Source organism: Eriocheir sinensis, chromosome 2 (genome assembly GCF_024679095.1).
Source record: "Eriocheir sinensis breed Jianghai 21 chromosome 2, ASM2467909v1, whole genome shotgun sequence".
Taxonomy (NCBI): Eukaryota; Metazoa; Arthropoda; class Malacostraca; order Decapoda; family Varunidae; genus Eriocheir; species Eriocheir sinensis.
This window is the reverse complement of record NC_066510.1, coordinates 21,659,743-21,803,921: the sequence shown is the minus strand read 5'-3', so window position 1 is coordinate 21,803,921 and position 144,179 is coordinate 21,659,743. Positions and strand designations below refer to the sequence as shown.

The 144,179-nt window shown below is 45.1% G+C and overlaps 1 protein-coding gene and 2 long non-coding RNA genes across 3 annotated transcripts; 2 read left to right on the top strand and 1 right to left on the bottom strand.

Moving 5' to 3' along the window:
* The first annotated feature begins 6,380 nt into the window (after window positions 1-6,380).
* On the top strand, window positions 6,381-19,405 carry LOC127001345 (uncharacterized). The gene is made up of 3 exons (XR_007755112.1): window positions 6,381-6,547; window positions 9,723-9,873; window positions 19,173-19,405. It is a non-coding gene; the product is annotated as an uncharacterized LOC127001345 (long non-coding RNA).
* Window positions 19,406-28,548: 9,143 nt separating this feature from the next.
* Window positions 28,549-70,685, bottom strand: LOC126998288 (netrin receptor UNC5C-like). The gene is made up of 17 exons (XM_050859788.1): window positions 70,601-70,685; window positions 68,883-69,042; window positions 67,055-67,179; window positions 54,659-54,826; window positions 53,758-53,790; window positions 49,786-49,950; window positions 46,239-46,292; window positions 42,975-43,016; window positions 41,626-41,775; window positions 40,063-40,524; window positions 39,562-39,803; window positions 39,039-39,320; window positions 38,675-38,846; window positions 38,287-38,432; window positions 36,474-36,693; window positions 32,414-32,576; window positions 28,549-32,146 (listed from the first exon to the last, which is right to left on the bottom strand). The coding sequence occupies exons 1-17, from the start codon at window positions 70,683-70,685 to the stop codon at window positions 31,975-31,977; spliced, it is 2,841 nt and encodes a 946-aa protein (XP_050715745.1). The 3' UTR covers window positions 28,549-31,974.
* Window positions 70,686-86,457: 15,772 nt separating this feature from the next.
* On the top strand, window positions 86,458-87,484 carry LOC126997999 (uncharacterized). Its single transcript, XR_007752559.1, has 3 exons — window positions 86,458-86,664; window positions 86,775-86,982; window positions 87,070-87,484. It is a non-coding gene; the product is annotated as an uncharacterized LOC126997999 (long non-coding RNA).
* Window positions 87,485-144,179: the final 56,695 nt, after the last annotated feature.

The following is a 144,179-nucleotide window of genomic DNA, read 5'->3' as shown; positions in this document are numbered from 1 at the left end:
GTTACTTTATATATGTTACACACACACACACACACACACACACACACACACACACACACACACACACACACACACACACACACACCTGTCCTTTCCCGTCCCATCAATGAAAACACCGTCTCTCCCTTGTGCTGGTTGGTCTCTGGTCTCTTGATAAGAACGTCACTGACTCTCCTCAAAGACGAACTAATTACTGGGCGCTGCAGCTGGATTAGTCAACCCCTCACCTCCCTCCACCCAGCCTTTCTCGCCCCCCTCTCTGCCTCTCCTGCCATCCCCTTGTCACCCCTTCCCCGCCCTCCATTTACTCTTTCGTCCTTTTTATCCCTTTTACTGATCTGGAAAATAACCGACTGGTCTTGGAGAATGAAAGAGGGGGGATGGAATTGAAGCACGAGAAAAAGAAAGTAAATGAAGAAAAAAAATATTAGTACGGAAAGAAAGGAAAGTCGGAGAAAGACCAGCAGACAATTTGGAGAGAGAAAAAAAAAACGAATGACGGACATAGTTTTAAAAGGAAAGTAAAGAAATTAAATGATTACCCTGAAAAAAATATCTTACAAGCCTGAGTTTCAAGACGTGGCATGGTATTGTTGGAACAGCTATTTACGCAGTTCACGATCAGAGGCATTCATTCTTCCCTGTAAACTAGTGGGCTGTTGTGTGTACCAAAGGCCAGGTCGCTTCCTCTGTGCACCCCGAGCTCCAAGCATGACCGGCGGCACAAAGGTACTCCAGCGCCGTTACAGCACACTGAACCTTTGGGTGATGAGCGTGGCTGACCCTGTGTTGCCTGAGACCTGCTGGGGAACCTGTTTGTGCTCGTTATTAGCTTTGATGTATTGTTGATGTAGGAATGTACTCAGTACCTTTTTATTATAGTGAATATATATGCTACGAGCCATAATATATCTAAGACGGAATAATGCTTCGAACTCCAATATCCACATAAAATGAAATACAAAGAGTTGTAACACCGTCTCCCTGTAGTATTTCTGCCTCACATCGACCTCCATTCCTCCATTTCTTCCTTTATCTTTCTCTCCTTTCTTCTTCCCCCCCCCCCCTCCCCCTTCCTCGCCCTCCTTCCATCTCTCTCCTCATCCCGAGAGTCCCATGCGGCCAGTGAAGGGCGGGAGGAAGTTAGGAGGGAGAGGGGGGGCCATGGGGGGTAAGGGTGTATCCACTGAATATATAGAATAGAGTTAGCGAAAGGAAGGGGAGAGTTTGGCTCTTCTTTAGGGCTATCAGAGGATCCCGAGGCCCGACGGGAGCAAAAAAGTTTTCCCCGCTGAGATTCCTTGTTCGGCTTGTGATGTAGCTGTGATTCCTTTTTTTTGTGGCCCTGATTTGTGTTCCGAATACGACCACGGGTGAGAGGATAAGAGGGAAGGAAGGACGCCACGTTGCGGTGAAGCGTAAGGAAAGTTCGAGTGAGATACAAAAATGAGCAGGGGGATTTAGATGGCGGAAGAGTAAGAAAAGCAAATGTTGACAGAGCCTGAAGAGTGATAGATGAATTCGCCTCCAGATGGCGCATAAAGGAGGGAAGGAAGGGAGGATTGTGTGTGGCGGTGAAGCATAAGGAAAGTTGAGGGAGATACTGTCGAAAATAAGGGGGATTTAGATGGCGGAAGAGTAAGAAAAGCAAATGTTATCAAAGCCTGAAGAGTGATAGATGAACTTGCCTCCAGACGGCGCATAAAGGAGGGAAGGAAGGGAGGATTGTGTGTGGTGGTGAAGCGTAAGGAAAGTTGAGGGAGATACAGTCGAAAATAAGGGGGATTTAGATGGCAGAAGAGTAAGAAAAGCAAATGTTATCAAAGCCTGAAGAGTGATAGATGAATACGCCTCCAGATGGCGCATAAAGGAGGGAAGGAAGGGAGGATTGTGTGTGGCGGTGAAGCATAAAGAAAGTTTGAGGAACAATCGAAAATTAGATGGAGTTACGCGTTTGAAGGCAGAAGAGGAAAAAAATGTTGACAAAGCCTGAAGAGTAGTAGATGAATACGGCCCCAGATGGTGTATAATGGAGGGAAGGGAGTATTGTGTGTGGTAATGAAGCGAAAAAAAGTTATAGGAAAATGTAGGATAGAGGAAGAGGATTTAGATAAATAAATAATGCGTATATCATGTGGATGCAAAACAGAAAGAGTAAAAGAGAAAAAAAATTGAGAAAAATAAAGTGAAATTCCGTTACCGCCTGGCGAGGTAAATACAGAAAAGAAACGAAAAGAAAGAAAGAGAATAATGGAAACGAAGAAGCATTAGCGGAAAAAAAAAAACCAATTTATAATTCCATAAAACAGAGCGAGGGGAAAGAGTATTGAAAAAATAATACCGGAAATAATATTACTTGTACTGGAAAAAAGTTCATCAGGGGATAAAAAAAAATATATAATTCCAGAGTTTAAATTAACCAGAAATCAGACTTGAGCAATTACATGAATAAAAAAATATAATAACCAACACACAAATAAAGGAGCAATTTTTCCGCGGTGCCAGCGCGGCGGCGAGAAACAAAAGGGAAAAACCGAACCCCTTACGGGAAGTGAAAATTATGTACCATTCGTGGCAAGGCGAAGAGAGAGAGAGAGAGAGAGAGAGAGAGAGAGAGAGAGAGAGAGAGAGAGAGAGAGAGAGAGAGAGAGAGAGAGAGAGAGAGAGCATTTATGTGTGTGTGTGTGTGTGTGTGCATGCGGAGTGTTTCCCAAAAGTTCACACAAGTATACGAGTGCCGAGGAGCGCCAGCGAGACAGAGCGGGAGAGAGGCGAGGAGCAGTGCTTGGTATTCTCCCTTAAACTCCACCAAGAGCAGGTCAGTTGCCGGCAAAATACGAAAATTGTTTATACGGCTCAGTAAAACCCTCGAACGAAGCGTCTGGCTCCCGAGAACCTCCTCAACAGCCGCTATATTTTTGTTGCCTGTTAATGGACGAGTGATGGCGGTGCTGCGACTTTTCCCCGTGTGCGTGCGTGTGTCCGTGAGTGTGTGTGTGTGTGTGTGTGTGTGTGTGTGTGTGTGTGTTTGAAGAGGAGTTTGGCATTGTTTGTCGACCCAATCGATGCTGGCCGCTGCCCGCCCGACACCAAATCAGGGACGCAGGTGTGGCTGGAATTCTGTTGTTTTGGAAAAATATTGGTGTGCTGCCGCCCGTGCCCGGTGAGGTGGTGATGGTTGTGGCGGTGGTGACGGTGATGGTGGTGGTGGTGATGGTTGTGGCGGTGGTGACGGTGATGGTGGTGGTGGTGATGACGGTAGGTCGGTGTGAATCGTGTTTCCTTCCCCACTCTTTTGATGCTTTCGTCCTTTCCCTCCCCTGTTGTTAAGTTCCTCAGTGTCTGCTTTTTCCTGTGCTTCCCTCCTCATCAGCTCAGGTAATCCAGGTAAGTACTAAAGCACAGAGCCAAGCAATGGTTCTATTATTCCCGCGCACTAGATAATGCTTCCCTTTACCGGACGTTTCATCTGGCGAGTTTCTGTGCGTGCATGCATAACATTTTACTATTTTAAAACTTCTAATGGATTATTTTGTTATGTGTGAGTGTGTGACTGCCGCCTGCTCGAGCTGATGTCGTACAAAAATTAATTGCAATACTGTAACAGTATCGATATATTCTGCCATGTCACTTTGTTTTGCATTTTTTTAATTATAAAATGTGAAAACGAGAGCAAGAGGGAAAATTTTGCAGCATAAACAAATTTTCAGCAATGCAGAAGCGATTACAGTCAAACGGAAACGAGAGACTGAGTATTAAGTTACAGAATAACATATTTCACAATACCCCTTCTTTTTTTTCTTTGCCCCCCCCCCCCCACACACACACACCGTGGACAGTTTATAAATAAGTATATCATAAAGAACAGAGGTGACTTTTTTCTCTCTCTTCCCACACAGCATTTTCAACAAGTCTAGCCGACCGTCATTCACCGTCCCCTTTAGTCAAACACCACGCCCCTGTCACGGTACACAGTCAAACACAATAGGTGCCCTCCAATAGCCCGTCCTTTTACTCTTGAGTTCAACAGTACACAGTCGAAAGTCCACACTCCTCCGTTCCTCTCCACCGACAAAAACTTATGCAAAAAACACTTATCTCCCCACTCTTTAGCGCCCTTTCCCTTCACCACTTCTCCACACACACACACACACACACACACACACACACACACACACACACACACACACACACACACTTACACTGCAGCTGCACCACCATTCATTCCACATCGCATGACACATATGCCACATCCCACATTTCTCTCCTTCCTGCCCTTTCTTCCCTTCCAGCCTCCCCTCTCTCTCTCCCTCCCTCTCCCCTCACCCACTATCACCATTCCCACCACAGCCACTATCTCGTGCCATACATTAACCAGCACAACAGGCCATACCATTTCCCTTCACACACACACACACACACACACACACACACACACACACACACACACACACACAATACCTAGCCACCAGAACCCATCACACAGGCTCGCTTACTCCCCCTTCCTTCCCTCCCTTTCTGCTCCTATAAATCAACCTCTTCAAGCTATAGCCAACTCGGATGCGACAGCACTAGGGGGAGCTAATCGTCTTTGGCCCACATAACACTACAATCCCCTGTGTTCCCTTCTAGTTTGGCACAACACACACACGAGGGGCGTGGGTGATTGCCTAAACTGAGGTGGGAAGACGGTGGGAAGAAGCAGGCAAGGAAGGCGCGAGGGAAGGAAGGAAAACGGGGGCAGGAAGTGGGCTATATACGAGGGGCGAGATGGAACTGGGTGAAAGGTTGAGGAGAAAGGGTCGGATTGAGGTTTTGTATTGGTGTGTTGTGCGGCGTGTCCCGTGTAGATGGATGTGACGGAAAGCAGATGGAAGGAAAGCTAGATAAACATTTTGAAAGATAAATAGATAAAATGATGGATAAAAAGGTCAGCATTTATAGAAATTCATAGATAGATGACAATACAGTTAAATAAACGGATATAGGTAAACAAACAAAGATAGATAGGTAGATAAACAAAGATAGCTACACACAAAAATATCAACAAACATACAGAGAGAAAGAAAGAACGGGGAAAAAATTGAAGAAAAAACATCTAGAAAGAAAACGCTCTCTACTACGATGGTGAAGCAAAAAAAAAAACGTCTTATCGAATTTCGAAGTGGCAGACTATTCGCGGCCGGACTGTTGCGTTCTGCCGCTGCCGCCGCGCTAACAATGCCGAGGGTCGCGCGCGGTGCCCCGGAACACTACTCCGTCACGGCGAAACAGCCCTCCGTCCACCCCCTCGACTCCACCTTCAACATTAATCATCACTGTTATTGGTTCTCATTTATCTCGCAGGAGGGAACACACACACACACACACACACACACACACACACATACACACACACATGCTCAGCTATTAAACAGTTTTCTATATTGTATTTCCAACAGCCACCCTTGCATGAACGAAAAACTAAGAAAAGACTGCCAGCTAAGAAGAAAAGTTTTAGTTCACCGTTAGAGTGGAAGCTGATACTAGGTGGTGGAGAGGAAGGGGGTCGGTAGGTGGAGAAATGTTCCGGGTGGTGTGCTGTAACTGAAAAGTGGGTTGGAGAAGGGGAAGTGGAAGCGTAGGTGGAGAAATATTGTAGGTAGTGTGGTGAAACAGGAAACTGGGCCGGGTAGGGAAAGGTGGAGCGAAGTGGCAGGCGGGGCAGGCTGAACACGGTGTGGCAGCAAACTTGCAATGTGGATTCCCGCCGCCCGTTCCGCCACACAGATATAAAAAGAAGTGCGGCGAGGGAAAGGAAAATCCACCTTGCTCTTTAGACTTTGAGGCAAACTCCACCCGGAAAGTTCCCCGCACAGTGAATGAAGTGGGATGAAAGCCGCGGGAAGGAGGAGAGAGAATGCTAAAGGGAAGATTTTGCCGGCGCTGCTACGATTTTTCTTTCTCGATATGCCAGCATTTCTTTATTTTTCCTCACAGTAGCCATTCTCTTGCTCCCTACTGAAATATATCTGACGGAAAGAAATGGCAACAGTTCATCTTTCTTTTTTTCATTCTTGCATGGGCGTTTTCATCAATGCTGTGTAAAATAACCGTGACTCAAATGAATTACAATAGTTTATCTTCTGTATTTTTCTCTTCTCCGTAATGAACGACTGAAGCACTCCACTCATTTGGCGAAGCTCCAGTGTTTGAGCCTCAGTGTTTCGCCTCGCGAAGGTCATCACGCCGTGTAACACTCATTTGAAGGTTCGAATGTATTGATTTTTTGGCCGCTGCCTCGAAACCGTGAATCAGGGTTAACAGCGGAGGGGCATTGCCAAGGCCGAGAGATTATTCCTTAATTTATTGGTCTTGGGCAGTGCGAAGCGTTTCTTAGTCGACATCTGGAGTGCATCTGCTGCGCCCTCTCCTGGTGCTGCTTTAAGAGGTGAGAATCATCGGCAGGGTCACGCAAACTGTTCGTAGCAGGATGTGTCTCCTCGAATATTTCCTACTCGTCGGATCCTCGCCTCTTATCCATTCCTCCTTCACCACACCTCTCCTAGTAAGTCCGCTTCTTTCCATATCTTATTTCACCTTGTAAACTCCCTTCATCTCACCTCTGTAGCCTCCCCCTCACTCTTTGCCCCCCTCCTTCTCGTTCCCCCTTCCAGAGTTTGAAATACTGGGTCAGCCGTTCCTATAATTAATGTAACTGTCGATGTCTTAGGCGGAACCAAAAACAATGAGGAAGCATGCCGTCCCTCACACACTGAAGTTAGCAAGGCAGGCAAGTCGAGGATAACTTGCCAGCACGTACGTGAAGTTTGAGAAGGGGGAAGTGAAGGAGGAACGGCCTGAGGGAACGGAGAGAGAGAGAGAGAGAGAGAGAGAGAGAGAGAGAGAGAGAGTGGTGGGCTGTGTTGATGTGTCCTTTGTGGTCTTGTTTCTGGCATCTGACTTTGTTTCGCCATTCTTTTCCTCCGGCATTTCAGTTGCGTACATTGTGCTTTGTGTTGCTATTTTCTTGTTGTTGCTGCTGCTGTTCCTGCTGATGCTACAATTTTTTTCAGCGTGTATTTTCATCATTCTAATTTTGTGTGTCAAGCATTTTCCTGTCCACGGCTATTTTTTTTTTTCTGGTGCAGTCGGTTCATGTTTGTGTGTGTGTGTGTGTGTGTGTGTGTGTGTGTGTGTGTGTGTGTGTGTGTGTGTGTGTGTGTGTGTGTCCTGTCTTCTTTAGTGTTTGCAGCGCTGTTTTTTTCATAGTCCTTTTACACAAACACTGGTAATATATATACACATGAATTCTATCGATAACCCCTCGACCCTCCGGTTGTTTATATTGTTGTAGTGTATCACTCGTGTTTGTATGAAAGAATCCTATAAGGCACTAATAAATAAAGGCCTTTCCTAATTCTTCATAATTGAATAAGTTTAGAAGATTATACTGATGCACTTTTTGTCCTGAAATAATATCAGTATCAAAACGACCATTCCGTCATTCCTCGCTTTACCAACCGAAACAGCGACACCTGACGTCTCTCTCTCTCTCTCTCTCTCTCTCTCTCTCTCTCTCTCTCTCTCTCTCTCTCTCTAGAGTGACTCTCTCTCTCTCTCTCTCTCTCTCTCTCTCTCTCTCTCTCTCTCTCTCTCTCTCTCTCTCTCTCTCTCTCTCTCTCTCTCTCTCTCTCTCTCTCTCTCTCTCTCTCTCTCTCTCTATCTCTCTCTCTCTCTCTCTCTCTCTCTCTCTCTCTCTCTCTCTCTCTCTCTCTCTCTCTCTCTCTCTCTCTCTCTCTCTCTCTCTCTCTCTCTCTCTCTCTCTCTCTCTCTCTGTCCTTCCTTCCCTTCTGCCTGCAAGAGCCTAAAAGGAACGATAAACCTGCACTCCTACGCCCCGGTATTTATCAAGGTTGCTCCCTAAAAACATTCCTAACGCCCCAATCTGTCGCCTGCCAAGACCCCGCTCGCTCAGGCCCTGGCACGTAAAAATCCCTGATTACCTGGGCATGGCGACAGGTGTGGGAGACGGATGTTCCTCCCTCCCCATTGATATGCATCATCAAAGTGGAGGAAGAAAAGGCCGAGGAAGAGGAGGAGCAGGAGCAGAAGCAGAAAGAGGAGAAGGAAGAGGACTAGGACGAGAAAGGAGTTAGCGGTGGATGAGGAGTAGATTGGGTTGAGGAGGGCGTGTGGAAAAGTGGAATGAGTATATTATAGCTTGAAGGAAGAGGAAGAGAAAGTCGACTAGGGAGAGATTAAGCGCTCATACACACACGCACGGGTAGAGAGAGAGAGGGAGGGAGAGGGAGAGTCGAAAAAAAGAAAAGGTAGAGAATGCAAGGGAAGAAAAAAAAGGCGAAACAGATGGGATATAATTTTTCGCTTTTTTCCCTCTTCCTTCATAAACTTTTAGCTTCCCACCGCCGCCAGCCCAAAATATTTTCCTGTCCCTGCCTTTTACCCTCCCTCTGGCCTCTTCACGCAACACCTTTCTTGCCTCTCCTGAAAATTGCTCCTTACCCACACCCTCATTCACTTACTCGACAGTTCCCTTTTTACAGTTTTGTTTGTCATATTTCCTTCTCTCGCCGTCTAGGTTTCTTTACATTCACGTACAGGCAGAAAAATACGCACCTTTGCCTTAATGAGGACGCTAATTAAGCTGGTCTTCCGCCTTTTGGTGCGCTAATGGCTACGCTTGAGGTGAATTGGCGTGCTCAAACTTTTTTTCTTCCTCTTTCCATTGTCTCTCGTTTCTATCTTGCCAAGTGCCATGTTTTCATCTACCGTTGTCAGTCCTATCAATTTTATTTATCATTTTCCAGTACCAGTTAATATTGTGCGTGTAATGCCACAAACACGTTATTAGTGATAACTACAAAATATAATTGGCATTGGCATGTAATAGAATAGACTTACCTGGATATACAGGTATTTGATGACATTTAGTTTCAGCTCATTTGGTCTCGACACGATAATCTGGCAATGATTTATTGACCGCCGGGCTGCTGCAGGCTGGCGGAGGGACGAACAGATAACAGAGGGAAAGACAATCGGACACATAAATGCAAGCAAGAAGACAGGCAGATAAACAGACACGGACAGACAGGCAGACTCGCCTCCCACCCGCACGCACGCACCCACACAAACCCTCAATATTTGACATACATAACAGATTCATAAGATAATGAAACACGTAATGGGTGAATGAGGTAGAGTAATATCGCTGAAGGGAAACTGAATTTCAAAGCAGTTTCAATATGCTATCAGTACTCAGGATACACTTTTATTTATGCTGGAATATTCATTTATACATTTATACATTCATGTAGCTCATCTATACATCACGCATGCTCCTGGTCATCCATTCAGTGGTGTGTTCATTTATTAGTTTATATATTTATTAACGCCGTTTAATTAGGCCATTTATTGTGCGTCTATATTCAATCTGAAAATTATCATTAGCGTTATTGTGTGCGCCGTGCGGCCTAATGAGCCTCCTGATCTGTCATTAAGCGAGTCATTAGGACGCCAATGACTCCTCTAATTAGTCCGGTGATTGAGTCGCGATTGTGTTCCTCCGGTCATTGTATTATTCGAGAGAGAGAGAGAGAGAGAGAGAGAGAGAGAGAGAGAGAGAGAGAGAGAAGAGGTGTATTTTTTTTTCTCTCTCAACATCTACCTCTCTACCAACCACTCCTCCTTTCCCATCACCCTAAGAGACTCAATTTCCACAGGTTTAGGGAAAAAGAGAGCCAGCTGCGTGCCGCACCTTACCCTAATGGTGCGGAAATCCGAGCAGGAGACGCAGCGTGCCTCGGGGGACTCCTGCGTAAGGTTCCCAGCCTCGGGGCGTGCCACAGTGGAAGGGAAAAAGGGTGCTAGACGGTGAGTAGAGGAGGAGGAAGAATGTTTACGTAATAGGGAAAGGTAGCTGTTTTTTCTCATTTTATACTGTTTTTTAACCCTTTTCTTTTTTTCTTTTTTGGCACGTGGTGGTAGTGGTAGTGGCGGTTGTGGTGATGGTGATGGAGGTTTAAAGACCGGGTAATAGGGAAGGATTATGGATTCTTTTTCTATTTTTACTGTGTCATTTTTTTCGCTTGCTGGCTCTGTGGTTCAGGGAAGATAATGGAGGGCAAATGGTGGTGATGGTTCGTGGTTATGGTGGTGATTTACAAGTAGAATAGGTCTCTCCTTGGATTATAAAGGGATGGTGTCATTTTGTGCTATATTTTCTACTGTATATGCCTTTTAACTTTTCTTTCGTTCGCTGACTTCGCTCGGGTTGGTGGTGGTGATGATAAGTAGTTTTGACGGTGACTTATAAGACACTGTGCTTATATTAGAAAGGATGACATTATTTAGTGACATTTTTTTCATTTTCTATTTTCCATTTTTTTTTTTAACCATTCACAGTATAGTAGTACTGACGATAGAAGTTGCAGTATTAGGATTATTATATTTTTTATTAGTAGTTGAATAAATGTTGATGGAGGTAACGACAGCACCAACTCTTTAGTAGTTTAGGTTATAATGGTTGAGAAGATAAGTGGGAAGAGTAAGAGGGATGAGGAGGAGAAACTAGGGATAGTAGCAATTTGTCGAGGAGTAAGATCGATGAAGACGAGGCGATCATAAAGACATAATGACCTTGGTAGGAGTCTTCGCAGCGGAAGGAGAAAAAAATCCGGATGAGGAATGGAGTTGAAAAGGCTTTAGTTCACTGGTTCGGAAACGAGCTTCGATTATCTCCGAAATGCGTGTCGAGAGGTTTTGAAGACGAGGAGACTGACGGGGAGAGAGAGAGAGAGAGAGAGAGAGAGAGAGAGAGATACGGGCATACTTAAGTTACCTATTATTCTAAAGGACCTTGTAGGATCTTGTCATCTTTATTTTTGTGTAGTATACGTAGCGCCGACAGACTCTCCAGAAGGGCCAAAGATCCCGTCCCACCCGATAATGACGCGGTCGAGTTATATTTTAAGTAGCAGCCGAGATAGGACACTTGTTTGGTCCATGCTCTTCCACCAGTTACTGAAGTTAGGGTTGACTTATGATCTTGACAGCATCTGGGTAATCCTCCGTCACTCGGCAATGGTTTAAATAGGACTGAAGTTTCCGACAGGACTCGAACCTGGGTTGTAGGGATCATCACGTCTGCGCACTGACTCTTCCACCACCTCCCAAACTGTTTTCTCTTACCTGAGTACCATAAAGAAGAGGTGTGGAGAGAGAGAGAGAGAGAGAGAGAGAGAGAGAGAGAGAGAGAGAGAGAGAGAGAGAGAGAGAGAGAGAGAGAGAGAGAGAGAGAGAAATTCAGTTTAGAAAAGAAAAAGCGGTAGGAGTGATGGATGGCGGAGGATGATGGATGGTTAGGAGAACGAGGCAGCACAAAAAAAAGTCTGATAGTTTAGCATTATCTTATTCCATCTTCCGCTTCCTCCAGCACCAGGAAGTAACAATGCAGGGCGTGTTCAGTTTGTGTTAGGCGGCTCTGTAGCCCATCACCCACGGCCTGAAGGTCTAATCCTTTGTCTTGGGTAAGTGTTTGTGTTTGTTGGTACAATATTTCTTTCTCTTCCTTTTATTATTGCTGTTATTAGTATTATTTTATAGTATACATCATCCTGCTATTTAAATATTTTGCTGTATCTATCTAATATTATCATTATAGTAGTAGTGGTAGTAGTAGTAGTAGTAGGAGTAGTAGTAGTAGCAGTAGTAGTAGTAGTGCAGAAATTTTAATATTGTACTTGTTATTGATTAAAATTATTATGATAGTTATTAACGTCATTTTTTTTGTGCATAGAGGTGGTGGTGATGATGGTGGTATTCGTGATTTAGTGACAAAATATCTGACACTTATAATTTGTAAGTATCAATTCCCTTAATCTTTTTCCGTATTCTTATTCTTGTTTAACTTCGCCTCTCCCTCGTCCGTTTTTCATGGCTCTCTTTCATCCTCATCCGCGACAAGTCCTTCTTCCGGGAAACTTTGCTCAAGTTGACAAGTTTTGGAAGCCTTTGTGCATATTATTTTAAAGTTTACATTCTAAACTTGATAAACACATCTAATGACTTTAATCAACTTTCAATAAAGCATACGAAAAGAAACCTAATCATATTTTTCACAGTGAAGGACATACCTCTTTGTAAGGTCGCCCGAGTTTTGCTGCTCTGTGGGTGTAATATTCAAATACTTTTTTTCTCTCCAAAATCAGTGTTAGCTTAAATGCCTGTTCTCTGAGGTGGCTCGTATTCATTTGAGTCCCTAATTTCCTTTTTCTGGCCGCCTTGTGCTGTCGGAAAGAGTCCTGGGTACGGCCACTCGTTGCTCCCTATCAGGCATATATACGAGAGTACTCCTTGTTTCCAAGTCATCTTTTTTCCGTTACTTTTCTGTCCCTTATGGCGCAACTTTTGGGATAAAATTATTCCGCAACTTTGAGCATTCATTAGTCCTTTTTTTTTCACTCAAGAATTTGCAAAGAAAATTCGGCCAACTCCATTAGCCTCAGAATAATTCCTTGAACAACAGAAAGGAATAAAAAGACCGCGTGATTAGTTTTTCCTACCCTCGTTCTCTTCCACGTGTCGCCGGCCACCAGAGTGCAGCCATCCTGATTAGCCGACTCGTGTGTGATTTTGCTGCTTCTTGAATAACTTGGCTTTGTTCTGCGTGTGTTTGTTTCCTGCGTTCAGCGTCGGTTCGTAACTTCTTGATTTTTACTTGCAAGAGTTGGTTAAGTTTCTGTTGGAGGTTGGGGAATGGGGCGAGGACCGAGTTAGCGGGAGGGGGTAAAGCAGCACTGCGAGAGGGGAATACACTGTAAATTATGGATACGCTTTGCCGTGTGCATATTCACCCACTGTCTGATTACGTGGTGGACTTGTGATCACTAGCCAATACCCTCCCGGAGAGAGCTGTATAGAACTTATAGGACCGACCTACGAGTCACCCTTCTCAAGAGAGGAGATTAGGCGTTCTTGTTAGCGAAAAAATATAACTTTATGGCCTGGAGCGGTGTGTGTATGTGTGTGTTGTATATCGCAGTGCAATGTTGTTTTAAGGGTTGTTTATGTTCTGTTAAATAAAAGGGAAAAAACCTAACACCCGGGCAGGCTAAACGTTAATTGACTCGTTAAACGTAATGAAGGACGAAACAAAATCGTGTAGTAAAGACAGCTTCGATTTTTCTTGCCTCGCCGCTAACGACGATGAACTCTTTTCCTTAAAATTTCTATGACGAGAAAATTCGGTCTAATGATGCAAAATACCGGTTATAGGACAGGTAAAAAAAGGTAAATACGAGTCAAAAGTGTATATAAATAATGTGTTTTTTCGTCCTCACCCTTCCCCTCCAGCTCACCCTCCTCCTCCTCTTCCTTATCCTCTTCTTTATAAATATGTCTTCTAACCATGTAATATCACCACCACCACCACCACCACAACCTCCCTCTCCCCTTCACTGCCACTCCCCATCCCCTCCAGTACCACCACCACAGCGAACCCTTCCCTTAAACCAAACCCTACGACCATCCCCATATACCACCCACTCCCTACCAGCATGTTCCACCTCCACGACCACCCCACTCCGTACTACTCACTACCATCACCACCACCACCGCCACCTCCAACATCATGATCATCACCACCACGGACTAATGCCTCTCCACCGACAGTCTGGTTCACCGCTTTCTAATCAACGTCGTTGAGGCCCCTTCTTCCTCGCAGCCGCGGCTCAGCGCTGGTCAATATCCTGTATCGTTGTAATAATGTCCAGCGTCGCCTCCCACCGTGGTCCTTAACCCCCATTAACATAATTACGGGAGCCGATAAAAATTGGCGTCATTAGGGGCCGACCTTGCATTAATGAGATCATGTTTACCCCGCGTGCTATATGGCGCTCGAACAAGGCGCCAAATAATCGCAGTTATTAAATGCTCTTTTTTTAGCTTTTAGGATTGTGTGTCGAATCGGCCCAGCATGATAAAACAGGGAAGTTGATGGGTGGTAAGGCACAGATGTGGACGCAAAGTGCCCGAGTATCAGGCACGGAAATAAATGCATGTACTGAAAGCTTTTCCTCAGAATGTCATCGACGTTCGCCGCGGGGTCCAGACACACCGCTTCATGGCATAGAAATGAGCGCCAAGTACCCAAGCGGCTTATAAATCAATGGACTTGTAATCCAAACGAGGGAGTAAATCATAAACAAAAGTTATGATCCAAGGTCGGCATTAAATATGCAAAAACCCTCCCCCGTTTTAATACCGTGAAACATTAATTTTATCTCGTGTGATGGATGGCATAAACACTTATTCATAGTAGGTGATAATCGCATGAGCTCCATAAATATAGCATCCCGGGCGCCCAACGCTCATGAAATGGCTTTGCATTAACTGTGATAGTCTATATATAGCGTGCAGGTCAGCCAGAGACGGAGGCGGACTGTAGCGGGGCCTCTAACTTAAACCTCAGCGGATTAGGCTCCAAGAACAGGTCCTCCCGGAAATTTATCGGCAAACTCGTGAGCCACAATGTTGTAGTCACGTATATTGCGCTAATCTTCTCTTATTCAGTAGCCTCTCGCCCTCTGCTGTCCTTGCATCACTCACGAGCCCATCTTCTGGGAACACAACCCCGCGATCCCCCTCATTAGGAACAACACCGCTGGCAGAGTCACCGTCAAGTGTGGCCCTAAACGCAGTAATTAATTGAGTCTGAAGTAAAATAAATTTAATTCCACCACCGTTTATCCCCTTGTTATGAGTTGCCTCGAGCAGCCCGCCCTAAGCCAGAGCATATTTAAAGTCTGCGGTATAATTTAGTAATAGTTATTCATATTAACTTGATGGGTGCGTGCGTGGCCGCCTGCCTGGTGGTGGTGGTGGTGGTGGTGGCGGCGGTGGTGGAGGACCTGAGCCGCGCGTGTGTCTGCTCGGAACTTCTCTCATTAAGGCGAATAAAGAGCTTACATACGACGCCATTGTTGCCAGAAGTAAGAATTCCCTCCGTATTATTTTCTGTATCCTGGGAAAAGTTTTGGTGGTGGTGCAAAAGGCCAAGTTAAACCACGTAAGATTGTACTTGAGGCGGGGGACTGGAGCGGAGGATTTTTTTTTTCTTCCTCCGGTTCTTGTTTTACCACTACGACTTTTGTTTTTGTGTTTCCTCGGCGGCGGCATCTGGAGGATGTGAAAAATTTAACATCTTCCGTGGGACATCCCCGGAGTTTGTTGGTTGAATTATGGATTACGTAACTTAACCGTAAGAGACGTGGTTTCCAAAATAGAGGAAAGTAAAAGAAAAATAGATAGACTTGGCAAATTATAGAGCTAACATAATGGAAGGCGGAGTGGATGCCCCTACCCGTGAAGACAAACAGGATAAAAAAGCTTAAAAGAAAGAAAATAATAAAAAGAAACGTGGAAATTGTCAAGGCGAGAGAAGGATAAGTAAAACGAGTGGAGGAGCCTCAGAGCCTAAACGAGAAAAACGAGGATATAATTGTAGTGCATGCGAGAGGCAAATATTATGAAGCCAACCCTGAGAAAAGTGTAACGAAAATTGTGAAGGGAACTCATCAAGGGGGGAGAGAGAGAGAGAGAGAGAGAGAGAGAGAGAGAGAGAGAGAGAGAGAGAGAGAGAAAAAAAAAAATTGAAGTACCGATGGGCGAGATGTGTCATGTCCCCTTTATAAGTCATGGTTTCTCGTGGCTGTATTGACTATCTCCCACTCGAGGACGGTTCTGTCTTTATTTTCTCACTCGCTCACATTCTCTCTCTGCCACGTCAATACCGTTTTTTTTTTTTTTGTAGGCACTTCCTATTTATATTATTATTATTATTATTATTATTATTATTATCATCATCATTATCATTATCATTATCATCATTATTATCATTATTATCATTATTATTATCATTATTATCATTATTATCATTATTATCATCATTATTATTATTGCTATTATCAGCATCATAATCAGTGGTAGTAGTAGTAGTAGTAGTAGCAGCAGCAGCAGCAGCTTGACCACTTTCACCACCCTTCTGCAATAAACATAACTATTTTCAACTATTAACTCTACATTAAATATGCAATTTTAACAATGATGACCAAGCTTCCCATAATCGGCTTTACGAATAAGCATTTTTTTCATTTATTTGTGTGCGCGTCCACGCGCGCTTGTGTGCGTTCACGTGTGCTTCCGCGCGTGTGGGGGGTGAGGAGTTGGACTATTTAACTGTTTAAGAATGTCATGAAAAGAAATGATAAAAGGTTAGTTTGCCAAATATAGAATAAATATAAGAACTGCAGCAACAAAATAATTTCACAATGTTGACGTGTGACACCAGTTCGGCGTTCATTAAATAAATAAATAATTTACGTAGAGGCCTGTCGCAGCGGCTGGGCACGTTCACTTTGCATTTTGTTCGCAGTCATTTATTTTACATGAAAAACGTCGGGAGTCGAAAACCGAGGGCGACAACTCTGAAAGAGGAATCGTTGTCGGTGTAGAGCCCTGGAATGGAAGCGCAGCATCGGAGGTAGCTTATGATGTTTCTATCCTTCTCTCTTCCTTTATCTCCAGCTTCCTTTCCGGCCGTTCTTTTTACGCTGTGGTAGACGGTCACTGCTTTTCCCCTAAACCTATCAACAGTGGTGTTCCACAGGGCTCTGTCCTATCACCCATGCACTCTCTTCCTGTTATTCATCAATGATCTTCTTTCCTTAACAAACTGTCCTATCCATTCATACGCTGACGACTCCACTCTGCATTATTCATCTTCTTTCAACAGAAGACCTTCTCAACAGACTAGAGGTTGCAGAACGCTTAACCTCAGACCTTGCTATAATTTCCGATTGGGGTAAAAAGAACCTCGTGTCATTCAATGCCTCAAAAACCCAATTTCTCCACCTATCTATTCGACACAATCTTCCAGACTCCTATCCCCTGTTCTTCGACAACACTCAGCTGTCACCTTCTTCAACACTAAACATCCTCGGTCCATCCTTAGCTCAAAATTTCAACTGGAAACTTCACATCTCTCTCACTAAATCATCTTCCTCGAGGTTGGGCGTTCTGTATCCTCCGCCAGTTCTTCTCCCCTCACAGATGCTTTCCATTTATAGGGGCCTTGTCCGCCCTCGTATGGAGAATGCATCTCACGTGTGGGGGGGCTCCACTCACACAGCTCTCCTGGACAGAGTGGAGTCTAAGGCTCTTCGTCTCATCAGCTCTCTTCCTCTTCCTGATAGTCTTCTACCTCTTAAATTCCGCCGCCATGTTCCCTCTCTTTCTATCTTCTATCGATATTTTCACACTGGCTGCTCTTCTGAACTTGCTAACTGCATGCCTCCCTCCTTTCCGCGCCCCCGCTGCACTCGACTGTCCACTCTTGCTCATCCCTATACTGTCCAAACCCCTTATGCAAGAGTTAACCAGCATCTTCACCCTTTCATCCCTTACACTGGTAAACTTTGGAGCAGCCTTCCTTCGTCTGTATTTCCTCCTGCCTATAACTTGACTTCTTTCAAGAAGAGTGTATCAACACACCTCTCCACCCGAAATTGATCTCTTCTGGCTACTCTATACTATCTTCTCTTGTGGGAGCGGCAAGCAGCGGGCTTTTTTTCTACACTCTTTTTGTTGCCCTTGTGCCGACTCTTTTATTGTAAAAAAAAAAGATGTAGGAAAGAAATATGCAGCAAGGCTGTAGTGGCACCTTGAGATGCAAATAAGGAGCAGAATCGTAGTAGCCTCTTGAGACAAAGATAGATACAAAGAGACATGAGGAGCAAGATCATAAAACTGCATTTGACATTGATTAAGAGGATCACATTTACCCCGTGAGATAAAGAGATAATGAACAACCCCGTAAAATAAAGATAAGAGGGAAGGTCACCGTAACTTTTTGCCCGCTACCGCCTCGCCCCGGCGGTGCAAGGCGGCGAGACATATTAGTCAGGCCACAGAAAAATCTCCCAAGGACAAGAAAACTTGCCCAAGTTATAATGGACGGAATTTTGAAGCTGTCAAGAGTGCTTGGTGTGGTTAAAAAGAAAAGTCTTGATTTTTACCAGGCATAATATGTACGTATGGAGACACTTACAACGTTAACTGATACTGATATTTAAAGAAATGGAACGTAAGGGGTTGTTATCTGATACTGATGTTTAAAGAAATGGAACGTAAGGGGTTGTTATCTGATACTGATGTTTAAAGAAATGGAACGTAAGGGGTTGTTATCTGATACTGATGTTTAAAGAAATGGAACGTAAGGCAAAAAACAAGTGATTCAATGTAAATTAGTTTTTTATGGTAAGAGGGAAAAAGGCTAAACAAAGGGCATAAACTCTCCCAATACACTACTCCACAAAGTAAAACTAGAAATGCCAAAATGATTATATGATTTTATTTCAGATGTCTTGACACTTCCCTTATTCTGCCCCGACATTATAAAATTCCTTAGCCTTTTCCTCTCCTCGCCGGTGTGGCTGCCCGATGACTGCCTCGTCTTCCTCCTGCTTACTTGCTGGTGTGGTTGCCTGGCTGCAGCATAATTGTGTTTGTATATGTGTCGCTTCCGAGTCTTTGTGGCGGTTCCTCTCCCGCGCTCCTATTTATTTGCTCCTTTCTGGGTGTGTCTCCTCTGGCCTCCTTTGCTGGGGTCTTAGGGCAGTATCCTTGTCTTCACCAGATCCTGCTTGTGTCTGGGCTTCCTTGTCTTCCCATTCTGTTCACTGACTTCTGTGTCTTTCCCGCTGGCTTCTGTCTAGCGCCTTTGGCCGTTTTAGTCCGTCTAGAATATACATGATGGCCTTCGTGTGACTTCCCTCTCACGACTTGTCTGGCTCTTAGCTCGAACCCCCTGTATCATGAGTATTGACACAAGCTGCTTCTCTTGCGTGATGAAGAGATATTTTTCATTCGGTTACTTGTCACATGCTACTTAACTTACGACGACGACATAGCTCACGTGTCGGATATTAGTTCATTCTCTCTCTCTCTCTCTCTCTCTCTCTCTCTCTCTCTCTCTCTCTCTCTCTCTCTCTCTCTCTCTCTCTCTCTCTCTCTCTCTCTCTCTCTCTCTCTCTCTCTCTCTCTCTCTCTCTCTCTCTCTCAGAAAACATCGCCATTGTATTATAAAGAATTTCCCTCCCCCTCCCTTTTTTTAGAGAGTACGAGGAATCAGAGATGTGTTCGAACTCTTATGGAAGTGTTGGCTCAGCAGATCCATCCAGCAGCGCCCTTCAAAGCCTTCGTGTCGCTCTCTGCATCACAATCCCCCATGTGCTCTAGTACAACACTGCAGCAGGGGCGATCGGGTTCAGTGGTTGTTTTTGTCAACTGCGAGGCTCCAGAGAAAATAGGAGATTCACAGTGAAATAAAAAGGAAAAAATGTTTGGATGGACTTGTTTCAATACACGTTAATCTTGCACGCGAGGGGGAGAAATGAAAATAAAAAAAGATGTGTACCCTAAAAAGTGGGTCGAGAGGAAGAGGGTCGTTTCTGTGCTAATAATCTCCGGTCCTCCTCGCATGCAAAATTCTCTCCGTCAGAGTCGTCTTGTGTAGGGCGCGTGGGGAGGGGGGAGAAGTAAGCGTAATTATACCGTCGTGCGTAAGTGTTTAGTCATTAGTGATGAGTGTCAAGGAGCGTTTTTAGGGGCATGGAGAGTTTTGTCATCGGAAGGGATTCCGCTTTTAATTCATAACCAATTCAATTCCTATCGTATACATAATTGACAACATACATATACATGCATACTTAGTTATATACACAAACTTGTATAGTTACCTACCTGCCTACATACACACATACATGCATGCATACATACATATATACATACATACATACATACATACATACATACATACATACATACATACATAGACTTCAATAAAAAAAAACTAAAGCCGCGCTGGAATTAAAGAGAGGCGACGAGACGACCCCGTACAGTCAACAGTCTGAACGAAATGTTGACCAGGCAGGTGTTGTATGTGTTTGACACACACACACACACGCCCACACGCCCACACGCACACACGCGCACACGCACACACACACTACAATAACGAGCAAACAAACAAGCACACCAACACGAACATACAGCCACGTTGGAAGGAAGTAAACAATTATTATGGGGATGGTTTCCGGCTGCCCTCGTGCTCTCTCTCCGTGGTTAAAGGGCTGGATGCTCTGGTTTTGGATTTAATGGATGGTCGAATTTGTTATAAGAGAATACGAAGCTACTACATTACTGCCACCATTATGACTAATTCTACGTCGTACTACTTCTACGTACTGCTGTTATTAATACAACCTCTACTACTGCTGCTGCCACTAGTTATGAAATGATGGCTATAATAGTAGTAGTAGTAATAATGATAATAACCCCTGTCACCTGCAGCTTCATATATATTTTAGGTCTGGTTTATTGAGGCTTGACCAGGTGTAGGAAATGGGTCAGGGGTGGCGGGGAGAGAAGGGGGCGGGAAGGGCAAGGTTTAGCTGCCTAGGTTTGTGCCGGGGTTACATACATATATTATTATTTTTATTTGTCAGCGTCGACTTTGGGAAAGCATGGTTTATTTTATTCATTCATCGTTTATATTTATTATTTTTAGCTTATTCGTTGATATTTGTGTATTCAGCTATATATTTTCTCTGTTTGGGCATTTCTCTTTTGTTTGTTTTTGTTTTTTGTTTTTGTTTTTCGTCCGCGGTGAAGTGAGGAAAGTGGTATTAGGCGAATGAAGATTTAAGACCGTTTTCGAGATGGTACGTTTAAGAATTTTCTCTCTCTCTCTCTCTCTCTCTCTCTCTCTCTCTCTCTCTCTCTCTCTCTCTCTCTCTCTCTCTCTCTCTCTCTCTCTCTCTCTCTCTCTCTCTCTCTCTCTCTCTCTCTCACACACAAAACTGCGGCAATCATCTCTAGTAATGCACCAGAAGATGTGAGGGTAAAGAGGAGCTATTCTCTCTCTCTCTCTCTCTCTCTCTCTCTCTCTGATTTATTTATATTTCTATTTATTATCGTTTACGCTTTTCTCCCCCGTTCCTAACCATTTTGAAGCGCCCTACCTCTCAGTCTATTGAATTTTTACCCGTTTTCTTCGTATAAATTTCTGGCTCATTTCTGCGCGTTTTCATCGGAAACTATGTTAATGTTTTCCGTAGATTTATATATTTTTAGGTCGGGGGTTCGTGTTTTGTGAAATATTTATTCTTGAACGGGAATTTGCAGTATTTTCTCGTTTTTTATTGTTGCTTTCGATATTGTTGTACTTGTTTGCTGGATTTTATTTGGCTAGCTCGTAACCTAAAATGATGTAAATATATCCATGAATTTTTCTTGTGTATTGAATATTGCTAATAAAACGGGAAAACATAAAAGTACACACACACACACACACACACACACACACACACACACACACACACACACACACACACACACACACACACACACACACACACACACACACACACACACACACACACACCTTGCTCATATTTTTCCTCTTCCGTCCCATTACGAAATTTCCTTATAAGAATTCCTTCCCTCTGCTGGAAATTAAATCGCCTCCACTACCTCTGCTTGTAATGGCGGGCAGGCTTGGCACCTAACGTTTACGAGCCTCAAAGAAATTCACAGCCCTCACCTTCTTGCATTCCTCGCCTCTTTAAATACACCTTCCGACGATTTTTTAAACTTTTTTTCTACTTTCCAACTCTCTCTTTCCTGCCTTTCCTCTCTTGGCTACGTATCCCCTTCCTACCTTAGACCCGGTTTCCCCCCCATTATGCCAGAACGGTTTATGTGGATGGGGGGTTTAAAGTTGTTCCCATTACGACCACGAACCTTATGATGACTTTAAGTAGACCTGGAGCCTCGGGAGGTGTATGAATTAGCCTGAGAGTGAGAGGAGACGATTGGGTGGGAAATAGGGAAGAAAAGAGGTGGGAGTGGGAATAAGGAGAACACTTGAGGGCGACTCCGATTACGTGAAATGGAAGAATGTAAAACGCCGAAGAAAGAAAAAGCTTCATATCCCGTGTAAAGCGAACGGTGTGTCTACATGGAAGGCTTGAAAGGATACGAGGGAAGGTGTCAAGGAAATGAAAGGTGCTCCGTGATTGATTGAAAAGAGGCACGATAGTTTGAAAAGGGAGTTAAAAAAAGGGGAAAACATAATATTCGCAATAAAAGGAACAAACATCTGCCTAAAACCCATAAACTTCGTAAAATGGATGCTTTTGCTGCTCCTGTAGATACCATCGCAACGCGCGGTGAGGTGCGAGGGACGAGCAAGATGGGTCTGAGATAGTTCCCTTCATAAATATTGGGGAGCAGTATGTTTTCTTTTATTTAATACCCAAAGGAGCCCTCGATCTATGAATCTGAGAGGGAAGAGGAGGAGAGGGAGGCAACGGAGGAGGAGGAGAGAGAGGCGGCGCAAGAGGAGGAGGAGGAGGAGGAGGAGGGGGGGGGGTTAAATATGTGGGTACTTCGCGTTATTGTGGATTATCTCACATTACTTAGACGCGAGGTGATAAAATGGCATTCCTCCTCCACCTCCACCTCCTCCTCCTCCTCCACCGAGGGTCATTTAGAGGCAATGCGTTTGTTCCTCACACACCCCGCTTAAGTAGGTGTGTGTGTGTGTGTGTGTGTGTGTGTGTGTGTGTGTGTGTGTGTGTGCGCGCGCAAGTAGGTCGTTAAGTGTTTACGGGAAGATTTTTTTTTACCTTGCTCAGTTTTCATTTGCCGACAAACACACAAAAAATGTTGTAGTCGTAGTACCGTAAGCTGCAGCTATATCATTAGTAGCAGTAGCAACACCCGTATATAATAATAGTAGTAGTAGTAGTAGTAGTAGTACCATTCGCAGAAGCAGCAGTTACATTAGTTGTATTATTGCAGCAGCAGCAGCAGCAGTATCAGTAGTAGTAGTAGTACCATTCGCAGAAGCAGCAGTTACATTAGTTGTATTATTGTAGCAGCAGCAGTATCAGTAGTAGTAACAGTCATAAGAGTATTATAAAAGCAGCAGTAGTAACAACAATAATAATAATGGCAGAGTTAGTACAAGAAGTAGTGGTAGTAGTAGCAGTAGCAGCAGTAATAGTAGCAATAGTAACTTTGAGCATAATTCCCGCAGCACGGCATGGGGGTCGCCTTGCCACCGCCACCTGTTCTCGCCACTATTTCACGAGGCAACAATAATTATGTGCATTACGTAACACCACGTGGAGCCGAGGCCGGGGATTAACGGCCGGCAAACATTCGGCCCACAGAACCGTAAAATGATGATGGGCTTTAGCATTTTATCTCTGCCGAAATACGATACAACTTGTTAAGTGAGAAAACGCTCTGAAAAAAGTGATATTTCTCAGCATGTTTTAACAGGCCTTTTTTTTAGTATTATCGTTAACATTGAAAATTCTAAATAGTTTGCTAATGTTTCCTTGTGTTGTTCGAGTATAACTTTTTTTAAGCAAGCACCGTTTTCCCGTTGTAGTTAGACACTGACCTTTAATCCTCAGTGCTGCATCTGGTTAACATTATTTACACATGTGCAGTCGTTAATTTTATGCAGGTGTGTAAATAAAATCACAGGTGAGAAAGTTTACATGGGCGGGAATGTGATGGATGCCGCCCTATATTAATCTCAGTATTATGAATTAGACATTATTGCTTGTGTGCTCGTATGTTTTGTTTAATTAAGCGACATTTAGCGCATATTTCGTGTCGTGTGTAATATTTCACGCGCTTACTAAATGTGGTTGAATTTAGGAGAGAGAGAGAGAGAATGGCATTACTAGTATAACAACACCCAAGGGAGATATTTGTAGGGCGTGCTTCCCCGTCTGTCACTCGTGTCGCATACGTAAACACAGTATTGGGAACCCCTAACAGTCTTATTGCCGCAACCCAGCTCCGGAGATATCGGTTATTACCAACTCAAAAAAAACCCGGCAATTTCCAAGCGGTTTTTCGCCCTTGGTAAATTCCTTAGGTTTCACTTCCAATAAAAAATAAAAAAATATATATATATATATATATATATATATATATATATATATATATATATATATATATATATATATATATATATATATGAATGTATGTAGATAAATAGGTAGATAGTACAAACTAAAAGGACATCAGAGAAGTGTTGTATGATTATGGAAGGTGAATTTCTCTTATACTCTTAGCATTGTCCATAAAGTAAGCGAAATGAAGTAGTAATTTGCGAATTCTGCAGGTGTGAAAGGAAATACTTGAAATGGTACTGTACCTACATTTTGTTCCCATCTGGTATGTTTTCAGGCTCGGAGCGGCAACACAGCTTTGAACCTCCCGCTCGTCCAGCTTAATCGATGGCCCGTCAGCTGGCCTGCGGCGGGCGGTGCTCCGGGCAGCCGGCCATGGAGGTGAGTACTGACGCCAGTGTTGTCATTGTTCCCGCCTTAACGCTATAAGCAGAATAATAGACGGTGTCGTTCTGCTGAATGTAAAGGAGGATATGTAGGCCTATTGTAGTTTATATTAAAAAAAAATTTAAAAACTATCCGTGACCACCCTCATCCAACCCTCCCCCCCTGAATATTACCGTATCACTTTGCTGCACAGTAGAGGCCTGGGCGGGCATGGTTCCCTCGGGCCCCTGTAGTGGGCGGGCGGGGGCGTACAGCGAAAAAGAGAAAAAATGCGTGCCGAGCAGGTGCAGGTTCGACTAGCTACGAGATTTTTGTGTGTTACATGTAGAACCGGTAGGCTGTCTTGACGGGCGTCTGCGACGGCCCCAGCCCGTTAGTGGGGCAGGCAAATTTTATTTATATTGGCTGTCATGATGTATAACTCTTGCTTGGCCCATGCTGCCTCACGATGCTCCTCCTGCCCGAAGTCGCTGAAGTTAGAGTTGATTGAAGGTCTGGGCACCATGTGGCTGATCTTCCGCCATTCGGCGATGATTTGAAAAATCGGCGTGTTTCAGTGGGACTCGAACCTAATCCACGCTGTCCTCGGGCTCACCGTGCCCTCACGCTAACCACTCGGCCAACACGCGGGCGCAGCTGTACTTGTAGTGGGTGTGACGTGAGCGCGGGTCAACATGTGTGTGAGATGTTAAAGAGGCGGGGCAGGCTAGTGCTTGGATGGCAGGCAAGTTTTTGTGGCCATCCAGGGTTTAGCCGCACCCAGGGCCAAGGGCGGAAAGTTTGGCCACTCGCTCCCTAGACAGACCACCATGGCTCCCTGTTGCTCATGAAGGCACTCGGGAGGCAGGGCGTAGACAAATCGTACATAATGTTGTTGGAAACCGCAGTGTCTAGAGACAACACTGCCGCCCTTAAGTTCCATAAAGAAAAGCGAGAAAATTACAGTCAAAAAAGGTGTCGGGCAGGGTGTGACAGTATCCCCAAAATTATTTATGACTTAGCTTTAAAAAAAGTAGTGGGAATAGTGAGACAACACATGAATCAAGACAGATTGCGAATACCTTATCAACCTTTGTTTTGTAGACAGTCTCACTAGGTGATTCCAAGAAGGAAAAAAGGGAAAAGTTACGAAAAAACTCCATGGAGTGAGGTTGAAATTGAGTTTAAAGATTATGATGAAAAAATCGAAGGTAATGTATAGTGATCATTTGACAGGGCAACAAATAATAATTAGGGTTTGGGAATGAAACACTGAGGAGATTATAGGTGCCAAGTAAAGTAGAGGAACTCTCAGGTCTAGGATTAACAATAGCAACATGCCACTCTATGAGAAGAGAAAAGTATAGATATAGAATGTTTATCCTGCCAATCCTAACATAAAAGAACAAACATTTCTCACCAGTTCATTCAGTTTAGAGTAGATTACCTCATAGGTATGGCTGCTTGGAGACTACAAATGATCTAGAGAGAAATCTAAGAAATACACAGAGGAAAGGAGAGAAGAGTGCTGAGTTTATAAACTATAGAGACAGGAAGTGAGCATTGTGGATTTGGGAACAGACAAAAGTTGAAGATATTTTATTGTCTATTAATAAGAATAAGAAAACAACTGGAGCAGCTAATATCATGCATTGCACAGATAACAGATGGACAACCAGAGCAGAGACATGCCTCAAAAATAGTAGGTCATGACAGACCGAGGATTGGATGGAGAAATTAAATTATTGTATTTCCTGGTGAAATGCCAGAATTTCCTCTTTTCTACACTCCCACACGACCACCGCGTGTAACGAGACACACGAGAAATTAATCCAGACGAGGAAAGGTGTGCCGGCACCGGGGATCGAACCCGCGACCAGCGTAACGGGAGAGCCACTCCTTTACCAGTCGGCCAAAGAGGTACCCCACTGGCTAAGTGGGTTATGGGAGGCTCGCCCATCAGGCAAGTCAGCACTACACTGGAGTAGGATGAAGTTCAGTAACATCAGACGGAGAGAGGTGGAGCATGTTGTTAAAGCTATTGTCTTGCAGTGGACTAGTAATGACTGAAGATGCTGATGATGGAGTATTGCAGACTCTTGTTGACTGATTTTTGTGTTTCCTTGGAGATGCTAAATCCTGTCACAGAGCCAAGGCAAGGGGATTAGTTTTGGATTTGGAATGTAAGAGGGAAATATTATTATAATTGATATACAAGAAAGTATCATTATCAAATGTTGACAGACATAGCTTGAGCATAAGTAGCAGAAGCTGACTTCAGTGTGTGTCATTATATCTTACCCGAAGGATCATCTCATGGTAGTTAGAATGGCACAGTTAGAATTTAAACTTCCCCATTGAGACGAGGAAAAAAATCATGAAGTACAGACCAGACTGCTGCAGGAGTTTCATCCATAGAGTGCAGGTCCGTTTTATATCTGGTTGCACACTACAGGGCTGCCTCACCCTAGGAGTGGCACCATGGTGTATTGCTCGAATTTCTCTTCCCTATTTCTCTACACGACCACTGTGTGTCACAAAACGCACAAGAAATTAATCCAAACCAGGAAAGGGTTTCACGGGCGCTGAGGATTGAACCCGTGACCAGCGAGATGGAAAAGTCACTCCTTAACCAGTCAGCCAAAGAGGTACCTCCCTCAGAGTGAGTTATTGGAGGCTTGCCCATTAGGGGGGATCTGGCGCTACATGAGCTCCCTTCCACATCTAGATTAATTTCTTTGTTTGTCACTGAAACTTCTCATTTTCTATAAACTTCGGAGAGCATGGTCCATCCCACTTCCTCATACCCACTCAGGGGAGACAACAGAACACAGGAGAGGATGCCCACCACATTGCCACTGCATGTATTGCCCAAATTTCACTTTACTATATACCCACACGACCACATTGCGTCATGAAACACACGAGAAATTAATCCAGATAAGGAATGGGTTTTACCGGCACTGGGGATCAAACCCACGGCCAGTGAGATGGAAAAGTCACTCCTTAACCAGTCAGCCAAAGAGGTACCCCACTCTTTGAGAGTTATGGGAAGCTCGCCCATCAGGCAGATCTGGCACTACAATGACTGAAGCTTGCCGTGGGTCCATGGCTTGGAGAGATTAGCATCACCCACTTGTAGCTGTGACCAGAGCAGGCCCCAATCATTAAACAACTTAAACATCTGCTTAAAGCCTCTGCAGTAACCAGAAGCATCCAAAAGCATAAATATATGAGATTTATAAGTAACATGAGTAACAAATTCAAAGTTGACAAGTTCAACAGGGGGCCCAGGGCCTGCAACCAAATCTTGCTTAGGGTTCCTACAGTCCAGAGCTGGCACTAGCTCTGGATTCAGCCAATGATCTTTCTTGTAACAGAATTTGTTGTTCCCTATTCTGTTTATTAGTGCTTGAGAGCAATAGAGATCTGATTAGTCTTCCTCCTTCTGCCATCAGCAAACTTACTGATGTCAGTCAAGATGATGTACTAAATGCTAAACAATAATGGCCCTAAGACTGACTTTTGATGGGCAGCACTAGTAGAGCAAGCTCGGTCTGATCTTCTGCTATTTGTCAACCCTTAGCATCTAGTCCATTAGCCAAATCTTGATCAATTACAAAATTTTCTCTCCACTCCATAGGTAAGGCACCTTGTTAAATGCATTATTAAAACTGAGACATAAAATGATTTTCATCCCTGCCTACCACTTCGAACATTTTTTTGTGAAACAAAACTAAAAGACTATTAAGTTTTGACTTAATCTTTGCATTGCATTCTGGCAGATGTAAATAAACATCATGGATTGATCCCCTTCTTCAATAATGGTACAACATCAGCATTTTTCCATATTGTCAGTGGTACTCCAATATCAAGATTTTTTCCAAATATGTTGGCCAGAGGTTTGGGAATTGTATTTCTAGAAACTAATCTTTGAATGCTTGGACTGGTGGTGTGGTGGAAGATCTTGCAGGCAGTGTTCTGATCCTAGGCAGTATTAGGGTGTGAACAATAGTATTTGAATGTTGTATGTATGTTTCATTAGGTAGCCTTTTCTCTTTTTATGATAAGCATTTCCTTTTTATGATGAAGATGATTCTCTAATCATAATAAAAACAAAGTACAGTATACATCAAAATTGCCTTTATTGTCTCTGTATATATGGCTTTATCCTCCACTGGAGTCTCACGGAAGAACGGCTCGTGTAACAGTGGAAGCACCAGCAAAACACACAACACTCTGACCATGCGGATGGTTTACAATGTGCTGACAATTTTGTCATGTGATGAAAAGAAAATAGTCACATGAAAATAAAATCTAAAAAGCAATCTCTGATTAGTAATATATTAACAAAAAATGTTGATTTAGCCATTGGTATGATAAAATTTCTATATGACAAAAACTTTAGCACTACCTCAGCTGTGGTGAAAAGTGTTTAACAATAAGCTTTGTAATGTAAAAAATAGGGATGCTAATGGAATAAATTGAAGGCAAATAAAAGAAGCATAATGAAAAAAACAAAGACCTGCAAGCAAAGCATGGTCAGAGCATGATGTGGCTACAAAGAGGATGTCATGATTGTGAAACAAAAAACAAGTCCTCTTGCTGTAACAAAACTTGACCAGATCATTTCAGGTTCACAGTTACAACTCTCTTAAGTTATTCTCTGAGACTCCAAGGAAGACTATTTACAAAAAGCTCTTCTCTATTTCTGTACATAGAAAATTCTTATAAACAACATGAAAATCTTCATGACTGTATCAAACATTTTGCCTCAAATGTTCAATTTTGGTGAAGGGGGGGGATGAAGAATTTTTTCAATCTGAATCAACTAGGAAGACCATCTTACTCTCTTCACTTACTAAGAGGCTTTCCTGCACATTCAGAAAATAAGGCAGCTAACTGGTCATTCAGGTGTGTCCTCTTTTCCTGGTCAGTGTGTGTGTGTGTGTGTGTGTGTGTGTGTGTGTGTGTAAAGCCCTATTCACTGGCTGCTGACTCGACCAAACATTACTTGACTCAATCATGGACCGGACATAAAATTGCCATGTCGTCATTGATAGCCAAAGCAAATTAGGTTCACAAATATTAACACACTCGACAGTGGTCATACAACAATAATAGGAACGGTGTCAGAACTAATATCTTACTCAAATGTTGGTGGTCCAGGTCAATGTCCGTGCTGTATGTTTGTGTTCCAGAGTGATAAAATTTTGCCTACATTTCAAATGCACTTGTTGCTCATTCTGTTCAATGAGAAACTTTCTGAGAAATCCCACATCTTCATTTAATGTACTAAACATGAAGCAATGTACAGCTGTCAATGCATAGAGGGCTGCTGCATAGCTGGACGGTGGTGGGCAGGTCCTTCTCCCCACACACACCGCCACACGGCCCCTCACTCCCCACCCTAGCTAGCCTCTTCTCACCTTGCTGGTAGAACATTGCATCAAACATTAGCTCTGAACCTTATTTTCATATATGACTTCAGTTTTCTTTCCACACTTCATTTCTAAATCCATTTTTTACTACAATTAAAATACTGTTAATGTTTTTCATGTAATGTACAAAACGAACATGAGTATTGTAGTTTCTTTTGAGGCAAACTTTACATAACGCTGGTGTCTATGGTGCTGTTACAGAGCACAACTGCATATGATTATTTTTCTAAGTTACTTCATTCATGCACATATGGATACGTATATTATAATACAGCAAAACATTATTTCCTCTGTGAGTCTGGAATTTATGTGCAGATGAATATGGAGCGGTGTTTGGTCCAGAGTGAAAGAGTGAGGATAATGTGAGAGTGTATGGGAACTAAAGTGCCTCCCTTGTTGAGGTTCCTTCTGTGGGAATATGTTTTCTCAAAACTTTCTATTGTGCTGAGGTTTCTCCAATAACTATTTTTATCAGTTCAGTTGTTTCCCCACAATTTAGTCTCACTTTCCTAACAATGAAACAGAATTGCCTCAGACACAAGAGAGTCAAAGTGAATCACTGTTGGTATTTACACTAATAGTACTAAAAGACACAGCGTATGATGGGTTGTGGTGTTGAAGACAGACCACCCAGTGAATAGTGAATGTGTGCTTACACAAGACTGGGAATTTTGGCTCAGGGGCCCAAGGCTGCCAGACACTTAACTGATGTCTGAATCTAACTCTTAAAAAATGGCTGGGGAAAAACTCTCATCCTATTCTAAAAATGGACAGTACTTGCCATAACTCGTAAAAGTTATAGCACGCAAGCCACTGCTAAGGCTAAAAATGACAGTTTCGGTCCACAGTACACTGCTACAGAAAGGGCGTAGTTTTTTGGACTTTTTGAAATAAAACAAGTGACTGGCAAGTTTCTTCTTCAGTTGTGTAGCCCATTTGCAACAGACAAAACCCTATATATTTTAGTGTTGCCATTAGCCTCACTGACTATAGTCATAAAGGCAGTACATGATTAATGCACTAATCAGTTGAGACAATGCTGGTATTCAATCTCCTTTAATTGTGACTCAAAATTCATTAATCACCAGTCACTCTCAACAGTCAAACACAGCTGTTCTGGATTACTTTCAGCAGCGGTTTGCATTTCTTTAGCCACTAGCTTTTCCAGTGCATTCATTTGATGTCACTTAACATAGTTTATGGCAATATCACACAATTGTAAATAAATAAACTATACAACTTCCATGACTCAATACCTTATTATTATTATCCAGATCTCTTAATCCATTTTTGAACAAAGTTTTTTCATGTATGTACAAAATCAAGAAAAAAAAAAGGATTGACCAAGATGATCATAACAATGACATGGCAGATCCATCTACCTCTTTCTCCTGCTTCACAGTTATAAATATCTTAAGGAGAGGTAACATCTACCAGGCTTGGTATCCTAAACGAACATGGACGAACTGACTTGAACACTTAATACAATCCGATTATAACAGCTACATGTTTACCATTGTTGTTACCTAAAGTCTCTACACAACACAAGATCAGAAAGCTCGTGGTATCATCAACTATCTGGCTTTTCTGAAGTCATTCATGCATTTCTTTAGGAAAGTGTCCACACAGTATGGCACATTTAGGATCCACTGCAGTGCTCAAGTTCATTGCAGTCTTTTTTCATGTATATTGCACTTTTATATTTCTGCACTTGTGATGCTCAGTATTTGTTGAGGATGTTTTCTGGGTAAAAGAGCTAATTTTCAGCATTGTCAGAATGAGCTATGATGGGACAGTTTTCTGTGATTTACTTAAAACTTCATCCTTCTCAGTTCACAATTGTTGAGGGCAAGTGCAGGCACATATATAACACAAAATCACTCCCAAAGACTATATTTTTCTTCCACATATAAAATAGTACATTACTAGAGCTATCACCTCAGTTACAGGAGCATGTACATGTCTCACGTTGATGCAGTTTTGTGTGAAAAGCCATTTGCGTTACTTTAAAGGAACTAGATCTTAGTGCTTTTTATGTTTTGCAGTCCAACAGTGTCCTGTGGCACAGACACTTGAACTGAGCCATTCTGCTTCCACTGAGGAGTCCAGACTTATATCCAAGCACCAGCATGACTTTCTAGGATGTGGGCAGCATCTGGCCGACCCATCACTCGCAGCACATTGAGGAGGTCCGTGAGTGCGTTGGGTTCCCTGTGACGAGCTTCCCATAGGTCCAGAATATGCTCTGTTGGACTTGCCTTACATGCAAAGTAATTCAAGTACCTGCAAGATATTTTATTGTTTAATTTTAGCCATCTTTTGTATGTTTTAGTAATCCTTGGCTCTCTTAGGTATTCTAGAGATTATCTTTGGTAATTATTTTTATGTACATTAGATATATTAAAAGGTCACCAATCCAGAGTCTCTAGATTTGTCTATGATGAATTTGAGAAGACAATTTATAAGCTTTACATATCTTTTACAACCTTACAAAAAATATCTGGAACTTAAACTGACAAACTTGCAGGTGTGTCGTGCACAGGAACTCACCTGTCCACGTTTAGCCTGGCAGCAAGCATGCGCCAGTCATTGCCACGAGCATTGGGTGGGTCAAGGCAACGGCACAGCTCCCATCTCAGGCGCTGGGGCAGGCGGAACACTCCAGGCTCAGGTGTAAGTTCCACCAAGGATGAGCAACCACTGCTTGAAGTCACTGGAGGTAAAGAAGTTTTTAGCAAAATGGTTGTAACCTTTAATTCACTTGAATTGTTCTGGCAAAACACATTGCAGTATTTAAGAGTATGTACAGCATCATCCCAATGGTAACAATTGACATGGCAGTGGATGAACATGGAGGCACCATTGAAAACAGAAATGAGATTCAAAAACTATCAATAAATGCCTTTTCACTAAATGGGCTTCCAGCCTAGAGTACACAGATTCATTTTAAATTTCTTTTGATTTATGAGAAGCTGTGAGGTAGAGTATCATAATTTATTCTGGTCAGTGCATCCTCTTACCCTGTTAGGCTTTCCTTTTTCAACACTTATCCCCCTTTGTTGCCCAAGCCAGCAGTCAGTCAAAACTTTCTGAATATCTCCCATGGCAAACATTTGTTAACTCATTCTCCTATTGCATCTGCATCCATCCTTATTTTCATTTCCCTTGTATTGAGGGACAATGGATGACATCACAGCAATGGTGGCTGCATGCCAAACCCAGGGGTGCCTGGCAAGTCTCTATGCAGGTCCCTTCCCATCCCAAGTACTTCATGGTAGAATCTATCAACTTCCACAAGCTTTGTGAGCACATCTGCTTGACCTCCTCCACTTGGGGATGTGTCTTGTTGTTGAAAAATTCCCAGGAATTTTGAACTGGGAAAATTACCATGGGAATTTTGGGAGATTTGGGGAATTTTTGGAATATTTGAGAATTGTGAAAAATTTACAAGTTTTTGAGGCTGAGGTTAATGTTGCCTCTTTAGACTTCAGTTATAGGGGACTGTTGGTGGCCCCTTTGCCTGATGATGCCTATTGAGGCTCATGCTGCCCACCGGCTAACCTAATAAACCCCCAAATAGTTACTACTGTACAGGTCTTGACACAAAAAATTCATATATGCTTCCTTACTAATGAAACTTTCTATACAACAAAGTGAGGTCATTCTTTGTTGATTTATATCAAAAGGTACTGGCTATCATGTGTCTGAAGATACCCTACTATGGATTTCAGAGGCTGTGTTATGTCGTTTTTCTGGAATATCTCGGAAGTATCAGTTGGATCACTATGATACTTTGCTACGGTTTGTTTCACACCCTCCGCTAATATTACAAAGCCAGCATGACATCATTATAACGTCAATCCCCAGGCCCCATCTCTCTCTCTCTGGTTGAGCAATAAACAACAAAGAGTGGCGTCCCTCAGGGCTCGGTTCTTGGCTCAGTGCTCTTCATCATTTACATCAACGATGTGGATGTTGGACTCAATAATCGCATTAGTAAATTTGCAGACGACACAAAGATTGGTAACTTGGTTCTCACTAACGAAGACAGGCAAAGCCTCCAGAGGATTTGCACAAAATTTCAGCTTGGTCAGATAGATGGGAGATGCCCTTTAACATAGACAAGTGACAGGTCCTTCAAGTTGGAACAAGAAATAAGAAGTTTGATTACGAAATGGGCGGCGTTAAACTCACAAGCGTTCAGTACGTTAAGGACCTGGGGGTCAAAATTGCGTCAAACCTCAAATTTTCACATCAATGTATCGATGTAGCAAAGGATATTGCTAAACTAGAAAGTGTTAAGCGTCGAGCAACAAAAATGATCCCTTCTTTGCACAACAAATCCTACGAAGAAAGGCTTTCCACCCTTAACATGTTCTCTCTTGAGAAACGTCGCCTCCAAGGAAAACTGATCGAATGTTTTAAAATACTAATGGTTTCACGATTGTAGACAGAACAAAATTGTTTATGATCGATGACACTTTGCGAACGAGGAACAATGGCATAAAACTCAAATGTAGACAAGTAAATTCAGACTGCACCAAATTTTTCTTCACCAAATTCAGACTGCACCAAATTTTTCTTCACCAACGTTGTTGTGCGAGAATGGAATAAGTTCCCACCTTCAGTGGTCCAGCGTAACACGATTGACTCATTTAAAAACAAGCCCGACCGGCACTTCATTGAACTTAATATTAACGTTTTGGAGCCATCTGATTAATGTAGAATCACTTAGGTTTAAGGACAGACCACCTAGTCTGGACCATGGGGTCTGTGTGGTCTGATTTTCTTTGTAAATCTCTCTCTCTCTTTTTTGGAAACACCTACCACTGGTGCATGCTGTATTCCTAAAGTATATAAATATGCATTATATCGTAATGTATTTGTCATTTTATATTTGAGAGTGACATTATGTGGAAATAAAGGCGAAGGGAGGGTGATAACGAGTGTGAATGATGGCAGTCAGACAGTTTGGTGATGTTGAGCAGTTTGAGAAGACCCGAGATTTCATTTTTGTGACACGGGCTTATCAAACTGCTCAACATCACCAAACTGTCTGACTGCCATCATTCACACTCGTTATCACCCTCCACATTACCCTACCCTCGCCTTTATTTCCATGTAATGCCACTCTTGAATATAAAATGACAAATACAGTTCGATATAACGCATATCTATATACTAAATGAAGGAGAGAAAAGGAACGATGTCAGAAGTCTTGCTGAGGATGTCAAGGGCCCCCTCAATGCAAATGACCTCCAATGTGCTAACCGATGCCTAAAGAAGCTCTATTCTAAGCCTTCCCCTGGAAAGCTCTATCTGAATAGATGGTTGGGCATGGGACACAAATGGGCAAAGGAGCTTGTTGGGTTGACTTGAAAATGATGGACCCTTCAAATGGGGAGTTTCCAGCTACTGGGCTGCAAATGATGGATGCTGATCCACCCATCAAAGCTCAAGAGAGGCTGTTGCAAGACTGAGGGGTGGAAAGACAGCTGGTATTTATAATATAAACATAAACATGCAGAACTCGGTAAGTGTCGGGGTTTGAGATGCCTAATAACGATTTATTTTGTTAATTTTGTTAGTAGTAAGGAATCGTCTATATATAGACCATGCTACAATCTAATGTGGGCAAACGTCTATATATAGACGCGCCGACAAAAAGTCCCAATTTCGAAATGTCTGTATATAGATCCTCCGCCGGGAAGGGGTTAATGACCATTACACACACATTTTTCAGGCTGATTGATAAAGGTAACTGGAGAAACCTGGGGAAGTAAGCTATAGTAACCCATATGTCACACTTGCCTTGTGCCTCTGGGTAATGAGTTCTTACCCACCACAGGCTCAAGGGCCAATAAGATGCTATAGGGTATGCCCCCAACCTTACACTACAAGCATACCCTGTTGACCCAATTCTTGATCGTTTTAGAATGTGCATATTATTGTATTTTGTCCATCTGCAGGTTGCAGTTGAAGCCTAGGATGCTTTGGTAATCTCATCATTGATTGGACAGTGGCTCCAGGCAGCTTTCTTCCACTCACTGTAAGAAACTGGCCTTTCCACCCTTCAGGCTTTAATTGTATTCTGTGTAGCTTACATATGTCATGCAATACTTATTCCTTCATCACTGGGACAGTAGAATGGTAGTGGATTATGACCATATTGAAAATATACAATGTAAAACCAATGAGAATGCAAGTTTATACCAATATTTATTCCATGCTAATATTTTAAATGGCTGAGCATTTGTTTTATTACTCTGAATTGTTTTTGACCCATCATTAATTCACCATCATTCTACTGTCCAGTGCTGAAAAACGTGCATACTACATGATGTAAGTGAGCTGCTAGGAATAAAATGTTGGAAGTACTTGCACATGTTACTTCTTAGTGAAGCATATAATTAAGATGCAATTATTATTCTTTTACACTTCATAAGTACTTACTTTTAAGTGTTATGACACTTTTACCTCACTGAAGGTGTAAGTAGTTCACATGACTTAACGAGGAGCGAGGCCAGATTCCAGTAATGACATTGGCAACAGACCAGTTTTGGAAAGTTACCCATTCAAGATAAGAAAATATGCAATGATATCAACTGACCTGTTGAGGTTCTGGGAGCAATGTGTGCAGGGGAGGCTGTCACTGGAGCATAGGGAAAATCAGAGTTAATTCTGATCACCTGCCGATGAGTGGATGACCCCTTCTGTTGAGCCACCATCCTGCAGGCCAGGGGAGCTGAAGACCCTTCAGTTCGCTCCAGAGTGAAGGATATGCTCACAGGATCACACTTAGCACCCCAAAGTGTCTCAAAGGATATTTCCTGGGAAAAGAGCAACAGTTAGATATGTAACAACAAACTTATAAACATGAGTAAAATTTGTTAGGGATGGTACTGGGAACTGATACCCCCCATGTTAGTGCACCATTAACTAACCATAAAGTCCATGACCCTGTTGGTTTTTGTTCCCATGCTCAGAGATTGTGGCACAAACTATAGTCCCTCCACTTAAGCTGGATCCTCCACAGCAGTGGCTGAGTGAGCAAGGATGCTATTGGCAGGCAGGGTGTCTGACGTCTCCGTCACCCAACACAAGCATGTTGCTTCAGAGAATATTTATTTATTTAGCTCTTCTATTATACAAGACAGCCAAATTTTGTTGACTCACTGGACTGAGCTGATTGTACAACTATAAAATTTTCAAAACTTGACATGGTAAGAAACTAAATTAAGGTGAGTAAATCAGAGAATTATCTATACCACTTGTTATAAATCCTTCTTTGTCTCCTCTTATATTTCACTCTACCTGAATTCTAAAAATATTTGTGTATTCCAAAGGATTTGATATATGAGAACAAACATTATTGATTCCATAATTACTTTAAAGATCAATAATAAGTATAAAGTGGTATAAACAATGTTATTCCCTGACTTCCACTTGCCATAATTATTTTTTACCCTACATACCGAGTTTTGAAAATCATGTTAGGCCTAGAGTTGTACAATCACTGCTTAACCTAATGATGTGAACAAAATTTACCTATCGTATAATAGATGAGCTACGTAAAGAAATATGAATAATTAAAATGAATAGTTAAAATTTTTAATCTAGGCTACTGTGTTGGGTGATGGAGGTGTCAAACACTTCGCCTGCCAACGACAAAACAGCAGCGTCCTTACCTACTCGGCCAAGAGCTAGGAGTCCAGCATAAGTAAATGGACTACAGTCATGGACATCCTGCCGATTGAATCCCTCATATTTATTGCCTCTTATGATATTGTTGAATGTGAAGAAACTTATTCTGAACTCCCATGTCTTGGTGATGTAATACAGTATAACGTACATACACTGCCACAGCTTTAGGACATTTTGTACAATATTCCCCAACTCTTCTAAATTTAGTTTTGATGCAGAACTGATAGTCAAAACTGTAAAACAATCATCCCAGTGTTTTTTTTTATTTTTTTTTATTTATTTATTTATTTATTTATTTATTTTTTTATTAAACTGCATGAAAATGGGGAAAAAAAAGTAACCGTTCGACAAGTATATAATTGACCTACATACAGTTTAAGGGCAAATGGACAAAGACCATATGTAAGCCTGTACAAATTCTTAAAATCTTAACTTTAAATCCAACCAATATATGAATGTAAATGAATGAGGGTAATAGTGTGATATTTGTATTTGTAATGTGATGCTTAGAAATCAGTTGCAATATTTTAGGAAGAGAGGGTAACCTTGCATGCCCCTACAAACTGGAATTTACTTTTGTGTGCCTGTTGAGAGTTGTAAATATCAGGACACTGAGTAATTATATATCTTTCTTTACTTTTGATTTGGCTCCTCAGTATATACTGCACATGAGGATTTGCTAGAGAATTTAACCCTTTGCAACCTAAATAACCTCCCACCTTATATTGTTGGCCAGGTCTGATGCGCCAGCCCGGGCCAAGGTCATCCAAGGAGAGGCACAGGTTGGCGCCACAGTCCTGGAGAAGCATCATCTTTGGTTTGTCTAGAAGGGAGGCTCCTCGACGCCTCTCCTGCAGTGTCACGCCTGAAACACCAAAACAGTGTCACCATCCATACCAGGTTATCCACATATCATAGGGTAATTAAGCAATAAAACTAAAATGAGCTGATGGATTAATTTCACTCTTTTGTTAGAAATCTTCTCTATTCCAGTGGTTGGTAAATATTGATCCATTTGCAATGTTTCAGTTAGAAATTATTAATTGAAGCTTCAGAATCAAAGGCAAACCAAGGAATTTGTTTCTGATGAGGCAAGTGGACGCTCACAGGCAAGGGCGGCTGAGGTGTCGTGCATGACGTGTAGGGTGACGGTGAGGGTCCCAGCTGGGGTGGGAGGAGGTGCTGAGGTCACCACCTTTACCTGCTTCACTGCAGCATTGGACCCAGCACTTTCACCCACCAAAACAAACTTTTGTAGCAGTTCTGTCATCATATGAACCTGAAAGATGAGGGATATTTGTAAGTAAGAATGCCACAGATAAAAAATTATTTCAGGTTGATACCATGAGGATGTGTCAGCAATTTTGACATAATGTATATTCTGCTATTCCAATTTACTTGATGGTCAATTCCTAATATATATGTATGTTTCTTTAAATTATCTCAAGTGTTACAAAAATGCTTCACTTGCCTGAGCTCCATCAAGTTGAGTAAAGACAGGGGTGTCAATCCTCTCCTCCCCCATGGTAATGAGTCTGGTCCAGGTCTCATCATTGCTGCTGCTGGCCTGGGATGATGATGAACCAGAGGATGTGGAGGAGGTCGTGTGTGTGTTGGATGCAGGAGTGGAAAAGATGTGTAGCTGCCAAGTGGCGTGCTGGAGGGAGGCACAGTGTTCAAAGGACAGCACGGCAGGCTTGAGAAGGGAGCCACCAGTTCCCAGGCCACAGCACACAACAGGGCTTAGCAGGGTCTGAAAGAAATTACTACTGATAAACACTTTTGAAACTATAATTGTTATTTCTATTATTATATGTGAGAGTTCTTCACCAAGACAGAAACTTTGAGTGTCTGATACAGCAATCAATATTTTTGGAGCTGCATAAACAAAATGTGACCTCATAAGTACATGATGAAGGGGCTTTGGGCTGCATAACTGGAAGAAAGCCTCGTATGAAGTTAATAAAGATTAGATTATGCTAAAAAGAACAAACCTGTCTATCAGTGAGGGTCGGGGTGTTGCCAGCACATGAATCTACAGTCACATAGAACTGCTGACGGGTATCTGGGGGCAGGGCACCACTTGGGATGGTCAGTACCACTCCATACTCGGCCACCACCAGACGTCCCCCAGCTGAAGTCACCGTTCCCCAGGCTGACCCTTCCCCCATTGCCATCTCCTTGGGTGGCTGAGACTCTCGAGCAGCTTCAGAAGAGGCTGATGTTGGTCGAGAGCCTGTGGAGGGATTGATAGTGTCAAAATTAATCCATGTTCATCTCAGTTTATTAACAGCAACTCCTGTCAGCCATTTTAGTGAAGGTTTATGTATATTTTCAAGAGAATTCAAATACAAGATTGCCTTTGCTGTAATCATGGATACAAAGTATAAATGATACTAATTAATAGTGGGTGTCGTTACAATGTTACTGGTTCCTTAAATTATAAGAAAAGATACCATTCTTTGTAAACTACTCTCATGGCAAGCAAGACTCACTAGAGGTAGCATCACTTGAGAGGGAGGCTGGTGAGTCACTGCGAGGTGGCTTCTCCAAGGAGGACACAGGAGATTCAAGACCTCGGCCTCCACTGCTTCCATCAACTGTGGGTGTGGCCAAGGCACGTGGAGGCAGAAGGTGGCATGCCTCTGAAGGGGCCGGGGACTCGTGGGAGGGGCGGAGGTGAGGAACATCATAGTGATGCTCGGATGCTGGAGTGACGCTACCTGAGGCTCCTCTCCCGCTGGCTGGGGCCGAGTAGTGCTCTTCATACACTGACCCCACCAGCCCACCATTTGACTTCTGCCCACTGGATACAGAGGCAGGGTCGCTGTAAGGGTGGTCATAGCAAAGGGGTAGGCCTGTGGGGGGCAGTGGGGCCATTCCTACCCCCTGGGTCAAGTCTGGAGCCAACCCTTTGAGCTTCTTCGTGGTGTCAGAGTAGAACGGCATCGGGTAGTCTGGAAGAAATTCAGCATAAATAAAATGTGGTGATAGTAGAGTCACTGCATCATCCACATAATACACTCACATGCACAACCACACATACACACAAAGTATAATTCAATTTAAAGAGGAAAATAGAATTAATGAAAAACTTAATGAAAATGAGTGAAATGCTATATAAGAACTTCTACAAAATGTTTGCCAAAGAATCGGATTATATAAGCAGCAACAAGGAGGATGGAGTGGACATATTATGTAGGAGCCTTGGGTAAATAGAAATGAGATATAGGAAATGATGAAGAGTTTAGAGGAAAGAATAGCAGTAGGACTAGATAGAGTACAGGTAACTCTTGATTTACGCTCATTTGGTTTACGCGTTTTTAAATAACATAACACCAAAATCCAAATAAAAATGTAATATTTATTTAATTTTTTTTTTTTATATTACATAATTTATTGAGTGGCCACCAGATGTCTCACACAACTACAACACACCTCACTACGCGCACAGCACACAGCTGAGCTCTTTTCTCCCAAGCACACTTCTGAAACAACATACAGTATCCACCACGCACTACCACTAACAACAGGTGGGTAGGTACTGGTACGTACATTGTTTTTGATTTACACGACCTCTTCAGGAACACAATACTCACGTAAATCGAGAGGTACCTGTATCAGTATATGAGTGTAGACAACAGCTGTTCAGATCAATGTATGATATAAATGAAAGATAACTAAGAAGAATCTTGGAAGATACAGAGAACAGGACCATACAGGTGTACCTCAGGCTTGGTACAATACAACTAGGTAAATAAAGGTATCTCTGTTGTGGCCCGCACACTCGCCTCACAACTGAGAGAGCCAGGGTTTGATTCCCTGGTTGAGTGGAGATGGAAGAGCCGTCGCCTATAATCCATACCTCCTGTCCACCCAGCAGTGAATGGGTATTGGGTGTCAGCTGGGGGGTCCCAAGTGTGTGGGGATGTGAGGTTTCGGCTATACCCAGAGATTCATCAGTTATAATCTTGCTCATTTGGGGGAGGGTACTGGTGGGTTGGCCAAGAGTCTATTGCATGGTCAGACCATGGTGAAGTACACACACACAAACTAACCTGATGCAGCAATCTCGTACATGGGTCCATCCTGACGGTCTTTTCGGTTGAACTTCCTGAAGACCACAACCAGCAGAAGCAGCACCAGTGGCACCAGCACCGCCAGCACCACAATAAGTGTAATGTCCTGCTGCACTGCTGCTGCTGTTGCTGTGGAAAAAAAGGTGTGGTTATGCAGGATCCAGATTGTGAGGGTGTTCATTGTATATGTGTGTGCCTGTGTGATATTCATCACAAATACTGATTGTACGTACTCTGGAGTATTTCACTTAAAAACAAGTACGTAGTAGCAGTTGAAGAAATAGCAGTAGTAGAATCACTAATACACAGTACGTAATAGTAGTACATAGTAAGTATGCAGTACTAGCAACAATTGCAAAGTACATAATATCAATACAATAATAATAATAATAATCATAATAATAATAATAATCATAATAATAATAATAAAAATAATAATAATAAAAATAATAATAATAATAAAAGATAATATGAGAATAATAAAATAATTATAATTATAATAATCATGATAAGATAATAATAGTAAAATAATAATAATAATAATAATAATGATAATAATAATAGTAATAATTATTATTACGATAATAAATATAATAATATTAGTGATGGTAATGAAAATAAAAGTTATTGATCCATTTAAATGGTTATAGAAGTTGAGCAAGATATGGATGAAAAGTAACATGCTGTCATACAGACAATAATTATACTACATAGTACTGTCTTTAGCCAATACAAATTAAATAAAAAAATGTCCCTCTGTGCTGACCATTTATTATCATTATTACTATCATTATTATTATTATTATTATTATTATTATTATTATTATTATTATTATTATTATTATTATTATTATTATTATTATTAATAATAACTGTATAGAGGTAGACATGTCAAAGTTCAGCAGTAAGGGGCATCTGTGCAGGCCCGGGTGCCCTCAGCCACTCGCGTCAAGAACACCCACAGAGGCGGGAGGAGGAATGCAGCGTGCCACAATTAAGATGAAGAGACAACAACACAAAAATGAGAAGCACACAAGGTACATATACACAAAAAAACACTTGATAATAATAAAAATAAACAAGTATACTCAAGAACAGCAATTATAACACCAATAATAAATCGATAGTAGTAATGATATTATAATAATAAAAATAATAATAATAATAATAATAATACGCAACTTCATCCTAATACACAAGATAAAAAAGCAGAGTTCTCGCAGTTACTTCAGGTCCTGGCAAAATGATGCAAAGGCAATAGAATGACACTGGAGAGATTATGGAATTTTAAAGTCATTCTCTAGAGTCTTCAGGAGGGATTTACTTACCTTTGGCATCCCAATTTCGACCGTGTGTCGTCCTAAGGGGGTCTACGGAGAGAATTTAGCACAAGAACAAGGTTTATATCACTGCCGTGGAGGAACTTTTTTTTATGCTTTTTTTTAATCAAGTCACTGTTAAGGGAAGCTGTGGCAACGTGGGAAGGAAAAATGAGCCCCATGCACTCCCTTGGGTTGGATGACTTTCACTTAAATGATGAAATAAATAACTCGGTATGTATAAGCAGCAAATAAGTAGTGAAATAAAATAAGCAAATAAGCAGCAAGAAGACTTCGCAAAAATAAAGCATTCATGTGCAAAAAGCGTTACACTACATCTTCATCTGCCAATGTTGTGTTCTATTATTATTATTATTATTATTATTATTGTAAATCTAAACATCATTACCATTATTATCATTATTACATTGCTATTATTTCCAACAACTTAACAACCATCTAGTTCCCTTTCTATTGGCTTTTATCATAACATCACCCTCGTTTATTTACTCATTTCCTACGATCTCAACATCTCAAATTGTCAGTCCCTTTTAGCTACGTCTACATCAAGATCATTAATTTTCCAGCCATCTTTGTCTACCTACTACGCTGTCCACTTCACTATCTGCTCTTTGCCCTACAACTATTCTTCCCGGAAAGCCTACAGCAGGGCTTTAGGCAACCAGCCCTCCACTTTACGCTCAGAGCATTACAATGTTATCTGACGACGCGACGAATTGTTGAAAGGAAGAGGAGGGGCGAGGAGGGAGCAGGAGGGTGAAGGGGGACGAGGAGGGGGAAGAGGAAGGACGAGGAGGGGGAAGAGGAGGGACAAGGAGGGAGCAGGAGAGGGCGAGAAGGGAGCAGCAGGGGGACGAGGAGGGGGAAGAGGAGGGACGGGGAGAGAGGATGAGGATGCAGGGATTGGGAAGATCGGGAATGTGGGGGCGGGATGAGGAAAAGGGAGAGGAGGGAATGGGAGATGAAAGGAAGGGAGGAGAGATGGTAGAACACGAGTTTCTTCCTTTCAACATTTTTCCCGCTGTCCTCATTCTTTCTCTGTACTAATAGTTTTATACATATATATTTTTTCATTTATTTCTCCCCAGTCCCATCTCATGCTTCTACCCTTTTCTCTCTCCATGTATGAACTTTTCGTTTTAATATGGATTACCATGTTTCGTACACACACACACACACACACACACACACACACACACACACACACACACACACACACACACACACACACACACACACACACACGATCAAACCATATGGCAAAAATTATAAAAAAAAACACGAAATTAATGCGTGAGACTACATTACGAAAAAAAAAAATGTAAACGAATATATCACTGACAAAATACGGGAAAAACAGGAAACCATATGCTCGAAAAAAACAAGGAAAAAAAGTAGAAACCTCGATTTATCCGGCAAAATATCAAACCGAAGCTGAATAAAAAAAAAAAAAAAAATGAATAGTCCAACACGACAATATGCAGAGATATGACTGATTTGGAGAGAGAGAGAGAGAGAGAGAGAGAGAGAGAGAGAGAGAGAGAGAGAGAGAGAGAGAGAGAGAGAGAGAGAGAGAGAGAGAGAGAGAGATAGAGAGAGAGAGAGAGAGAGTTCAAAGGAGAGAGAGAGAGAGAGAGAGAGAGACGAGAGAGAGAGAGAGAAAGAGACAAGAGGGAGAGGACAGGAGAGGAGAGAGGATGACAGATACAACAGCCGGAAATAATGCAAGAAAAACACGGGGGAAATGCCACTCAAAGGCCGGCGCCGCGGATCAGAAGGGAAGGTGAATTGATTTGTGATCTTGATGCTGACGTTACCGAGGTGGAAGGGAGAGAGAGGTAAGTGCAACACGGGATGAAAGCTTGATTTATGCATTATTTTCTGACTCTGTGTATCTGTATCTGCCTCCTCCCTTCTCTCTCTCAACGACCCAACATTTTGAAGTATTTACCCCATTGTTTGTTATTAAATTTTCTTTGGGGCAACTTTCATTTCGTACGTTTCATTTTTTGGCAATGTATTCTTCCCCTTAGGAACCTCATTCTACTTTTGTACCATCACGCCAAGTTCTTTTTTCTTCCACTCTCTCGCGACCTTTTCGTCAGAGTCTTTCCTTACAAATATAATAATAAGCGTTTAAATGAAAAATACTACTACTAACCATGAACTATGCGAGAGTGGGTGTGGGCGCGCGCGGGCGAGAGAGAGAGAGAGAGAGAGAGAGAGAGAGAGAGAGAGAGAGAGAATTTATCAGAAACAAAACATTAATAAGATAGCATTCGATAATTTATACTTCTGCAAACGCTCCAAAACCCTCATGATATTAAATTTTCATCGTATTAAACATTGAAAACCTCTGGCCTCGTGTAGCGACAGACGGAAAGAGAGAGAGAAATGAAACAGATGAAAGCAACCTCATAAGTAAAGATAAACATGGACCCATTTGATGAAAGAGAACATTAACATTGTTTCAACTGTATAAACGACTAAGTATGTGATAATGAGTGGGCTTTAGGAACAATTAACTATATATATACACGGGAAAGCCACATTAATGGACGGCAGGAGGGGAAACAGAGGCTGACAGGGCGGGACGAGGAGGGGAGTGAGGGCCCCTAATCTTTGAAGGGAGAGAGGATCGGAGGTATACGTAGAGAGGGAGGGAGAGAAAATAGGAGGAACAGGAGTGGGATGAGTTTTGAAAAGGAGAGAAATGGGTGGATGAGATACTGAATGAGGAGAATGAGGACTGAAAGAGGGGGTTGCTTGCATTGGGAACACTTAATACAGGGGGAAAGGGGCGGGGGGGAGAGAGAGAGAGAGAGAGAGAGAGAGAGAGAGAGAGAGAGAGAGAGAGAGAGAGAGAGAGAGAGAGAGAGAGAGAGAGAGAGAATGGATGGTATGTGAAGAAAAAAATTGGAATGAATGGAGGGATAAGTTAGCTATGCGAGTACGTGAATGAAGGAAGAAGGAATGAAAAATACGTGATAGTCTACCCTCACCAACGACCTGTCCATGAGATGTCACCAGCCGAGTACTGCTTGGAAAGAGTGAAGGAAGGCGACCATAAACCTGAACATATTATGATAGTGGTTTGTGGCTTTAAGAAACTACCCACCAACTCTTGCGGAACATTAAGGATGGGTGTTTGCGCCCCTAAAATATGAACCATCAACACCTCCTCTACGACACTCAAGAGGACCGGCCAGTAACTCCTCACGTCCATACAAGGAACCTCCGAGGCGCCCTTACCTTCCTCTGTGGTGCTCTTGTCGCCGTACATCCTGCCGGAGGGGCCGCGGCCGTCTGGGAAAGGAAAGTCACAGGAATTAGCGGCGTGTTAGGAGTGACGCAAGACTCCGCTGGGCACTGCATCAGACTGGAGCCGCCACGATGGGAACACATGGCCACCTATGTATGTAGCCTATGTATGTAGGCGCACACACACACACACACACACACACCAGCGCCCTCACCACCTCTTTCCTTATTAGGGTAAGGTGCGCCCCAAACAAGGATTATGGGTAATGGAGAAGGGTTAAGGGGGCTTCCTGCCGCGTCAACAGGCAAGCGAGAGAAACAGGTGTCCCGTCCCAGCGCCCCGCGTGACGGATGCGCGGCTAACGACTTCGGACACCTCGAGTTATTGCACCATAGACTCTCTCTCACAACCTTATCTCCGCCACACCCTTACGTGCCTCCTTAACTTTGTCACAGTCCTCCCTTCTGCCTTCCCTCACGTTCTCCACAAACGCCACAATTCTTCCTCTTCCTTGCTAGTTGTCTCCTCCTCCCTCCATGTCTCCTTTACCTCCTCCATCATCTTAACTCCCACCCCTTCCTTACGTCTCTCCCCTCCTGCCTTCTCCCACCTTCTCCCCAAACGCAACAATTCTCTCTCTCCCTTGCTTGTTGTGTCCCTCTTCCTTACTCGTCTCCTTACCTCTTCCATCATCTTGACTCACAACCCTTCCTGCCATTCGCCTCTCTTCCCTTATCCTCTCCCAAACATTATCCCTCGCACCCACAGACCCCTATGTACTTACACGTCCCTCCCTGCCCCCTGCCTCCCTCCAGACCATCATCAGCGACCACCTTCGACCTGTCAATGTCTGTATCCAGGGGCGCGTCCTTACTGAAGGCTCCTAAATCGGTTGGGTCGTGGCGCTGCACAACTACAGAGATGGAGCCGTGACGCGGGACCCTCCGGGTTTGGGGACATCCCGCGGGGGACCTAAAGCCTCGCATATATGGGGATGGAAGGGATGGGAAGGGACGGGTGGGAAGGGAGGTCCTGAAGGTGTGTCAACGCCCGTCCCTCGTCGCTCTCACGGACAAGATAATGATCGAGCGTGGGTAATTGAAGTCCCGGGCTTGTGTACGTAAAAGGCGAGTGGAAAATAGGGGTTTCGTGACACACACACACACACACAAACACACAAACACACACACACACACACACACACACGCACACACATTGAATCTTCCTCTGACAAATTCAAGTATTAGGACTCCTTGATTCACTCACAGATACTTAGAAACTAAAAGAAAAATTATATTCAAAACTAACATTTTCCGATAAACCTATAATTATACATAAAAAAATAACAAACAAGTGGATCTGCGATAAGAAAAAAAAACAGACGTGAAACAGGTCTAGTGGAAAGTGAAGAATCTTAATTAGTTTGATTAGACCTACGAGAAGGTGACAAAAAATCATTATTAGGGGAAAAGGAGGAGGAGGAGGAGGAGGAGGAGGAGGAGGAGGAGGAGGAAGAAGATGAGGAGGAGGAGAAGGAGGAAGAGGAAGCAGGTGTATACAAGAGAAAAAAAAATCATAGTGGCTTTGTACACTGAGGGGAAAAAAAACGAAGGGGAAGGAGAGGCGTGGGTGAAATACGAAAAAAAACAAGGAATACTACAGCCAAACAATAAATAAAAAAGAAAGTGATGTAAAGAAAGCTAAAAAAGGTTAGTTACGATGGCATGCTTGGTGACGGGGGAAAGAATGAGGAGGTAGGAAGATAGGGAAAGGAAGATGGGCGAGAAAGGAGGATAAAGGAGGCGGCGGGGAGGAGGGAGGCAGGTAGGCAGGCAGGTGGGTTCTCCGTCACACCTTGTTAGCACCTGACGCGGCGGGGTGTGAGGGAGGGGCCGCGGTGCCTTAATGCGCGCGCTGGACGACACGTAATGATGGGAGGAGGGGAGGAGAAGGAGGAGGAGGAGGAGGAGGGAGAATGGAAGATTAGGGACGAGGTGGAGGGAAGATTAGGAAGAGGAAGAGCAGGAGGAGGAGGAGGAGGAGGAGGAGGAGGAGGAGGAGGAGGGAAGATTAGCGATGCGAGAGACGACGAGGAGGAGGTTGGGAAGGATTACCAGTCGAGGAAGATAAGGAGTAGGATGAGGAGGAGGAAGAGAAAAACAGAAAAGACGACATGTAAGTAAAATATGCAAGTTTAGAATGCAAAAAACAATAATGTGTAACTTCTCCTTCTCCTTCTCCCTCTCCCTCTCTCTCTCTCTCTCTCTCTCTCACTAACAAGCCGAGCCTCCGTCCCTTGCTAGACGCACAACACATCCATCACCACCTTCCTTCCTCACCAGGGGGCCTACCGCGGGCCTACGAGAGAGAGAGAGAGAGAGAGAGAGAGAGAGAGAGAGAATAATTCACCATCTGCCATGCAACAACTAATTAGTGCATAAAAACACCTGGAACTAATGAGTTGTCAATTAAAGCTGATATCCACCTGACCTTTAAACTAATAATACAGGTGTGTGGGTTCCATGAAAGGGTTGACTTTGATGACAGAGATAAAAAGAAAGGAAAAAAGGAAAGGAGGAAAGACGACTGAATCAGAAGAATCTACTCCGTTTTATAAAGCATACGGCATTTTGAAGCATATATTAACATGCTGTCATGATATGTGATCTGTTTTAAGACTAATTTATACCATCACACACAGACACACACTCAAGAAGATTCACGTCTCAAAATTCAGTCCCCGTCTTATACGTCTCCTCCTGGGACCAGCAATTCCTTAAGATAACCTTGCCTTTTGTCTTCTGCTAATCCATCTAACTGGCCGACAAGCGATGTGGCAGCACGACAAGACTTTAAATGATCGATAAATGAAAGTGATGGATGTCCAAGTCTAAGGAGAGATTCCATTTGGCAATCAGGAGGAGGGATTAAGTGGGATTCTGATTAACAAAATGACTGACGGACAAGGAGGCTGATTTATCGTGCGATTCGGCCGGCATATGAAGTGCAATAACTCTGATTAATTGTTAGTTTGGGACAAGCAAAAGGATGAACAGTCTCGCTGGGAATGATATGTCTGCTTTAGGTGCGCAATCCAGCCGGTGTGAAGCCTCAGTAGTAAATGGCTACTGTTCAATTTGCAGGAAAAATGTTCAGACAAAAGGAGAACTGACAGGAAAAGAAGCACCCGCTCCAGGGGGCTGATAAATATGCCATGAGGCTTCAAGAGCTTCCGAGTCTAGTTGGTATTCCGGCAATTCGAAGAGACTGACAGCTAATGACGAATAGATTTTAAAACACAACGGGAGGCTCATCAACGCTGTGATTGCCTTACTGATTGACTGCTTGACTGACTGGCATCTCGAGTGGTTTGTTGGTACACTGCAAGGATGATTGGCACTCTTTGAGGGGATGACTGGCAACCTTGATGATGACTGGCACCTCAGGATGATGCTGACACCCCTGAGGACGTGTCGTCACCGCGAGTGAGGAGAGAGGAGCATCGCGGCACACAGAAGGTATCGTCGCCATACTCACTGCGACACATGCCGCCGGTGCAGTTGGCTGAAGTGAAGTCATCTCCGGGGCAGTAACGACCCCCGTGCAGAGGCGCCGGGGAGGAGCACGACCTCTGGCGGTGGTGGCGACAGTCGGGGCCACAAGTTGACCAGGAGGACCATGATGCCCAGGCCCCGTCCACCGCTGGGGGGAGGGGGACACCGGAACGAAGAGTTAGTCACCCTCCACCACGGGAAGACTGAGCATGGGGCCGAGGATGGGGAGGCAAAGGGGAAGGGGAGGCAAGGAGGGTAGCACGGCAGGGAGCACAGGGAGGAGGTGGAGCAGGAGGGCAAACAAAAGGCACAGCAACAGATGACTCACACGGGGAAGGAATTCAGTGCTGACCTCAACTGGGTGAGTGTTTGTTGCCCGCCCGGTTGTGGGGGACGCGCTACCTGGGCCTGGCTGGGTGGCAATAAAATGGAATGCTTGCTCTTCTTTTTTAGCCAACATCTGGACCGATATTCCCCTCAAGTAATTACTCCCATTAAGATCATTATCGTTCGTAAGTTATTAGTTTCAATCTCCTTTTAAAACATTTTCTGTAATTATTCATGCGCCTATTTTTCACACAACTCATTACGGTAGTGTCCAAGACTAATATTCTCTCTCTCTCTCTCTCTCTCTCTCTCTCTCTCTCTCTCTCTCTCTCTCTCTCTCTCTCTCTCTCTCTCTCGTAAGATCGTCGCCGCCACAATCACAACCCAGCAGGCAGCCCCTTCGTCCTCCTAACGCATCCTAACCAACGACCTCAGCGGCGCGTCACTACCTGCAAATTTACGCTCGGTGCCTGAATTCCAGCGGGACAGTCAATGCGTCTTCCAACACCCAAGGCACGAGTCTCTAAATTGGGAGAGTTTACAACCCTTTGGCTATTTAAAAAGGAGTCCCTGGAGCCGATTAGAATTAGTTACAACCCCACCAAGTGTCTGTGAGAGAGAGAGAAAGGTAGAGAGACCCTGACCCCCCTAACTCATCCTCCAAGTCTTTGTTGTAACTCTTATGTGAAGGATGTTGGACAGGCGGCACATCTTGCAAGGGAACAAAGGGGAGACTCTACTTTTTCTTCCCGTTTTAAGCCTCGAGGCCTATTTACGCTGCATCGTTAGTAATAAAGTTTTTGAGAAAGGAGAAGGAGAGTGTCCTAAACTAGCGAGAGAGAGAGAGAGAGAGAGAGAGAGAGAGAGAGAGAGAGAGAGAGAGAGAGAGAGAGAGAGAGAGAGAGAGAGAGAGAGAGAGAGAGAGAGAGAGATTCTTTTTAAAACTCTTCCCATTCCATTACCTACAAATCAGGCGGCAAATATTTATTGTCCGCTGCAGTCTGGGGTTTATATGAGTCTTGTACTTGAGGACTATTTTTTTCTTGTTTTGTGAGAATCGTCCATTATTTCAAATGCAGACAACCGTTTTCTGTTTTGTATGTTTTATGAGTATACAATGAACACACACACACACACACACACACACAGACACGAGCACAAACACATATACAAACATACAAACAAGCAAACACGTACAAAAAACATTAGAACACACAAAACATTAAATACAGTCATGGGGACACAAAAGTTGAACACATAAGAACACACACACACACACACACACACACACACACACACACACACACACACACTCAAGGCCAAGAAGAGATAACATTTAACACACAGGCCGGGGGAGAGGGGCAAGGCAAGGCGTCAGAGGGAGTCAGGTGGGAAGAAAAAAAAGCATTTACACAGACTAGGTGACTAAAAGGCGCGTGGAGCAGGTGAAGGTGAGGGCAGGGAGGAGGTGCGGGGAGAGGTGCAGGGGAGGTGAGGGGGGGCAAGGGAACGAAGGAAGGGGGAGGGAAGACGCAAAACAGAAGGAGGAAGACAAACAATCATATAAACAAGAAAACATACATAATTTCAAACCCCGTCAGGTGAGTTTTCATTATTATTGTTATTATCATTATTATTATCATTATTATTACTGTTATTTCCCCCAGCAAGAGTTTTCCTGACGTGGGTTTGAACGTTTAAAGTCTGATGTCCATTCGCTACAAGAATGAGGAATAGTCGACCTTTATTTGTCGATATAAATGCGAGAAAAAGTAGACTGAAAAACTGCTACTGAAGACTATACGATGATATTATTACTGTAGAAGCAAATATAGCTTGATATGTACAGCTACTAATAAAAAAAGCTGAAACTTAATACTAAAACACAGTAATTCAGAAAATTACGGTACAAATTACTATTTTTGACAAATAATGAAGAGGAGGAAAATCAAAGAACAGATTAATCAACATCGTAAAGAAAATGCAATGCTTGGAAAAATCATCCACGATGCAGAGAAACCTGAAATCCTTGTGTATTGAAAAGGTGAAACATATCCAGTGATGAGAATAAGAAATCAGCTCAAGACAACCACCTTTCTTCCTAGTTTCTTTTAGGTATATCATATTCATCTGTGTGTGTGTGCGTGTGTGTGTGTGTGTGTGTGTGTGTGTGTGTGTGTGTGTGTGTGTGTGTGTGTGTGTGTGTGTGTGTGTGTGTGTGTGTGTGTGTGTGTGTGTGTGTGTGTGTGTGTGTGTGTGTGTGTGTGTGTGTGTGTGTGTGTGTGTGTGTGTGTGTGTGTGTGTGTGTGTGTGTGTGTGTGTGTGTGTGTGTGTGTGTGTGTGTGTGTGTGTGTGTGTGTGTGTGTGTGTGTGTGTGTGTGTGTGTGTGTGTGTGTGTGTGTGTGTGTGTGTGTGTGTGTGTGTGTGTGTGTGTGTGTGTGTGTGTGTGTGTGTGTGTGTGTGTGACTGTGTGTGTGTGTGTGTGTGTGTGTGTGTGTGTGTGTGTGTGTGTGTGTGTGTGTGTGTGTGTGTGTGTGACTGTGTGTGTGTGTGTGTGTGTGTGTGTGTGTGTGTGTGTATCACAGGACAGATAGTTTGAAGTGCAAAATACTGAAATCCTCTGAAAGATGAAAACCAAGAACACACGCCAATTGAGAATGTCAGGGGAAAATATACATAATGCACTGGGAAGAAGACTCACTGAAAGAGAATTTAGAGAGAAGTGAAGCGTCGTATTAAATGGGAGAAACGTCAGGAGTGGAGAAAGAAAAAAATAACAAGTCAGCTGTTTGTCGGGGCATGCAACGAGGAGGCGCAGGTGTAGCCTAGAAAATGTGCACAGAAGTTGAAGTCAATTTAGGTGTTGTAGCGAGTATAAAAGGGAGGGAGGGAGGGGCGCAAGGGAGGGCTGGAGGGAGGGCGGGAGGGAGGGAATGACAGATAAACAAGACAAGTTGATTCGACAGGACAGCAGTCGTTCGCGAGTGTCCAGAGAGAGGAAAGTGCGAGAAGGAAAGCTTTGCAGGTGCACACGCTTTCATGATTCCGTAAATTTGAAAGGTAAAGAAAAACAAAGAAAAATAAAGCGCGCGCAAGAGAGAGAGAGAGAGAGAGAGAGAGAGAGAGAGAGAGAGCATAATAATGTAACTAAAATACCATAACAACTGAAGGTCTGAGAAATAAAAGTAAACGGGTCATGGAGTGAAAAAATAAGTAAACAATTATTACAATGAGGCAAACAATACATAATAATAATAATAATAATAATAATAATAATAATAATAATAATAATAATAATGGTAGCAAAATAATATTAAAAACAAATATCGAGTCTTAAATTACGTAATACATAAAACAAGAGGAGGAAATAAAAGAAGCATTCCCGAAACAAATATCTAAAGGGAAAAATCTATTTACGACCATTACATAGAAAACGTGGGGGAAAAATCTTTCAATGAAGCGGTGCCTGAAGGAAACTACGAGCAAAAAGGGGCGTGTTCAGGACTAGCTGTGGTGGCGGTGGGAAGTCGGCTACTAGTGAAGTGAGAAAACAAGGGGCAGGGGAGTGAGGGAGTGAGCGAGTGGAGTAGTGAGGGAGGGAGGGTAGCACATGGGACCTGAGACTCACCCTCCTCACATGGATCGTCCTCACAGTCACCTCCTGACGGACGGGCGGCGCAGAAAACGGGAGGTAGAGACGGGCGGGTTAGTACGGGCGAGGGGTGGTACAGACAATGACTGTGGACTAGTTAGAACAGAGGGGAGGAGGCCGTGGACTGACTGCAGGCTTACTGAGGGGAGACAGCTGGTGGTGGTGGTGGTGGTAGTGGTGGTGGTGGTGTGGACAAAGAGGGGAGGCTGGCTATTCACTTGTGGGGGGATTGAGGGAGGGGAGAGGAAGTAATCATATACGCTAAACTCTATTGGGTGCTATTGGTAGTGGCAGTGGTGGTGCTATGTCCTTCAGAACAGATGTAAGAGAGCTTTCTTTCCTCACATAGCACATAAGAACTTGGGGAACTGACTTTCACAGGACAAGAAAGACAGACAGGCAGCAACACCAAACAAGGGGGCGAAAGTGGGGAGGAAAGATCCTTCAATATTCAAAGGATGGGGGACAATAATTGCATAAAACAGAGACTCTTTCTGAAGTGCTGAGCCACCAAAGGGAGAAGATGAAGGAAGTGTACTTATGTGTACCAAAATGGAGGGGAGGGGGTGTTCGTGGGGGGGGGGGGGGCAGATCTTGAAGTAGTGGGGAGAGTAGTGGGGGAAGGGGGAGTGTGCTGCGTCACCACAACAACTGCTGGTCAACACTACAGCACTAACAGGTCAACCACAGGCTCCGGAGGTCACGTGATTAAGTGGGGGAGGGGATTAACCACTAATTGTAAAAAATAAAGGCTAAGTAAGTGATACTGTCTGGCCAACTATTTCACTGAGGGTCAAGTCTAAGGTACAGGAACGTATACTGACGATGTTAATGAGGCCGGGGACACCTGGACAACACCTGGGCGCCTCGGACTCACCTGGACACAAGTGGGAGCAGTCTGTCCTCTGCACGGCGAGGCCCTGGCACGCCGCCCCGCCGTGCTGAGGGGCCGGAGCCGAGCACGTGCGGGTACGACGCTGCATCCCACGACCACACCTGTTGCTGCACGCCGACCACGACGACCATGACGACCACGCGCCGTCCACTGATGGAAAAGAATGGAAAATAATAATAATGCATAATAACGAGGCGTGTTTTGCGACGAATAATAGGAGTGAAAAAATAAAAGGAAAATAATGAGTCTGACAGAGGCAGGTACAAGTGCACAAGAAATAAAAGACCACACGCCGTCCACTGTGAAGATAACAAGAAAGTAAATGATAGGGAAAAGCGGCGTGTTTAGAGATAATACAAATCTAATAATTGAAAAGAAAGAGAATGGGACTGGAAGAAACAGGTAAAAATTGGACCATTAATATATGGCACAAAGTAAAATGGGGTTCCCGAGAAAACAAATGAATCCCGGTTTGAGAGGCTTAATCCTTATATAATCCCCTTCCCCAGCCTTTCCACTTCCCTTCTCCTTGTGACTCGTTTGTTGTGAGTCTGAAATTTCGAGTGTTTGATAACGATGCTTTTTCCTTACGTCCCCTTTCCCTCTTCCCCTTTTGTTTACATGTCCGAAGATAGTGCATTAAAGTTATGAATACAATGACGACTTTAACATATACACTGATGATGGAAGTAAAAGATGGCTACGATGATTGCCAAATACTAATGAATGAAAATAATGATAATGATGCGATAACCACGATGATTGTCAAGTTGAATATTATAATGATGGTAGAAATGGCTACGATGAAATCCAAGATGATGATGTAGAAGTAAAAATGGTTGAAATGATTGTCAGGATGATGATGATGATAATGATAATAATGACTTCGGTGATGATCGATCTCTACGACTTGGAATAATTACCTCCACTTGCCAAAAGAAAGGAGAGGAAGGGAGGCTTTCACTGTCCCTCTTTTCTCTCCCTACCTCACTCCCTCTCTCCCCGCCTCCTTCACGCCTCCCACTGTGTCCCTTCTGTCCCAAGTGGAGCTACTCTCTCTCTCTCTCTCTCTCTCTCTCTCTCTCTCTCTCTCTCTCTCTCTCTCTCTCTCTCTCTCTCTCTCTCTCTCTCTCTCTCTCTCTCTCTCTCTCTCTCTCTCTCTCTCTCTCAAAACGTATAAATTAGGGTCAATTACTATGAAAAAAGAAATTGGTGTTACTACTACTACTACTATTACTACTACTACCACTACTACTACTACTACTACTACTACAAACTTCGCTACTATCTCATTTCTTTTTATTTCTCTCCTTCCTTTCCTTTCTTCAACCCTTCGCTAGGCACATCTGCTATAGCCCTTGTTCCACTTAAAACCAAACCTTCTCCTTCCCTTTACCCTCTTCGAACTCTCCCTCCTCTCCCTCTCCCTCTCCCTCTCTCTCTCTCTCTCTCTCTCTCTCTCTCTCTCTCTCTCTCTCTCTCGGTGGCCGCGTGACAAGCGTGGATGATGAAGGGGCATTTTTTACGTTACACAGTTGGTGGTTTACAAAATAACACAGTGGACGCCGCAGACCGAGTGACTGATGGGAAGATGAGGGACTTGATGAGAGAAAAATAGGCCCCGGCGTCGTTTCTGTCATTCTGTCTTTTCTAAGGTCTGTCTGCACACGCGCCTCCCTGCTCCAGTTACTGTTACGCCTGTCATCTCTCGGCTCGGCTACCTGTCACTCGGCGCAGGATACTCATTAACAGGTGAGGTGAGAGTGCGTGTAGGTTGGTGTTGGGTGGGTTTCTTAGTGTGGGTTTTCCTGCTTCCTTCCTCTATTGCTTCATTCTTTCTCCTTTCTTCCTCTCCTTCTTACTTCCTCTGTCTTTCTTCCTTCCTCTATTTCTTCCTTCCCCTATTTCCTTCTTCCCCTATTTCCTTCTTCCCCTATTTCCTCCTTCCTCTCTTTCTTACTTCCTCTCTTTCCTACTTCCTCTCTTCCTTTCTTCCCCTCTTTCATATCCTTCTTTCCTTATATCCTTCCTTCCTTCCCTCTATCTCCACACCGTGACGCAAATATGACGTCCACTAGACATTTCGGTGAGCCGGAAGGAGCAAGTATCGTTAGTGATTGAATTACGCGAAGGCACAAGCGTCCGAAGGGGATTGAGGGGGAGACGGGAGAGAATAGTGAATGAGTAAAGGGAGGAAGAGAGTGAGGGGGAGACGGAGGGTAAATAATTCAGAATGATGGGCCAATTAAGGAAAGTTTCCCTCCCGCCGTAGACTACTTAAAACTCTGCCTCTCTGTATGTTCCCTCTGAAAAGTATGTCCCATTTCTTACCTTCCATTGTGGTCTTTGTTTTACCTTATTTAACTAGGCTATCCCTCGAAATACCCTTCAAGGGCATCGTTTTCTATTTTGTTAAAGGAAATAATGATCTTGATTGCCCAAAGCTCTACCTCTTTTGTACTCTTCCCTCTGAAAAGTATGTCCCATTTCTTACTTTTCATCATGGCCTTTGTTTTGCTTTATTTAACTTGGCAATCCCTCGAAATATCGTTCAAGTGCATCGTTTTCTATTTTGGTAAAGGAAATAATGATCATGACCACCCATGAGTCTTCAAGTCTGAGTCCTCGTCCTCGTTTTCGTCCTCGTCTTATTTTCGATCCACTCGCCACGTCTCTCTCCCATTTCCGGCCTCTCTTCCCTTCCTTCCCTGCCGACGAGTAACTCACTGTCGCCGGGCACCGTTCACTAATCACCCCATAAGTTTTCGATACTTTTTGGATCCTTTTTACCCCCTTAAACCCTCATTTCTCCCTGCTAATCGCCTCCCGACCCGTGCATCAGGCCTCCCCTCGCGGCCGGCCCCTACTTCAGCCTCTCGACCGCCCCACGCCTCACCACTCCACCCTCGCCTCCGCCGCTGCTTCCCCTCCGTCAGCACTGATTGGAGAAGCCCCACTGAACCTTTGAACTTAAAATTGAATCTGCGCTTCGGATTATACCAATTGAAACACCGACCAGTGCTGCTTACAACCAATTAAAACTCTCTCTCTCTCTCTCTCTCTCTCTCTCTCTCTCTCTCTCGTAAGGTACTCGTCTCCTTCCCTGCTCTATCACTCTCTATTGCGAAACGAATTATCCTCGAAACCCCCTTGTCGAACGGATAATAAAATCCATCCTAGGTTTCTCGACACCGGCAGATGGGACCGTCAAATTTCCGGCAGAAACCCCGGGGCGTGCGATCCTCCTGGCCAGATGACACGGTGCGGTTCCCCTGTGTGCGTGGGGGGTAGGGGGGTGCGTGTGCGTGTGTTGTCTGTATCTGTGTAAGCTCCCTCATTCCCCTTCAATCCCTGTCTGTCCCTCTTCGCCGTCCAATCCATAAACCGAAGTGGAGAGGAATTTTTTGAAGACCCGCCATCGCTTTCACGTCTGCAGGATCATTACGCGATTGACGGCGGTGCAAACAGGCGCGCAGGAGGGCTCAATAGGCCCCCTCAAGTGCCACTCGAGGCTGGAGGAGCAGGGGAGACTGAGGGAGGGTCAAGGGAGGAGACTGGGGGGGAGGGAAGCTGGGGGGATGAGTAGGGAGAGGAGAAGGAGGAGGGAGAGAGAAAGAACCCTCCACGTAACTCTCCATGTAACAGGTTGAGTCGTCTTTTGTGGAGCCATCTGGCCAGGGCGGAGGACGAGATGGACGAGGAGGAGGAGGAGGAGAAGGAAAAGCAAGATATAGAGGAGGGTGCAGAGGAGGAGGAGGAGGACGACGACGAAGGGGAAGATATACAAGAAGAGGAGGAAGGGGACGGAGAGAAGGCAAAAAAATAAGCATAGAAACCAGGAAACACACACACACACACACACACACACACACACACACACACACACACACACACACACCTTTCCCGGGATGTTCCTCGCAACACACGTGACACAAAGGATTCATTGTGTTGCGCCCATCCTGCACATCTGGCCCATTCTCTCCCTCTTGGCTGCCCTGTCTCCCTCTCTTCCTACCTCTTCCTCTTCCTCCCTTCGTCCTCCTCTGTGTGGTTTGTTGTTACGGGCTTCCTTATACCTCCTCTCTGTTACTCCTGATGCTTTCTTTGTTTTGTTTTTTTTCTTCTCTGCATTTTTTTTGTACCTGATCTGTCTCCCTCTCATCTCCCTCTTCCTCCCTTCATCCCTTTCTCTGTGGCTGGTTGTTATGGGCTTCCTTTTACCTCTTATCTCCTTCTCTTCGTTTTTTTTTCCTTTTCCTGTTGTCTTCATTATCATCATTTTTTCCTTTTCCTGTTGTCTTCATTATCATAATTTTTTCCTTTTCCTGTTGTCTTCATTATCATCATCATTGTTACTGCTTCCTTTTATCTCCTCTCTTCTACTCTTCATGTTTTCTTCCTTTTCCTGTTGTCTTCTTTATTATCATTGTTACTGTTTCCTTTTATCTCCTCTCTTCTACTCCTCATCCAGTCTTCCTTTTCCGGTTCTTCTTTATTATCATCATTCTTACGATTTCCATTTATCTCCTCTCTTCTCCTCCTCATCCTTTCTTCCTTTCCCTGTTGTCTGCATTCTTTTATGGTTGTATATTCCTTAATTTCTGGTATGTTTAGTTTTTTTCCTTCTTTTATGATTTTCCGGGTATCTTTTTCTCTTCCTTCCCTGTTCGGTTCAAGCAATTAATTCAGCTTTCCACATTCCTCGCCTTCAAATTTCTCCAGCACATTCCTTTTTCTCTCACAAATATGCTTCATCGTTACACATTTTCCCTCCACATATTTCTCGTCCGCACCCTCGTTCTCTGTTTCAACTTTTCTTAACTTCCCTCACTTTCCCCTTTCCTTCCTCTTCCTCCTCCTCCTCCTCCTCTTTCCCTCCTGACCTTGAGAATAATAAATCACATCACTAAGGAGTTTTACCGTCTCTTTCTTACCTTAAATCTCTCATTAGAATCAGAGAATGGAGGAAGAGATAAGGGAAGAAAAAGAAGGAAAGTGATAAGAGAAAGAGGAAATGCCATTAGGAGCTCTTTTTTTTTTTCTTCAAACTGGGAGCTAAACGAACGAGAGAGAGAGAGAGAGAGAGAGAGAGAGAGAGAGAGAGAGAGAGAGAGAGAGAGAGAGAGAGAGAGAGAGAATCTATATCACCTTACGTAAGAACACTCGATTATGAAAAGAATACGCTAAAACTAACCAAAGAAAACGGAACAAAGCATCATTTCAGTGTCATAAAAAACAAAAACAAGTCGCAGATGCACGCGCAAAGTAACTTCAAAAAGCAATCTAAAAAAAGGAACCTTAAAAAACCTAAAAACTCAAAGTAACCTCAAAAGACCTCAAAAAAGTAACCTCAAAAGACAAAACAAAAAGAAGAAAACTAGAAACACAAATGACGATAATGATAATAGCACCTCAATCTACTTCTACGTCACCCAGTATCTATTTATCCTTCTACAGACTCTACGATACTCCGGCTCCTCCTCCTCCTCCTCCTCCTCCTCCTCCCCGTAGTCGCCCTTCCTTCCCTACATCAGGACCGCCTTATCTAAACGCTCCTCATCACTACCTTCCCCATTAACCAACAGCAACAATCCATTTGACCACTCCATCTCCTTTTCGGATTTATCCCCTGACTTCATCATCCCTCCCATTCCTCCCATCTCTCTCTCTCTCTCTCTCTCTCTCTCTCTCTCTCTCTCTCTCTCTCTCTCTCTCTCTCTCTCTCTCTCTCTCTCTCTCTCTCTTACGCCTCAGTTCTTATATTTTCAAGGTTTTATGTCAAGAAATGCGTCAAATTTAATACTTCACTGTCAGTTTATCTTATTGTCACTGTCTATATTGATTGCTTTCTCCTCTTCACTATCACCTTTCTTCTTCCTCTTCTTTTTCATTCTTTCTTCAATTCGCCTGCACATCTGCCCTTCCATCTTTTTCTTGTTCCTCTTCTTTATCCGCGCGCAATACTGTAACTCTCCCTTTCATTCTATCTCTTCTGTCTTTTCTCCATTCCGCGTCCACCTCCCTTCCTCCTCGCCTCCCTCCCAATCACTCACGTCTCCGTCCTACCAATCCTCTTAATCACTCACCAACTGCTGCCCAATTCCTAATCCCCGCCTCCCCTCTCCCCTCTGACTCCTTCCTGTTCTCCTCTTCCATTCCTTTCTTCTTCCTTCTCCTCCTCCTCCTCTTCTCTCTTTGTTGGTGTGCCTTTAAGACCGTGTTTGTCTCAGTCTCTGGCGGATCTTCTCTAAATAAAAATGTCCTGCAGCTATTTTGCATTGTCGTATTTTTCCCTTTTTGTAATCCCCTGCGCGTAATTTATTCCCTTTGACGGTATATTTCGACATTTCTTCACTTCTTTTATCATTTTTTAATGTCCGATCTCTCCTTCTCTCTCTCTTTCTCCTCTTTCATTTATACTCATTTCCTGTCCCCTTTACGAGACTCCAACTCGATTTTCTGCCATTTTCGTCTTCCACTTCCGCCTCCTTTTGCATTTTCATTTTCTCCTCCTCCTGCGCCGCCTCCTCTTCCTTTTCCTCTTTCTTCTTCCCCTCCGCATCCATCTATTTGCGCTTCTCCCCTTCCCTTCCCCCCTCGCCCTTCTTTACAAATAATCGCGCCACCCAAGGACGGACCCGACAGAAGGAATTCAATATCCCTTCGTCAGGCAGGGAAGCGGGATCCCCTTTTCCTCAGATTGACGTCGAAAATTGCTGTTATCACTTGCCCGCCGCTGACTGTGGTGGCGGATTACAGTCAGTCAGGGCGAGGCGCGAGGGAGACGGGGAAAAGACGAGGAGATGTAAGAGGAGAGGAGGAAGTGGAACGTGTGAGGGATAATGGAAGAGCGATAATGAGGGATAAATGGGATGATAATGAGAGGGAATCAGTAGCGGCTTAAAGAGTGAAGTTCAGTGTGTTGTTAAAGACTTTCCGCTATTTTTTTTGTTTTAGTGAGAGAGAGAGAGAGAGAGAGAGAGAGAGAGAGAGAGAGAGAGAGAGAGAGAGAGAGAGAGAATTAAACGGATTAACCAAAACAATGGAAAGCCAGGTCGCTGAAAATTGAATAGCGGTGAGTGGAAAAAAAGTTATCTCGCGTTACTTGGGAAAAAATGTGTACCCGACAGTAGAAGAAAGAAAAAAAAACATGCTACAAAGAAAGTTACCAAAAACTGTAAAAATGAAACAGGTGTCAAAACTAAAAATAACAACTACTACTACTACTACTACTACTACTACTACTTCTACTACTACTACTACTACTTCTTGTATGACTAATAATGCTAACAAAACTCTAACAATACAAAAACAAAAACCACAAAAGAAAATGAAAGTGAAAGACAACTAAAAGAGAAAAAAAGGAATGACGAAAAAGAAAGTAATAAAGAAAGAAATGCAACTGACAGCTGAATGAAAGAAAAAAAAGGAGCAGGGAAAGGAAATAATCAGGAGAGAAATGAACGACTGGGATTGAAGACAAAGGAAGGCGAGGGAGCGACAAGGGGAAAACAGCGTCGAGGTAGCCGGGGCGACCCATCCCAACGAGCGTGTCAGTCTTCATGAAGGAAATAAAAGACCAATTTCCTTTCGAAGTGGTGAAACAGAAGCCGCCAGACCCGTCAATTTCGATTTATAATTTCCTCCCCAGGCGCTTTCTCCCCGTACTTGCTGTCTCTCTCTTCCTTCTTCCTTTCTTCACCCTTCCCTTCGTCTTTTCCCTCCCCTTCGTCCTCCTCCCATTCTGTCTTCTCCGTCTTATATAAATTCCTTCGATACAACTTTCCTTGTTGCCTGTCTTCTCTCTCTCTCTCTCTCTCTCTCTCTCTCTCTCTCTCTCTCTCTCTCTCTCTCTCTCTCTCTCTCTCTCTCTCTCAGCCACCCACCTTTTTTCCCTAGAGACTTTCTTTTTCCATCGTTTTTGTAATGTTTCCACTCCAACTATGAAGAATGTGAAAGACAGCGAGAAAGATCCGTGGAGTTTCTTTCACTAATATTTCTCCAATCACACGCCCCGCAGACTTCCTCCCTCCCATCTCTTCTATATTCACCTGAACTACATAAAGCGCTCACCTGGCCCTCACCTTTAATACTCGTACCAAAACACGTATATACGACCGTGTAAATAAACCTCGTATTGGAAGCATTCACTTGGAAACCATAAAAAGGGGAATAATCGCATTTACTCAATTTATCGATGGCATTAAAACGCTTATGATTATTTGCTCATCAAAGACATGACGGAAAATAGTGTGTGTGTATGTGTGTGTGTATGGGTGGGGGGGTGGGGGTGGGGGGGTAGGTGAGTGAGTGAAAGTGTGTGTGGCAGGGAAATGGAAAGGCCAGCCAACAAAGAAAAAAATATATATAGTGTTGAAACCAAATATCTTGCGTTCAACGGGCGTAAAATAATTGAGACGAAATATGAATGGGACAAGCCGAGGCATCGACGGAATATCGCGATGGAAAACTAGGAAGGAAAGAGACGGGTGTGGAGGCAGGTATGCAATAACCGACGATACCTGACAGTGTTGCTTCGAGTGGAAAGTGAAGGAAAGGCGGCGAAGCGAGTGAGTGAGTGAGTGAGTGAGTAAGGACGTCGAAGTGAGTGAGTGAGTGAGTGAGTAAGGACGGCGAAGTGAGTGAGTGAGTGAGTGAGTGAGCAAGTGAACGAGTGGCTATCTGATTTGACTGACTGACTAACTTGACTAGCAATGAGTAGGAGAAGAAAAGAAGGAATGAGAAATTAATTGATAAGAAATATTTGACGGTGAAAGCGGTAGAGAGAGAGAGAGAGAGAATATATATACGAGTGAGGACATGCAAGAGAATATACAAGAAACACCACTTAAGGAGGAGAGGAAGGAAGAAGAAAAAAGAAGAGGAGGAAAGGAAAGAGGAGGAGAGTCTTCCCTACTTCCTCCCCTCCCGCGGGATGTCCCTTCAGTCCGTGACACGCCCCACCACTCAGAGGAAAGAGATTCACCCACTCTCAGGAGGCTTCTCTCTCTCTCTCTCTCTCTCTCTCTCTCTCTCTCTTGCGTAACGTGGTGAAGCAAGACTCGGAGAACAGAATCGTAGTCAATGAACGGCCGGAAGCCACAGCGATCACCCAACGAGAAAACGACGCTCATAACCCGAAGCTCAAATAGGCCTCGAAGTGATCACTGATGCATGGGCGACGTAAAAATGAAGGGGTGAAAAAATACAGAAAATGGAGAAAGTCGCTGCGAGCGTATAAGGAGGAGGGAGATGACGAGAAATAATGGCACCTGTCAGCGTCGATAGTTTGTCTTCGGCCACAATCACTGATGTAACTAACTGTCCGGCCCTTACTCCTCGTCCCACCCCTCTCCTCCTCTCCCTTTCCCCCAGCGTCGCGGCGGCCCTTACAGCCATACGGTAATTACGATAAAAAGCATCCGTTGTGACGCAGTACGCAGCGAGGCAGTGATGGTACGAGGCTCGCAATGTCTATAACAACCATCAGTCCCTTGCTCCTCGTTGCCTTTCTCTCCCTGAAACCCGTCCCATTAAAGCGATTCTTCATAGCTCTGCGGTGACTAGAGTAGAGATTCTCCACTTTAACGAAGTAAGCAATTATGTAGTGAACGTTTGATGCAACAAGGGTCCAATTATCGTGGTCGTCACCGGGGACATCATTACCACCAAGCAGCGATGCATGTATCCACTCGCTGCCTTGTGCGATAAAGGAGGACGCTTCTGAACCGCGTTGGTGTCCAGAGCGATCAGGGTTTATCGGTTGGTCACTGACAGTTCCTCGGGTTTGAGTCCCTTCAAGGCTCAGACCACAGGACCATCGCGATGCACCACGCCGGGACGCAGCGTTCAGACAATTCCCAGACGCCTCCGCGGATGCCTATCAGTGTTCGAGATAGTGACAGGGCGTTGGCCATCACACGACGGCATCTGCTAGTCCTGGAGGCGTCACCGGGGACATTAAGAGCACTGTGGCCACACACACACACACACACACACACACACACACACACACACACACACACACACACACACACTTGGGGATAATGATGATGGTGTGTTAGTGGTCACCCTCGCCTCACGTTGTTCCTTTCTGACACTCGACTTGATGAATGGCGCCTGACGGACCTCAACCGGCGCGACTTCTCCACTACCTCCTCCTCCTCCCCTCCCCTCCCACTCTCCCTTCATTTACACCCCCTCTCTCCTGCTCCTCTCTTCAGCCAGACAACTCGCCTGTCAGGTGTGGAGACGGACCTCGGGTAATATGTATTAATCTATTCGACATGCAAGCAGACGTGAACCCTCCGGCGGAACACTCGTCCGCGCCAGAACACAACCTTGAGTCACCGCCAATAAAAAAAGTTACAGGCGGACATGAGTAAGAAGCACCGACGCACGTACGCTCGCAAAAGTACAGCCAACCTTCCTCCATCAGATAAAACAGCTATACAAACGGCCAAGTGAATAAGATGCACAGACGCACGTACAAAGAAAAGATAAAAGATATATACATGTTTCTCCCTCCATCAGATGCAACAACTACAGACAGGCAGGAGGGTAGGAAGCACAGATGAACACAGAGAAAAAGAAATAAACAGCTATCCTTTCCCCATCAGACACAAGACCAACAGATGGAGAAGTGTAAGTAAGACACATAAGACACACTCACATAAAGAAAAAGAGAGAAGATACAGCCGTCTTTCTCTCTCTCCATCTCCGCGCCTCGTCGTATCTCAAGTCCATCACCGTCCATGGTCAGAGAGGACTCGGAGATGCCGCGCACGTCCCCCGCGACAAGCTGGACTCCCACACCTCATCCCCAGCTCCGTCCCTTCCTTCTATTCCTTCTCCCCGACAAGCTGGACCCACACCTTACTCTCAGCTTCTATTCTTCCTCTTCCTTCTCCGGGACAAGCTTGACTCAAACTTCACGTGCTCTCAAGCTGGATTCTCACACCCCTCCTTGTTCACACCTTGCCCTCAACTTTCTCTCCACTCTTCTTCCTCCTTTCCCGTGACAAGCTGGACTAACACCTTACCCTCAACTTTTCTTCTTTCCTTCCCCTTACTTTCAACTAATTCTATTCTTCCTCTTCCTTCTCCGTAATAAACTGGACTCTCACGCCTTGCCCTCAATTAATTATATTCTTCCTCTTCCTTTCCGTGATAAACTGGACTCTCACACCTTGCCCTCAACTAATTATATACTTCCTCTTCCTTCCCTGCGGCGACTTCATGACTGCTTGTTGTTGGGAACCGCAAGTCGGTCCTCATTAGAGCGATTTGCACCGATGACTTCGCTGCAAACAACTACACGAACAACAACAACAAACAGCAGCAATAAAAACGTATCTCAGAATAAATGTAAGCCAGAGAGTGGAAAATAAGAGAAGGTCGAATTATCTCTGCTAAAGCCTGTCTCTAACGTGGCTTTAAGTCATAGTCAAGTCTGATAAAGCGGCGCAGTGTCCAGTTCTCGCCTCAGCCACACCCAGAGGAGATGCGGCGGCCGCCATCCACCGCCTGAGCACGTTAATTAACACGGACATTCAGGATGAAGCCACGCCGCGAGGAAGCTCCAGAACACCGGGAATAAGAGAAGCCCCAGGTGTCCCTTTCACCCGGAGAAGCCATCATTTTCAGGAAGGAGGAGGAAGGTGAAGAAGAGGAAGAAGAGAAAAAGGAAATGAAGGATGAGGAGAAATAGAGGAAGAGGGTCAATAAGAGCAATCATTATACATTTGATTGTTATGTGAAATTAATGGTATTCTGAAGTAAATGACAAACTGATTGAATTTCTACACACATTGCCTTGTCACATAAAAAAAGCTGCTTTCTGAATAATGGATTTAAGATTTTTTTTTATATAGTTCTGACGAAGGAACAAGAGGAGGGGCAGGAGGAGGAAGAGGAAGCGGGGAAAAAAGAGCAAGGGGAGAGTGGGAAATCTTAAAGGCGAATCTCATTCAGGAAGGAATGATTGATTTACGATTTCCTGGCGAAGGCTATCCTATGACCCTGACGTGACTCTCTCTCTCTCTCTCTCTCTCTCTCTCTCTCTCTCTCTCTCTCTCTCTCTCTCTCTCTCTCTCTCTCTCTCTCTCTCTCTCTCTGTCTCACTCTGTCTCACTCTGTCTCACTCTATACCTCAATCTATACCTCAATCTATATCTCACTCTGTATCTCACTCTGTATCTCACTCTGTATCTCACTCTGTATCTCACTCTTGAAAAAAAGAAAAAGAAAAAAAAAGAAAAAGAAAGGAAAAGTATTATCTGCTCCATCAACGAATGGACACACACACAAACGAAAACAAAAACAACAGCACAGCCCAACACAGCCCAGCAACAACACAGCACGGCGCAGCACACTCACCGTACACCTTCAGCACCGCGGGGTCGGACACTCTCTTCCCCGCCACGTTCTCCGCCTCGCACGTGTAGTTCGCGGAGTCTTCTGGCCGGGCGGAGAGGATCAGCAGGGAACCCTCTGAGGAGATCCTGGAGGAAAAAAAATACCGTTCATATACGTAAATAAATACATGAATAGATATACACGATTTAATTTAATTGGGAAATGCGAGATGAAAGGAAGACGAAATAAGGAGTAATCAAATTCTCCTTAGAGTAGCATTATCATTAAAAAAAAAAAATTAAGTTTTAAAGATTTCTGAAGTGTGATCTTTAAAACAAACTCTCTCTCTCTCTCTCTCTCTCTCTCTCTCTCTCTCTCTCTCTCTCTCTCTCTCTCTCTCTCTCTCTCTCTCTCTCTCTCTCTCTCTCTCTCTCTCTCTCTCTCTCTCTCTCTCTCTGCGTGTGTGTGTGTGTGTGTGTGTGTGTGTGTTGGATGCATCGTCTCTGGAAGTCTCTCTCTCTCTCTCTCTCTCTCTCTCTCTCTCTCTCTCTCTCTCTCTCTCTCTCTCTCTCTCTCTCTCTCTCTCTCTCTCACTCACTCTCTCACTCTCTCACTCTCTCACTCACTCACTCTCTCGGACAAAGCCACATTTGTTTAATTGACCGAAAACGCTCTTCCTATTTTGCATCGATAGACCTTGTCACTTTTTTGCGGTTGTTCCCCGATGCCCTTCACAGTCTACAGCACAACACGTGTAGATTCTCGCAAGCTAGTTTTTCTTTTTTCTACGTCGCCTCATCAGCTGAACCAGTTTCTTGAGCCGCGGCGATGCATCTTAAGCAGATAAAGTCTCGGTAAGGGCACGCGAGGCTTATCTCTTGTGTCGCGTCGTCTCTACACCGATTTCTTCTTTGTATTCCTCGCCCGCACGAGTAAGACTACAAGCAAAACTCGGTCCACGTCCCTTGTAATCGCCCTCAATTTTTCACTTAAACAGACCGTCGTTTGAGGGCCGTGGTACTTGTAACTCGAATGTTTTGTCGTTCCTACACGGTTTTAGTCTTTACATTCAATTCCACTTGCAAAAAATCCGTCCATGTCTCTTGCAATCGTACTATTTTTTTTTCTCACTCCTAAAAGGACCGACTGCTGGGTGCCGTTCCCTGCCGATAAATTCTAACGCGAGGTTGGTTGTTTCTACGCCAATTACTTCGTTATATTCCTCGCGCAAAGAAGTCCCTTAATAGAAGCAATATTTATTCTACGTCGCTTGAAATAGCACCCAGTTCATCACCCTCACACAGACAATCCTTTGAGAGTACCTGTACGACCGACACAGTCATTCACTCTTGTTAGTTCTCTATAAATATTCACATCTAAATGCATAAGTCAGTTATGACCTTTGTAGTCGCATGCTGTTTCAGTTTGAACATTTTACTGATCCGTTATTTGTTTTACCAATTCTGAATTGTAGTTTATTTTATTTTTAACCCCAATTTCGTGTTTGAATTCAATTCTACACTCATAAATCAGTCCGTCTCTTGTAATTTCATTTATTTTACTTTAAACACAGACTTGCACCGCCGTTATTCACTCGTAACTAGCGTGAATGTTATTTGTAGTTTCTAAATCGATTACGCCAAGTCATTCAGTTATACAAGCAAAAAAACAGCAATCACACTAAATCACTGATTTTTTTTGGAACCCCTAAACAAAGACAGCCATGCGCTTGTAACTAGTGTTTGTTTTGTTAGTTTTCACATCAGTATCTTTACAAATATTCCTAGGAACAAAAAAATAGTCCCTATCCTAAGCCATGGTATCCAATCTTTCCACCCTTGACACTCACTTGTAACTCGGGTGCTTCTCGAGGTCGATGGGCACGTTGTCCTTGAGCCACGTGGCGGTGGGCTGCGGGCGGCCGACGGGCGGCAGGCACCGCAGCTCCACGTGTTGCTCCAGCGGCACCGACTGGGAGTACGGCGGCTCCTGGAAGTACCGCCGCAGGTCTGGAAGGAAGAAGACACACTTGTTAACACTCGCGCAGTAAAAAAATGGCAGTTACTGTTACTGCTGCTTATGCTTCTCTCTGCAGCAAGCAATCACCAATTATAAACAAACATCACTGAAATAAATGGAAAGATCTGTGTGTGTGTGTGTGTGTGTGTGTGTGTGTGTGTGTGTGTGTGTGTGTGCGCGCGCGCACTTCAATTATATTAATATTTCCACTGCTACAATATTCATATATAAGTTGTTTGTCAAGAAACTGGTTGTTGGCTTTAGCAGATGGAAGTAAAGATACTTCATATTCTTTGACTAAGCTTTTATGTAGTTATAGTTTTGTCTTCAATCATCACATCGGTGACAATCACTTCACACAACATTCCACTTTACTCGATTTGACAGAACTTAAACAAAACTCCACTCTTACCCTGACGAACCGGATTCCATCACAATCGAGGAGAAAAAACACGCCATTATGCTACAGTGCTGTCCCACCGCCTCCCTCTCGCGCCTCTCGGGATATAATGCTAACCTACGCTCAGTGAAGATCCGAAGCATCAGCTCAATCTGACTCAAACAATAATTCAAAGCACCAATCACGCCCGACCGAAGTAATGGATTAGTTCCAGGTATATGATTCGAACCTTCCACAAAACTTGGCTGAAGCGGTGCTCGAAGATGATATGAACAACATCAAAATCAAGCTATCATGAACTGACAAACTAAACACGTACATTAACAAAATAAACACTTCAAAAATAAATAAGTAGATCCCATAATCGTATCATATATAATTACTCTGGCAATATAAACTACCATAAATATAATTAACACATTACAATATTTTTTTCTCTTTTAAAATTGTGGGGCGCAGGTTCATCTGACACGTCTACTGCTACGGGGTACGAGAGAGAGAGAGAGAGAGAGAGACGTAATGTTCATTCCCTCCGGATATGTTCATGACAGCTTAATTATTCTTCCACGAATCTATAATTTATAAGCTCATTTAACAGGGATTTCCCAGAGGTCGGAAGCCTTAATAGACCACACAACTCTCTCTCTCTCTCTCTCTCTCTCTCTCTCTCTCTCTCTCTCTCTCTCTCTCTCTCTCTCTCTCTCTTAATGGCGTTTGTTATCTCACACATATCTCTCTTCTTATCGATTCACTCAATTCACTTTTTTTCCTCCCTGGCCGCCACCAAATGGACGTGGCCGCCGCCTCTGCCGGTCTCTTCGCCTCCCTTGAAGTCCATGTTAGTTGTCATTCTCCCTCGTCGCCTCTTACCCTGTCTTCCACCGCCACTCCCTTCCCTCCTGCCGCCCTCTCCCGTCCCTTTCCACCTGCCGCCTGCCTCTCCCTGCCTCATTTCTACCCTCTCGCCGTACCCCTCTCGTCTTTTGCCCTCTGCCGCCTCCTCCTCCCTCGCTCATCCCTTTGCTATCACCTCCCATACTGGACATTAACATATTACTACGGCACATACATTTATAGTTCTCTCTCTCTCTCTCTCTCTCTCTCTCTCTCTGTTCAGGACATTCCACAAGACTGGCTCCTTAAACCACTTGCACTGCCTGAGCCAAGGTCCTTAGATTCGACCCTCAGAGCACCTACATCACCCGCATCACTCCCAGCCTCTCCACTTTTCATAACACATCACCTTGACCTTTCCTTGCCAATGATTACCTTTCTTTAATAACTCCAAATGACCGAAAAGTACATAGAAAATCACTTACCTGTCTACTGTAAAACGAACTATGGTTTCAAATGCTGGTTATCTATAAAGGCTGATAGACTTTAACCTGTACATCATGCTCTACCCTTACAGTAAGAGAGCAGCTTCTTTATGCTTTCTCTATTTATACCCTTCAGTAACTGCTCCGACTCACCGAAATTATTATGAAATCACTAACCCTAAACTGAACTTTACTACCCTACGCTTGTTCTCTTAAAACCCCCATTCAATTTTCACTCGTAAACAATCAGTGGTCTATATGCGGATGCTCCTTTTCCCAGCAGGTGAGTCCACAAACTATCTCTCTACCTGTCAGGGGAGCGGCAGGTGCTCTAGGGAAGGTGCGCCCGACGCTATCTCCTCACATCTCCGCCTCGAGGCTGAGCTACTCGTCTCGGGGTGGGGTCAGGAGCCTCGAAAATACAGGTAGTGGCTGTTATCGCCGGCAGGTGTCACCCTTCTTCTTCCTTAAACTGCCTCCATAGCCCCTTCACAGCTTCCTGCTTATGCCTTCCCTTCTGGCTTCTTTGTTAGCATAGTGTTCCTCCTCCTCCACCCCCTTCTTCTCCTCCTCTTCCTCCTCTTCTTCCTCCTTCTCCTCCCACTCCTTTTCTATTGTTTCTCATGATGTCACTCCTCTGTACTATCATATTTTTTTACACTGAGACTGTCCTTCCGAGTTCGGGCTCTTTTGATTCATATTATTTTGATATTAACTATAACCAGTGATAACTTTTATTATTATTGTTATTATTATTATTATTATTATTATTATTATTATTATTATTATTATTATTATTATTATTATTATTATTATTACTATTATTGTCGTCACTATTATAATTATCACATACTATTATTAGGGTTGTCATCAGCTTGCACTATTGTACTGACCAACTAATGGCGGTAATATGAGTAGAGTAGCAAAACAATAGGAAGAAGCAAGAGAGGAGCAGGCGGAGGAGGAGGAGGAGGAGGAGGAGGAGGAAGATGAGGAGGAGGAGGAAGAAGACATGACTTTCATAATCCTTATCTTTTCTTAGCCTCTTTCTCCCTTTCTCCATCCCACACATCCTCCTCCCATGCTCCTCTTCCTCCTCCTCCACGGGACACCGCCAAGCACAGAAAACGGATCACAAAACAACGGCAACTGAAACAAAGTGACGACAACAACACTCGAGAAATCCGGACATTATCTGGGCCTTGATTTGCCTCTTCATCGCAGTTGTTCGTCTCAGACCATCGGAATTGCTCCTCTAATGCGGCGGAGGCGAGGAAGGCTGCTGAAGGCCGAGGAAGTTTGAGCCTCACCGCGGGGGCTGACGTCTTATCTCCCCCTGATGACGTGGTTCCATCAGACGGCGAAGAAATGCAATTAGAGTTAACAGTTGAAAGTCATTAGACACCCCATCAATCAGTCGTCATGAGAGAGAGAGAGAGAGAGAGAGAGAGAGAGAGAGAGAGAAAAAAATCAGTGTCTTGAAACAAACTTTTTTTCTCTCGTCTGGCTGTCATGATAAGACCAGCTCAGTCAGTCGCCGCGGCTCCCCATCTTCCTCTCTTCACTTCCTTCTTAACACTTAGCGGAGGCGTGGGAAACAGGTGAGCCATTGGTAAGGACCGTTGAATATTCCCTTAGTAGTAGTGAAACGAGGAGACAACATCAAATAGTCTATACATTAAACTATTCTTCCTTTCTTTTCATAACCAAGACCATTATTTGATTATTAGATACACCATAGTCGTGTGTGTGTGTGTGTGTGTGTGTGTGTGTGTGTGTGTGTGTCCACATCATCACTATGCGCAGCAGGTAATGTCCACACACACACAAACACACACAAACACACAGGAACACACACAACACACACATGCCGAAAAGGAAACTCCATTCGCACCTCGTTGTCAATTAATTACTCCTCTTCCCCACCTTTCTCCCTCCTTCCACTTCCCCTTCCTCCATACCCCACGTCCTAACAGTACCTCGAACCTTCATCTTCCCTCCCCAACCAACTGAACCCTAGCCTCCCTCTCGCCTTTTTTCCTCACCATCTATTCCCGTCTCCTCTTCTCTGCCTCCCGCCCCTACCTCAGCCACGGCGGTCTTACACACATCCACAGTAACTAACTCGAGAAATGCTTGAATGTATGTATCCAATCTGTAGCAGTTATTCATATTCATCTTGACTCTTAGGGTCGTATTACAAGACAGTTCGTCGCCCAAGAACACATTTTGAAGGCTGGCTTTCGTAGAGGTTTGGGCATTTCAGGTTTAGTCCAGGTTGTACCCAGGTTTGAACCTCCCTTTCACAAACCGTGAAAAAAACTCATTAAAAACCCGACTGACCCCTCTCTGATTCCTTTTTAGGGCTTGCTGATGAAGCGAAAATGTCTTATAATACCGGGCTAAATTTCCTTCTCGAATGTAAAATGCTTCGAGAAATTAGCGTTTTTCTCTACCTTTCTCCTGCTGACGAAAAGGAAAAAAATAGTCTGGCTGCAAAGATAAATACATTAATCAAAAGAATAAAAAAAGGATTCGAGATGTAACGTATAAAAACAAGATACAATAAAACACGTCGTCTACAATACAATTTCATATAAAACTCGCATAAACCGCGAAGTCACATCACCACACTGCGCCATATTCCTCCTCCTCTTCCTTATTCCGCCGCGCCTGTCTCTCCTCACCATCCTTCCTTCCCATATATTCTCCTTCCCAGCTTCCTGACACAAGATGAACTAACTCTTTGTTCTTGGGTTCCGGCTCGCCAATCTCCTTCTCCTGCCGCTGCCTCCTCCTTCTCCTCCTCCTTCTCCTCCTCCTCCTCCTCTTCCTCCTCTCCAGGGACCGTGATTTCCTTAAGTGGCTGGGCAAACAAGGCAGTCTTATCGCAGTTCCCATCGAGCGGAGTGAAGCAAAAACTCGCGGCCCGTCACTCATTAAGCTGCCTCGGCCTTCTCCTCCTACTCTTCTTCCTCCTCCTCCTTCACCTTATATTCTTATCCTCTTTAACCTGTTCCTCCTCCTCTCTCTTCTTCAATCTGAACGGGCTCAACTACTTCAGAACCGAATGCCTCTTCCTCTTTCTCCTCCTTACCCTCTTATTCCTTCTCTTCTTCCTCTCTCTCTCTCTCTCTCTCTCTCTCTCTCTCTCTGTGAACACCTAAAAATAACCCTGTCACGTAATAACCGCACGCCATTTTCTTTCATCTCGGCACAACTGTTCCTGTTTTTGAGCGTCGAGTGAAAGCCGTCTGTTACTTCGTCATGGTGTCGCAATCTTCTTCCTCTTGATCCCTTTCAGCGGCTTTTCTCTGTTGATTTCACGCCCCGAGGTGACTTTTTCTTCCTTTCTGTGACGCTAAAAACCACCCCTTCAAAAGATATCAGAGAACACAAGAGAACAACGCCTGCTTCTTCATCTGTCCTTCCCTGGCGCTCTCTGAGACTTATATTTCCTTACTGAGAACAAGGAGAATAGGAAACCGCAAAGACATCTGATCTGGGAACGTTCCTCTATGTATGAACGCTTGAAAAAGAGATTAAAGTGTGAAACAGAGCCATGAGCATAACTGGAGGTTTCTGACAAAGAGGTGTGTGCGGAGGGACCATGTGTAGTGCGGCGACTATGCCTGATGAACGAGCCTCCCATAACCCATTTAGCCAGTGGGGTACCTCTTTGGCCGACTCGGTAAGGAGTGGCTCTCCCTTCACGCTGGTCGTGGGTTCAATCCCAGCCCAGGCAGCCGGCGAATACCCTCACCTAGTTGTGATTAATTTCTCGTGTGTTTCGATACACGCAGAGGACGTGTGGGACCAAGAGAGTAGTAGAAAAAAGAGAATAGAAAATCTCGTCATTAAACATGGGCACGAGCAGACCTCCACCTCCTCTTCCCTGCACCCTCAGTTCCCAGTACGACCCTATACCAGACCCTTCTTTCCCTGTTCCCTGCATCCGCATTCCCCGGTGCAAAACGAGACCCGTGTGCTATCCCCCCGTCCTCTCTTTAGTCTCCAGTACGAACCAAAACCAAGCAAGTACCCTTCCTTATTTCGTCGTTAGTCCCCAGTATAAATCAAAATAAAAGTGCCCTTCCCTAACCTCTCTTCGTTCTCAGTCCCCAGTACAACCCAAGATCGGAGTACCCTTCCCCTTCCTCCTTTCGTCCTCAATCACCAACACGAACCGAAACCAGAGCTCTCTTTCCCTGCACCATGCATCGTCACTCCCCTCCTCCTCCTTTCGCCCCGAGTTCCCAGTACGCGCTGCATTAGGGTTCCGAGGCGAGGGGAGGCGCCTGGGGAGGGTAAAGTGGTAAAGTAAACTGCACTATGTTAATGGCGGGAGGGAGCCAGGTGATAATGGGGGCACTGGTGGGTGGTAATGGGAGGGCGCCGCCGCCTGGGTCAGCCCCGGCACAAGTGGTCGTTTGGGACGTGTTACGGACCGGTCATTTGGGACGCTGGTGACGGGAGGAGGTGGGAGGGGGATAGGGAAGGGGCAAGGGGGCTTAAGTCTGTGCCTGCACCCCTGAGCACTGGTTTATAGCTGTGGTGATGGCGTGGTGCTGACAGTAGTGGTGGTGGTGGTGGTGGTGGTGGTGATGGGGTTAGTTGTGCAGGTGCTGGAGTTGATTGGTGGTGATTGGTGAAGGTAATGACAGTACAATCGGATGTTATAATCACAGACACCACCTGAAGACCGGCTAATGAGGGCGGCGGACCGTGAACACCTGAGGCAGCGGCAGGTGAAGGTGACGTGGGTGGTGATTAAATGTGGTGGAGGTGTGTGGTGGGGGTGTGGCGTGGAAGGATGATGAAGGGGTTTGATGTGGTGGTAGTGGTGATTGGGTGTCAACGTGGTGGTGGTAGTGGTGGTTGTTTATGAGCATACGTAATAGTGATGGTGGTAGAAATTGTCGTGGTGGTATTGATGGTGGTGATGGTGGTGGTAGCAGCAGGATGGTGGTGATGGTGGCAGAAATTGTGGTGGTGGTGGTAGTGATTTGGCGTCAACGTGCTGGTGGTGGTGGTGGAGGAGTGTAGGCTAGTAGTAGGTAATGGTGACAGTGACGGGACCAAAATAATTCGCAAGCATGATCAAGAATTTGCAGCCAAAAAAAAATGACGTCGAAAAATTTTTGACGTCGAAAAATTTTTGTACGTCGAATTTCCCGGCCGGCCGTGCGGCCAGTCAGCCGGACGGCCAGCCAGCCGCGCGGGCAGCCAGCCGCCGAGGGGACCTCCCCACTACCCAACCGGGGAGTGGTCACAAACCTACCCAAAAGTGACCATTCCCCCACCCCCCCACCACCACCCCCCCCCAACCACCCACCACCTTCCACGCCATCGTGTCTCCCCGGAGGCCTGAGCGTCACCCTCCTGCCGGGGATTGGTTAGGGGCGTCCTTTCGCGCCGTGCCGGGGCGTCGCCCTCCTGCCGGGGATCGGTTAGCGCGAGCGGTGACGTGTTCGGGGGATCGGTTAGGGGCGTCCTTTCGCGCCGTGCCGGGGCGTCGCCCTCCTGCCGGGGATCGGTTAGCGCGAGCGGTGCCTTGTTCAGGGGATCGGTTAGGGGCGTCCTTTCGCACTGTGCCGGGGCGTCACCCTCCTGCCGGGGGATCGGTCCTTTCGCACCGTGCCGGGGCGTCGCCCTCCTGCCGGGGGATCGGTCCTTTCGCGCCGTGCCGGGGCGTCCTTTCGCACCGTGCCGGGGCGTCACCCTCCTGCCGGGGGATCGGTCCTTTCGCACCGTACCGGGGCGTCACCCTCCTGCCGGAGGATCGGTTAGGCGCTTCCTTACGCCGTGCCGGGGATCGGTTAGGCGCTTCCTTTCGCACCGTGCCGGGGCGTCACCCTCCTGCCGGGGGATCGGTCCTTTCGCACCGTGCCGGGGCGTCACCCTCCTGCCGGGGATCGGTTAGGCGCTTCCTTTCGCAACGTGCCGGGGCGTCACCCTCCTGCCGGGGGATCGGTCCTTTCGCGCCGTGCCGGGGCGTCCTTTCGCACCGTGCCGGGGCGTCACCCTCCTGCCGGGGGATCTGTCCTTTCGCACCGTACCGGGGCGTCACCCTCCTGCCGGAGGATCGGTTAGGCGCTTCCTTACGCCGTGCCGGGGATCGGTTAGGCGCTTCCTTTCACACCGCGCCGGGGCGTCACCCTCCTGCCGGGGGATCGGTCCTTTCGCACCGTGCCGGGGCGTCACCCTCCTGCCGGGGGATCGGTCCTTTCGCACTGTGCCGGGGCGTCACCCTCCTGCCGGGGATCGGTTAGCGCGAGCGGTGACTCCCTCCCTCTCCCTCTCCCGCTATTGATTTTTTTTCCAGTTTGCCAGCATGTGTGTGCGTGTCCCCCCTCTATGCCCTACCCCTCGCGAGCGGTGACTTGATGGTCAGTCTGAGGGTACCATTACCTCTCCCTCTACCCGCTATTGATTTTTTCAGTTTTGCCAGCATATGCGTGCGTGTGTGTGTGTGTGTTACTGTTGATTTTCATATTGACTGGAGTTATATCGATTGTCTTTTCAGTGAGGGGTAGGAACGGGAAAAGTAGATTTTATACATTTTTATTGAAATATAGTGGAAAAAAAATGGTATGACGAGTTATTATATTACCTTAATCTAGTCTATTTTATTTGTTCTTTCTTAATCCAGGCTAATTTGTTCTTTCTTAATCCAGACTAAATACATGCTAAGCCTACTAGTCTATTTTATTTGTTCTTTCTTAATCCAGGCTAATTTGTTCTTTCTTAATCCAGACTAAATACATGCTAAGCCTAAAAACTAAAAACACACAATCGCCATAAAAAAAAAGACATATTACAAACTCACACCGTACAGGCTCAAAGAAATACAATGGAAACCCACCCATCCTACCCTTTTTTTTTTCCCTCCCCCAAATAAATCCTAATTGAAAGAGACATATTACAAACTTATGTCGTACATGCCCAAAGACAGCCCATAAAAGGATGACAACACGAGTACATATACAAATGAAGAAAAAAAAAATACACAACACAAGCACATATATATAAAAAATAATACACACAGAGCGAGTACATATATATAAAAAAAATATTGTTAAGCACTAAATATAGGACTCTCACAGATTCGGCCACCATATGCATCTCTAACTTCCAAGACATTAGTGAATTTTATTCGCTTCCACTCATAAAATCCATAATGGATTTTAGTAACTTCCCCACCACCCCGCCTATGACACTTCCTAGTAAGTTCAAGCGGGGTATGTCAAGTCAGATTTGGGCGCGGCCCATATAAAGGAAGTGCTTTGCCTGAAACCTAAGATGTACTCTATCAAATTGCATGATCCCTCAAGCGGCGAGGATGCAGAAATAAAAAAAGTTAAAGGGGTACCTCACTATAGTTTGAGAAACTATAATCATGAAAAATACAGACAGGTACTGCAAGGGGCGGGGGTGGATAAGGCACGCCTCTATTGCATCCGCACCCTGAAAGGTCAGGTATGCACTACCTCCATTGAGAAGGCGACTTTAAGCGCATTAGACAACAAAAAGAGTGCATCTGCTCTCTGATGACAGCATGCCGGGTAATCCTTCTTGTGTTTTTACGAGAGATTATGGCCACCCTGATTTACCTGAGAATCTGCGTCAAATGCGGAGGACATCTCAAACTGCTTCTACTAGTTGAGCCACTACTGCCACTACTGCTAGTACTACTACTACTACTAGTAGTACTACTCATAATGTTGTCGGGGATACTTTAAGTGAAAGTGGTGATGAGGGTGTATAGTCATGGAACTAGACCAGTGGCGTGTAATCTATGGAGAAAAGATATAGGAAATACAACGTAGAGAACGTTAATCGATCAAACAAAGAAAGAGGAGAGAAACCAATGTCTTCCCATCGCGCCAGCTACCAGCAGCGTCAACATCATCTCCACGGTCGCCTTTATCTCACCCTCCCACCCCGAGAATGGCATGGAGATTCCTCCCCACCGGGCTGGGTTTCAGACAAAGGAGCCCACGCGAGTGGCTGTAACGGCGACAGAGCTCGCGCTAAAGCAATCATTGATCTGTTACTTAAAAGCTAAAGCCTAAACCATAACAAGCTCAGTCTTTATCGCAAACATGACGAGCGCGGACGAACATATAATATACCTTAGTAGCCTAGGATGCCGCGATCTTTATCCCGACAACGTGCCAGGTTCATTTAAAATGAAATCATACCGTTAAATTTACACCCCGACCGAGATTATCAGGTTGCCTTACACGGTATTTTTATTCCTAGAGAAGTATACACACTCCATCGAGAAGACAAAGAAGCCATAGTGGAAGTTTACACAGAAACGCTCAATGACACCTCAGGAAAACAGTTGCGGTACTCGCTGTCTCCCTCGAAAAATATAACGAGCAAGCAAATAAGCGCAATTGTGGCTGACCTTAATACATACTGGCAAGCTATATTAAATGGAGTGTTTGGGTTTACAAATTACAAGGATTATTTTGATGGAGAAGGCGGAATACTGAGTTGGACCAAAAATTTTGTATGCTACCACAAACGCTCTATAGATGGGTGCGGTAATCTAAATTATTGCAAAATAAGTTTATTATTTAAGCCCAGATTGGCGGCTATTCTTGGATTTATTCCTAATCATTACTATGATATATTCGTCACGGATGAGGAGTCACATTACTCGCTTCGCCAGGTAAATGCCGATTTCCCGCCAGACCCCCACGCCGACGTGGACTATCTCCACCTCTATTGCGACATAATCCAGCCCACGCGATTTGCTAGCCAAACTGTGAACATTTTAGCCACTCTCCCTTACGGTGGGAGTAACAATTATTACTCAGTGCAAAGACCTCTGTATAAAAGTTGGCGAAGAACGCTATAGATTCAGTGGCGGTAGTGGTGACGGATCAGTATGGACGAAAAATATACTTTGAAGAAAACCGCTCGGCCACGATCGTCTTGCACATTACACCCACCCACCCTCTCTTTAAAATCAGTGGGCCAGCAAAAACGCTCACTCATGGCGAGACTTTTGCCATGGAAGAGTGTTATGGGGAAGACCTTATCGATTTATTTCCCCGCGAGCGAGGAGGGAGGATATTTGTGGCCGGTGCGTCAGGATCTGGGAAGACACAGCTAGTGACGCGACTTGTGCGGAAATATTGTGACAAATTCTATCGAGTTCTTATTTGCGGTGCAACACATCATCCCATTCAAGACTTGCCAGAGCTGCAAAATAAAGTAATACTTAGTAAGGACATTATAGACCCAGAACAGGAAATTGATCTCTGTCAGAAAAATAAATCTATGTTAGTAGTATATGACGATAACTTTTTACGCGCTGCCAATGATGAAAGCGTCGCCAACGTTTTTATTAAAGGCAGACATCTTGGCCTTAGCTCCATACTCATTTCTCAGAACTTATTTATGCAGGGAAAGTATGCGCGAAGCATATCCCTCAATTGCACTCATTTCGTTTTGCTTAAACAAAGAGATCTTGGTCAAATTGAACTTCTAGGTCGTCAATTGTATGGTCGTGACAGAGCCCAGGCATTTCTCAGTATCTACAAGCGAGCTGTTGCGGGAAAACCATACGGCTATCTGCTGGCTGACGTCTGCATAACTACCCCCGAGGTCCTATCACTGAGATCAAATATAGCGAACGACGGCTCCTGTGAGGTTGTGTACTCGTGGAGAGAGTGAGCGATATGCTAGCCCCATCCAAGACACGTCTTTTAAAGTCACTTTATGAAGACCCTCAAGTACCTGGAGGCTTAAGTGGAGTGAGGCCTTTATTTTTAGCAGCGAGAGCCATTGAACCCGACGTTTCTATGCGCGATGTTGAACAGTTTATGGAAGGTTGCAGAACACACACATTACATAAGATACAACCCCATAAGTTTAAGCGACGCGCTATTCTCAGTCCCAAACCGCGAGTTATCATAGCAGCAGATCTCGCGGACATGAAAGAATTGTCCCGCTTTAATGGAGGTCATAATTACATCTTAGTCTGCGTTGATGCATTTTCAAGGTACGCCAAAGCCCTGCCTCTTAAACGTAAAGATGCAAAATCGATGGTAATGGCAATGAAGACATTGCTAGAGGAAGACGCTGCTTTCAGTGGGGTCTCTAGGCTCTGTGTTGACCGAGGCAAAGAGTTCTATAATCGTCCACTTCAAACCTATTTGCAAAGTAAAGACATAAAAATGTACAGCGTTTACTCCCAAGAGATAAAAAGCAGCCTTGCTGAGCGATTTATCAGAACTCTGAAAGGTCGAATATATAGGTATATGACAGCTCACAATAAACTCGAGTATATTTCCATCTTGCAGAAGGTACTCGAGAGCTATAACCGCACGCCTCACGCACGTCTAGGAAAAACCCCAGCCGAAGTACATGCCATGAAGGACCCGCGAGGAATCATTCGTCAGTTTAAGAAAATGCATAATTATAAAAACAGAGAAAAGCGTCAAGGTAAAGCCAGTCGTGTGCTGAACATCGGGGACTACGTTCGACTCGTGGGTGCGGATAAAGCTTCTAAATTTAACCGAGGCTTTCATATCCAAAACACAGAAGAAATCTTTAAAATTGCAAGCGTGGATTATCGACAGTCCCCATTGGGTTATACCTTGCAAGATTTATCCAATCAACCCATCCAAGGCTTGTTTTACAAAGAGGAGCTTATCAAAGTTCAGCTACCGGACGTTTTCCCCATCATCATAAAAAAATCGAGAGTGGTGAACGGTCGCAAACAATTTTTTGTATCTTGGTTGGGTTATGATCCGAGTCAAGACTGTTGGATAGACGCTCAAGATATTTCCTAATGACCTCGAATTCACCAACAAGAAGAAAAAAAAAAGCACCTCCCCTCGCCTTTGTTCACAAGGATCTTGTTTTGTTGTTGGCTAAACTCTCCCCCGACAAGCGGAAAAAAGTAATTGCAGTGTTGAACAAGAAACATATAGATTGCTTGTCAGAAGTGTTTCTAAATTTCCTAAAAACTAATCTTACGCGAAATACAAAGATTGTGAAATCCCTGAACAAATATAAAAACCACATAAGGAAACTCGCCAACAAGGGGGTAAGTACACTAAAAAAAAAAAAACTACTGAGAACACAGCGGGGCGGTGCTATACTCTCTGTGCTGTTACCTCTGGCAGCTAGTGTCATAACTGGTCTTTTAACAAAATGAAGGAATATTGTCTCATCCCGAAATCAACAGCAGAACAATTTTTACTCAAGTCTTCTACGGGGAGCCGTAACATAAAACGAAACAGAAAGACGGACGAGGAAAAAAAAGAAAAGAGAGTGCGGAAACCGTTGTCGGGTTCGACGGTCAAGGCGTCAACTGCATTAAAAAATATAAAGAGACGCGCGCTGCAAGATGTATTAACCCCAAACAACCACCCGCCATCTATAGCGGCCATAGGTCCTCGCACGACGTTCCCCACCAATACTATCGATTCGAAACCCGCCATAGATAACAGGATTGATGTTAGAATGAAAGCAGCTCAAAGGGATTATGCCAAAGCTTTCTTAGCTCTCATGAAACATACTCCAGGAATTACATGGGATACAAACGGAAATCTTTTGAGCCCCATTAATAATTTTAACGTCATTGATATATTGCAAACCTTAAGTGACGTCAACAGCAAATTAGGCTTCAAAGCTGATGATATACCATTTATTAAAATGCTTTTCCACAACACAAACTTAGATCCCTCATTTATACGCAATAATAAGGCAAGGAAGCAACTGTTTGGAGGAGGAGGTGGGGGAGGAAGGAGAAGTGCCCCAATTCGGGCAAAGCCACGCCCCACGCCTTCTTTCTCCGCCCCCGCGCGGATGCCGGGTATGACATGGGAGAATTATCGCGTATAAAAAGGATTTTGTTTTGGGGTGGGATATAGACACTTGTGTGACCTCGCGGGACAGGGAGACACTAAGCGTGAGTAAGAGCGAGAATTAATATATATTTTTTCTATAAACATGTCAGACTATCCCATCATTCCTGTGAAGGGGCGAATGACCGATCGCCAGTTCATTGACGACAGTGTGTGTTTAGTAGCCACCATCAACGCCAGCAGTTTTAAACTTAGCGGTATAGCCAAGGACTTGGCTGAAGTGTATGGCTATGCTAATCTCTTTGAAAATCGAAAACAACTTTATAATTTGAACAGAGTCGTTTGGAGTGACAGACCGAATGTGGGGTCGCTGGTAGTGAAGGAACCACCCACGGAATCAAATTATCCCATTGTGGTGGGTATGGTGACTCAATTTTGTCAGGGTGAATCTGTAGAATATAATGACGTGTCAAGATATTTTATTGAAACCAGCAGAGATATGCATTATGTGAACGGTTTAATGTCGGACACCAAGCAAAGCAGACGCGATAATTTTAAATGTTGCCTCAATGAGCTTGGTGATTATGTAAAGCAGAAAAAAAACATTCGAAAAGTCATTTTTCCTACCGGCGTAGGACGAAGGGGAAAGATGGATCATGAATGGAACGTGGCCTACTTGAAGGAGTTAAGATCTTTTGCCCACCAACTAGATTTGAATAACGTTAAGGTAATGCTCTTGGGGCAGGAAGAGGGGACGAAGAATCTCCCCGCGAAAGCCTCAACTGCCGGGGATGGGCGACAGACACAAACCACTGTGTAGCTATAAAAATGACGCTTTATATTTTTTTTTAACTAGTGGTCATGCAGTCATCGTCGCGAACAGTGTTTCTTCCGCCTACGGAGGGTGAATTTTCAAGTCTTTTGAGTAGCTTTCCACATCAGGTGGGGGGTGGTTTTGGCAATATTCGAACTGTGCATTTCGCCCATCCTGCAAGACTACATCAAAGAGGTGGCGGTATTTTTAGTACGCTCGCAAACCTAGCCAAGAGTGTAATGCCCTTTCTATTCAGAACCGTTAAGCCCTCAGCGCTTAAGTTTACTCAAGATGTTATCCAGGATGTGAGCAGTGGACAAAGAAGTGTGAGAGGCGCTTTAAAGAAAAGAGGTATTGAAGCCTTAAGTGACGTAGGTGCTAGAATTATTAAAGGAGGAAAAAAAAGAAGAGTTACTTCGCGAAACAAGAAGAAGAAAAAAAAATTAATAAAAGGAAAAGTGGTTGCGAGAGAAAGAACAGCGATGTGTTTGATATAATTTAGTAATGTGGAGGTGCGGTGGACACTCATGAAAAAAAAAGGGGAAGGTGGGAACATTCTGACCCGCGCGCGCGCGCGTGGGCTTGCCATTTTTTTAGTGAGTGGTCTCTTATCAAGTTAACACGTCGCCCGCTCCCGCGACCAGTGTCTCCATTAGTATATAGCGGGCGACGAAAGCGACAACAGCATGGCCTCCGCCGCTCCCTCCGTTCCGATTTCTGATTATGCGCTCAGTGTGGTTGACGAATTCCCTAGAATCAACAGACAACGCCAGGTTGAGAGCTCTATTGCGTCTAAAACTCTTGTCGACATTTTACCTGTAAATTTGTCCAGCCACGCCCGGTTAAGATAAGTACCTAGAGTTCCGCGTGCCGGGGTGAAGGGGCATTTATCGATCTTGCTAAATTAATTCTTGAGTTGAAATTAAGTGTCACTCAAGCTGATGGACAAACAAAAGTCGAGGAGGCTGTCAATGTCGAATTCTGCAATGGCACTGCTAATACCATGTTCAAATCAATTCAGGTGTATGTAGGCGATCAAATGGTTGAAAGTAACCCATACTTTAATTACTGGTCATTCCTAAAAATGCTCACCACCTTCTCCACGTTAAAACTCAAATCATTCGAGAAATAGGAAACCTCCTCAAAGATAACAGGTCGGTGGAGCAGGCGTAGCCGAAACCTATGACGCCGCATACTTCACTAGCCTTGGGAGCAAATACAAGAGACATTTAAAAGATATCAAAGATCACGGTCTTCATCTCACCTTCCCATTAATGTCGGACATTACTTGTGATCTGTATTTATGAGTCGACATCCAATTGTGATTAAGTCTTGAGTTATCTAACGAAGATTGGTATTTTAACACTGACGGCGATGGGAGTGATGTGCGTGCCAATATTGATTTTTCTAAACTTTGTGTCACCAGACTCAACCCTATCCGTCAGCATTGCTTGCATTAAATAAAGAATTAGAGACAGGAAAAATAACGCGTACACTATTTAACAAGACGTTATATAAATCTCTGGTTCTCGGCAAACAGCAGACAAGTATTGTCTGTGACCAACCGTGGGAAATGTCATTCCAGAGCGTTTATATATCGTTATGGCTGACATGAGGTCCTTTTCGGTGTATATAATAAAATGGCTTGTATTTCAAGAATGCTGATTTGTCTGAACTAACAGTCTCTGTCAATGGTATGAATATGTATAAAATACGGTTTCTTTTTCCCACGAGTGTACGCGAGTCTATTATGATATTTTAGATAGTTTAGGAGTAGAAAATGACACTTTGCTTGATTACGATAGCTTTAAGAAAGGAAGGACAGTGTTTGTTTTTAGTTTGTTACCGGAAGACATACGAGGCACAGTGCCTCTTGAACACAGTGGAAACTTACGCATAAGTCTTCAGCTTAAAAAGGCTTGGATGAAAATTTAGTAATTATCTGTTTTGGGGATACAAAGGAGTGTTGTCAATCAACTCGGAGAGGCACGTGTCTTGCGACACTAGAGCATAATGAATAATCAACAAATTATGAAAGCTCTACAAGGAAAACTTTATCACAATAATATATATTTCTTAGGCTGTCTTCCCGCTGACGATGTAGCGAAATTAAATCTAAGGAGTGAGTCAGACAAGCCCATTGTCTTTATTGCTAATGTGTTAGGCGCATCGCAAGCTTCGAAAATGGGTCACTGGGTGGTGTTCTATGTTAGTGATAAGTGTATATATTTCTTCGACACATACGCCCTGACCCCATCATTATATTCTAAGTACTTTCGAAGTTTCTTAAATAAGCATAAAGATTATCCTGTTTTAAACTTGCCGCAAGATTACAGTCGGACAAAACTCTGGTGTGTGGCGTGTATTTCATTCAATTCGTATACTTATGTAATAAAATAGGCTTAGAGAGGACTAGTCAGTTTCTGAAAGATAATTATGATTTAGGAAATTTTTGAAGAATGACAGAAAGGTGTTAACATATGCTTATAGAATGTTTAAATGCCCCATGTATAAAAAAACATTTTGTCAATCTAGTCAAGGACTGACTTACAAGCATTGTATTTCTAAGATATGTGGCTAACTTATTAAATGCTACAATGTGTGTGTGTAAAAATGTAGAGCAGTAGCATGTAGCTTATTCATTTATGGCGTGTGTGTGCAATTATATGTAGTTATTAAGAATAGGATTTTTTTTTCGTGCGATGTGACCGGGTGGTGTGAGTTTGTTCACGCTTTCCTATGTGTAAAAAATGTAGAGAAGTAGTATAGCTTATTCATTTATGGAGTGTGTGTAGTTATACGTATTTATTAAGAACAGGATTATTTTTTTTTTTTTTTCGTGCGACGTGACCGGGTGGGTGAGTTTGTTCACGCTTTCCTATTGTTCGGATGAAGAATGGCTTGTGGTTTTGGGCATGTGCGCGCGTGTTTGCATACATGTGTGGGCGTGTCCCCTATAACCTGGGGTAGCCTCGGAAGAAGAAAAGGCTTGTGGTAGTGTGCGCATATGCCCCAAATAACCCAGGTAGCTTAGTCAGTCCCCTAACGTTGCGAGAGGAGCGTCATGGAGGAAGTCTTCGCCGTCATGAACTTACAACAACAACAGCCCCACGCTGCCGCTGCAACTCTTCATGCTGACGATGTTGACGATCAGATAATGGGTCAAGCCGCATTAGAAGTTGAAGCCATGGATAACACATCCCAAGCTGAAGCCGTGGATAACACATCACATCCCAGAAACGGAGGTGAGATATCCGCCTCTTGTATTTTTTTCTGCGCGCACAAGCGCTGGTGTGTGTATTTCTTATTCATTGTGTTTAAAAAAAATATATATATATATTTCTTGTCATTTCAGCGGATGTTGGTGGTGGTGAGGTGGGGGATGTTCCAGAAACTCCCAAGTCTACCGGTGAACATATCACGGGCGAGTCATTGGGCAACAACAACCGCGGCGCGTTGGGAGGTGTCGGTAAAATGGGGCGGCGTGTGCTGAGGGAAGGATGTGATACCTCCATTACCAGTGTCTCATCTGAAGAACGACCCACCGGACAGCGTAACGCATAGTAAGTATTTTTTTATTCTTACAAAAGAGAGAGAGAGAGAGATTGATTTTTTTTTTGTCTAATAATGTTTCTCTATCTTTTCATAAGTCCACGGCAACAACAACAGACACGCTTCGGTGATGGTGTGTCTTGACTCTCCGTCGGGCGCTGAATCGCGAGAGCGGCGGCGAAGTCGTCTGCAGCAAAAAGATCATGAAATGCGTCAATCACGACTGGAAAAAAAAATGCAGCATATGGCGGAAGTGTTGCGGCCGCGCCCACTTCTGACTTGACATACCCCGCTTGACCTTTCTTGGAAGTGTCATAGGCTAGGTGGGTGGTGGGGAAGTTACTAAAATCCATTATGGATTTTATGAGTGGAAGCGAATAAAATTCACTAATGTCTTGGAAGTTAGAGATGCATATGGTGGCCGAATCTGTGAGAGTCCTATATTTAGTGCTTAACAATCTTTTTTTTATATATGTACTCGCTCTGTGTGTATTATTTTTTATATATATATATGTGCTTGTGTTGTGTATTTTTTTTCTTCATTTGTATATGTACTCGTGTTGTCATCCTTTTATGGGCTGTCTTTGGGCATGTACGACATAAGTTTGTAATATGTCTCTTTCAATTAGGATTTATGTGGGGGAGGGAAAAAAAAAAGGGTAGGATTGGTGGGTTTCATTGTATTTCTTTTGAGCCTGTACGGTGTGAGTTTGTAATATGTCTTTTTTTATGGCGATTGTGTTTTTGTTTTTAGGCTTAGCATGTATTTAGTCTGGATTAAGAAAGAACAAATTAGCCTGGATTAAGAAAGAACAAATAAAATAGACTAGATTAAGGTAATATAATAACTTGTCATACCATTTTTTTTCCACTATATTTCAATAAAAATGTATAAAATCTACTTTTCCCGTTCCTACCCCTCACTGAAAAGACAATCGATATAACTCCAGTCAATATGAAAATCAACAGTAACACACACACACACACACACGCATATGCTGGCAAACTGAAAAATCAATAGCGGGTAGAGGGAGGGGTAGTGGTACCCTCAGACTGACCATCAAGTCACCGCTCGCGAGGGGTAGGGCAGAGGGACACGCACACATGCTGGCAAACTGGAAAAAAATCAATAGCGGGAGAGGAGAGGGAGGGGACAGGTAGCCACAGGCCTCCGCCCAACAAGTCACCGCTCGCGCTAACCGATCCCCGGCAGGAGGGTGACGCCCCGGCACGGTGCGAAAGGACCGATCCCCCGGCAGGAGGGTGACGCCCCGGCACGGTGCGAAAGGACCGATCCCCCGGCAGGAGGGTGACGCCCCGGCACGGTGCGAAAGGACCGATCCCCCGGCAGGAGGGTGACGCCCCGGCACGGTGCGAAAGGACGCCCTAGCCGATCCCCGGCACTGGGGCGAAAGGACGCCCGGCACGGCGCGAAAGGACCGATCCCCGGCAGGAGGGCGACGCCCGGCACGGTGCGAAAGGACCGATCCCCGGCAGGAGGGTGACGCCCGGCACAGTGCGAAAGGACGCCCCTAACCGATCCCCTGAACAAGGCACCGCTCGCGCTAACCGATCCCCGGCAGGAGGGCGCGAAAGGACGCCCCTAACCGATCCCCCGAACACGTCACCGCTCGCGCTAACCGATCCCCGGCAGGAGGGTGACGCCCCGGCACAGTGCGAAAGGACCGATCCCCCGGCAGGAGGGTGACGCCCCGGCACGGTGCGAAAGGACCGATCCCCCGGCAGGAGGGTGACGCCCCGGCGCGGTGTGAAAGGAAGCGCCTAACCGATCCCCGGCACGGCGTAAGGAAGCGCCTAACCGATCCTCCGGCAGGAGGTGACGCCCGGTACGGTGCGAAAGGACAGATCCCCCGGCAGGAGGGTGACGCCCCGGCACGGTGCGAAAGGACGCCCCGGCACGGCGCGAAAGGACCGATCCCCCGGCAGGAGGGCGACGCCCCGGCACGGTGCGAAAGGACCGATCCCCCGGCAGGAGGGTGACGCCCCGGCACGGTGCGAAAGGACCGATCCCCCGGCAGGAGGGTGACGCCCCGGCGCGGTGCGAAAGGAAGCGCCTAACCGATCCCCGGCACGGCGTAAGGAAGCGCCTAACCGATCCTCCGGCAGGAGGGTGACGCCCCGGTACGGTGCGAAAGGACAGATCCCCCGGCAGGAGGGTGACGCCCCGGCACGGTGCGAAAGGACGCCCCGGCACGGCGCGAAAGGACCGATCCCCCGGCAGGAGGGCGACGCCCCGGCACGGTGCGAAAGGACCGATCCCCCGGCAGGAGGGTGACGCCCCGGCACAGTGCGAAAGGACGCCCCTAACCGATCCCCTGAACAAGGCACCGCTCGCGCTAACCGATCCCCGGCAGGAGGGCGACGCCCCGGCACGGTGCGAAAGGACGCCCTAACCGATCCCCGAACACGTCACCGCTCGCGCTAACCGATCCCCGGCAGGAGGGCGACGCCCCGGCACGGCGCGAAAGGACGCCCCTAACCAATCCCCGGCAGGAGGGTGACGCTCAGGCCTCCGGGGAGACACGATGGCGTGGAAGGTGGGTGTTTGGGGTGGGGTGGGTGGGGGGGTGGGGGAATGGTCACTTTTGGGTAGGTTTGTGACCACTCCCCGGTTGGGTAGTGGGGGGCGGCTGGCTGCCCGCGCGGCTGGCTGGCCGTCCGGCTGACTGGCCGCACGGCCGGCCGGGAAATTCGACGTACAAAAATTTTTCGACGTCAAAAATTTTTCGACGTCATTTTTTTTTGGCTGCAAATTCTTGATCATGCTTGCGAATTATTTTGGTCCCGTCACTGTCACCATTACCTACTACTTAGGCTACGTGATATTGATAGTGGTGATGGTGGTGGTAGCAGCGGGGTGGTGGTGATGATGGTGGTGGTGGTGAAGACTGACTGACCTATGAGATGAAAAAAAAAAAAAAAAAAAGCTCCACACCTGCCCTTCCTCCGACGCTCTCTCCGCCAGGTAACATAAATTATAACACACTCCACCTGCTCGTCATTTCTAGCTCATAAACTCGGAATACATTACGTAAAAGAACACGCACAAAAAACAATCACACACACACACAAAAAAAAAAACGCGCATCCAGTCCAATTCATTTCACCAGCGACATGACTCACAAAGCAGAAAATGATAAGGAAAAATTCAATTAAAAACCGGCCGCAAAACAGCAGCTGTGTGGGGATCCAATCAATCATTAAAAAATAAATACACAACATCGGAAGCACAAATACATTTAGATCGCAGCTGATCCCTGGCAACCCACTCTACCCTGTCGCGTGGCTCACCGGGGCTAGAACAGTGCTATCCCAACATTTCCATAGAGCCGTCGACCCAGTGGAATACAAGAGCGGTTTATCCATAGCACCAGGTGGAGGTTAGGACGCCAAACCACAGACAGGAGAGGGTGGAAGGGTGAGGGAGGAGAGTGGGAGGGTGTGAGTGTCCGGAGAGGAGGGGGTAGGGATGGTGATGAGATGGAAGGAGAGAGAGAGGAGGGGAGAGAGAAAAGGGTATTGGGGTGAAGAGTTGGGGGAGGGATGAGTGGAAGAGAAGAGGGAGAGAGACAGAGAGAGAGAGGGAGAGGGAGAGATATAAAGGGATGTGTAGGGAATGGAGTGTCGTAGAGGGCAGTGGGACGAGAATGCTGGGGCTCGTGATGTGGAATTCGTGGTATTGAGATATTGAGGCACTGAATCCGGTAGTCCATCATCGGGTTCGCCCTCAGCATCACCCGCATCATTATCCATCACGTTCCTGGCGGCTCTACCATCTCCTTCCTCGTCTGCTGCCTCGGCCCAGTGTTGCCCTTCACCTGCTTGCTGCTGCCTCTTCCTACTCGCTTGTCCTGTCTGCCTGCCTGCCTGCCTGTCTACCCTTACCCAGCCGCTTGTCTCCTTTGCCATGTCCCTGCCTGCCACGCCGCGTCCCTCCATCTGTCTCCATCTCCAGTGCCTGTGTCTCCCTCGGCGTCTGTCCCTGTCTGGTTCCACTCGTGTCCGTTTTGCTGTACCTTCTCCCTTAGCCCACCTCAGCATCTTTTTTTCACCTCCCACTGTCATTGTCACACTGTTTTCTTTCTCCCTGATATGTGTGCGCTTGTGTCTCTGCTCATCTGCTCGTGTGGGTACCTATATAACGCGTTTCCTTCCTCTACGTTATCCTACTGCTCGTAAAACACCAGGTGCGAGGAGACAAACAGGTTCAGTGTGATCGAGTCGAAAACAAAGATACATTCCTCGGGGTTCGGTTAATTTCACATCTGCCGCTTTTTTTTTTTTGGTGATGTTACTTTTTTACATATAATTTTTAAACTCATATATAAAAGGAAGGGACGGTAATGGGTGAAGCTTTAGGTTATCTTACCAGTTTCCCCCAAGGAAGGATTAGAGAGACAGACAGACAAACAGACAAAGAGGAGAAGACGAAAAATATATGCAGCCCCTGAGTTAAGGACAGACAAGCCAGTCGCAACGCAGCCGTCACCTGGTCCGCCCTTTACCTGGATTCTCTTATCTTCCCTCTCCAGCCCTGACAGGTACAGCGACTTGACTATTGCTCGGACAGGTCAAGGAGGCTTCCCGATGATCCCTCTCTACCTGACAACATATTGACTAACTACCTCAAGTACACCTGGGCTTATCAACCAACTGGGTGTCATTGTGGTCGGGGCTTGGAGACAGGTGTGTGGGGGTAATAAGTTTCCCCAGGTGTATATGCAGGTAAATTAAATCGTTTGTGCGAGAGAGACAGATAGATAGATAGATAGATAGATAGATAGATAGAGATAGATAGATAGATAGATAGATAGATAGATAGATAGATAGATAGATAGAGAGAGAGAATTATCCACCTTTCTCATACCTGCCCATTAAATGCCACTCGATCACACTTTTCCTCCACCCTTTCAGGTATCTTGTTTCTCGTCTTCCCTTTTTACCATTCTTAAGAGAGACCCGACCCTCTTATTTGCCTAGTCTACGTTTACTTCCTCCTCCTCCTCCTCTCCTCTCCTCTCTCTCCTCTCTCTCTCTCTCTCTCTCTCTCTCTCTCTCTCTCTCTCTCTCTCTCTCTCTCTCTCTCTCTCTCTCTCTCTCTCTCTCTCTCTCTCTCTCTCTCTGTTTTAGTGCAGCAAAGTCTTGTAATATTCTAAGCCATTGCGTCACGAGTATCTCAGTTACACTCCTTTTACGATCTTTTTGCCTCCCACTCCCTCTTAACCTTCGATCCAGGCTGGAGAGATGGAGGGAAGAGAGAAAAAAAAAAAGATGGAGAGATCGAGAGAGAGAGGAGTTCAAGGAGGCCATTGTTTGCAGAGGGACAAGTGACGTACTTCAATCGAAATTCTCAGACAGGAAAGAAAAAAAAGAGTGTATCCTTGAATCAACATAACCTTGAGGGAAATTCAATCACCGTCAATTTAAAAACGCCGAGATTGGGTGCTGATAAAATATTAAAGCCGTCTTGTGTCGTATGAAAATTTAACGAGGAGAGAACACACGAGAGCTCTTCGGTGTGCGTCTGAGTGAGGGACAGCAAGACATGGGAGACGAAAGGGACAGAGGAAGGGGACGTAAAAAATGGAGACATACGATATTGGCTCAGAGAAGGGTGGCGTGGAGGGAGAAGAAGAGTGGACGGTAGTAGCCATAAGTTGCCCTCTCTCCCTCTCTTTCTCCCTCCCTTCTTCCCTTACCTCACCCTCTCCTCCTTCCTCCCTTCCTTCCCCTAGTCACCTGCCCCTCATTAGCGAGCTCGTAACCTTAAGGAGACTGACAATTACCAGGTGGAGAAGGTGAGTTTCCAAAAATGACCAGCCCAGCCCTTCTCGTAGACTCACAACTCAGCCTTTCTCTCCCTCCCCTACATTCCTTCCCTCCTTCCTTCGTTCGACCCCTGCTTCTTATTACCTGCGTTTCTCCTTCTCCTCTACATTCCTTCCTTACTTACCTCGTTTTATCACTGCTTCCTGCCTTCTGTCTTTTTCTTTCTATTTTCCCTCTTTCGTTTAACTCTCATTTGTTCATCTACCTCCCTTACTTTCTTTTCAGTATACATTTCTTAGCCTCTCTCTTTCTCTCTTATGTTCCTTCTGCCCTTCCTTCGTTCTGCCCCTACTTCTTATCTCCTGTCTTTTTCTTTTTTTCCTTCCTTGCCTTCTTTCTGACTTCTCTACCTTCTTTACATCCCTTTCATCCTACATCTCTTAGCCTTTCTCTTATTTCCTTCCTTCCTTTATTCTACCCTATTTCTTATTTCCTGTTTTTTTCTTTCTTCCTTGGTTCCATCCCTTTTCTCTGCCTATGGTGTTCCTGTCCTTCCCTTAAATTCCTCTCATCCTACATTCTCTCTCATCTTCCATCCTTCCCTCGCACCCCGCTGCTGAAACTGTAAACACACATAGACACACACACACACACACACACTTGGATAAACACCGGAATGAGGAACGTCTTGTGTGTGTTTACATACTTTTAACATACAAAAAGACACAGTGGGATGATTGAAGTCTGCATATATTAATTGTATAGACACAGGTAACTACTAATGCGTTTCAACTATTGTAAGTTCGTAACATATTCTTTTAATCTTCTTGTCTACTCAGTTTATACATTTTTCTTACTCCCCTTTCATCATGCTTATCCATTCCTCTCTTTCTCTTCTTCCTAATTCTTTTTTTCTGGTTCTTCAATTCCTCTTCCTTTTCCTTATCCTAAATCCTCTCTATTTATTATTTTCTCTTCCTCCTTCTCATCCGCTTTCTGTTTTTTCTCCTCCTCTTCTATCCTCTCTCTCTATTCCTCCGTCTTTCCATTTTGCTCATCCTCCTCCTTTTTCTCCGTCTCTTCTGCTGCTGCTCCCCCTTCTCCTCTCCCTCCTGCTCCTCCTCCTCCTGGCTTACATATTTCCCTTTCATTTGCGGCCTTAACCCATACTTTCTTACCGGTAGCTTTTCCCAAACACAGACGCACACAGGCAGGCCGCACGATTACCAATGCACAGACTCCACTTACTCACACCGCCGAGATACCTGCTGGTCTCCTTTTCCTCTCTCCTGCTCCTCCTCCTGTTTTATCGAAGTTCCTCCTCCTGCTATTACTTATTCTCATTCTCCTCGTCCTCCTCCTTCTAGTCATTTCTTTAATCCTTCGTCTTGTTATTCTTGTTGTTCTTGTTGTTGTTCAAAATCTTGTTCTTGTTTTTGTTTTTTTTCGTCTTTTTCCTCCTCATCTTCCAATGGCAACAACAACAACATATAGAGAGTTACAGTGTGGCTACTACTACTACTACTTCTACTACTACTACTACTATTACTACTACTTCTACTACTACTACTACTATTACTACTACTACTACTACTACTACTACTACTTCTACTTCTACTGCTAATATCACTACTACTTCTACTGAGCCACTTCTTTCTCTTCACGGAACCTACTTTTCTACCAGCACCACTACCACCACCACCATCACCTCCTCCTCCATCTACTTAACCTCCGTCCTTTACCCAACAACTTGAGAAGCCACCAATAATGCACCACCAACCCACTCACCCAACCACCCTTCTTCACCCACTCACCCATCCACTCCTCCACCCACTCCCCCCGTCCACCCCACCCCCAATGATGACCCTGACAGATGACGACCACCCAAGACTGTCCCTCCCCTCGTCTCCTCGTCCTCGTCCGGCAAAACCACTGACAGAAAAAAGAGAAAGTCGCCAGCCGGTTTTCCTTCATCAGCATAAAGGTTCCATATATTTCTGTGTCTCTCTTTCTTTGTCTTGTGTTCTTTCCCTTTCATCGTGTTTCTTCATTCCCTTTCGTGTCTTATTCCTCCTAATCCTCTTTCAGTTTCTTCTCTTTTTCCCATCTTTTCCTCATCCTTCATTCTCTATCTCGATTTCGCCATCTTTCTTCTTCCTCCTCCTCCTCCTCCTCCTTCTCCTTTTCCCCATCTCTTCTGTTGATGCCGGTCATTGGTTACTGTTTTACATTCTCCATTAATCATTTATTTTGGTATTATTTTGGTATTTAAAACGAGAAAAGGAAAGCCTGTTTATCGTACGTGTTGTGATCTCTCTCTCTCTCTCTCTCTCTCTCTCTCTCTCTCTCTCTCTCTCTCTCTCTCTCTCTCTCTCTCTCTCTCTCTCTCTCTCTCTCTCTCTCTCTCTCTCTCTCTCTGCCTATTTGTTTGTCCATCTCGGTTTTCCTTTCATCCCTAAATTGATTTCTTTCAATCGGTTCAACTGTTTTCTTGTCCGTCTGTCTGTCTGTCTGTCTGTCTGTCTGTCTGTTTGTCTGTCTGCCCGTTTGCCATCTGTTTGAGTTTGCTACCCCATTACTAACTCTCTCTCTCTCTCTCTCTCTCTCTCTCTCTCTCTCTCTCTCTCTCTCTCTCTCTCTCTCTCTCTCTCTCTCTCTCTCCTATCACTTTTGGCTCACTTTGCCTTCAATCTTATTATTTCGGGTCTCTTGGCTCCTTCCTTCGCCTTCCCTCTTCATCCTCTTCCTCTTTTTTTTCTTCCTTCTCGTTCCTTTCCTTTTCTCTCCTTCCCTTCTCGTTCCTTTCCTTTCCTCACCTTCCCTTCTCGTTCCTCTCCTTCCCTTCTCGTTCCTTTCCTTTCTTTTCCTCTCCTTCCCTTCTCGTTCCTTTCCTTTCCTCTTCTTCCCTTCTCGTTCTTTTCCTTTCCTCTCCTTCCCTTCTCGTTCTTTTCCTTTTCTCTCCTTCCCTTCTCGTTCCTCTCCTTTCCTCTCCTTCCCATCTCGTTCCTCTCCTTTTCTCTCCTTTTCTCGTTTCCTTTCAATCATCTATTCTATTTCCTCCTTTCCTTCCCTGTCTTCTTTCTTCTCCTTTCTTATATGTTGTTCTCTCCTCTCATCTATTCTCCTTCCCTCATCTATTTCTCTTCTCTTGTCTCCTTCTATTTTCCTTATTTTCCTTCACTTTAAGGCGGAAAAGATAAAAAAAGGACGCTGGGGCTCCTTGAAAGGCATGACCCACTGAAGGAAGAGGAGAAAGAGGAGGAGGAAGAGGAGAAAAAAAGAGAAGAGGGGAGAGGGGAGGGGGAGGAGGAGGAGGGACAGGGAGAGGGCCATGGAAACACTAAGCTCTTCCCAAGCACTGCATCGGCCATAAATTTATAGCACTATGTTGTCCCGCGCGCCATGCCTCATCATCATGGCCGCCCCTTTGTGTATTTTTTCCTCCGTTCATTTTTGTTCCGTTTAAAAGGTTTATGGAACGTCGAGAAGGGCGGGAGGGGAGGGAGGAAGGAGAGGAGTGAGGGAAGGAGGGGAAGTAAAGAGGGGAAGTAGAGAGGGAGGGAGGGGGAGTCAGGAGGGAAGGGAGGGGATGAGGGGAAGTTAGGAGAGGGGGTAAGGAGGGAGGAGGAGAGTTAGGAGGAGGAGAAGGAGGGAGTTACAAGGGAAGAGGAGGAAGAAGTATGAGGGAGAGAAGGAGGGTATGAGGGGAAGTTAGGAGAGGGGGTAAGGAGGGAGGAGGAGAGTTAGGAGGAGGGAGGAAGGGAGGGAGAAGAGGAAGAAGGAAAAAGGAAGAGGGAGGGAGGGAGAATTTCAGCACCACCAGACATGCCGCCACGGAAGGGAGAGAAGAGAAGGAAGAGAGGGAGGGATAGGGAAGGGAGAGGGGGGGAGGGAGAGGGAGGGAGAGAGAGGAGGGTGTAGAGAGGGAAAAACCACCTCAGCCGCGTCACACAATGGAGGGCACTTGAGGAGGACAGCCAAGTTTTATGTTTTTTTATGTTCGCTTGTAAATCCTCGGGACACAAGGACCTCCTGACCGCGAATTATTATTATTATTGTTGTTGTTTATAGTGTGTTTTACTTTCGCCTCGCCGCTAACTACTGCCCTTACCCTCCCCCCTCCCTTTTTTTATTTTCTTTCCTCAGCACATTGTCCCCTTATTCCTCTATTTCTTCCCTCCTTCCCCTCCCTTACCTTTCCCCTCATCCTCCTCCTTTTTTTCCAACCGTACTTTACCCAAATTTTCCTTTTCAACTCTACCCTCTTATTTTTTTCTTTCCTTTCTTTCATTTTCTCCTAATGTTTGTCCTTCTTTCTATCCACACTCTACGCCCTATTTCCTTCTTTCCTTTCTTCCCTTTCTATGCATTCTTCCACCTCTTCTCTACTTCTTATTCCTTTCCTGTCTTCTTTCTTTCCTAATTACATACTCTTCCACCTACAATCCATTCTTACCTCTTGGTCTACTCTACTCTCTCATCCACATCTACACCTTTCAATTAGGTTTCAACAGGTGTCACTCAGGTGTTATTTATTTACCGCAACACATCTTACTACCCACGCCTCAGAAACCATTACTAAACTATAACTAATTTTTCCACAAATATCAGGTTTCGTTTTCACTCTAGTTCTTGTTTTTTCTCGTCCTTGTCCTTATGTTTATCGCTCTTGCTTTTGTTTTCCTTGTTTCTTGTTCTAATTTCCTCGTCCTCGCTCTAATTTTCGCTACTGTTCTCGTCCTAGTTTTATCCCTCGCTCTAATGTTTTCCCCTCGTCCTCCTCGTAGTCCTCTTCCAGCTCTTCCTCCTCCTCCTTTCCTTCGTTTTCGCTCTTTTCCTCTTTTGCGCTCCCCTTGTCCTCGTCCCACTTTTTCTCCTTGTTCTCGTCCACGTCTTAATTTTCGCTGACTTTCTCGTCATTATCCTCACATTCTTTTTCTTCCTTGTCCTCCTCCTCCTTTCCCTGGTCTTCATCCTCGTCCTATTTTGCGTTCCCCTCGTCCACGTCCTCGCCTCTGTCCTCTTGGTAGAAAAATCCTGCAGCTCCGTATTTTAGTGTCGATGCGGAGGAATTCTCGCCTGGACATGAATTCCTCCTCGCCATCCTTTACTAAGTTTTCTCTTCCAGTTTGCTTGTTTCCTTTCCTTTCCTTTGTCTGCCCTGCTCTTTCTATCTCCTTTCTTTCCAGCCTTTACGTCTTTTTCTTTTCTTTGCCTTGGCCCGTTTTTCTCACCTCCAGTTTTCTTTCACCGTCTGTCACACACCTGCTGTCCCGTTTTCTATTTCATTTTTTTTTTTTTGCCTTTTTCGTCGTCTTTCTTTCATCCCTTTCGTCCCCTGTGAACCTTTTACCTCTTTTTTGTTTTCCTTTTATCTCTTCTTCGTCGTTCAATTTCCACCTTCACTTCTCTCTCCTCCTCCTCCTCCTCCTACTCCTCCTGCTCCTCCTCCTTCTCCTCCTCCTCCTCCTCCTCCTCCTCCTCTTCCTTTCGAAAAATCCTTGGAGGTCTAAGCTCAACTCTATCTCCCTTTTTCTACCCTTCCTTCTCCTTTCCTTCGTACCCTTTCGCTTCCTGTCAGGCTTTTTCTTCCCCTTGTTCCCCCTCTTCTTCCTTCCTTCTTCCTCCTCCTCCTCCTCTTCCTTCTTCTTCTTCTTCTTCTTCTTCTTCTTCTTCTTCTTCTTCTTCTTCTTCTACTGTTTCTTCTTCCTCCGTCTTAACCTCTTCCTCCGCAATTGAAAAAAAAATCTCTTGAAAGTCCAACCCTAACCAAACCTCTTCCACTCCTTCCCATACCCATCTTCCCCTTCCTTCCCTTCCCCTTCCCTTCCCCTTCCCTTTTCCCCTTCCCTCCCGCGGCCCCATCACGCCCTCCACCCCATCATCCTGAGCACCCAAACCGTCCAATTTCCTGCATATTTCAGACGAAACTCGTTGGCCACAGGACGCCTCACCCGCCGCCACGGATATCCCAGGGACTTGGTGCGCGACGGAGAGATACGGAGGAGAGGCAGGAGTAGGAGGAGGAGGTGGAAGAGGAGGAGGAGGAGGAGGGGCAGGTAGGGCGGTGGGAAGTGGTAGAGGAGAGAAGGCAAAGGAGGAAGGACGCGGAGTAGGAGAAGGAGGAGGGAGTTGAAATTGGTAGAGAAGGAGAGGAGGAGGAGAAGGAGGGAGGAGGAGGAGGAGGAGGAGAGGCGGAAAGTGGTAAAGCAGAAAAGGCGGAGGAGGAGGAAGGGCGTAAAGTGGTGGATGAGAGGAGGCGAAGGAGGAGGAGAGGATGGGAAACGCTGAGAGGGAGAGATATAGGAAAACAAATGATAATAAAAAGGAATACCTGAATAAAGGAACAAAAAGGATGAATAAATAAAATAAAATAATGGAAAGGAAATATAATAAAAGAGATAAGAGCGGATACGTAAATAGATGAAGATAATGGAAATACAGAGGCTGGCGTACGTGCAAAAGAAGGGCAGAAAATAAACTTGGCAAAACTCTAGAATACGTGCAGAGTTTTTTTCATTTTTGTTAACCTCTTCCGCCTCCTCATTTTAATTCCCATCACCATCATCACCATCATCATCATCATCATCATCATCTTACACGCTCTTTTTTTGTTAACCTCTTCCACCTCCTCATTTTAATTCCCATCACCATCATCATCATCATCATCATCATCATCATCTTACACGCTCTTTTTTTGTTAACCTCTTCCACCTCCTCATTTTAATTCCCTTTATCATCATCATCATCATCATCATCATCATCATCATCTTACACGCTCTTTTTTTGTTAACCTCTTCCACCTCCTCATTTTAATTCCCATCACCATCATCATCATCATCATCATCATCATCCTGCACTCTTTCTCCCCCCCTCCCCCCTCCTTCTTTCACACGTTCCCGTTTTCCACTTCATTCTCACTGACTTTTTTTTTTAAGTGAGTCTGGAATTTAAAAAAATACATCTATATATAAAAAACTAATTTCAAGACTCATTTGCGTTTTCGAAATCCTAATAATGAAAATGCAAATAGTCCCGCGGCCCGAGGTGACGGCCGCCGCGACCCCGGCTGGCCATCGGCATATATATTGGGAGTCAATTGCGGGATTATATACATGGATGGAGTCTGAATGAGAGCGTTACGCGCCCGTGTATGCGTGGGTGTTAGTATCTCTTTTTGTTCACGGCTAAAAATAATACACACCAGTAGGATAACGAGATATTTTTTGTATGGGACAGATAAAAGGAAACTATCGGGGGTATAAAATGGCATATAAATGAAAAGGCTAACACACATTACCATCATCACCATCAGCAGCAGCAGCCATTATTAGTCCACTGCAGGATAAAGGCCTTTCCCAACGTTGTCCACCCCATCTGTTTGCCTTGTCTAGAGCAACTTTTTTTTTTTTAATTTCATCTCTCTCTACCTGGACCGACTTTTATAGTTCCTGGATTGCCACTCTTACTTTGATTGCCCATTTGATGTCAGTTCCACGCATGACATGGCCTGCCTAACTCCATCTCCTGTGCTTAGATTACAAATATACAAATAAAGAATAAAAAAAAAGAGAGTTGGACACAGACAAACTCACGGCCAGCATCATCATCAGCAGCAGCCCATCAAGCATCCAACTTACCTGCGGATGAAAGAGAAAACAAACAGGTTAATGAGATATCAACACCTGGAGGCTTCAGGTAACACACAAAATTAATCATGCACCACTGTAATAATTGTGCCGAATAAAAGTTGCCATTATTCTTTGATGGTGCGAGGCGTTATTGCGCGTACACGTCGTTATAATGATGCAGGTGTGTTATTACAATGAAAACAAACTTGCTAATGGCCGTGACGCTGTGTCCTGTCGTTAGTGTGTGTGTGCGTGTGTGTGTGTGTGTGTGTGTGTGTGTGTGTGTGTGTGTGTGTGTGTGTGTGTGTGTGTGTGTGTGTGTTTAATTAGCAAATGAACTGTAGTAATCTGTGTCAGTTTATTCTTTTTTATTTAAGTTAATTTCGCAATGCAAGTGCTGTCGATGGTAATGTTCGTTTTACACTCACTCCCCTCGGTCATCACTCCTCTCTCTCTCTCTCTCTCTCTCTCTCTCTCTCTCTCTCTCTCTCTCTCTCTCTCTCTCTCTCTCTCTCTCTCTCTCTCTCTCTCTCTCTCTCTCTCCTGTTCCTTCACCCTTTATCTCCCATTCCTGTCTCGCCGTCTGTCTGTCCTGGCTACATGCAGCTGCACCGTTGAATCCGTTATGTAAAAACCATCAAGGCTGTTGTGTCCACTACTTTCCTCCCCTCTCCCTTCTCCCCTCCCTCGCCCCCTCCCAGTCCTCGCCCTCTTGTCTCCCCCTTTCTCCTCCCCACGCACCTCTCGCCCCATATTAAGCCTGTGATTCCTGTTTAAGCACTTTATAAGCACCCCTCGTCCTGCCTCCTCAATTAGCACGTGTGGGGGAAAAAATGCAGCTATGGACACTGTTGAAAGAGTGGCTGTGTTTGGAAAGTTTAAACATTTAGAAAAGACATTATGAGGATAAGTGTTTTAGCCTTGTGTATACGGGGGGGAGAATAATGTTATGTTGCTTATTTTTTTGGGGGGGGGTGGATAATTGATATAAACATATTAGGAGATTTGGTTAGTTTGTGAAAGTGAGAAGGTTTGAGAACGCTAATGGATGTGACCTAGAAAAAAGTAAGATTTTAAAGGTATAAAATCTTGAAAGTATTAAGTAGACAATTAAAAAAAACTAAATTCGACAAAGTAAAATTCAAGCTAAACGATAAACTAAGAATGGGATAATCTGAATGAAAATCGTGTGTGTGTGTGTGTGTGTGTGTGTGTGTGTGTGTGTGTGTGTGTGTGTGAATCATTATCAAGTGCCAGAGTGTGTTCCTGGATGCCCATCTGTGCGCGCGCATGTAACGAGTGTGCCGTTTTCTGTTACTGCTTCCCATCCTCCCAGCGCTGCCCGGCTGGAGGGAGACTGAAGTGGGCAATGCCTGTGAGCCGCCCGCCTCGCCCTGCCACTTTACCGACACTTGCGAGCGAGACGCGCACACCACACACGTGAGGCGTACTGGGGACGTGCCGAGACTGCCAGAGAGAGAGAGAGAGAGAGAGAGAGAGAGAGGGAGGCAATAAAGCAAAGTTGCATAAAGAATCAGTACACATACATCTACTTCATAACGATTTCTAAATGTTATTATTATTATTATTATTATTATTATTATTATTATTATTATTATTATTACTACTACTACTATTACTACTACTACTACTACTACTACTACTATTACTGCAACTACTACTAATGTCGCGCAGTCTTCCGCCGAACATTTGTGAGTTTGTTCAATTAAGTACAATCAACTTATCAATATCATGAACATTTTAATACAACTATAGAAGAAAATTATTCACTGTTAACTTCTACGGAACCTGTGCAAAATTGAGAGACTTGTTGTAGTGAAAACATATGGCTGAATCTACATAATTTTCTAGTTTGCTTTCTCTTCGCGGACTCCCCATCTCTCTCTCTCTCTCTCTCTCTCTCTCTCTCTCTCTCTCTCTCTCTCTCTCTCTCTCTCTCTCTCTCTCTCTCTCTCTCTCTCTCTCTCTCTCTCTCTCTCTCTCTCTCTCTCTCTCTCTCTCTCAGGTGAACAAGGGCGCCACAACCTTGTCACAACACCTTTAGAAACGCCCAAGGTAGAGCACTGGGCTGACCTCAACAACATATGCCTCCTCCTCCTCCTCCTCCTCCTCCTTTCTGACCTCTCTGCCTTTCTCTGTCCCTTTCTTGCCTGTCTGTCTTCCTTTTACCTTCCTTTTCCTTCTAGTCAAGCGACACAGTAAACATCTATAGAATTCTGGTATATTGTTGACGCCGTGTCTCTCTCTCTCTCTCTCTCTCTCTCTCTCTCTCTCTCTCTCTCTCTCTCTCTCTCTCTCGCCATAAGAAGAGAATCCGATAGGGCAGTATATTAAAGGCATGTCAATACCTCCTTTTATGCGCGGGTAACGGATAGGACGATGGGGACTCTCTCTCTCTCTCTCTCTCTCTCTCTCTCTCTCTCTCTCTCTCTCTCTCTCTCTCTCTCTCTCTCTCTCTCTCCCTGTCAAAGTGCCAACGCTGTTTTGGTGTAGAATAGACGCGTTGGTGTGTGAAAGACTGATTGTACGAAATAAATGTGTGTGTATGTGTGTGTGTGTGTGTGTGTGTGTGTGTGTGTGTGTGTGTGTGTGTGTGTTTGAGAGAGAGAGAGAGAGAGAGAGATATGGGAGTTACAAAGTTTATATTCAATCTTTTCGCTACGCTCTCCATCTTGAGCACAATCTTACCCTTCAGCGAAAATGTACTTAGGAAAAAAAAAGCAAGTACTGGAAAACATAGATAAAAAGATGGAAAACTAAAAGCAAAACACTAACTCCCTCGTCAGCAGCAGCAGCAACATGTTTTGAAAGCCGCTGTCTGATGTCACTTATTTTTCTCTAACTTTTTTTCGCGGGGGTTCTCTTTTTAATTGGATGTTGACATGGTGCAGGTTGACATTTTACAATAATTACGCTCTTAGCTTTTTTTTCCGGGGGTGACTCAACTAAATGCCGAGCAAATAATATTACTCGGATTTTGTTGTTCTTGAGTATTCAATAAAGAAAAAAAAATGAGTTTATCAATTTAGTTCCGGACGTGATTTATTCTGTTGTTGGCAGTCTTTAAAAGTCATTAATGTTAGACAACTGAAAATAAAGCAAATATATTATGAATTTCAATGTTTGATATTGTGTATGCCCTTAACTTTTCTTTACCACACAAGTGAACACACCTACATACGCGCTGATTTAAGAAGAGGTAATTTAAAAAGACAAACCAGAACTATAAATCATTGCCACCACATATATTTTCTTAGTGCCACTGCTCAACCTGCTGCGTGGAACTAATGAGGTTAGGAAAGGTGCGATGAGCTAAGGTAAGGTAAGGTAAGGTAAGGTAAAGTTAGGTAAGGTAAGGTAAGGTAGGGTTAGGTATGGAGTTAGGTAAGGTGAGGTAAGGTAAGGTAAGGTAAGGTAAGGTAAGGTAAGGTAAAGTTAGGTAAGGTAAGGCAAGGTGAGGTAAGATAAGGTAAAGTTAGGTAAGGTAAGGTAAGGTAAAGTTAAGTAAGGTAAAGTAAGGTAAGGTAAATATGGGTAAGGCAAGGCAAGGCAAGGTAAGGTAAAGTAAAGGTAGGTAAGGTAAGATTCCCGACCTTGCACGACTTTGGGTCACGCGGATGGCCGGGTCGCTGTGCTGTTTTGGTTTGTTAACGAAAAACATACTGACGATGACCGCTTTAGAAAACAACATATGATAAATTGATTTTTTTTCATACTTCTGACTGACTGAGTACAACTGTGTGTGTGTGTGTGTGTGTGTGTGTGTGTGTGTGTGTGTGTGTGTGTGTGTGTGTGTTACCGAAAATACACCTTCCCCCCCCCCCTCCTTTCCTTCCTTATGAAAAGCAGAATCGTTCCCCAAGGATGCAATTTTTTCGTGGTTTAATATCATTTCGGAAGGAAGCAAGAGCCAGTGTGAAATAATTATAGAGGCTGCCGTAACGTGAAGAAAAAAATAGGATAGCCAAGTGTTTTGCGACGATAACGCTCCGGAAAATACTAGCTAAAGGGAGAAGGTAAATATGGAAGAGATGGAGTGCTCAAAAAAACTTTAAAAGAGGTGAAGCGAAGGAGAAAGAAGAAAGAAAGAGAATGGGCCCGGTGAAAGGAGGGAAAATTTATATCGATGAGGGAGAAAGGAAGAGAGGCACAGGGCGATTAAAAAAGAATGGAGAACGAGGAGGGAATGAGAGGGGGAGGAGGGGAAGGGACGAAGTGGGAAGGGAGGGGGTGGCAGGAGGAGAAAGAGAGGATGAGAAAGTAAACAAGGAGGAGGAAGAAAAAGACGGAGGAAAAGAAAAGGAAAAAAAGGGAGAATGGGCGACAGCGACAGGCAGGGAGAAAAATAGAGAAGAGAAAGAGATAAATGGAAATGGAAAAATGGACGAAGGGAAGTGGAAAAAGGAGGAAGAGACAGGCAGGGAGCAAAATGAAGAGGTAATGAGAAGAGAAATAAGGGGAGGAAAATAAGGGAAGAGGAAGAGAGCATGGGTGACAGGTAGAGAGAGAAAGGAAGAAATAATGAGAAGGAAAACATGGGGAGGAAGAGAAAGGAAGCGAAAGAAAGAAGAAGAGAATGGGTGAAAAGAAAGAACGGGAAACAGGTAGAGAGAGAGAGGAGGAGAGAATAAGAAGGTAAACATGAGGAGGTTGATAAAGGCATACGAAGAGAAGGGGCGGAAAGGAGGACGGTGACGAGGAACAGGTAGGCAGAGAAAGGGAGATAATTATGGTAGGGAGAAAGAGGGAAAACAAGGGGAGGAGTGAAAGGGAGGCAAAGGGAGGAAGTGAAAGGGAGAGCAAGCGACAACACCTGGAGGGGCAGCGGAACAGGTGCGATTGGAGGCGACGAGCGGAATGGACAAGAATGAACAGTTGTTTTCGGCCCTGCACACACTCCTGTCACAACGCTGCATGTTTATTTTTCATTTCGGTCCGTGTGTGTGTGTGTGTGTGTGTGTGTGTGTGTGTGTGTGTGTGTGTGTGTGTGTGTGTGTGTGTGTGTGTGTGTGTGTTTGCTTTGCCGATTTATTTGGAAATCTCTTGCTTTCTCCTTGTATGCCTGTGTCTGTGTGTCTGTCCGTCTGTGTGTCTGTCCGTCTGTCTGTCTATGTATACTATTTCCTTCCCCATCTCTTTCTATGCTTCCTTTATGTTTTATTTTTTTCCTCTTTAAAATTGTGGATAAAAAGATCAATATGCAATTTATACAAACAATCTCGAATAAATTGTGACGTGCATCTCTCTCTCTCTCTCTCTCTCTCTCTCTCTCTCTCTCTCTCTCTCTCTCTCTCTCTCTCTCTCTCTCTCTGATCCTTTATATTACGGACAAAACAAAAGAGAGCATCGAATGCCCTTCCATACCGACGTAAATCACGCTCATCTCTAATTCCTTCTGACTCACGATCCTCCTCTGTACACCTGACGAGATCCGATTCCATTAACCTTATCAAACATCGGTAAGATTATTTTTTTGGTCTTAATCTCTCGTCCTGCAGGTGAACTCAGGTATTTTTCAGGTGTAATAATCAGCATCAACCCTTCCACCTTTAGGCATTTCGTGAGCTTAACCAATTTGGGGAGGTTAAAAAAAATTCCATAATCTGCCCTAATACTGAGGAAGGGCTTTCTCCCTCCTCTCTCTTTCCCCTTTCTCCCCTTTTCCTTTTCCTCTTCTCCTCGTTCTCCCCTCACTCTCCCTCCGTTTCCTTCCTACCCCTTCATCAGCAATGGAAAGCTGGGAAGGAGGAAGAGGAAGAGGAGGAGGAGGAGGGAGACGCAAATAGGGGGATTGAAATAAGGGTGCTTGAAGAGGGGAAAGGGAGATACGAGGGCCAAGGGAGAAAGGAGAGGTGGTCAGGAGTGTCGATAGTACCGCGAAGGAAATATAAAGGAAGGAAGGCAGGCAGGGAGGAACAAAGAAGGATGAAAGGAAGGAAGGGAAAATATCATGAAACGTAAAGATAAAAATTCGTTGAAGAAACACCAAACAACAAGACGAGGATGAAAGTAAGAAATAAAATAGCAAAGTGAAAGAAACAGGGAACGAACGAGCGAAATAAATAGCAACAAAAAAGGAAGAAGAGAAAGGGAGCAACAGGAAAGAAAGACGCGTTCTAAGGTCACACACATACCAACACCACCACCCTAAAAAATCTTATAATTTACGAGGGGCTGCTGTGGCGTAACTCTTCCTGGCCACACCCTCTGCCGCCATCGCTCCTGCTGCTGTTGCTTCTGCTGCCACACCACACCACACCACACCGCCGGCTGCCACTCCGTCGGGGGAAAGGAGGCAAAGGAGAGGAAGCAAAAGGAGGCAACCAGGCGTGTGTCATTACAAGGGCAGAAGAACTACTTGCACTCTCCCCTCCCCCTCCCCTCCCTTCCCCTCCCTTCCCCCTCCACTCCCCAGGCCTCGCTAATGGAGTGTGAGGAATGTCTTTCACGCTAGACGGAAGGAATGGAGACTGAAGCCACTGGGGAATGAGGGGGAGGGAAAGGGAGGCTGTGGGGGCAAAGCAGGAAGGGTGGGGAGTAGGGAAGAGAGTGGGAAGGGGAGGGATGATGGGGGAAGGCGGAAGCAGGAGGAAGGATGGGGTGTGTGGGGAGGAAGAGGAAGGAAGGAGGAGGCAATACAGAGCGCTCTAAAAGGCCATTTAGGGTGTCTGTCTGACGTTTGAACAAGCCTTGCAGCCACTCCGGGTGTTTGATTACCGACGAGGCTCGCGGAAAAGGCCACAACAACGGAAGGGAAGAGATTGTTTGAGGTTAAGTTGGCACGCTGACTGATGCTTCTTGGGGAGGCTGCGGTGACGAGGGAGAGAGAAACGCAGAGAAGTTACTAAGTGCAAATCGACTGAGCGGCTTATGAGCGAAAAATAAGAACGAGAATAAAGGGCAGATGTTAGGATATACGAAGTGATTTATCTACTTATTTACTTAATGTGTATGACTGTATGTAGATGACGAGGGAGAGAGAGACGCAGAGGAGTAACCAAAGGGAGATCGATTGAGCGACTTATGAACAAGAAATAAAAACGAGAGAATATAGGGCAAATAAATACATGTTGGGAATTACAAAGTGATTTATCTATTCAATTTACCTCGCCGCTGTGTGTGTGGTTATTTTTGTGCACCAGGGTTAGTATGGAGAGTTTTTTGGTGTGAGTTTGTGTTTGTGTTTAGTAGAGCAAATGTATGTTAGGAAATACAAAGTGATTTATTTATCTATTTATTTGTTTGTAGTGTGCATAATCATTCTTCTAACATCAGGGTGAGTATGGGGCTTTTTTCTGTGAGTTTGTGTTGGTGTCTAGCTATTTTGATGTTATTGTTGTTGTTGTTGTTGTTTTCCCATCATTCCCTTCATTTCTGGCCCCCGATGTCCCCAGTCCCTCGATTTTTCCCCCTCAACATGGCCCATCTCGCCACCCCTTCAGCGCTGACTCCTCCCGCCGCCCCCTCCTCCTCCCGCCTCCCGTCAACAGTTCCCTTTTCTATCACCCATCAACCTGTGCTATCAAAACCCCATTAGTCCCCCATCTACCTAACGGAGACCCATCAACTGCCTCCCCCACTCCCTCCCTCACCCTCTTCACCCCCTTCGTCACCCCCCCCCTCCCCCTATGCCCTCCCCCTATGCCCTCCCCCTCCCCCCTAAGCTTTCTCTCACCACCGATCTCTTCGACACTTGGAAACACAAAACTCGAATATTGGCGCTATATATTTTTTTCACACTTTTTTGGGGGGTCCGCTCACGGCTCTATATCTTTCCGTGACTAGCTTTCTCTGTCTCTCTCTCTTTCTCTCCCTCTCTTCTCTCTTCTCTCTCTCTCTCTCTCTCTCTCTCTCTCTCTCTCTCAGATAATCGTATACGCGTCACTGGCCTAAAGCGATATTGGCTTCCTGACAACTCAGCTTTTACGCTCCTTTATGTATATACTTTTAACCCTCCTCCTCCTCCTCCTCCTCCTCCTCCTCCTTATCGTCTTTTCCTCCTAGTCCTTCTTACCCTCATATACTCCTCTTCTTTCTCCAAGTCATCGGCTTTTCCTCCTTCTAGTTCAGCTTATTCTCCTTCACCGCCTCCTCTTCCTCCTTCTTCTTCTTTGAGTTGTTACCCTCCTTTCCTCCTCCATGCTCTTATTACCCTCTTCTTCTCCTCCTCTACTTCTTCCTCCTCCTCCTAGTCCCTCTTACTCTCCTCCTCTTAATTATTCTTACCCTCCTTCTCCTCCTCATCCCTTTCTATCCCTCCTTCCTTATATCCCAACCCCAGCATCCTATAATCCCTTTCTATGGCACCTTCCAGTCCCTTGCTTGCGCCCCTTGCAGCCTCACATCCCAGACTGTATGTGATGCCCCTAGCGGCCGCCACATCCTCCTCCTCCTCTCCTCCTCCTCGTCGCTAACTGTGGCGGGAGTCGAGGGTGTGAGGGTCGCCTTTACTGTCAAATGGCGGGTGTAGCGCGTGCACAATCTTGGAAATTGCATGAGGTGCTTGTGTGTCCCCCTCTGAGGCTTCGGGACCCATCTAGAAAGCGTATGAAAATTGAATCGGGGCTGAGTAAGCCTGACGAGAATATAGAGGCGCTCCGGCGAACCTTTCTCTAATTCTTTTCTCTCTCTCTCTCTCTCTCTCTCTCTCTCTCTCTCTCTCTCTCTCTCTCTCTCTCTCTCTCTCTCTCTCTCTCTCTCTCTCTCTCTCTCTCTCTCTCTCTCGTGGGTGTTACGTGTATTAGTGGAATGCTTCCTTCCTAAACTTCACCCCTGACCCCCAGCCTCCCACACCTCAGCTATAACCGCTTAATGAACCGCTGTTTATGCAGATACGTACAGTACAATGGGCCAAGAAATAGCCGCACTACTTGCATTAAAGTTTAGCGCGGAGAAAAGTTTTAGTTGCACTTTTCCTGTAGATTAAGTTAAAAAGTATTCTTCCTGCATGAGCCGTATCAAACATTAACTTATTCTCCGTTTGTGTGGTTTTATAATTGGGGAAAAACTCGCATTAAGCCATCTGGATCTGCATGAAGCCGCCTGGACGTGCATGTGATCGTCCAGACCCAGGACTTCCCAACACAAGATCGCGAACCAGATGCAGCACCGAGGAAGACCAACCCGCCAGACCATCATCCCCCACACAGCATAGGATCAACAGCCAGATTATCAATGAATAGGAGTAGTGGATCTATTTACCTGACTGAAGAAAATAGTAGTACAGCTTTTTAATTTTCTCCAAGGTACAATATATGAAGGACCAAGAAATAAGCGAGGAGATGAACGAGACGGTAATTGCAGCCTCTTCAAGACGAGGAGACATTAGTTCCTTTTCTCGCCCACTCTGACCTCGGGCGCGCTGTACGAAGAGGCTCTTGTTTTTTATTAATACTTTATACTACCTGAAGATCCTTTTCGTCGAAAGGGTCGTTAATAATTCCGACGTAAGCCAGTTCCTGATGGCCCCACCCTACTCACCTTCCTTCCCTCTCACCTTTCCCTTCCTCCCTCTCTCCTCTCCTACTTTCCCCTCTCCATATCCCTAACTATGCATCCCCTTGTTCAAACACCCTCCGTCCTTTCCTCATTACCCTACCTTACCTCGTTCCACCCACTTGCCTCCTCCACTTCTTACCTTACTCCACATTACATTTCTCTTTCCATCCATCTACCTTTTCTCTTTACCTTCCCTTACCTGCCTTCCTTCTATCTAACTTTCCTACCTTCCGTTCACCTTTCCATCTTTGTATCCTCTGACTCTTTCCTCCTCTGAATCTCTCTCTATCATTCTTTCTTTCTCTTGTATTCTCTACCTAAACATTTCTCTTCCGTCTGTGCTCCATTTCTCTCTAAACCTTTCTTTATCTGTGCTCTTTCATCTACACTGTTTCCTTCACCTGGTTGCTTCATCCCACCTTCCATCCACCCTTTTACCTCGCGTCTTACTTTTATCTACCTACCTCCTTCCTTCCACTTCCTACCTCCTTCCTTCCACTTTCTCTCCCCCTCCTTTCTCCGACGCCTGACTTTTCCTTCCCTCCCTCACACTGGACTCGCGGCATAATATCAACCTTCATCACAAGTTTTGCCAGAGGGATCCAGGTTGCGTCAGTTTCAAGATTAAGCGCCAGATCTTCCCATATTGCAAGCGGAACGGAAATGGAGAGTTAATCCCCTTCCTTGCGTGAGAGAGAGAGAGAGAGAGAGAGAGAGAGAGAGAGAGAGAGAGAGAGAGAGAGAGAAGGTCTTTGTTGTTCTTATCTGCTTTGTTGTCTTTTATCTTTGTCTCTCTGCTGCTTTTCTCTCTCTCTCTCTCTCTCTCTCTCTCTCTCTCTCTCTCTCTCTCTCTCTCTCTCTCTCTCTCTCTCTCTCTCTCTCTCTCTCTCTCTCTCATTGTGGCTTTATTATCATCTCTGAAGACACACAAATGGAGGCTCCTAATTCCTTCCTCTTCTCCTTTCATTTTCTCAATTAAAACTTGCGGCGGCTCCACCTCCCGTAAAATTAAGACAAAGGAGTAAGAGAAACTGCAATGAGAGAGAGAGAGAGAGAGAGTACATAGAATAGGCCAGAGCAAATATTAACATTGAAATTAAAGTGATGTTGGTATAGAGAAATAATATAAATAAAGCCAAGGAACCAATTATCTTGTCCTATTTCTCTCTCTCTCTCTCTCTCTCTCTCTCTCTCTCTCTCTCTCTCTCTCTCGTATGCTCTTTTCTTCGCCTCTTCTTCCTCTTCTAACTTTCTCCATATTTCTTCCTTAACTCTCTCATTCGTCTTGTGCTTTTTATCCCCACACTTTCTATTCAATCGTTTTCTTCTTATTCCTCACTTCCTTTTACTCCTTCCGGTTCACGTCCTCTAATATTTCTCCTTTAATATAAGTCTCTTCATACATCTCTATTCATTCTCCTATTCGTCTCTATTTTCTTTTATTTGGCATCCACTAATTTCACATCCAGGTAATTTCTTCTTTCCCACACCTCTAGTTCTCTTTTTACTTTCCTAACTCGCTCACATTTTTCCCCCGTATAACTTTCTCTTCGTGTTCCCTAGTTTTTCCGTGCTATTTTTTTCTCTTTTCTCTTCTTTTTATTCCTCTAATTCACCTCCATCATATTTCTTACTTCCAACTTTCTCTAAATCGCTTCTGTCTCTTTCAGTGTTTGTCTGTCTACTCGTCTGTGCGTGCCTGTTTCTCTGTCTGTCTGTCTGTCTGTCTGTTGGTCTGTGCCTGTATCTATTTGATTGTTTTTATCTCTTTCTTTCTATCTTTCTTTCGTAATCTCTCTCTCTCTCTCTCTCTCTCTCTCTCTCTCTCTCTCTCTCTCTCTCTCTCTCTCTCTCTCTCTCTCTCTCTCTCTCTCTCTCTCTCTCTCTCTCTATCTATCTATCTATCTCTCTCTCTCCCAGCATCTTCTTCCCCAGGTGAGCACAGTTTCAAGGTGTTAATGAGTTCCAACGAGGCGGCACCCCTGTGGGAGACACCGGGCGTACCTGAGCCTTGCCCCGGCCAGACAGAGGGCCACGAGGTGCTAACGAGGAGGTACTGAGACTCGTTAAGCGGCTACGTGTCCAGGAGTGTTGTACATGTGTGTGTGTGAGGTGTGTGTGTGTGCGTGTGTGTGAGTGTGTGTGTGTGTGTGTGTGTGTGTGTGTCCTTTCTATTACAGTAACAACAAAAAAGAGTTAGGTATCTTTTTTCTTGGGAGTGAAGGAAAAAAAAACTGAGTAAGGAAAAGAAGATAAGAGGGAAGGAAAGAAGAAAGGATAACCGGAGACATGGGAAGAAGCAAAAGAGAATAGAGGTGAGAAATGTCTAAAGAGTTTATATGTAACAAGGTAAATGAAATAATAATACACACACACACACACACACACACACACACACACACACACACACACACACACACAGAAACAGCCGTAGCACTAACAAAGCAAACAATTACAACAACACAAACTAATACAACGACAACACCACCACCTCCACCACTACCACCACCACCACTACCACCACCATCACCGCCAACAACAACATGGCAGAATACGAACTGGCGCCACTGACATCGATTCGCGAGGGCACGGCGCCCCCCACATGCGAGGAATATACAGGTGGGCAGGTGGAGGGGGGGACGGGGGAGGTGGATGAAGGAAGGAGGCGGGGGTTGAAAGGTGGAGGAAAGAGGTGAGAGGTAGGTTAGCGAGGGTGGAGTGCAAGATGGGAAGGGCGTGGAAGGTCGGTAGGTTGTGGGCAAGAGAAGGTGGAAAGTGGAAGGTGAGGGTGGAAGGTGAGGGTGGTTGGGTGAAAGGTGATCAGAAGGTGGAGTGTGTATGAGGTGGAGGGTGTAGGTAGGAGAAGGGGATGGGGAAAGGGAAGGAGTTGAAAGAAGTGGATGAATGTAAAGCAGAGTGGAAGGTAAATGGAGATGGAAGTGGAGTGTGGCGTTGTTACCTTCTTCCCTCCCTTCCTCCCTTTCCTCTTACCTTCCTACCTACCTCCTTACCTTTTCCTTCCCTCCGTCTCTCTCCTCCAAACCTTTCCCTTCCTTTCCTTCCTCCCTCCCTCACTACCCACCTACCTCCTTCCTTAGCTTCCTATACCTTTCCACCCTCCCTCTCCCTCTACCTACCTTCTTTCTCACCTTTCCCTTTCTATCCTCCCTCCCTCCCTCCTTACCTGTTGCCCTTGCGTGACCTCTGACCTCCCGCCCACAAGGTCAGTGTCGAGGCAAACAAGTGAGGGGACGGGAGGGAACGTTACAGATTTTTCCTCCCTTTATTTTCACCTGCATTTAGACTTTTTATTTCACGGCCAGGATATTTTTGCTTTGTTTTTGCCGCTGTTTTCAGGTGGCACATTTTTCCTCTTTGCCGAATTATTTTTACATTTTACTTTTATGCAAATTTATGTTGTGGAGATTTTTTTTTTTTTGTGATTACGAATAAGACGTATTTTAAATATATAACGCTACTGCTGTGTGAGTGTTAGTGAGCCCAAAATTAAAATAGACGAAAGTTAAGATTTGTATCCACCATTACAGTTATTACTCCTTTTCCATAAGAACAATCGTGGCAAAAGGCTCATCCTCTCTTTTTCACATTAGCAAGAGAAATTGAGATGGTTCACGGTGCTTTTTATGCGAGAAGTGTGACTCTCCTCCTCCTCCTCCTCTAATTTAACCTTTTCAGCTCCAAATCGCAGCTTGAAGACCCTCCTGATGATGTGTCTCTTTAAAGGTTCACCAAATGTTAACTAGATGGCGGTGGCGGCGGCGTCGGTGATGGTGGTGGCAGGGTGACGTTTGGGGTGATCAGGGAGGAAGAGAGGAGCGTGAGATGGTGGAAGAGGTCGGGAGATAATAGGGACAGACTGAAAGGGAAAGGGAAGAGCGTGGGATGAGTGAAAGAAGAGGTAAAATGATGTGTGGGAAAAAGAGTGGTGTGGAATGAAATGAAAATGTAAGGAAATTTTTTTTTTTTTTTTTTTTGTGTGTGTGTGTGTGTGTGTGTGTGTGTGTGTGTGTGTGTGTGTGTGTGTGTGTGTGTGTGTGTGTGTGTGTGTACCCAGAGTTGCTGTTTTGATCTGGAAATTGTCTCGACTTATGAAATTCTGTCCTTTATGATAAACTTCACAGGGAGTAGGTTTTCGTTCCTGTCAACACACACACACACACACACACACACACAAACGAGGCCGTACCCACAAAATTACACAAAATACTGCAAATCTTCCCTCTGCTACAAACATAACACTTTCACCTAATTCGACACATAACTTCCCCCCCACCCCCATCCCCCAAAAAAACATCATTAACAAAACAAAACAAAATCCATTCTCCGTTACAACCAAACTCCAACTCTTTAATACGATATGAATACCAACTATATATCCACATCCCACATCGGCCCTCCAGGAACTAGGTAGGACACTGTGCCATACCATCACGTCCTCCCGCTATGCCTGGCCAGCCCCGCGGAGGTAAGCCTGAGCCGCAGCAGAGTGGAGGCCGCAGAGGAGAGGACAGGACTTAATGAAACTTTGAAGCGCCACACGACCCGCACACACACACACACACACACACACACACACACACACACACACACACACACACACACAGACTTCCGGACGTGGGGTGGAAAAGAGCGGGGAGGGGCAGGAACAGAGGGAGGGTGGGGGGCTTCTTCTGGTTTTGCTGCATAAAAATTTTCCCCGCCAATGACATGAAACGCGGTCCAGATGTGTGCAAGAGCCGCAAGGGAAGCGAGGCAGGAAGGCGGACGGGCGGACGGGCAGGCAAAGAGGCAAGCAAGCAAGTAACTGCGACTGTGAGGAAATATATTTAAATTCTGACTCTGGTACTGAAATATATAACGTTAAAAATAAGAGCTTTCACTTTTCTATCTATCTATCTATTTATATATCTACACTAAGAAAAAAAATGGTGTATTACCCTTATATTAATTATTCGTATATTTTCTTTCTACACGAGGAAATATTTTAGCTTAGCAACATCAAATACATTCCGGAGTGAGTAAGTGTGTGTGTGTGTGTGTGTGTGTGTGTGTGTGTGTGTGTGTGTGTGTGTGTCCAGGGGCCGCACTAATTGCACTGCTGAGACCACTGACCACATAACACACACACACACACACACACACACACACACACACACGATACCCCAGCCCTCAACCCTTCCCTACCCATCTCCACAGACACACGCGATAACCCTCCCCCCTTTCCCCCTACATACCCTTTCCTTTCCCTTCCTGGCCTTCGTTAAGTGTATCTGTCTCTGCGGGAATGTTCTTCTTCTTTAATCAACAAAACAGTCCCGCTCGACCCACCAAATCAACGCTCGAGCGAACAAACACACGCCCGCTACTTGTCCACATCTTCGTCTTTATTTATACAAGGTTAGCGTTCGTGTTTATCCTGTGCACAATTAATGACGGACTTATTATACTCCATGAGAACTGCATATTTACACACGTCAATCACACAAGGCTGTAATCAACGGCTAATGGGATGGCGGTGGTATGGGGTGGGGGAGATGGAAGGGGTGTTCGGTGTGGGATGGTTAGAGGAGGGGTTGTTGCTGTCTCTCTATCTTACACACATGCACACACACACACACACACACACACACACACACACATACACACACACACACACAAGGTTACGTCACGGGTACGAAGAGGCAGAGATTCAGTGTGTGTGTGTGTGTGTGTGTGTGCAAGCAAGTTTTAATGGATAACAAATGATGGAAAAAATTACAAAATATTGGTAATACAAAAAAGTTCTGTATCATCACAAACAACAGCAAATTCAGCGGAGTAGAGGTAATATTTTAACTCTGGTGATGTCAGTTTATCCGACTATTCATCCACAAAATTATTACTCTCATCCATGTAAAATGAAAATATTATTTGCAGCAAAATAATAGTTTAAATAATGACCTGACGAGTAAACTTGTTTGCAGGAGCTTTATATGTTTATAATGTTTAAAGGTGTGTGTGTGTGTGTGTGTGTGTGTGTGTGTGTGTGTGTGTGTGTGTGTGTGTTCGATGCATCATCTCTGAAAGTGTGGTTTTGATTTTCTCTCTCTCTCTCTCTCTCTCTCTCTCTCTCTCTCTCTCCACAACACATCCATCAACTTGACCTTCTCCCATCAGACTGATAAGAACCAACCTGTTACAATGTTGCAGGTGCCCCGCAGGTCGCTCAGGGGAGGCAGGCGAGTTTAAGACAGGTAATAGCCTCTGGCCTGGCCGCTGCTTCACCTTTACCTGGCCGGTCGAAGGACAGACTTGCAATATCTAATATGGGAAGGCAGGCCAGGCCAGACGAGGTGGGATATTGTATAAAGGGGGGCGAGGTTACCGTGTGTGTGTGTGTGTGTGTGTGTGTGTGTGTGTGTGTGTGTGTGTGTGTGTTCGCTTGCTTATCTCTTATTGCAAACATTTACAACACACACACACACACACACACACACACACACACACACACACACAGACCAAGCCATCAACAACTGCACGGAAAAAAAACTAATGAAAAGACGCAAAACAAAAGAGGTCAAGAGTATAAGATAAAAAAATGAGTCGAAGAGTAAGCAAGAAGGAATAAAAAAAAGAGTTAGCGTGTGGTTGCGTGTTTGTATGCGTGTGTACCACTGTCAAGGTTCGTAGTGGTTGTGCCGTCAAGTGGTCAACCGCAAGTGACCGCCAGCAGCAGGCCCACACACGGCGCGCAGCCTCGGACGTGGACTAACACGCACATTCGTAGGCCAACCTCGGCACGGCTCCAGCGGGTGTTAGGGGAGCCTAGTCTTTGCGGCGGCACGGCATAGACGCTCCCCGGCCTGTTACTGCTTCCCTTAGTTCCGGGTTGTGCTGTGGTTGGCATGTTGGTTGCGTTGAGCTACCATATATGCGACGACCTGCGTGTGTGTGTGTGTGTGCGTGTGCGTGTGTGTGTGTGTTATGTGTGTGTGTGTGTAGTCAATTTTCTCCCTTGATGAATACGAGAATGCATGAGGTGAGTGAGTGCTGACTTGTCACTTCGCCAATAAGAAAAAAAAAAGTTGTTGATACAGAATTAACATACGCTGTTTTTACCTGTGCTGGAAGTGTGTCCCAAGTACCTTTGCATCTACCTGGCCGCTGTGTTTGGAGTGGCCGGCGCTAATGTGTGGATTCCTGTCGTACCTCCGCTGCTTGACAAGACGCATGTTTATTGATAGCGAATAAATGAATACGTTAACGAGAGGAACAGCTTAGGGGCCCGTGTATACTAGTGATTCAAGGACAGTTACCAAAAAATAAAAACAACATACTACTGACCAGCCGCATACAGACCCTCTAATGGTTTATCACAAACATGCATTCCAACAAAATACATTAATCAGATTAGGAAGTGATGGATTATACAGTCTTGATGCTCTCACGCCAACCTTCCTCGAATCTACATGGAGACTTCTGCTTTTCCCCTACCCTCCTCCTCCTCCTCCTCCTCTTCCTCCTCCTCCTCTGCCTGCCGCCCACACTCGACCTCTGGCGTAACACGGTGGCGAAAATGCGTCCCAAGATCTACGTGACGGGAGTAAATTGTTGGTAAATAAGGACGCGGGGAGGCATGAGTGGGGGAGAGGGAAGAGTGACGGGAGGAGGAGGAGGGGGCGTCAATAGGAAGGGAGTGTGAGGTAAGGAGGAGAAGTAGGAGTGAGGTAAGTGTGCCTAGTGGTGGTTTTAAGACTTTTAAATCACTCTTTTTCATAGGCCATCTGCCTCCCGCTCGCCATCTGGCCTCGGCCGCCCCGACAGACCTCCAGTTAGGGCGTCACACCGCTCAGGTTCGGCGGGTGAGCCACGTGCCGCCCTGCCCAGGCTGTGCTGTACAACGCCGTAGGTGGCCACTACTCTGCTGACCTCGTTAATGAAGCGCTGGTGGCGACACCCTCACATATCTTTCACTCTCATGGATATTAAGCCTCTTTTTCTGTTTCAGTGTTTTTTTTTTTAACCTTTACCGAGTCTTTTGTGTAAGGCTCGGAACACACAACCATTTACTTTATTTTCCGCTGACAGAATAAAGTGAGTTTTAACTTGACACACAAACGCCCTAAAAATCACCGCCGCTTTTACTCCCATCAACAACAAATAGCATTATAAAATTTTACGGGCCAGGGTACAGCTACGCTCCGCCCACCGTCATTCACCTTAAATTTTAGAATTCTCGAGGCCGTCACTCTCCATTTGCGCGGCTCGGCACCCAAATGCTAACTTTCCACACTTCTGTTTATCATTCCGCTGAGCCGCCGCGCCGAGGCTCCGTTCATCACCATCCGTCAGTCTGCGGACGGAGTGGCGGTGCTTCGGTCCACGTCTTTATTTGCTATTGCAGTGAATGTATTATGGCGGTGGCGGGCTGGCAGCGTGGCAGGGTGTCAGGGTGGCTATTCAGGGGGTATTAGAGGCTAGGGAAATGTGCATGAACGCGGTTTTAAGGCTGTGCTGCCCATATTTCGCGTGGTAAACATTCTTCACTCTCAGGACTCTATCGTAAGAATAAATCAGGACACAATTTCACGCCACTAAAGGGTGATGAGGCGATGAGGTGACACTGATGAGACGACTTAGCAGGTCATATTCTTAAACATTTCCTCGCCCGAGCGCACATTATTTGACAGGGATTTCTGTAAGAGTTTAGGGCAATTCTAGGGTTGGTTTTGTGACCCTGGTGGTAGTTTGACCCTTCTTCTGTCCCGTGAATCTAAAATAACAGGCATTAGAAACCGATTAATCTCTTTTTTGACATTTGGGAATAGTTGGCGCGGGAGGTGGAAGCGTCCGTGAATATCAAACACTATGCCTCGAGGGTGGAGGATAAAGAGCATGATCGTGTGTCCCGTAGAACCTTAAAAAAGTATCGTAAAATAGGTTAGAAGTCCATTTCGCGACACAAAACGTTGATAAGGCGATGAAGAGAAACAGATGGGACGAATACACCTATATCATATGAACCAGTATGCTAAGCTGCCCGGAGTACTTCAGGATCACTAGGACTCCTGCATAGGGGGTTAGGGAGGGGGTCGGAGGATCTGTCTCTGTTGCCGTGGCGCCGTGGAGACCAGGATGAGGGGGGGGCGGGGATGAGGCCATTAGCCGGGCTCCTTCACCGCCACTACATATAAGGGGAGCGCAAAGGGGGGGGAGGGGGGGATTGGGGAGGAGGGGAGGGGGGGGGTAGGAGAGGCGCTGGGAAGGGCAGGTCGGCTCTTCTTGTTGCGATTCATTTGACAGACTCTTGAAATTAATACGAGGTGTGTGTGTGTGTGTGTGTGTGTGTGTGTGTGTGTGTGTGTGTGTGTGTGCGTGTGTGGGTGAGGTGCGGGAAGGAATAAAGTTTAGCGGCACAAGAATAATTATACGAGCTAGAGGGAGAGGGTGAAAAAAAAGAAGCAAAATATACGCACACTCCAGTATAATATCTCAGTGCGGTTGTTAAGTAAAGGTGAGGCAGAGGCATGAATATTATAAGAACATGAGGAAATAACTATCATCAGGTGAGATAGCGTGAATACAGGTGAGGAAGAAGGGGGGAGAGGAGGGAGAGGAGGGGGCGGTGGATTAAAAGGAAGCCCTATATTATTAAACAAATTATTAATCAGCTTAAAACACTGTGGCATGAAAGGAATAAGTGATAAAAGGAGGGAATAAAAAGAAGGGTCGAATAAATAGGGATAAAATAATGAGAGAGAGAGAGAGAGAGAGAGAGAGAGAGAGAGAGAGAGAGAGAGAGAGAGAGAGAGAGAGAGAGAGAGAGAGAGAGAGAGAGAGAGAGAGAGAGAGAGAGAGAGAGAGAGAGAGAGAGAGAGAGAGAGAGAGAGAGAGAGAGAGAGAGACACATGAAGGCTAACGTATGAAAGGAGAGGGACAAGGAGGTAGGAAGGAGAGGAGTAAATGAAAGGTTGGTGGATGAGAGAGATAAGTGAGGGAACGGAGAAAGGGAGTGGAGGGCGAGGCGGAGGAAGGCGGGATGAGGAACTGAGGAGGAGATGAAAGAGAACTGAAGAGCCGGCAAAGGACGTAAAGAAAGAGAGGGGAAGGCAAAATATGGAATAGTAAATAGAGACGAGAAACAAGGAAAGGAGGGTGGCGAAATTAATGAAGGAGATAAGCTAAAAACAGGAAGGAATTACGAAAGAAAAACAGATGATGGAAGGGAAGGGAAGGAGAGGGATGATCATGAAGAAAAGTGACAGAAAGGAGGAAGGGAGAGATTGAGTGAGTGAGTGAGAGAGAGAGAGCTGGAAGACCCTGTGAATGTGCTCGTCTCCCTTCTGCCTCTACAAAAATTATGAAATAGGAGACATGAGGGAGAGGAAAGGAGAAAGAAAAAGGCTGCTAACATGATCTTCCTATCCCTTCAACACAAATTACAAGAAACTAGAAAAGAAGATGGGAAAATAAGAGAAAGAAAATGGCTGAGAATATGATCCTCGTAATCTCTATAAAATAAATTAAAAAGGATACATAAGGGAGGGAGAAAAGGGAGAGAGCAGCTGATAAAATGATAGGAAGAATGCAGAGAGAGAACACGAGAGACTTAAAACAACAACAACAAAAAAGACAGCGTACACGAAAATAAAGAACAAAAAAGAATAAAGAAAACAGGGAGAAAGGCTGTGAATGCTGCACCTCCCTACCCTCCCTCCTTGACCGCCTCTCTCCGGCCAGGGCGCAGGATACCATCTCGAAGGCGTCCTCCTCGCCCAGACGTGGCTAAAGTATGCAGGAGGTTAAGGGAGCGGGCGAGGCGGGTGAGGAGGACCAGCATGTAGATTACCTCAACACGCCTCGGTCTGCCAGATTGGCGGGCCGGCTGTGTTAACATGGCCGACGTGAAGGTAGGACGAGAAGGGAAGGGAAGGACGGATGAAGGGGAAGGGGAGATGAGGGAAACATGAGGAGGAGGAGGAGGAGGAGGTGGTGGTGGAGGATTAGGAGAAAGGCAGTGCAGGAGAAAGGAGGCCAGGATGAAAGGAAGGAAGGAAGGAGGATAATTAAGGAAGAGGTGGAGGAAAAAGGAAGGCAAGAAGGAAGGAAGGAAGGAAGGAAGGAAGGAAGAAGGATAATAAAAGAAATGGTGGAGGAAAAAGAAGGGCAAGAAGGAAGGAAGGAAGGAAGGAAAAGGAGGAAATAAGGAAGAAGTGGAGAAGAGGAAGATGGGAAGTAGAGGAAGGAAGGAAAGAAGGAAGAAAGGACGGAAACGGAGGAAATAAGGAAGTAGGAGAGAGGAGGAGGACGGGAAGCAGAGGAAGGAAGGAAGGGAGGAAGAAGAACAAAGAAGCGGAAGAAGAGGTGGAAGAAGCGTCCTGCGTCTTCCCTCTTCGCCCACGTCTTCCTGGCTCTCACCCACAATCGTCTTTCCGTTTGAGAAGATCGCTTTAATCCCTCTCTCCCTTCCCCTCTCCCTTTCTATGCCTCTCTCCTCCTCGCTCCCTTCTCCGCGTCTCAGCTTTACTGCCGCGGCTTCAGGTGGCGAGGCTCGTCAGGCAGGAGGTGCAGGTGTTGGCGGAAGGGGTGGCGAGGGGTTGGGAGGTGATTAATGTGGGCGATAGTGAGGTGCTGAGAGGGAGAAGGTGAGGGTATGAGCGCTGGGCTACGGGGAAGAACATATGTGGAGGAGGAGGAAGATGAGGAAGAGGTGTGATGCCCGCTCGTAAAAAAGAGATTCCGAAGCACTTAGCTTAAAGGATGTGCTTGTTCTTCTTTTAATATCCGACGGTGAGGCGGTAAAAATAAATAACCTTTCGATGTCCAACGCCAATTCGTGATGTTTGTGTAAGAAGTGATCCAGCCCGACACCTGTTTGTTTTGGGCTCAGAAAACAGTGTTACTACGCCAAGAGTGCATGTTGGTGCCTCAGGGGTAAATAAACACGCAATATCCTGCTGTTTAATCTCGCCTTAATATAAACACAAACACACACCAAGAAAAAGCGACCAAGGAGCGTCGGAGTTATTATTTGTAAACATTCAACTGGCACTGCTACCACTCCCTTCCTCCCTCTCTCTCTCTCTCCCTTCCTTCCTTTATCACTTCCCCTTCTAACTCTTTCTCTCTTCCTCACTCCTTTCTCTCTCTCCTCACCCTACGTTCCCATGGTTCCTTCATCACTAGGTAAGACTATGTTCCCTTTAAGCTTCACCTTTACTCAACGTTCACACTCTTCAAAGAGAGAGGAAGAGAGAGCGATGGATGGAGGAATGACTGGCTGGGTGGCTCTCTGGTTGACGTAGGACACCCGAAACACTTTATGCACCTTAGCACCTTACCTAACCAACAGGCGCGCGGTGTCCCTCTCCCCCACCCCCAACAGGAAGGAAGGGCGACCTGAGGGGCCCTAGACAACACCTGCAGCGCCCGCTACAAGTCCAGGTGATGTATCATGACGGATGGCAGGGACGGGCGCTGGAGGGAGTCGGGTCACTTGCCATGCATTTAAATGAACCTACGGAGTGCCTGACCCAACACGGCCCCTCTGGTTACGAGATGAGGAGGTGGAGGAGGAGGAGGGGAAAGAGGAGAGGAGGATGATTGAAGGGGTTGAGGAGGTATGGCAGCCTCATGTAGAATAGGTAGAAGAGTGGAGAGAGGGTGAAAAGGGTGAATAAGAGAGAGGAATGGAGAATGTGGGGAAGGTAGGATGGCTGGAGAGGATAGTGAAGATGGAGATGGCAGAGTAGTTGCAGAAGGGAGGAAGAGAGCAGAGAAGAGAGAGGAAGCGTCAGTTTAAGAGGTGATACTTGTATAGATATGACAACAGCTGCATGAGCGAGGAAGGCAGGAAGGAGGGAAGGGCGCGGTAAGATGTGGGTGACGGGCCGACTGACTTTACAACCAAACCAGTGTAAGGCGGGGAGAGAGGGGGGGAGAAGGTGATGAAGGGAGGGAAAAATACAACTCTCGAATCCGGAACATTTCATAAGAGCGCCCCAGCCACGCCCGAACAGCCGTCATGCGATAAGTCTTCATACATCACACACAATCGTCGCTTCATCTGTCGTCCCGGAGCGCCTATCAGATGACGCTCCCAAAACCCTCCCCCGGCACGCCCCTTTTTTCGAGGCATGGAGGTGAAGGAGGGAAGGGTTTGGCAGTGTTTCGGCGCCAGCTTCCGCACAAATACCCCTTCAAACCCCCTTCTTCACCCTCCCTTCCCTCCTTTCCCATTCACACCGTCAGTACCAGACACTCTCCTTCTTCTTCCTCCTTTTTCTCTTCCTCCTCCTCCTCCTCCTCCTCATTCTCATTCACCTACTCTCCCACCTGCCGTGTACCAACAGAGAGATTCATGGATGTTAGTCTTCCTTCGGTCTGCTACTTCATTTCACACCCTATGACCCGAACCCTTATTGATTTTGATTTCTTTCTTTCTTTCTTTCTTTCTTTGTTCAGTACAGGACACAGACCGGAAAAGAAAATGCAATACGCTACTCCATGCAAAGAGGGCAGAGGAAGAAGCCGAAAGACATTGATCAAAATTACGTTTCAAAAGCAGCATTCGTCATGACATACTTCCCTTTCTTCTTCCTTTCTTCAACAAGCATTTTTTTTCTATTCAAGGTCGCAGTAATGGTTCAGCCATTTTCACCCTTTCATCACATATTTCCCTTTCTCTTTTAACAAATCATTGGTATATATTTTTTTACTAGGTCATATCACAGGTGGAGGAATGTTAGCTCAAGAAAAGGAACCTAGCAAGACGGCTGCACTTACGTTGCTTGAAGGAAGGCAGGAAGGAATGAAAGAAAGACTACAAACAATTATGCTTATTTCTTTGTTAATTTAGTGCACGTATCCTTCCTTCGCGTGTAGCATGTGGTGTGTGTGTGTGTGTGTGTGTGTGTGTGTGTGTGTGTGTGTGTGTGTGTGTGTGTGTGTGTGTGTGTGTGTGTGTGTGTGTGTGTGTGTGTGTGTATATACCTTGGTGAGGAGGAGGAGGAGGAAGAGAAGGCGGAGGAAGAGGAGGAGGAGGAGGACAGGTACACTTTCTTTCTTTCCTCCGCACTCGACACACACACTCGTATCTAAATCAAAGAGACATTCTGCCTTTGAATTTACTTAGTGTGTATTTAGCCGGCGGTACGTGTGGTGGAAGGCGGCGGGAGTAATCACTTGCACGAACCCTGGCGGCGCTGTCCGGGCAGGGGCGGCGGGAACACAGGGCAGCCCGCTCGGTAGGGAGGTAATGTGTACCTTACGGTGAGAGACAGCCAGGTGCCGCCTCCCTGTCCCAGGTAACACCAATTAACTTTAATAATTCACCTCCAACGGGTTAGATTATAGAGAGGTGGCACTAAACCTTCCAATTTATGAGGGTTCTACAGCAGGCACTGACCTCCTGGTGCCAGATAGTGACTGCGAGGGCCGAGGCTAGATTGTGGTGGCGAAAGGGAAAAGGGGGGAAAAGGGGGTGTCAGAGAAGAGGTGGCAAGGTGGAAAGGGAAGTAAGAAGGGGAGGGTTGGGTTGAGGTTGTGGTGGCGGTAAAGGGGTGGGGTGAAAGAGGGGGTGCCAGAATAGAGGTGGGAAGGGATGTAAGAAAGGGAGGGTTGAGTTGAGGTTGTAGGGGAGGAAAAAGATGAGTGGGGAGGGAGGTCTAAGTTGGAGGGAAGGGTTAGATAGAGTGGGGGAGGTAAGCATCTGAGGTTGTTGTGGTTAGGTTGGAGGTGAGTTTATCGAAGGGGGAAGGGGAGGGTTAGGGGGAGTAAAGGGAGGTTAAAGGGCGAAGTGGAGCCATTAGTGGAGGTGAGGGTGTGGGTGTGTTCTAAGTGAAAAAGTATAGGTAGAGGAGGAGGAGGAGGAGGAGGAGGAGGAGGAGGAAGAGGAGGAGGAGGAGGAGGAGGAGGAGGAGGAGGAGGAGGGGAGAGCAGTAGTAGGTGTACTTAAATGTTGCTGAATAATATATGAAGAGAGAGAGAGAGAGAGAGAGAGAGAGAGAGAGAGAGAGAGAGAGAGAGAGAGAGAGAGAGAGAGAGAGAGAGAGAGAGAGAGAGAGAGAGAGAGAGAGAGAGAGAGAGAGAGAGAGAGAGAGAGAGAGAGAGAGAGAGAGAAAAGGAATAGAGTAAAGCGAAGGAGGAGGTGAGGGAGAAGCTGAAGGAAGGCGTTAAGGCAAGAGGGAAAGAGAAGGAGGAGGTGAGGCCGAGTGAGAGCAACAAGGAGGGAGAGGGAGGGAGAGAGGGAGAGGTGGGTGGGTGGCTGCCCTCGTCACGTCAGCCATGTCTTGCTGCCTCGGACAACTGTCTCTGATTGGTGAGATGACGCGATAGGTCTGGATGCTCTAGTGTGTGTGTGTGTGTGTGTGTGTGTGTGTGTGTGTTCAAAGGAGTAGCGAGATAGGGAAGGAAGGTGAAAAACAAATAGATTAACAAACGAACAAATGAAAAGAAAAAAAAATATGGTTGGAGAAAAACAAAATACACACACACACACAAAAAAAAATACACACAACAAAATAGAAGCAGTTGAAATCTATAAAGACAACGAAGGACTGATAATGAATACACAAAAAAAATCATACATAAAGAAACAGAAGATATAGAAAGTCAGAAAGAAAACGCAGAAGCCACAATCACAAACATCAACGACGGCAAACAAATAAAACAATTACCACAACAGGGAGGCGGTAGCAGAGTCCGCCGAGGAACAATGCATACGAGAGTGAGATGGGAGGAAGATTATGGACCAACGAAAGCACAAGAAATATCATCCAGACAGCGAAAATACTCCCCTGTGTGTGTGTGTGTGTGTGTGTGCGTGTGTGTGTGTGTGTGTGTATGTGCTCAGTCAGACCAAACTTGTCACTCTACACGTCAACAGTGAGGGGAAGGGAGGCATGAGATACGAAAGAGAGGGAGGGAAGGGAAAGAGGAGGGACGAATGGATGCGAGATGGGAAGCGAAAGGGAAGAGAAGAAGGGAGGGAAAGAGGGACAACGAAGGGGAGAGAAAGAGGGGAGGGCAGAGACCGAAGCAGAATGGTGGTGAGAGGTGGAAAAAAAAGAGACGGAGAAATTAAGCAAAGGGAAAGAGAGGTATCCTTTTAAAGAGAAGGGCAAGGGAGAGGGGAAATTCAGGGAAGGGAGAGGAAAGGATGAGAAGGGAAGGGAAGGGGAGGGAAAGAAAGGGGAAGGTAAAGAGAAAAATAGAAGGGAACGAAATCTGGAGGGATGGGAAGGTGAAAAGAACGGAGATAAGGGGAAATAGGAAACGGAAGACTGTTGGAAGGGACGGGAAAAGTGAGAGGAAGAAAAGGACAAGGGGAAAAGAGTGCAAGAAGAAGAGGAGATAAAGAGGAATGGAGGGGAAGTGGCTAACCAGGGATGACAGTTCTAAGCGGGACAATATGAGTTAATCTGTTCCATCAACGAGCGTATTAAGCCATGGCAGCTCGAGTCCTCCTTAGGCGACCCGTATGACCTGGCTCCTCCCTTACCGATATCTCTCCTACAGCGATACTAACTCCTTTGTGCGTACCTTTCCTCCCTTATCCGGCTCTTTCTCCCTCTCTCTTTACTTATAGATATCTCTCCTTCCTCCATGCCATGTTTTCTCTCTTTCTTATCGTTTTTCTTATCTCCCTATTACTCCTCGTGTCTCTTTCTCTTTCTCTCTATTTCTTCCTGTCGTTCTTTCTACATTTTCCATCTCACTTTTCTCTTTCTGTTTTTTCTCTCCCCTTTCCTTCTCTCCACAGTCCTTCCCTCACTCCTCCTTCATCGCCCGCACCGCCCTCGTGACCTCCAACCCGCAGGTGGAACGTGACACTCTGGGTTCAGGGAAAATGTCTTTATTCTAAACTAACTGAAAAATGAAAAAAACAAACAAACATGAAAACAGAAAATTGATACCCTTTTCTGTATTAATCTTCACATTCGATTGCATTGATTTATAAGTGTGTGTTTTTGTTATTCTTTTAAGTGTTTATCAAAGGAAAAATGGGGAGTGAAAAGGTAAGGCAATGGGAGGGTCAATATGAATGCCCTATACGCGCCCACCTTAATTAATTCCCCGCCGCCCAGCCCACCAGGTATGGAGGCGTCGATACGTGGGACTGGCCACGGGTTGTACTTATTATTGATTTCACGTTTCATTACAAAAGGATGATTTACCAACACCCTCTTCCTCGTCCTCGTCTTCCTCCTCATCAACATTTGGCGGCAATGCACGAAAGGGGCAGTTCTAATTTGGCTGAGGGCGAGTTTGTACACAAGTCCCGAGTTCCAAGATTGGCCATTCGTCAACGACCAACCTCTAATTTATCCCTCGAGTACTTGCCTTCCCTCCGCCTCGCCGCGCCTTACTTGGAACGCAGGAAATATCAACGCTTGTCTTGCTGATTCGTTCTTCCCTCTGACGAAGCCAACAACAGCAGCTCGACTTGGCTCAACGGTTCGTAATAACACTCAACAATAACAACAAAAAACATAAACACCACCTTCTCATTACCCCTTCCTTACCTGGGCCCTCTTATTACCTGGTTGGTTTATTTCCCTTATGATAAAAAACAACAACAGTGAATGCAAACGAATAAAAAAGAAAACCTAATCCAAAGAGACGCAGAGGTAGATCTTTTAGAGAACATGTGGATTCTCTAAGCTGGGACACTAATACAGCAAACTAATTAATATGATAGAAACAACTGAATAAAAGAAACTGGTAAAGATGAGGATGAAATCAGACGAGAGGGCCATCGCTTTGCATCGCCTCAACACCCTCCTGAAGCTACTCGTGCAATCATCCCGCTTAACTCTTCTCCTGTTCGCCTTTCTGGTCCCGGTGACGCCACGAAGGACTCAGGCTCTTGACAGGGCCATCCAAGGACGCTCGAGCCAGAATGAGGTGACGAATGAGGTCCCAAAGATCCTTAAGCCTGTCTGAGGAGCCCGCATGATCTCTCCTACGTCTCCCTTCCTCCCTCTCTCCTTTCCCTCCTCCGCTACGCTTCTCTCCTCCCTCATCTCTCATCTTCGGGAGTGTAGCGTACGACAGGAGAAGGAAAGGAAGGAGGGAAGATAAAAAAAGAGGGAAGACGAGGAGAATCGAAGCGAGGAGAGAAGAGGAGAGAGTAGACGGAGGAAAGGGTACGGAGAGGAGAAGAACAGGATGGCTCAGGGGCGGAGGGGTGGAGGGGCTGAGACACCAAAACCGGAGACAACTTGGGTTTATGATATCAGTAAATTGGTTGAGCCTACAGTTACTCGGGCTTAATGTTGGCATAAAGTTGTTTCCTTGCGAGGGGGAGGCAGCGTCGGGGGGGGGGATGAATTGAGAGAGAGAGAGAGAGAGAGAGAGAGAGAGAGAGAGAGAGAGAGAGAGAGAGAGAGAGAGAGAGAGAGAGAGAGAGAGAGAGAGAGAGAGAGAGAGAGAGAGAGAGAGAGAGAGAGAGAGAGAGAGAGAGAGAGAGAGAGAGAGAGAGAGAGAGCAAACAGACAGACAGAAAGACAGACAGACAGACATACAAACAGAGACAGAGACAGAGAGAGAGGGAGAGAGTGTGCGGTACGCGAATGGGAGGGGGAGGAGGGGGGTAAGCAGTCATTAACGGGGAAGGTAAGTTTGGTCATTATCCTTGCAATTATCTCCATATAATTACCGATTTAATGACTGCTATTGATGCGTCGCCCCTTGTCTGGCGTCGGGTTTCCCCTCTCTGTTATTTTCTTTCCCCTTTTTTTTGTTTCCCACATTTTCTTTTGCCTCTTTTTTTTCTTAATTGCACGGTATTTTCGGTAAAGTTTGTCATCCTCGAGTTCGTTTTTTTTCTTTTGGTTTTCTTTTTCGTTTTCTTCTTAATTGTTATGACGAAAGTTTGTTATAATTGCGTTTTATTGTTTTTTTTTTCCTTAGCGATAAAAAGCGTTGAGTTTTTATTGTTGTTGAATTATTATTTTTGTGTGATTATCTCCGCGTCTTCTTATCTTTCTTTCTTCGTCTATTAATTTGCTTTCGTGTTTTCCTGATATTCCGCCATTTATTTTGATTTTCCTCTTGTTCCCTTTTCCCCTTTCGAGTTAACCCTTCCCTCCCCTCTCCCTCTACTTCCCCTTCCTGCATATTCTCTCTCTCTCTCTCTCTCTCTCTTCCTTCCCCCATTCCTAGGGGAGTGCCATCGGAAACGACCAGAGGGGACACTGAGCTATTCCTCCCCTCCTCTTCTCCCCTGTTTCCTCCCTTCCTTCCCCTTTTCCTCCCTTCCTTCCCTCACGTTTGCGTACCCTTCCATCATGCATTCATCTCCTTTATTCATTTTTTGCACCTTGTTCCCTCTTTCATTTACCTGTTTTGGAAGTGATTTTGTTTTCCCCTGCCCCTCCCCTCCTCCCCCCTCATCTCCCCTCACCTTACTCTCCCCTCACATCTGCTTCCCCTCATGTTCCCAACAGACAGAGCGATCGTCACCCCTCCCCTCACCCCCTTGCCACCCTCCTCCTCCTCCCTTTATCATCCTCTCCCCTTAAATAATGTCTCCTTCCCCCCTCCTCACCTCCCCAACAGGTAATGAACCCCTCACTTCCCCTCACTAGCATCAGTCATTCCCCTCTACTTTAACCATTCCCCTCACCAGACATTGTCCCAGTCGTTCCCTTTAACCCTGTCCATTTCCCCTCTTTCCCCTCCCCTCACTTCTCCCTCCTCAGCCCATCAGACGGCCCCAGTTGGGTGTAATTAAAGTAAACAAACCCATCTCGTCCCTGACCTCACCGCGGCAGCACAGACAGACAAACACACAAACAGACACAAACACGAACCGACTGACAAACAAACAAACACAGACAGACAGAGGACAGACAGGAAAATAAATAGATAGACGGATACTTGCAAATATACGATCAGATGAAGACAGACAGACAGACAGGAAGATAGACAGACAGACAGACAGACAGAAGGGGAGATAAAAGACAAACAAACAGGCGCAGACAGACATGTACACTAAAGCAGAACGACACACACACACACACACACACACACACACACACACACACACAATAGAAGAAGACTGGCAAATCCTGACAAACTTTTCTTATCCATCCTTTCTCTCTCTCTCTCTCTCTCTCTCTCTCTCTCTCTCTCTCTCTCTCTCTCTGGTTAGATAATGTCCAAAGTACTATTAGTGAAGACAAAAATTTTCCCCTCCGCAGAGTACCCACTTCTTCCTCTCTCCTGCCAGATCTTGGGGGTAATGGGCTCCTTTTTCTCCTCCTCCTCCTCCTCCTCCTGCTCCTCCTCCTCCTCCTCTTATCGCCACCATCCTATTCTTATTTTTTCTTCAGCATTTTTTTCCCCTTCATACTCTTCGAGCAGACGGTAATGCATTTCTTATCGCACAGAAGAGCATTTTTTTTTTCGTATTTAGTATTTTGGTGCTCTCTCTCTCTCTCTCTCTCTCTCTCTCTCTCTCTCTCTCTCTCTCTCTCTCTCTCGCATGATTTCCGCTTTATGAAACTACTTCCTCGTAAGATTTTTCTCCACGATTTTCCTTGACTATAAAGACTCATCCTCTCCTAACACCCGTCGAACACACGCTGCAGAGAGAGGTCTTTATGGAGGAGGAGGAGGAGGAGGAGGAGGAGGAGAGAAAAGAAAGGGAAAGAGTGGAAGGAAGGAAGGAGGGAGAAAGAACGGTGGGAAGCGGCGGGGCGAGGGAATGAGGGAGGGGAGGGAAGGGAAGGGTAGCGAGGAAAGTTAAGAAAATGTGAGGTGAAAGAAAATGTGGAAATGGAAGCAGCGGTAGGTAGGGCGGCGGAGGGAGGCGAAAAGAAGGGAATAAGAAAATGGAGTTTGTTGATAGAACCGAGCTGGAAGAGAATAGGTACGAGGAAGCAACGGTGGGGGAGAGAGGGATGAAAAAAGAAAAAAAAAAGAGAAAAAAAGCAGAAATACAGAAAAACAAAACAAGGAAAACTATACAAAATAAAGAAAATAACGAAAAGATGAGTGGAATGAAGGAACAAAATAAAGAAAAAAAGACAAAAAGCAGAAATACAAAACAATAAAACAAAGAAAACTATACAAAATAAAGATAGTAACGAGAATATGAGTGAAATGAAGGAACGACATAAGGAAAAACGAAAAAAATGGGAAGAAAAAACGAAGAAAACAGAAATGGAGGAACACAGACAGCCACAGACAAACAGATATACAGACACAGAGAGACAAACAAAGATGAAATAATAGCAGAAAGAAAATAAAAGTAACTGAGGAGCAATTGTCGTGATGGAGCGAAAGAGTAAGTGATGCAGAAGAAGGAGAGGACGAGAAGGAGGAGGAGGAGGAGGAGGAGGAGCCAGAAGGGGTGTGAGGATAGAGAGAAACCGTTTAATGGAGGACTGAAGACAAAAGAAGAGGCAGCGTATACAACAAAGCAAGAAAGAAGGAGAAAGAAAGAAGAGAGAGAAGGAGGCCATTGAAGACAAGGAGTAGAGGAGAGGGAAAGGAGGAGCGAGAGAAGGAACTAAGAGGAGGAAGAGGAGCAGGAGAAGAGGCAATTGAAGAGGACGAGGGCCAGAACAGAGGGAGATAAGGAAGAGGAGGAAAGCGTGTGTCTCTTTGCCACTCCGGAAGGGAGGTCCATTAGTGTGTATAAGGGAGCGTTGGTTCGATGGCTCCCTCCGCCGCTGCTGCCCTGCCACTTACTCCCTTACTCCCTTACTCCCTTCTTCGGTGCGAGAGACAAAGCGAGAGGGAGAGAAAAGAGAAGAAAAATAGAAAATAAGAGAAATAGAAGGAAAAATACAGAAAGGGAAGGTAAAATAAGAGAGAGAGAGAGAGAGAGAGAGAGAGAGAGAGAGAGAGAGAGAGAGAGAGAGAGAGAGAGAGAGAGAGAGAGAGAGAGAGAGAGAGAGAGAGAGAGAGAGAGAGAGAGAGAGAGAGAGAGAGAGAGAGAGAGAGAGAGAGAGAGAGAGACGAACACAGAGACAGACATGTAGATTGAGACAGACAGGCCGACACAGACAGACAGGCATACAGACAAACAGACAGACAGACATAAAGGAAAGGTAAGAAACACGAATAAAAGTTAAAATAAAGAAAGGAGAATAATTATTAAATAGAAAATAGATAAATGATTGAAAGGTGAAAGAGACAGAGAGGAAAAATAAACATGGTAAATAAACAAGGCAACGAGGCGCCATATCAAATAAACAAAAGATAATGAAAACGTAAACAACATAGAACAATACTGATAAACAAAGCGAAAAGAACAAGAGGAGAGCAAGGGGAGAGGTTATGAAGGAGAAACAACAAATAAAAAAAAAAACAAGACAATAAAAAGACAAGAGAAGAAAATAAAGGAAGGGAGAGAGAGAGAGAGAGAGAGAGAGAGAGAGAGAGAGAGAGAGAGAGAGAGAGAGAGAGAGAGAGAGAGAGAGAGAGAGAGAGAGAGAGAGAGAGAGAGAGAGAGAGAGAGAGAGAGAGAGAGAGAGAGAGAGAGAGAGAGAGAGAGAGAGAACAAGTAAAGAGAAAAGAGCAAGGAAACGGAGGAGGGTAAAAAAAAAGTAAATAAAACTTGGAACATAATTTGAAGTGAAAGAAATCCACAAGGAGAGAAACAAAAAAAAAAAAGGGAAACAATCGAGAGAGAGAGAGAGAGAGAGAGAGAGAGAGAGAGAGAGAGAGAGAGAGAGAGAGAGAGAGAGAGAGAGAGAGAGAGAGAGAGAGAGAGAGAGAGAGAGAGAGAGAGAGAGAGAGAGAGAGAGAGAGAGAGAGAGAGAGAGAGAGAATGAGAGGGCAAGGCAAACATATATACTTCAAGGGGAAAATACTGGAAAACAAAGAGAATAACAAATGAGGGAAGAGAGGAAGAAAGAGCGCAAGATAGTCGAGGAGGAAAGGGTGATGGTTCTTAATTTCCGAGGTGAGAGAGATGAGGGTGAGGGGAGGAAGGGGGGGAAAGAGGGGTGAAGGGAGAGAGGTGTGAAGGGAGGGAAGGGTGAGGGGAAGAAGGGAGAGGGGAGAGAAGGGAGAGGGGAGAGAGGTGTGAGGGGAGGGAGGGGTGAAGGTTGAGAGGGGTGAGGGGAGGGTTGAGGTAGGGAAAAGAGGGGTGAGGGAAGAGATGGGTGAGGGATGATGGGAGAGAGAGGGTGGAGGTAAAAGTCAGGGAGAGAGTAAGGAAGAAAAAAAATTGGGATGAAGTAGAAAAAAAAGTAAAAAAAAGAGAAACGTTAGAAAGAAATAAAAGACGAAATGCGAGAAAGAAACTGAAAGAAAAGAAAAAAAATGGATGTGAAAGAGAAGAAAATATATCAAGCATCTCGGAAACTAATGGGAAAGAGGACCACAAGCGGGAAAGAAAAGAGAGGAATAGAATAAATTAAAAAGACTTGATAACCAGAATTTGGGAAAAGTGAGAAAATGTAAACTTGAACTATAACAAAACCACGAGGAAAACAAATGAGCGACAGCGTGAACTAACGAAGATGTGTAACGAAATGAGCGAAAATAAACAACAGTGGGAATTAAAAGTTACCGCCAAATGAGACCAAAATTGAGACAGTAAACAAAACAGTAAATTTGCCACGAAACATTTACCAACACACGCACCCAGCCAACCCCCCCCCTCCTCCTCCTCCTCCTCCTCCTCCTCCTCCTCCTCCTCCTAACCCTCGACGTCTTGCCAGAAAGTAACTAATTACGACAATAAAAACAAGTAAAGTGATTTATTCGGAGGCGATTAACAGAAGATGAGCGAGTGTTTGGCGCGGTAATAAGAGTGTGTGTGTGTGTGTGTGTGTGTGTGTGTGTGTGTGTGTGTGTGTGTGTGTGTGTGTGTGTGTGTGTGAGGTATTTGTAGGCACCATAAATTTTATACAGAAAAAGGAAACGAAATCTAGACGACAAAAATAACTAAAATTCTTTCCATCGTCTTTCGTTTTTTTTTTTTTTCACTTTTCTCAACCTTTTTCTCCTTCCCTCCCTCCTCCCCCCTCTTCCCTATACTTCCCTTCACAATACCTCTTGCTAATCTCGTCATCTTCCTCCTCCTCTTCCTTAGAAAAGTGGCCTCCCCCTTTGTCCCTCCTCCTCCTCCTCCTCCTCCTCCTCCTCCTCCTTCCCCCCTCCACCTCTTTCCTGAAGGAGCCAGTTTTACAGACTTTTGTGGAAGTAAACAATCCCGTGGGATATGTTAGGAGGAGGAGGAGGAGGAGGAGGAGGAGGAAGGGAACAAAGGAGGACGACGACTAGCAAAACAAGAAGATAAAAGTTGTGAAGGAGGAGGAGGAGAAAGAAGTGGAGGTGAAAGACGAGGAAGCGAAGGAGGGAGAGGAGGAAGAGGAGGAGGTGCAAGAGGAGAAGGAAGAGGAGGAGAGGAAAGGTTGCAGAAAAGAGGGTAGTCAAAGGAAGGGAAGAGAAAAGAACGTTTGAGGATAAGTTTATCGACAGGCCGGATTCTTCTTGCAAGGAGAATAGAGAAGGGGGGGAGGAGGCAGGGAGGGAGGGGGGGGAGGAGGGAGGCAGAGAAGAAGGAGGAGGAAGGGAGTCAGAGAGAGGGAGAGGGGGTGGTTAGGGACTACAGGGGGGGGGTATAATACACTTAGGAGGGAAATTTGCGATGTAAACGTTATGTAACTTCTCAAAATGTTAAATAGCGCGGAAAAAATTGAAGGTAACATGATTCAGCGTCTGAGAAGAAGGATAACGAAGTAGTAGTAGTAGTAGTAGTAGTAGTAGTAGGAGGAGGAGGAGGAAGAGGAGGAGGAGGAGGAGGAGGGATATAGCGATGACGACAGAGCAGCAGCAAAAAGGAAAGAAAGAGAGGAATAAAAGGTAACAAGGATGAAAAGGGGAGAGGACAAGGACACGAAAGGAGGAACAGAAGGAAGAGGAGGAGGAGGAGGAGTTTGGGTATAGCGATGACGAAAGAGAGTAGGCATGGAAAAGGAAAGAAAAAAAGAAAACGAAGATGAAAAGGGGAGTGGAGAAGGACACGGAAGGAGGAGGAGGAGGAGGAGGAAAGGGGGATCGAGGCACCACTTCAAAAGTCGACAACTCTTCCCCTGGGTCAAGTCTTCCCTTCGGCGGCGCGTCTTAAGCCGTCCCTGCGGAGGAGTGCCTCGCCCCCACCCCCTCTCCTCCTTCCTTCCTTCCTTCCTTCCTTCCTTCCTTCTTCTCTTCCTCCTCTCCTGCTTCTTCCTTTCCTTTCACTTCCTTCCTCTCCCAGTATCTCCTTTCTTCTTTCTTTTTTTGGGGGGTCTTTCTTTCGCCCTCAATTTTTTTCTTTCTCTCTCCTAGGTCTCTTTTTTTTCTTCTCTTTTCCCTCCGACTCCGTATTTCCTTCCCTCTTTTCCTTACTCCTCTGCTGTTCCTACCTTCTTTCTCCTAACTTTCTTTATCGTTCCTCCTTTTCCATATTCTGATTTCTTCTCCTCCCTCCTTTCGCCCTTCTGTTTTTTTCCTTACTGATCCCTACTTTCCTTTACCTTTTCTTCTTTTTTCCTGGTATCTCTTTTTCCTCCTCCCTTTCCTTTCATATTTCCTTTCTCCTGCTACGCTTCCTTTATCCCCCCCCACACACACACACACACACCTCAATTCCTCTCTTTTTATCTTCCTCCCATCTTTCGGATATTTCTTCTCTTCCACTCCATCTCCTTCCTTCCTTCCTTTCTTCCTTCTCCCTCCCCTCTTCCCTCCTTATCTCCTTAACCCTCCATTCACCAAGTTTGTCGCGGGAGGGAAAGAGGACGAAACCGTTTTAATATTTTTCCTCTCTCCCTCAAACACACACACACACACACACACACACACACACACACACACACACACACACACACACACACACACACACACACACACGTAGTTGATTATAAGTAGTAATTTAATGACCATCGTAATTCTTTCATTTTATTTTATTGATGTTCTTCATTAGGGTCAAATTAATACCTTCGTCCCAATAATTATTCGTAGCGTGTCAGCAACAAAGCAAATTTCCATCCTGCAGGTCATTTTCATATTTCATTTTAGTCACTTTGTAATTACTTTTTTTTGTGTGTCCTGAAGATTTTTTTTTTTTTACTCACTATTAATATACTTTTTCTGGCATTTTAAAGCGCTTAATTAAATTTCGGCGTCTCTATTTTGAAAGCTTTCGTCCACTACTCGACTGGACGGAGTGAAATAAATTTAAGTTTCTATTTCTTTCTAGATTTTTTTTTCTCTGAGGGAGTGAAAATTGCGTGAGTGAATCTTTACATTCCCTCTTCTCTCTCTCTCTCTCTTTATTTACTGTCTTGCCTCATGCTTTATTCACCCCCACCATCTCTCCCTCTCTCTCTATCTCCCTCTCTCTTCTTTATTGCTTATCTCTCCCCTTATTATTTTACTCCCTCTCCCTCCTCCACAATTTTCCTAATTATATGTTTACGTCTTTCTTAACACGCGTGATGAATGATGGACTTGGTTTAACTATTTTTTTTTCACTCCGACAGACCGAATACTCCTATTAACGAGCCTGTTGATATGCAAAGCCTTTCACGGCGATTTGTTACGAGATAGAATAGTGCAGAGGGAGTGGTTAGTGTTTAGATTTATTCATTCAACTCTCTCTCTCTCTCTCTCTCTCTCTCTCAACCAGGGCAACCACATATGCAGCTGCGGCGGCTCTGTAAACAAACATCTCCACGCTGATAAGTATCTAAATGTATACGTTCCACAACATAAATACCAACTCTCTCTCTCTCTCTCTCTCTCTCCTCCGCTGGTGCCGTTACGGTGATGAACACTCCAGTCGGCTCCGTCACACGCCTGCAATTTACACACCCGCGCGGGGCATGACCGGAATTCAAAACATGCGGACTTTCTGCATTTCTTTCCCTCCGCTGCTTGGACGGCCGCGCGCGTCCGAACCAGTGGGTAGCAGCGGCGGCGGCGACCTTCCCGTTCCTCCCCCCTCCAAAATATACAAAATGGATCACAAATACGGGAGAAACTGACAATGATGACCTGGGTGTAATGAAGGTTGCGCTGGTGAAACTTACAGAGCAGGGGATGAGGCTAGAAAAGAATCATAAGGAAACGAACCAATTCTTTTTCTACAAGGACCAAACAAATACCAAGAATAGCTGGAGAGGTGTCTTGGTTGAAAGTTGGAAAGCGTTAACAAAGGGAAGGAGAAAATACATAAGAACGACGGCTATTATAGAGTTTACCCGAGACAAGGATGAAGGAACGAAGACACTGATTAACTCTTGCATTATAAAGTTGGACAGCATAGAAATAAGCTTGAGTAGGAAGTCGCACACAGCTCTCTACCTTTCTTTCTGGCAGTCTCTTTGTTTATTTATTCTTTCATCTATTCATTTACGTATATTCGATTGCTTGGTATTAAAGGTACTGCCTCGTGGTGCCTCTCGCTCCTCTGTACAAAACGACACAAGATTTCCAACACAGGCGGGTGGGCAGGGCGCTTGAACTAATGGGAAGGAACGCACAGGAAAACAGGGCGGTGGGGGGAAGGAAGTGAAGGGCAAGAGGGAGAAAGACAGGAAGCACGGGAAAATGGCGTCAAAATAACCACGAGGGGGAAAAGGGCACGGGAAGTGGACATTACTCTTCCATTGTTTTGTCTTCCCGGCGGCTGCGTCAGGATGGGATATAAGGGTAGGAAGAGGGGGATAAGGGGTGTAAGTGGAGGGGTGTGAAGGAGGGGTTGTTAGGGAGTGGTGTGAGGGAAAAGTGCGTAAGGGAGTGGAGTGAAGGGAAAGGTGTGTGAGGTTGAGGGGAGAATGTGTAAGAGGGGAAGGAGGTGAGGGGGATGGATGGAGTGTTTGTGTGAGGGGAGTGAGGGAAGGGTGTGAAGGAGGGGTTGTTAGGGAGTGGTCTGAGGGAAGAGTGTATAAGGGAGTGGAGTGAGGGGAAAGGTGTGTGAAGTTGAGGGGAGAGTGTGAAAGAGGGGGAAGGAGATGAAAGGGTGGTCTGTATGGGGTGTGTGTGAGGGGAGTGAGGGAGGTGTGAGGGGTCAAGGCGCCACACCCTCGACCGTAAATTCCCTAAACAAAAACTTAAAGGAAAGGGAAAAGACGAGAAAAAGACGGGTGTTGGTAATTTAGTCAACAACCATTAGCAGATCAGTAGTACCTCCAGAAACCAAATGTGTATGAACAAAATAGATAAAAAAAAAAATCACCACCGGATAAACAATAAAACCGCAAAAAATAACGTAGAAGAGAGCAAATAATATCACAAAAATAACCAATAGAGTATAGAGAAAACAGCAAATACAAATCGCTCTAGACTTTCCAGGGTGGTGCTACGCGTCTCCGCTCCCTTGACGCGGCGCCCTGAGGAGGATGAATGGGAGTGATCTTAACCTCGACCTCCGGATAATGTTGGATAAAGAGGCGGATACAGGGGCTGCAGGTTATGGGGGCAGAGACGGGGCATATATCCCTGTCTCGTGCCGGGCCAAGGAGAGGAAGAGGAAGAGGAGGGAAAAGGAAGGGGAGTAAGGGAAGTGATTGAAAGGAAGGGACGGACAAGTAGATGGGGGAGGTAAAGCCAGGAAGGGAGAAAAAGGGACGGAGGATGGGATGGAATAAAGGAGGAGATGGGAGAAGGAAAGGAGAGATAATAGGGTAAGAGATTGAAAGGAAGGAGGGAAGTACATCGGTGAGGTAAGGAAAGGGATGAAGAAGGGAGGAGATTGAGAAAAGGGATGGAGCTAGGGAGTAAGGAAAGGAAGAGGTATCATGTATGGAATATAGGGAGAGGAACAGAGAAACAGAGGGAGGAAGGAGGAGAAAAGGATGGGGAGAAGAGATGAAAGGCGCCGCAGTACATATATATGAAAATTAAATGTAAATGAAAACAACGAAGTTTGGTGTTTAGGGACAGGAATGCATGGAGAGGGAGGGAGGAAGGGGAGGAGAGGAAAACGGAGGTAAACAGGGAGAAAAGGTAAAGGGAGGAAGGGAGAGAGGGAGGAAAGGTAAGCACAATGATTGGCTAACACTGACCTGCCTCATAGCATAGTTTAATCAACCTCCCTTACCTGTCCTCCTCCTCCTCCTCCTCCTCCTCCTCCTCTTCCTTCTCCCCTTCTACCTCCTAGTTCTCCTCCTCCTCTTCCTACGCTACCCTCTGTTCTCTTCCTCCCCTCTTTCCCTCTCTCTTCCCAAGTTTCCAAGCTGACCACACACACATTTTCCTTCTTCTTCTTTCTATTTCTTGTTCTTCTTTTTATTCTTCCTCTTCTTCTTCTTCGTATTTTATTTTTCATCTTGTTCTTGTTCTTTTTCTTCTTCATACTCTTGTTCTTGTTCTTCTCTCTCTCTCTCTCTCTCTCTCTCTCTCTCGCTTTGGTTTCATGTTGCTCGCGGGAAAGTTTTAAGGCCCATCCCCTAAAAAGTAAGAGCCGATAGAGCCGCAAAGAATCTTGAGCCAAAATAATTCATGAAAATTTGAAAGGGATCATGTGGCGCCCAAACTATCCCTCTCCTCCCCTCTTCCCCCCTTTACCCCTTGACCCCTTACGACCCTTTAACTTTAGCATGATTTAGGGCAACTTTGTGCAGGTAAGGAAAACGGCGAATTACCTATAAAAATGCACTCAAAACCGTTCTTGGTCATATTTAAAGTTATCGTTCTCTTTCTGGCATTTTTTTTTAAACAATGAAGAACGCAGATCAATTCTCAAGAAAACGAAAATAAAACAACTTAAAAAACATGGCAACAACTTTTATATCTCCTAAAATAAACACCATCTACATCAACACAATCCAACACGTCCTCTTTGCTTTTTTTCCATTCTTCGACATCAAAAAGAAACTATCATATTTCCACTTAAAAATGTGATACAGGAAAATTAAACAACTAACATAGCCAAGACGCGAAACAGGACATCAAGCACGGTGACAAATATAACCAAATTCTGTAATGCCGCTGAAAACGACGGAAAGATAGTAAAAGATAAGGAAAGAATTGCGGCACTGATCGGCGGGCGTCATGGCGCATCGTAAGTCTGCCTGCCGTCGGAGCCTCAGATCAAAGTTTGGAAATTGAACGATAATGTGAAGTTCGTACGATGGCTTTGGCGGACATACGATGATCCAAAGGTAAATGTATGATAATATGGGGAGTCAGATTTCCCGCCCACACCCACCATTGAGAATATACCGAAAGGAGGGGTCAGAGCGAGAGAGAGAGAGAGAGAGAGAGAGAGAGAGAGAGAGAGAGAGAGAGAGAGAGAGAGAGAGAGAGAGAGAGAGAGAGAGAGAGAGAGAGAGAGAGAGAGAGAAGGGGTAGTTTGGAGGACTAAGATAATTAAGGGTTGACAGATGCGGAAAGTTTAGAACATCAGTTACATTAGCGAGGGAGGTTAATGTCTCTCTCTCTCGGTCCGTCGCTCGCTCGTTCGCTTCTTAAAACAACAATAACAATATATATATATATAAGAGAGAGAGAGAGAGAGAGAGAGAGAGAGAGAGAGAGAGAGAGAGAGAGAGAGACACACCCACCCTCGTAACATAATCAAAGAGAATCCAAACCCCTTCCAAAAGAGAATCGAAACCTCTTTTTAATGAGAATCGAATCCCCTCTCTCTCTCTCCCACCCGACCCTGGAAGCAAATTCGATCTATACAGGTGTTCGTGCGAGGGACTGTCCACCTGGTTAATTAGCACGGTTACCTGGTTGCAGGGGGCGCGTAGATCCTTCAGGCGCGGCTATGCTATAATTATGCTCCGCGGGGACTAAATTTGCCTTCAAGTTATGAGGCAAATCTGTAAGGAAAAGTTTGGGGGAACGAAGAGGGAAGGGATGGAGTTGAGGGGGGAGAGGGGGTAGATGGGTGAGGGGGGGGATGATGTGGAGGAGGGAGGAAGAGAATGATGGTGGAGGTGGAGAATGAGGAGAAGGGAGGAAATGTGCTGATGGAAGAAAAAGAAAAAAGATTATGAAAAAGAAGAGGAAAAAGAAGAAAAAGAAGAAAAGTGACCACAAAAAATAACATCATCATCATCAACAACAACAAAAACAGCAACAACAACAACAACAGCTTCAGCACTAATGGCTAAAAGAAGGAAAAAGTAAATAGAAGAACCAAAACAAAAGAGGACAAAAAAGTAGTCGAAGTGGAAAAGAAGAAGAAGAAGAAGAAGAAGAAGACGAACATAAACTACAACAACAACAACAACAACAACAACAACAACATGAAGAAGAAAGAAGAAGATATAAGAAGACAAACAGGAGGAGGAGGAGGAGGAGGAGGAGGAGGGAAAAAAATAACAGTGGACGAAGGTGCGGAGAAAACGTCGGAGAGGGGAAAAAAGGCCCAGTGAAAGAGGAGGCGGATTAGGTAAGTAGAGAGAGGGAGAGGAGGAGGAGGAGGAGGGAGGAAAAGGTTAAGGAAACGAGGGGAAGGTGAGGATGATTATAAGGAAGATGTGACAGAGGCGAGGGGAGCTCCGGTAATGGGAGGGAAGAGGGAGACAGGAAAGAGAGGGGAAAAGGGAGGGAAAAAAGAAGGGGGAAAGAAAAATGAGGACTGGAGGAGGAAAGAAGAAGAGAAAATTACGCCCGAACACGAGAAGGGATCAAATTGAGATAAAAGGAAAGGGGAAAAGGGGAAAATGAAAGGAAGGGGAAGGGAAGGGAGGAAACGGAAAGGGGAAAGGAATGAGAAAGAATGAGTTGGGATGAAATGGAACGGGAAAAGAAGGGAAGGAAAGAAAAGGCAGAAAAGGGGAGGAACAACGAAGGAATGGACTGGGATGGAATGGAAGGGAAGAGAAGGAAAAGAACATAAGAACATAAGAACGTAAGAAGGTAGAGAAAGGAAGGAATAAATGAGTCAGGAGCAACCCAGTAAAAAAACAAAGAAAAAAACAAATGCAAGGGAGTGCACCAAGAAAAGACAGAAGAAAAGAGAAAAAGAAGTAAAAAAAAGAGGCCAAGAAAAGATTAAAGACGAAGAAGATATAAAAAGAATAGCACGGACGAGAAAGAGATCAAGAAAGAGGGGAGGGGAGGAAGAAAATCAAGATAAAGAACGCGAAGAAGAAAAGATGATAAACTAGAAGAAACAAATGTAAAAGAAGGGAAACTAATACACTAGTCAGAAAGGAAGAATGTAAAAAAAGATGCAGTAGAAGAAAGAAGAAATGCAAAACAAAGAAGAAATAAAGAGAAACAGGAAGAAAACGAAGCTGAAATAGACAAAAAAAAAAATATACAAAAAGAAAGAAAAAAGTTAAAGATGCCAAATAATTGAAGATAAAAAGGAAAAAAAAAGTGAAGATATATGAAAGAAGCAAAAAATATGTAAAAAAAAAAAAAGAGATGGAAGAAAATGCTCGGAGAAAAACAAACACAAGGAGGAAATCGAAAAATAAAGAAATACAAACAGAGCAGAAAATATATACACAAAAGAAAAAAAAGAAATAGCAGAAAAGACAGACACAGAAACAAAAACCAGGAGAATCAGAGGAGAAAGCCGGACTACTTAATCGTGTTGTGGTGCTCGGGGGGGAAGGATTACGTCCATTAATTAATTTACTACGCGGAATTAGGGTGTCCGGCTACCTGGATTAGCCCCCCCTCGCCGCCCAGTGGTTTATGGCTTGTTATCAGGTTACCCGTGACTCCCTGATTACCTGCCTCACTCACCTGTAGCCGTCCGTCCACCCGCCCAATAGATGTTACTTACTCAGGGACATGGAGAAGGTGACGGTTGCTGTTTAGGATACGTTGTGTGATTTTCTGTGTTTTGAGATCTGTGAGTGAAGGGTGAGACTTTCTGTGTGTGTGTGTGTGTGTGTGTGTGTGTGTGTGTGTGTGTGTGTGTGTGTGTGTGTGTGTGTGTGTGTGTGTGTGTGTGTGTTTCTGTCTCTGCTTTGTCTTTCTGTCCGTCAATCTGTCTGTTTTTTGCTGGATTCTATTTCTGTTCTGTCTTTCTCTCTGTTAATTTCTCTTTTTGTCTGTCTGTATGTCTTTTTTTCTAATTGCCTCTATTTATTTTTCTATTTTCTATGTGTGATATATCTGTCTTTTTGTCTGTCTGTTTTCCTTACTGTATATCTGTTTGCTGATCTGTCTGACTGAATCTCTCTCTCTCTCTCTCTCTCTCTCTCTTCCCCTCCTCCCCCTTTCTCTCTTTCAATAATTCATGTAGTAACAGAACCCGTTTCCTTTAGCACTCTCCGCCATCATATCATTTTATCGCTAGCCTAACAAGGATCACATCAACCCTATCCCTTCCACGCCTCACACGCCTCTTATCCTTCCTTTCTCCCTTAATCCTCTCGTCTCTTTATCCCTGTACCCTCCGTTCCTCCCTTCTATCACCTCCCTTTAGTACCTTTACCTCTCCTCCTCCTTCTACTCCTTCCCCTCCTCCTCCTCCAACTGGTCCTAAATCCCACTTCTCCCCCTTCATTCCCCTCCTCCATGTCATGTTCGCAAATCACATGGACAGTACGGCAGAAAGCTCCTCTTCACCTTATCTAATTAAGCTATTCTCCCCGGCTGTCCCTTCCCTCCCCTCCACTCTCTTCCTCCCTTCTTCCTATTCCTTCTCTTTTCCTGCTTCCCTTCGTCCTGTTCTCAAAGACCTTCCTGTAAATATATCTTTCTTGGCTATTTTATCTTCCCTTTTCGGCTTTCATTTTCACTTTCTATTTCTCTCTTTATATGTCTCTTGAACACTTCCTTTTTTACCTTGTTTCCTCTTACCTTACCTTACCTCTCCTTTCCTCTCCCTCTCTCTCTCTTTCTCCCATCCATTCTCCCTCTCTTTGGACCTTCTGAGCAGCGTCCGAGTTCGTCCCTTTCATTCCCAGGCTTTCTCCTCCACGTCAGGTGACTCCTCCCTCCTGCCGGTGGTAATTATTTCTCCCACTAACACAGGTGGAGAGGTTTATGACTATTTACTCCATTATTCAAGCTGGGTACCCTTCCTCGTGGTCCTCATCCTTGTTCTTGTTCCCGCTGCTCCTCTCTACTGATGGTGCTCCTCCTCCTCCTCCTCATCTTCGTACTCCGATAACTATGATCATTATTACTACTATTGCGGCTGCTACTACTACTAATGGTACTATTGTTATTTCTACTACTTGTCCTTCTCCTCTTCTTCCTCTTCCTATATTTATGACTTCTTGTATTCAATGCAGTCCTCGTCGTTAGGTTCCTCCTCCTCCTCCTACTTCTCTTCCTCTTCTTCGTTCTCCTGCTATGCCCTACTCGTTCTCCTCTTCATCATTTACTTCGTC

Excerpts from the sequence above, each read along its gene's own strand:
- LOC126998288 (XM_050859788.1), bottom strand. The coding sequence starts at position 70,685 with ATGAAAAGTGGAGAGGCTGGGAGTGATGCGGGTGATGTAGGTGCTCTG. Across the intron at positions 54,827-67,054 it reads CGCGGTGCTGAAGGTGTACG|TGGACGGCGCGTGGTCGTCA; the intron begins GTGAGTGTGCTG and ends CTTTTCCATCAG. Across the intron at positions 43,017-46,238 it reads CAAGAGCACCACAGAGGAAG|ACCCCCTTAGGACGACACAC; the intron begins GTAAGGGCGCCT and ends TTCTCTCCGTAG.